General features: G+C 42.7%; 26 protein-coding genes across 26 annotated transcripts in view; 13 read left to right on the plus strand and 13 right to left on the minus strand.

Moving 5' to 3' along the window:
• Window positions 1-1,364: 1,364 nt before the first annotated feature.
• PpBr36_02615 (uncharacterized protein) lies at window positions 1,365-3,245 on the plus strand (the record flags this gene model as incomplete). The annotated part of the gene is made up of 3 exons (XM_029889794.1): window positions 1,365-1,612; window positions 1,700-1,970; window positions 2,046-3,245. The coding sequence occupies 3 exons, from the start codon at window positions 1,365-1,367 to the stop codon at window positions 3,243-3,245; spliced, it is 1,719 nt and encodes a 572-aa protein (XP_029753068.1).
• A 5,969-nt stretch (window positions 3,246-9,214) lies between these two features.
• PpBr36_02616 (uncharacterized protein) lies at window positions 9,215-10,204 on the plus strand (the record flags this gene model as incomplete). Its single annotated transcript, XM_029889795.1, has 4 exons — window positions 9,215-9,254; window positions 9,332-9,854; window positions 9,962-10,061; window positions 10,130-10,204. The coding sequence occupies 4 exons, from the start codon at window positions 9,215-9,217 to the stop codon at window positions 10,202-10,204; spliced, it is 738 nt and encodes a 245-aa protein (XP_029752901.1).
• Window positions 10,205-13,059: 2,855 nt separating this feature from the next.
• On the minus strand, window positions 13,060-14,813 carry PpBr36_02617 (uncharacterized protein; the record flags this gene model as incomplete). Its single annotated transcript, XM_029889796.1, has 3 exons — window positions 13,060-13,648; window positions 13,745-14,586; window positions 14,724-14,813. The coding sequence occupies 3 exons, from the start codon at window positions 14,811-14,813 to the stop codon at window positions 13,060-13,062; spliced, it is 1,521 nt and encodes a 506-aa protein (XP_029752900.1).
• A 67,201-nt stretch (window positions 14,814-82,014) lies between these two features.
• PpBr36_02618 (uncharacterized protein) lies at window positions 82,015-83,652 on the minus strand (the record flags this gene model as incomplete). The annotated part of the gene is made up of 1 exon (XM_029889797.1): window positions 82,015-83,652. One exon carries the CDS (start codon window positions 83,650-83,652, stop codon window positions 82,015-82,017), a length of 1,638 nt encoding a protein of 545 aa, XP_029753061.1.
• Window positions 83,653-84,693: 1,041 nt separating this feature from the next.
• PpBr36_02619 (uncharacterized protein) lies at window positions 84,694-85,653 on the plus strand (the record flags this gene model as incomplete). Its single annotated transcript, XM_029889798.1, has 4 exons — window positions 84,694-84,873; window positions 84,956-85,123; window positions 85,253-85,370; window positions 85,469-85,653. The coding sequence occupies 4 exons, from the start codon at window positions 84,694-84,696 to the stop codon at window positions 85,651-85,653; spliced, it is 651 nt and encodes a 216-aa protein (XP_029753060.1).
• Window positions 85,654-87,734: 2,081 nt separating this feature from the next.
• Window positions 87,735-89,452, plus strand: PpBr36_02620 (uncharacterized protein; the record flags this gene model as incomplete). The annotated part of the gene is made up of 6 exons (XM_029889799.1): window positions 87,735-87,861; window positions 87,936-88,124; window positions 88,201-88,233; window positions 88,302-88,311; window positions 88,405-88,583; window positions 88,686-89,452. 6 exons carry the CDS (start codon window positions 87,735-87,737, stop codon window positions 89,450-89,452), a joined length of 1,305 nt encoding a protein of 434 aa, XP_029753844.1.
• A 789-nt stretch (window positions 89,453-90,241) lies between these two features.
• Window positions 90,242-90,931, plus strand: PpBr36_02621 (uncharacterized protein; the record flags this gene model as incomplete). The annotated part of the gene is made up of 2 exons (XM_029889800.1): window positions 90,242-90,489; window positions 90,583-90,931. 2 exons carry the CDS (start codon window positions 90,242-90,244, stop codon window positions 90,929-90,931), a joined length of 597 nt encoding a protein of 198 aa, XP_029753845.1.
• Window positions 90,932-92,262: 1,331 nt separating this feature from the next.
• Window positions 92,263-93,668, plus strand: PpBr36_02622 (uncharacterized protein; the record flags this gene model as incomplete). The annotated part of the gene is made up of 1 exon (XM_029889801.1): window positions 92,263-93,668. Exon 1 carries the CDS (start codon window positions 92,316-92,318, stop codon window positions 93,666-93,668), a length of 1,353 nt encoding a protein of 450 aa, XP_029753846.1. The 5' UTR covers window positions 92,263-92,315.
• Window positions 93,669-94,161: 493 nt separating this feature from the next.
• On the minus strand, window positions 94,162-96,989 carry PpBr36_02623 (uncharacterized protein; the record flags this gene model as incomplete). Its single annotated transcript, XM_029889802.1, has 4 exons — window positions 94,162-94,376; window positions 94,462-96,688; window positions 96,769-96,796; window positions 96,886-96,989. The coding sequence occupies 4 exons, from the start codon at window positions 96,987-96,989 to the stop codon at window positions 94,162-94,164; spliced, it is 2,574 nt and encodes an 857-aa protein (XP_029753847.1).
• A 1,541-nt stretch (window positions 96,990-98,530) lies between these two features.
• Window positions 98,531-99,268, minus strand: PpBr36_02624 (uncharacterized protein; the record flags this gene model as incomplete). The annotated part of the gene is made up of 1 exon (XM_029889803.1): window positions 98,531-99,268. One exon carries the CDS (start codon window positions 99,266-99,268, stop codon window positions 98,531-98,533), a length of 738 nt encoding a protein of 245 aa, XP_029753848.1.
• A 2,404-nt stretch (window positions 99,269-101,672) lies between these two features.
• On the minus strand, window positions 101,673-103,677 carry PpBr36_02625 (uncharacterized protein; the record flags this gene model as incomplete). Its single annotated transcript, XM_029889804.1, has 2 exons — window positions 101,673-103,113; window positions 103,322-103,677. The coding sequence occupies 2 exons, from the start codon at window positions 103,675-103,677 to the stop codon at window positions 101,673-101,675; spliced, it is 1,797 nt and encodes a 598-aa protein (XP_029753849.1).
• Window positions 103,678-104,942: 1,265 nt separating this feature from the next.
• Window positions 104,943-106,366, plus strand: PpBr36_02626 (uncharacterized protein; the record flags this gene model as incomplete). The annotated part of the gene is made up of 3 exons (XM_029889805.1): window positions 104,943-105,141; window positions 105,247-105,292; window positions 105,397-106,366. The coding sequence occupies 3 exons, from the start codon at window positions 104,943-104,945 to the stop codon at window positions 106,364-106,366; spliced, it is 1,215 nt and encodes a 404-aa protein (XP_029753850.1).
• Window positions 106,367-106,527: 161 nt separating this feature from the next.
• On the minus strand, window positions 106,528-108,697 carry PpBr36_02627 (uncharacterized protein; the record flags this gene model as incomplete). Its single annotated transcript, XM_029889806.1, has 3 exons — window positions 106,528-108,069; window positions 108,153-108,572; window positions 108,644-108,697. The coding sequence occupies 3 exons, from the start codon at window positions 108,695-108,697 to the stop codon at window positions 106,528-106,530; spliced, it is 2,016 nt and encodes a 671-aa protein (XP_029753851.1).
• A 615-nt stretch (window positions 108,698-109,312) lies between these two features.
• On the minus strand, window positions 109,313-111,489 carry PpBr36_02628 (uncharacterized protein; the record flags this gene model as incomplete). Its single annotated transcript, XM_029889807.1, has 4 exons — window positions 109,313-109,997; window positions 110,085-110,476; window positions 110,538-111,261; window positions 111,350-111,489. 4 exons carry the CDS (start codon window positions 111,487-111,489, stop codon window positions 109,313-109,315), a joined length of 1,941 nt encoding a protein of 646 aa, XP_029753852.1.
• A 1,039-nt stretch (window positions 111,490-112,528) lies between these two features.
• PpBr36_02629 (uncharacterized protein) lies at window positions 112,529-115,009 on the minus strand (the record flags this gene model as incomplete). The annotated part of the gene is made up of 1 exon (XM_029889808.1): window positions 112,529-115,009. One exon carries the CDS (start codon window positions 115,007-115,009, stop codon window positions 112,529-112,531), a length of 2,481 nt encoding a protein of 826 aa, XP_029753853.1.
• Window positions 115,010-116,155: 1,146 nt separating this feature from the next.
• On the minus strand, window positions 116,156-119,710 carry PpBr36_02630 (uncharacterized protein; the record flags this gene model as incomplete). Its single annotated transcript, XM_029889809.1, has 1 exon — window positions 116,156-119,710. One exon carries the CDS (start codon window positions 119,708-119,710, stop codon window positions 116,156-116,158), a length of 3,555 nt encoding a protein of 1,184 aa, XP_029752994.1.
• A 2,910-nt stretch (window positions 119,711-122,620) lies between these two features.
• PpBr36_02631 (uncharacterized protein) lies at window positions 122,621-124,017 on the plus strand (the record flags this gene model as incomplete). Its single annotated transcript, XM_029889810.1, has 2 exons — window positions 122,621-122,892; window positions 122,952-124,017. 2 exons carry the CDS (start codon window positions 122,621-122,623, stop codon window positions 124,015-124,017), a joined length of 1,338 nt encoding a protein of 445 aa, XP_029752993.1.
• A 284-nt stretch (window positions 124,018-124,301) lies between these two features.
• Window positions 124,302-124,876, minus strand: PpBr36_02632 (uncharacterized protein; the record flags this gene model as incomplete). Its single annotated transcript, XM_029889811.1, has 3 exons — window positions 124,302-124,512; window positions 124,601-124,659; window positions 124,748-124,876. The coding sequence occupies 3 exons, from the start codon at window positions 124,874-124,876 to the stop codon at window positions 124,302-124,304; spliced, it is 399 nt and encodes a 132-aa protein (XP_029752992.1).
• A 1,358-nt stretch (window positions 124,877-126,234) lies between these two features.
• PpBr36_02633 (uncharacterized protein) lies at window positions 126,235-127,801 on the minus strand (the record flags this gene model as incomplete). Its single annotated transcript, XM_029889812.1, has 2 exons — window positions 126,235-126,348; window positions 126,503-127,801. 2 exons carry the CDS (start codon window positions 127,799-127,801, stop codon window positions 126,235-126,237), a joined length of 1,413 nt encoding a protein of 470 aa, XP_029752991.1.
• A 466-nt stretch (window positions 127,802-128,267) lies between these two features.
• Window positions 128,268-129,266, plus strand: PpBr36_02634 (uncharacterized protein; the record flags this gene model as incomplete). Its single annotated transcript, XM_029889813.1, has 1 exon — window positions 128,268-129,266. One exon carries the CDS (start codon window positions 128,268-128,270, stop codon window positions 129,264-129,266), a length of 999 nt encoding a protein of 332 aa, XP_029752998.1.
• Window positions 129,267-130,114: 848 nt separating this feature from the next.
• Window positions 130,115-132,652, plus strand: PpBr36_02635 (uncharacterized protein; the record flags this gene model as incomplete). Its single annotated transcript, XM_029889814.1, has 1 exon — window positions 130,115-132,652. One exon carries the CDS (start codon window positions 130,115-130,117, stop codon window positions 132,650-132,652), a length of 2,538 nt encoding a protein of 845 aa, XP_029752997.1.
• A 497-nt stretch (window positions 132,653-133,149) lies between these two features.
• PpBr36_02636 (uncharacterized protein) lies at window positions 133,150-134,796 on the minus strand (the record flags this gene model as incomplete). Its single annotated transcript, XM_029889815.1, has 2 exons — window positions 133,150-134,653; window positions 134,723-134,796. 2 exons carry the CDS (start codon window positions 134,794-134,796, stop codon window positions 133,150-133,152), a joined length of 1,578 nt encoding a protein of 525 aa, XP_029752996.1.
• Window positions 134,797-135,760: 964 nt separating this feature from the next.
• On the plus strand, window positions 135,761-136,137 carry PpBr36_02637 (uncharacterized protein; the record flags this gene model as incomplete). The annotated part of the gene is made up of 2 exons (XM_029889816.1): window positions 135,761-136,073; window positions 136,121-136,137. 2 exons carry the CDS (start codon window positions 135,761-135,763, stop codon window positions 136,135-136,137), a joined length of 330 nt encoding a protein of 109 aa, XP_029752995.1.
• Window positions 136,138-137,614: 1,477 nt separating this feature from the next.
• Window positions 137,615-139,411, plus strand: PpBr36_02638 (uncharacterized protein; the record flags this gene model as incomplete). The annotated part of the gene is made up of 1 exon (XM_029889817.1): window positions 137,615-139,411. One exon carries the CDS (start codon window positions 137,615-137,617, stop codon window positions 139,409-139,411), a length of 1,797 nt encoding a protein of 598 aa, XP_029753000.1.
• A 1,286-nt stretch (window positions 139,412-140,697) lies between these two features.
• On the plus strand, window positions 140,698-141,945 carry PpBr36_02639 (uncharacterized protein; the record flags this gene model as incomplete). The annotated part of the gene is made up of 1 exon (XM_029889818.1): window positions 140,698-141,945. One exon carries the CDS (start codon window positions 140,698-140,700, stop codon window positions 141,943-141,945), a length of 1,248 nt encoding a protein of 415 aa, XP_029752999.1.
• A 769-nt stretch (window positions 141,946-142,714) lies between these two features.
• PpBr36_02640 (uncharacterized protein) overlaps window positions 142,715-142,732 on the minus strand; it is a gene marked incomplete at both ends in the record, with an annotated part of 411 nt that continues 393 nt past the window's right edge. The window contains one exon of the mRNA XM_029889819.1: window positions 142,715-142,732. This exon is cut by the window's right edge and continues 145 nt beyond it. Coding sequence (XP_029753778.1) covers window positions 142,715-142,732 — 18 coding nt within the window.

A 142,732-nucleotide genomic window follows, 5' to 3' on the forward strand; every position in this document is an offset into this window, starting at 1 on the left:
TACGCCGGGAAAAGGGGGTGATGGGGCTTAGGGGATTGAGAAAAGCTGGAAGCCCCATCTGAACCATTCCAGGCTGTTAAAGCTGGGACTCTAGGCTACCATTTACACCTGCATGCGTCAAACACCCTGAATGCAACGGTGGCCTCCCGGCGGCTGAGGGTACTGCAGCACCTGTCCAAAATGACGCAAGAATCCCAAAATCACACCAAAACTCGTGGTTTTCAACAATAAATAATTAAATAAATTCAGAATATTCGCAAACAAAAAAAAAAAAAATGTGCGATATAAAGCTTAAAACCCTATATTTTTACCACACACCAGTATTGACGAATTTTATCGTTAATTATAATCATAAACATAAACATAACCGAACAAAAGCTGAAAAAGAATGCCGTCACAGTGGATTGCAGGGGATGTAGAGGGAATGCAGTTTTCTCCAAACTTTTAACATTGTTATGTGAAAATCTTACCAATTACATAACTCACAAATGATTAAATTAAAAGTCTAATACGTACTTATCCTATTAGACTTTTATTTGATTTGCAAATGACACGTTTGCTGCTTTTATACCGGATTGGTCATGGTTTTTGTGAAAATGGCGACTTTTGGTGTGATTTTGGGCTCGTTGCGTTGTAGTGTGTCCCCCCCACATACCGATGGTATACCTTCCACGGCGTATTGTTCGGCATTTATCTCGATATCAAGATGAACCGATCTTTCTTAACCCCACTTGGCATTTATAGTTTATGCAAAGAAACTACCGTTTGCCGGTCGACTTAGCTTGCGGAGGGTCGGCACTCTAATGGGACTGTGGAGTCAGGGGAGTCTTATTTTCTATTACGATCATCCTGGATAGGGCAAGTTTGCACATAAACTTTGCAAGGAACGAAGTGCTTTGACGTTTGATCAAAGGTGACCCCTGAGGCGCACACAGCTGCATCATGATGTGGGCCTCGTGGGCTTCTCGGTGTCGCGGTAAACCAAGGGCCGTGGGCAAAAGGAGAGCCGGACAATGCGAGATACGGTAAAGGGGCCAAGTCGTTGCAGGTCTATAGACACAAGCAGAGCGATATGAGACTGCGTCTTCAGGGTCACGTAGTCAGGCCCAAGATACATCGAGATGGATCCCATGCGCTATAGGCACAATAACACCAGGCCTTGATCGAACACCGTGGCCGCGGGATTTTCTATATAAACAAACATATCTCGTCAATTCCTCGGTCGTTCTACTCTCGTTTTCACCACCAACCCCCTTCCGTTCATTCCCTCGTTGGCCGTTGCCAACAGTCCTTCGTTACAGGTCCTCAGCACTCTTTTTTTTATTTCTTTTTTAATTTCCTTGAGACTTTTCATCTCTACGAAAATGGCTCATCACGTACTCGCCTTGGCGTTGGCCTCGACTTGCAGTCTTGCAACGGCTCTTAGCACTCCTCAGGTGCTTCCTCGTGCCGCAAGTCCATGCGCCGGTAACACTCCGACCACCCGCTCTCAATGGTGTGATTTCAGTATCGACACCGACTATCACACCGTAGTCCCCGATACTGGAGTCACCCGAGAGTATTGGCTTGAACTATCGAGCGTCCAGGTAGCTCCGGATGGCAGACAGCGCAGGTAAGCAGTTCTTGCTCTGGATAAAAAAAAAAAAAAAAAAAAAAAAAAGAAAAAAAGGTTAAAGCAAATCCTAACTTACAAAAACAGTGCAATGGCCATCAACGGCAGCATCCCTGGACCTACCTTGATCGCCGACTGGGGTGATAATGTAATCGTCCATGTCACCAACAACCTCGACCCTGCATCCAACAACGGTACCAGCATGCACTTTCACGGCATCAGACAGAACTACACCAACGAGAACGATGGTGTTACAGCCATTACGCAATGCCCGACGCCCCCGGGCTCGACCGTGACTTATAAATGGCGTGCTACTCAATACGGCTCGAGTTGGTACCATTCCCACTGGGCACTGCAGGTGAGTTAGCTGCTTGCGTTGGCGATTTTAACGACAGCACCCCTGGCACGATGCTGACTGAGCTCAACACTCAAGGCTTGGCAAGGAATGTTGGGCGGTCTCGTCATCAACGGACCAGCAACGCAAAACTATGACGAGGACCTGGGGATGCTGTTCCTCAACGACTGGGATATTCAAACAGTGGACGAGCTCTACCACGAGGCCGAGGCCTCTGGCCCACCGACTCTAGACCAAGGCCTGCTCAACGGCACAAACGTCTACACGTCCAGTGACAACCAGACCACCGGCCACAGATGGAATACGACCTTCACCGAGGGCAAGTCCTACCGGATCCGGTTGGTGAACGGAGCCATCGACACGCACTGGAAGTTCTCGATTGACAACCACACCTTGACCGTCATCGGGAGTGATTTTGTGCCCATCAAGCCGTACACCACCAACTTTGTAAGCATTGGCATGGGCCAGCGGTACGACGTGATCGTGACGGCCAACCAAGCCGCGACCGCCGACGCCTTCTGGGTACGCGCAATCCCTCAGTCGGCCTGCAGCGGCAACAGCAACGCCAACAACATCCGCGGCATCGTCTACTACGGCCAGGCTTCGGACCAAATCCCGACCACGGCCGGGCACGACTACGACGACAGCTGCGACGACGAGGACCCGGCAAACCTGATCCCACACGTGGCCAAGAACGTGGGCGCGAGCACGTGGGCCGACACCCAGACGGCGTCCGTGTCCTTCAACACGGAGAATCTGTTCCGGTGGTACCTCAACACGACCACGATGTTGGTGGACTGGAAGAACCCGACGGTGATGCAGGTGGCGAGCGGCAACACGAGCGTCTTCGAGAGCTCCAACGCCGTCATGGTGCTCGACAAGCCCGATGAGTGGATCTACCTCGCCATCCAGACCACGCTGGCCGTGCCGCACCCGATCCACCTGCACGGGCACGACTTTTACGTCCTGGCGCAGGGCGAGGGCGACTACCAGCCCGGCACCACGGCGCTCAACCTCGCGAACCCGCCGCGCCGCGACACCGCCATGCTGCCCGCGTCCGGCCACCTCGTCATCGCGTTCCAGACCGACAACCCGGGTGCCTGGCTCATGCATTGCCATATCGGCTGGCACACGAGCGAGGGCTTCGCCATGCAGTTTGTCGAGCGCCAGAGCGAGATGCTGGGGCTCATGGATCAGGCCGCCTTGGAGAGCAGCTGTTCCGCCTGGGCTTCGTACCAGACCACCAACAGGGTGCTGCAGGAGGACTCTGGTATATAAGCTGTCTGTTTGAGGGAATAAATCTTTTTAGGGTGGGCGGTTGCTTTAGGGGCGTTAGTGGGAGGTTGCCATGTACCTATAGAATCCTGTAACATAGGATAACAAAATGCATTTTGAGGCTATACATCAATCAAAGTCTACATAATTGAAAAGTTGGTATCATGTCATGCGTTGTAGTTTCAGTCTTTCAGACATCAACCTAGCGGCCGTTTCGGATTCTTAGATCCTCTGGGTTAAGTAGGATTTGTGCTTCTGTCTGCTTTTGTAGATGCTGACAAAGTCATGAAATCCGCGGTGCTGATGAAGCCCACGATGAAGTAGAGCATACACAAGTTTTGTATTCCATTTTTTACTCCCTTTATCGTATCATATGGATCAAGAGTGAGCTCGACGGATGCCACATAGACTTTTTTCTTTTTTCTTTGATGACAATTAAAGGTACACCCAGACAAATTTCAGATGGCTCCAGTCAATGCATACCTGCCTAGGTAGGTCTGGTCACTACGACTGCAGCAAGATGCTCCAATCAAATGTCCCGCCAAGCTCTCAAAGTACAGCAAAATCCACAACCTGGCGAGCGGGGTAAATTAACCACTGCCGTAGTTTCAGTGCTCAAACTAAATCACCATGCGAAGCAGGGTGGACCGAACGCTCCATGTACCTTTCACCCACATGGGTTTTCGACAAAGTAAGTGATTGAAAAAATGGCGTTCGTTTTAATTTGTGGAAATTCTGTCGGATTTCGTCGCTCAAAACCCGTATTTGCAGTATATTCGCACTGTAAATACACTGTATCCGCCAAACTGCAGTTAAAATACTCTACAAACGTTAACATTTAAATAACAAAATAAATAAAAGTCCCAAACATATGCGGTAATTTACGTTTTATTATTTCGAATTTTGCTACTTTTTCAGCAAAGACGGCGCTATTAGCTGCGTAATTGTAATAGTATTTGAATATTAAGTTGAATTCTTTTTATTTGTTATTCTAACGCCTGTAGTGAATGAGTTGATGTAATTAATATCAAAATTGAAAATTATGTGAATATTGCCGTGTAAAATTATTGTAAATCTTTTATGATTTTGGTGCTTTATCAACTTTGATATATTAATTCTTTAATCTTTTATAAAGAATAATAAGACTAAATAATAAATCCATTTACGAATGTTAATTATATATATTATTATCCGTGTAATAGGTCCACTTTTACTTGTATATAGTCTAAATGGGGTTGCTTGTATGAGTGGATTATTCTATGATTTTATTAATGCAGAAATTGCGAGTTAAGATTTAACCAATGCGGTTAATCACACTAAACCGGGTTTCAATCCGCCCTGCACCTGCTATTTAATTAGTTTATATTAGGAAATTTAAATGCGTCTGAGTTTGAAAGTTGTTTGCTAGCGAAGAAAGTTATTTTCTGCTAAACTGACATAAAATAATCTACCGAAAATCGACTTGCGGTACCGGAACGTGTTTTGGTGCGCGGACACCCATTTTAATGTCGAAGGGTATATAAAAAGACAGAGCAAAATTTTCCCACTAATATGTTGTTGTTTTCTCACGCACTATTTCCATTTAATACATTGTTTACCCACTCATATAACCTTGGCTTACTATAGTAATAATGCATTAAATGCATTAGTTATACTACGCGGTTTTTAGGTTAACACCTAATACGCCTGTTAATATTAATATTATGTAGCAATTACCATTAATAAAAATGTCTTTAAAATACTCACAAATAATTATAAGTTTCTTAGAGTATATATTAGTCTTTTTATATTTCTTTCAAATTAATAAATAAAATTAGCATTTCAAACAAAATATTTGGGTCTAATATTTGTTTCTATAACAAATTAACAAAGCCAATCATTTCTGATTGTATTTAACTTAGCCTGTCACTTATGCATAAGATCCGATTCCTAAGCCTGTCATTTTGTTATTGTTGGAATTAATCAAAGTATAAAGGTGTTTCGATTGTAATTTTATTATAAATGTATTTATTTTACCTATCTGGTTATTTTACGTTTTATTTAGTGAAATATTCGCCCAGAAACTGGACACGTGTTGGAATAGAGGGAATCGCGGTCAAATCAACAATAGAGCGATGAATCACGTGCAATGCCGCACAGGCCAATTGCACGTGACTCACCCGCCCAATTGCGAAGTATAAGATGGAAGGACGTTCAGAAACTCACCTCTAGACAGTTTCATAGAACAGACAATTAATATATATCTTTTTACTCGTATAACAACGTTCCGTTGATCGATCGACATTACGAAAAGCCGATCAACAACACGTCATAATATATATGCCTACTCTACGCCCAAAGTGCAAAAGCCCAAGCATTCTGTAATAAAATGGAAAGAATAAAAAAGAAATAAAAAATCAATAAATAACAAGAAAGAATACCGCTATAAAAAAGTTGGAAACGACTGATATTACATTCGCCCAACTATACATTTAAAAACGTACATTAAACTGCTATTCATAATTGTATTGATATTTGTATCTAACCCCAAACCCATGTATTCTTTCGATTTTGACTTAATTAATCACAACTGAGTATTACAGTGGGTGACCTACAAGTGGTCATGACCCGGAAGTGGCCACCCTGAAGTTATAATCAACCTTTTATAACATTTTAACCAATGATTCAATGAAGACCAGAGCCTGTACCTAGATAAAACCAGGGATTGGCTACTTGATGATATATACTTTATCCATATAGGGCATTTTTTTGAATGAGAGATTGGGCTTTTAGACAAAACCATATTTTTGTTTTTTAAAACTCGAATTAATTGCTATAAATATATCGTAAATTATATATTATCAGGCGGTTTGAAACACAGATTGGCTGACTAAGCCTGCCTGGCTCGCGGGCATAGCTACTAATTAATTAATTATTGAAGTTGAAAACTAAAAAATACATATAAATTGCTTGCAAATAAAATATTCAAATATAAAATCAATTTTATGTGAATAAACAAACAGAGAACTTATATTTATAAAGTGTAGAATAGAGCTTAATCAGGTATTTTCTGTGGAGCGTAAAGCAGCATGCTGTGGTATTTAAGAATTGCTTGTTTTTACACTATAAATTTTACTATCGAAACTTTAAACATAAATATTTAATTACACATGATTTTATTTTGCGTTCCAAAAAAACACCAAATTAAATATTATTCTTACTTTGATATAGAAAGCCTTTTTTGCTTTCATTTCAATACAAAAATTGTTTTATATATTTAAAAGTTTTGTTCATTAACAATTTGTGTATATTTTCATTTTTTGTTTCTACATTGGGTGACCCACAAGTGGACATGCACCTAACATAGACACCTATTTTGTTAGCAATTTCTAGTATCGTTAACACAACCCACCTACTTCAAGGCGACCACGCACCGCAAATAACGTGTTTTTAAAGCCGAAAAAAGCCGCAATACCGCAAATTTTGGAACTTAGGCTTACCCAAGCGGTTAAAACCGTAAAATCAGGCATTTTGAAAAATAAAGCGGCCGCGCAGTGGGCCGTACTCAAAATCAGCCTTATACGTCATTTCGACGGCGTTTCGATCGAAATAAACCTATAAACCATATAAGCTATTTTCTAACGTATAAAAAAAGTTCGTTAACCGTTAAATCAAAATCAAAAAATTCGTTGGAAAAACGTCCACGCACCAAATAATTAGAAATTTCATTTTTTCTCATACCGCCAAAATACGCGTAAACGTTTTCGGTAAACGTTGGTTGGCCGATTTTTTACGCCGTAATAAAAATATTAAAACCAATTTCGGGATTTTTTGGGAAAATACGCGAATTAAAAAAATTACGGCCAAATTAATCCGGGCGTTTTATATTTAACACTAACGAATAATTACCGAATTTGAAATCAAACCCAAAAATATCGTAAATATAAACGAAAACGGTTTCCAATAAAGCGATACAACGGCCGGAAAAATAGACGGTTTATTTTTCGTAAAACGCCGGAATTAAAGTAAAATTATGTATACGTTAAATATTATTTGGGCGTCGATTATTGAAACGCTAGTTGTAAGAAAATAATTTTATTTTAACCGTTATTTAAACGGGTAATATTTTCTAAACGCAATCATTCCACCTCATATCAAAGATTAAACGTATAATTCGACTCCCATAGGTTGGTTTAGTTTTAAAATCAGTTAAAAATTTTTAAAACAGGCTTTTCTACCAGAAATAAAGCCACATATTAGTATAAAATAACGGGTATTGATATCAACTTGAGCTTTAACGTAATAACTAATTAAACTTGTAACTAACATCTTTGAAAACAGGGTTTCTTTCGAATATTTACTTATTTATAATCTACATTTTGTTTAACCGTTAAATGTTTTTGTTTTCAACCCTGTTAAAACCTATTACCGGTAATAAATAAATCTTTTTACGTCGTTAAATATTATTGCGCCTTAATAGCGAAAACGGTTTTTTACCGCCTATTAAAACGTTTTTATAACCGGTTTATCGGTTCGTAACGTAATTTCCCGGTTTCTGTAAAACCAGGATTTGGCCGGTAATACCTTTTTAGATATTAATTTTGGATCGAAGAGTGAACTTTAACTTAAAAATGACCCAAATAACAATTTTGAACCATAATTCGGATTAAAATATGACCAATTTTATTTTCGGGACCCCAAAAACCTTCCAAAATATTAAAACACAGGTTATACAAATAACAGGCCGGTTAAGCAAATACCGAAAAAATTTGGTTTATCTTATACAAAATATATCCAAAATTACGGATTATTAAATTGTTTAAATCGCGAATTTTATTCCTGAAAATAAACGGTTAAACGAGGAAATTGGAAATTTTTAACCTGTATTTAGAAAACGCGTACGCCGCGAAACTTAAAAATCTTTTTATAAATAAACCGATATATAAGAAACGGTTTACGCCTTGGATTAAAAAAGGGCGGCCATGGAGGCCAAAATTCGGCCGTAAAACCGAAATGAGGATTAAAACTAGGGATTTACGGTTTCCTTCTTAAATTATAATGTAAAGGAACTTTTCGCGAATTAATAAACATCGGTTTTGTTGCGATTTATTGCGGAAAAACGATCAATTGTATATTCGTTGTTTTCATGGCCGCTCTTGGGGAGGGTGTCCACTTCAGGGGCATGTCCACTTCTGGGTCACCCACTGTAAAAGTTAGTATATTATTAATTATAATTGATAATAAAACACGTGGTGGCTCAATATATATGTTTATAAACATATATATATGTATATATATTTATACTTTTGACCGCCTTGCAATATAGATGTCACTACATATTTATATTATCTTGATTCGAATTTGAAAACATGAAAGTAGGGGTTTGTCCGAAAGCCTAATATCTTATTCACAAAACGCCCCATATAAATAAAAATCCTACACCATCAAATAGCCAATTCTTGCTTTTGTGTACGTAGAGGCTTTAGTCTTTATTGACCCATTTTAACAAATGGGTCAATAAAGATTAATTACAACTCCAGGGTGACCACTTCCGGGTCATGATCACTTGTGCGTCACCCACTGTAGTTACCGAAGTGCTGAAAATACCGCTATAAACGACGAAAATCGACAAATTGTCCTCAAACCTGAACCAAAACGTTTTTTGAACAAAGCCACAGGTATGTTGCAAAGCCATGATTGTGCCACAATTGTGGAGCTTTGGGTTTCAGGGACAACCCCGGACATTAAGTTTGAGCATTGAAACTATCGAAGATCAAGGTTTCGTAACCCTTGCTTTGAGGGGGCGTACAGCGTACCGCCATTAAGTGAATATATAAAGACAAACGAATAGCCCCAAAGTATCGGTCCCCAGTGTTTTAGGGCTTCTTTGGTATCAAATGTTTCAATTTTCAAATTCAAGCCCGACTAGTACCACAAAAGAACATCTCTCTTCGATAAGCCGGACTCTTATCTATTTACCATTCGTCTCCAAGATGGCCGGCAAAGTATACCTGATCACTGGCGTCAACAGAGGTACGTGCACGGAGAAACGGGCACAAAGCATTTATCAAATTTGAATCTTCTTGATCATTGACAAGTGGACAACATAGGCATTGGCCATGGTCTTTTCAAATACTACGCCTCACAGCCTAACAATACCGTCATCGGGACAGTCCGCGACCTGAAACACGCCCAGGCGCTGCTGGACGAGCCGCGGGGCACTGACACCAATCTGATCGTCACCAAGCTCGACGCCTCCTCAAAGACGGACCCCTATTCCGCGGTCGAGGATATTCGCTCCAAGGGCGTCGACCACATCGATGTCGTCATCTCCAACGCAGCCGTCGCGCAGCTGTTCACTCTCGAGGACCTGCCCATCGAGGTCTTCGAGGAGCACATCACCATCAACTCGGTCGCGGTGCTGCTGCTTTACAAGGCCACGCTCCCGCTCCTGCGCGCTTCGGCCTTTGCCAAGTTCACCCTGATCAGCGCCGCCGGCGGCAGCATAGGCAGCTTTGCGGGCACCAAGCTTCCCTTCGGGGCGTACGGCGCCTCCAAGGCGCTTTCCAACTATCTGCTGGTGAAGATGGGGGCCGAGAACGACTGGCTGGTGACGCTGTGCATCCACCCGGGGTGAGTTTGCCTTGGTCATGTCGCTGGAGTTTTATTTTATTTTATTTTTCATCTCGCGCAGTATCTAGACGTGCGTCCATTCACTGATCTTTCTGGTCGTCTTGCAGGCACGTACAAACGGACATGGGCGATTTCGCCTCCAATGCCTTTGGTATAGACATCGCGCCGGTCACAATCGACCAGTGCGTTAAGGACACGACGGAGATTGTAAGTACATCGCCATTCACTGGACCTGTTGAGGAATCTAATAGACTGATACTGGATTATCGATCAAGATTGAAAAATCAACCAAAGAAGATCACTCCGGCAAGTTCTTTGACCGGACCATCGACAGCTTCTGCCCTTGGTAGAGCTTCCGACAGGAGACCACAGGTTTGAGCCTTCCTAAGGGTTTTTTCGTCACTCGTTTGATGAGGCCTGCCTTGGATGTTTGAGTCACCTTGTAGAGCTACCGGTCAGTATTGAGTGCTTAAATTAGGTTTTTTACATGAGCTCGCTAGCCATAGAGTTTGGAGCTGTGACTGTTCCGGCCGAAATGATCTGTCTGCTATGCAACTTCAGCATCGCTTTAGCAATCGTAGGTCTAGGTGAAATTTGGTCACCACGTCAAACGGACCGCACAGCAGTCAAGGACATTGCCAGCTTTTATACCCAAGACAAACAAATGTTGACGCTTCCAGACTGTTGTACAATACAGGAATAAAATTTACGAAAGGGTAACAGATGCTGTTAATAACTATCCACTGCAGAACCGGGGAAATATCATGGCCGCACAAAATCTCTGAATATAGCCAGGCTATAGGTGTATCGAGGTACTCAGAGCCTGTTCAGTTGCATCCGATAGGTCGCGATATTAACCATTAATGACTTTCTGTGAGTATACCCCGTCTGAATAAGCTTATACAGAACTAAGCCTCGATCTAATCAGCAAGGCACATCTGGTCTCCTGCTAAAACATGGGTCCGGTATTTATTTTTTTCCAAATGGAAAGTTTTCCCAAGTAACAAGCTAGCTAGAACCTGAATGAAGAAGAATCCTAAATAACGATTTTACAAAAAGATAGTTCCAATTGCAATAAACAATAAACTCGTAAAAGATTGTGGAGTAGGGCGAAAACAAATCGACGCATCAGAGTCTGTAGTGGCCAAATGCAGCAAGGATAATAGAATATAAATCCCTGGTCTGTGATATTTTATACTTTCTGTTGAGGATTCCTGACTAGGGCACGTATCGCGCGCTAAAGTCTCATATAAATAAGACACGCGCAATATTTAATTGGAACTTGCACCTTTTCCACCCCTTTTCCTTAGCGTTAATTTTAATATCATCCAGGATACCCAACGGTGATGAGGTTGTCAGCCTAACCTATGAGACCTTCCTATTTCGCTCGAGGGGTGCAACTTTGAGTCTCTTCGGAAATTGTCAGGTGTTTTAACGCTGGTTGAAATTAGTATGTTAACATTCTGGGGCGTTTTAAATGTATTTTTACGTTTAGAAAATACTGATTATAAATAACTCTGATAATTTTAACGAAAAGTAAATTTGTTACTTATCTACTTGGTGTAATGACGTTTAAACCGTACGACCAGCCGCCCTGTCCCTTTGTTTTATAATACGAAGTTGCATTAGTAAACTAACCCTCTAAATAATACGGACCCGAACCCGGTTAGACACAATATAATTTTGTGCAGACTATTTTTCCTTATTCAAGTGACACATAAATAACAAGAGCCCCGAAGTACCATTTAGGAGGTTTAAAAACAGCCCGTTAACAGACCGAGACAAGCTCAGCGTTAAGAATTACCATCGCTACTGCCTACTACTTACTATTAGTGGCATTTAGTGCTAATACCACTATTGTTATTGAAGTGATTGTCTTTGGTTAGGTACTTCGCTTCGATTGTTCAGTAGCGCTTTCAAGTGCACCAAAGCCAACTGACCAACGTGGTGGAAACAATGATGTAATCGTTCTCAACGAGTGTAGTTCGTCATTGTAAACCCATATATACTACCCTAGACTCATTCGTCCAGGGCTGCTGTCAACATAAGGCACCAAACTCCAGCGTCAATACCACGTCTCCAGGTGCTTGTTGCCCTCTGCATGCAACATTGGCAGGCGCGACTGCCCTGGCGGCCGTCGAGAATGTAACCTTCCAAGTCCATTGATGTACCCTTATCGCTCCCGGCCTGGGCAAGCCACCCCGGGTATACATCAAACGGGTATCTCAAGCAGATGGCAAAATTACCACACTACCACGTGTGATCGCCTGGCATTTTGCAAGGAAAAAGGCAGGGCAGGCAGAAGGTTGCCATATCCAGTATTCTTGTCGCGGTCGCTAGTCAGAGGTGGGTCTTTTTTTTTTTTTTTTTTTTTTTTTTTTTTTTTTTTTTTTTTTTTTCTATACGATGGATGTTCTCCCTCTCTGGTGCGGAGGAGAGCACGTGGGGGAAGGCAGCCGACCTGAGAAAAAAAAGCCAGCCGCCGATCCGATCAATCTTGCCAGCTTTGCACCCACCCTGCTGGGCAGGACCACTTCAATCTCGGTTGGGCTTCGGTGGGCGTCCGGATACGGCAGGACGTCGATTCACCTTGGCAAGCCAATATTGAACACCCGTGCCGAATGCCACACTATTGTTTTCAATACAAGAGTTTCGTCGCGCTAGTCTACTGCATACGTCTGTGTGTCTCTTGGGGCATGTACAGACTTTTCAGTAGGTGTCCTAGGGGAAGATTTGGTACAGTATGAGAAACGAAAAAATAAAAATAAAATAAAACAGTCAATTCCCATAAAAACTCCACAACTCCAACTTCCAGGGGGTATTCAAGAAAAACGAATGATTGTTGCTCAATAAAAGAGATCCACTTCCGACAAACGCTTTGATCTTTTTGCGGAGCACCGCCCATGTCACCAAATGCGCTTGACCCCGCTAACTCTGTGTTCGGCCTATGACTCTCTCTCTCTCTCTCTCTCTCTCTCTCTCTGCATGCGATAATTGGGGGGATTTTTCTGTGTGTTTTTTTCTTTCCTCCTTCTCAAAACTGGCCAAGATGGGTTCGCTAGCCTGCGAATGCTGATCGCAAGTCAGGTTCAGCTGCTCATATGAGCGGGGAAGCGGCGACGCTGCTACGGCGTCCGTCCCTCGCACTCGCACCTGAGATGGCACATGATCCACATGACCCAGTCGGTGTACCACAGTATATTCATCACTCCCTGCGCTTTGGTAAAACGTTGCCGGTGGACGTGGAACCCGTTCTCGGCCGCCCGAACATCTTCGCGTGCTTAGTGCCCCCCAGATTGACCAGGCTCACCTGGTCATCGTCCAAGTCCCTCGACGCGCCCTCGGCACCCTCGAAGCCGTCCCGGGGCTTCGTGCGGACCAAGAGCACCTCGTCCCTCGTGACGACGTTTTTGGGTGCGGTCAATGGCGGTTTCGAGAGCTCGCCCTGGAGTCGGTAGGCGGCCGCCATGCTGGGATACAGGTTCTGCATGGGCAGCGGCACGACGCCCAGCCCCTCCTCCGGGTCACGGTAGCATGCGGCCATCTTGTCGCGGGCCGGGATGGGCGCCTGCGACTTGGAGGACCGGCTCGCAGACTTGGAGATGGTGCGGGACACCTTGTGGAAGATTTTGACCGACACCAGGCGCAAGGCCGGCATGCAGGCGCAGATGACGCCGACCATCAACTCGACGACGGACCAGAGGGATATGGGGAGCTCGGTGTAGGTAAAGTTGTCGTGGTTACTTCGGCCGTGGGAAAGGATGTTGATTCGGTAGCAGCTGATGATGGTGGAGCTGGGTGCGGGTTAACAGTTAGTTTGTAACGAAGGCATGGAAGCCAGCCAAGGAGGGACGACCAAGCAAAACCACGTGGAAAGGGATCAAACCTACAGTATGCCAATGGCAAACATGACTGCGACACTCAACTTTTTTTTCGTCTGCAACTGCAGTTTTCTCAACTCCCACAAAGGAATGGCCAGCATCCATATGTCCACGATGACGCTGAACGAAGCATTGGACAAACTGAGAGCCGTAATTTGCACTTTGCATTGTCCTTGATATTCGGGCGAGCCGTCCCAGGACATCCAAAAGGCCTCGGGCTTCGGGTAGCATTGCAAACCCATCGTGAGCACGGTTATGGTGGTGAACAGGCTGACGGCGGCAACGGTGGCCCATAAAAGGTATTTGACGGTCCTGTTGAGGAAAATGCGAATAAGAAAAAAAAGAATGGATAATTTAAGCATGCCGACCTGGAAGAAAAATATGATGGTAACGATGAAATGAAATTTCAGAAACTGGTATATATTGTCGACGGGAACGGCCCAAATGTCGACGCCGAGGCCGGAGGGGATGGTGCCGTATAGAGTGACGAGCGTGGCGGGTATAATGCCGGTGATGATTACTATGCTTATGCAGAGGTCGTCGAGTCCCATTTGGTGCCAGCCCATGACGACGCCTTTAGACAGCAGGCGGATGCCGGCGAGCAGGCAGGCGATGGGCGAGAAAACCAAGACTATGATGCGGTAGTACCAGCGCTCGTCGCGCGGGGTCACGCCGCACGTCAGCTTGCTTGCTCGCAGGGCCACCAGTCCTTCCTTGACGGTGCAGTTGGCTTTGACGCAGGCTGTCGACTGGACCATGAAGTCGGTGTCGGTGCACATGCACTGGCGCATGAGGTTCTGTGGCTGCTTGCCGCAGGCCGAGTTGGCCAGGGCCTTGAGGCTGCATGGAACCTGTTCGAATGTGTTTGTCAGCTGTGAGATCTCTTGGTGGAAGTGACGGCCAGAGAGAAAAAGAAAATAAAAATAAAAAATAAAAAATAAAAAATAAAAAATAAAAAAGAAAGGAAAAAAAGAAATCCATTTCTTACCGCACATGCAGGAATCTGCACGTCATTTGCATCTTGTGCTAGAGACAGCGTCGTGAGAACCAATACTGGCAAGAGATGTGGCAGCTTCATGTTGCAGTGAAACTGCCACTTGATTGATGGAGGAGAAGTGGCAGGGCTGGAAGAAGACGAGAGACATGACGACTCATCCCATGGTCAAAAGAGAAAAAGAAAGATAACAAAAAAGAGAAAGAAAAAGATTGTGGATATAATCCGAGACTTCCGAGTCTTGCGAGTATGCTCGCAGTGGAGATGGAGCACGTTTGTCTGTTTCCAAGCATTTCTTTTATTTTTTTGTTTTTATTTTTATTTTTATTTTTATTTTTCTCGGAATGGTGCAAGACTTCAGCGGCCCACCGACGTGATGCCAAAGTCTCTAGTTGATAGGTAAACCTGGAACTGGCCACCGGACATTTTCCCACAAAAGACGTGGTTTCTTTCAACCCGAGACCTCGCTGGGCGAACAGTGGGATAAGCTTTTGTGGAACTGTCATGGCCTGCCGCATCTCCAGCCTGCTGCTGCCCTGGCATGCCAGCAGGGACTTGGAGCAGTGTGGGGGGCGCACGATCCAGCCTTGACAGACCATGAATAGATAACGTCGTGTTATTATGGCGGGGGAGGAGTATCCCCCTCTCTTTCTTTGCGCGAACAATTAGAGTCCTTGCAACGCACGCACTCGCTGATGCAACCTGGCGAAACTCTGATAAATTGCACGAGGGTCGGAGCGATCAAAACCTCCCCGCCCAGTCCTGATTCTCTGCTTTGGTAAGGAAAGAAATAACAAGGCTGGATATGGTAGGCAATCAAGTCATGCATGCAGTAATGCGTTGAGCCTTCAAATGATAAACCGCGAATTTTCTTTTTTCTTTTTTTTTTTTTTTTTTTTTTTTTTTTTTGGTTGGTTGGTTGGTTGTACCAAGTTCAGTATATACTATATCGACTGTGCTCAGCGACCATCAAACATCCAGTGGAAAGACTACTTCCTCTGCCTTCTGACAGAACTAATGCATTCACTGTACAGATACAGCATAAACGTCGCAAATTACAGCTACCTTGTAAGGTCCTCTTGCTGTCTACGACTCAGCAGGTCTATCATGTGCTCTTAGATCACGTGCATTCAGACGTGACGGGGCACATGCATCTCCCCCTGAAGTTCGGAGAATCCTGCCTATTTACACTGCACCGCAATCGATTTAAACAGAGGCCGAGATTATAGTTCTACTGCCACAGTAGCTCAGAAAATTGAGAAGTGGATCCCAGCGCTAGGTGAGAAACCTGTGCACCAGTTGCAAATTTGCACCCTTGATTTGTCACACCCTACCTGCATATTGTTTACAATGGCAGATTTTCGCGGTGCGGCCTTTAATCTTGCGTCTATGAGTACAGCCGTGAGTTTCTAACAAGGTTTCATTTGTCAGTCTATCAAGTCTAATATCAATTAAATACAAACCCTAGCGCCAAAACCACGAGCCCTGCTGTTTTTTTCTTCCATTTTCTCTATCATTGAAGTAGCACAAAAGCCGTTCAAGACTCCCAAGGTCCCTCCTGACTCAGCCCACCAAAGCCTTCAGATTTTTCGGTTCCAGCTGCCACTCCATGAAAATACTTGGGTGGGCTAGAAAGTGATTCTGACTGTCCTGCGCATGTGCTTCTTGGGTTCCACCGCACTGGGAGAAGTTTAAGCGATTTTACTAGAAGGTGTTTGGGGGATCTTGAAGGGCTTGGAAATCGAGGGTTTCTTGTTAGAGTTTGTAGAGCTTTTGGGGCTGGTGGGTTTTTTTTAGAAGCCTTGGAAGTAGTCCCAGGCTTAGGAATAGCATTGGGCTTGGGGGGTGCCTGAGGTTTTGGAGCCGACTGATTTTGAGGGGAAGCAGAGCGTCTTCTGCTAGGAGCAGGAACAGTCAAACCTGCCAACTTCGTGCCTTCAACAGCGATGTCGCCTTGGACACTGACGGCCACTGACCCGAACGGAAGCGGTTTGTCAACGTCCTCGTTCTTTCGGATGTGCTCATGAACAACGGTGTGCCCACAGAACTTGCAATTTCCCGGGCCTGTTCGTTGAAATTCGTCATTTTCTCGGTCAGACCCTTCTTGATAGTATGAATGGCTTTTGCTGACGGCCTGCCCAACTCAGTCAGTGTCCCTATAAACTCCTATTCATTCGTTTGACTCATTGCATTGTATCGGGTGGCAGCGTCAGGCAGGCTTAGGACGGCCTTGACATTTGTCATTTTGGAATTCCTGACCGCCGCCTGCCACCTCTGCAAGAGGCTGGTCCCCGTCGTTGAGGCATGGAGAGGAACTTTGTTGATAGACCATTCCTCGGCGTTGCCGTAGGCGAGGAGGGTGACGCAAGTATCGCGACCTACGGTTCCTATAGGTTGATTAGTCTTGGCAACCTTGACTTCGTCCTGACAGATCGTAAAGCTGTGAGTCTTGGGATTACGGCGATTCAGCCGATGAGAGATGACTGTGTCAATGGAGATGTTTCGTCCAAGGTGTCAGTGGATACGTTAAGCCATTCTCAAATAGGACGAGATGAGCTGTTTGCAAGAGATATTGAGAAACCTGGTTGCATGTGGGGCATCTCCAAGAGAGATGGATACCAGAATGCTGGCAATAACTGCGATTGATAGCTTCGTTGTGTATACGAGTTTTCGTATGATGTAGTTCTGTTGTAGGTCAGGATGCTAGTCGTGAGGAATCTGATGAAACAAAGAGGCTAAGAAAAAGATCGACCGCAAAAATATTTCAACATGGCCATCTATATATCCTCAGACCTGTCAGCTACGAACCGCATCATGTAGAAGTCATCAAGTAGCTATGGTGGAGTAAAAAAAAAGGCCTTGCAGTCATGGAACAGGCAGACAAGGTGAGTTTGTCCGTTATTCTTCTTCATCTCGTCGGGTCTGACTGAGAGTCAGAGGAAACAAAGTAATGTGTCATGATTAGCGTGTAGACTCTGCCACCTCAAGAGACAAAAAGCGAGCTTGGAATGTAATGGGCCCACTTTTATTTGTATATAAGCCACAATAGTTAGTGCCGAAGTGGGGCTGTCGGGGTTGTCGGATTTTCCGATTTTGTATTGCAGGAGTTGCGATTTAACGGTTAGCGAATGGGGTTTACCCTGTGCTGGGTTTGGCCCCCACACTGCATTTACGAATCAGTTACCCTGTACCGGGTTAAAAATTTCACCAAATTAGCAAATTAGTGCGAACCGAAAAATGGTTTGTATGGAAATAAAGGTATTTTTTCAATAACGCATACAAAATTATTTTTCGGAAAATCGTGTGCGGCACCGAAAGGTTTTGCGGGGTGCGGACCCCCATTTCGATATCGGAAAGTATATAAGGGAAACAAAACAAAATTTCCCCCACCAATAAATCGAATTTATTAATCCCAAAATTAGTGTACCATTTTAATGCATTTAATGCATTAAAACCCTGTAATTATAGGCGTTAAGCCCCTGTATTTACAGGCCTTTATAGCGCAATTAACACCACGCCGCACCTAGGCTAATGCCTAAATGTTATAATCAAAGTACCGGGTAACCTGTTCTTAAGGTAAAATATAGTGAGTTAAAGCAATTGAACGTTTTAACTGGGTAATTGGGGTTTTTAATAACTGGGCTGGAATTATAGTCGATTCCTAAATAGGTAATAAATTAATTGCTGCTAAACAATCCTAGGTTAAATTTTATTTATATAATAATCAACGAATTTTATATAAATGATATTTCCAATATACTTTCTCCTAATTTAATTAATTTAATTCATAATTCCCAGTTAAGGTTTTACGAATTAACCGAAATTACCTTTTAATAATTACATACTATTACGTAATTGGGCTTTTATATAATCCTATTTCCTACCGCTCGGTATTTGTTTGGTCGAATATCGTTAAAAAGGGTGTAACCCCGCCTAACCTCCCTAATACCGGCCCAATTATTTGGTCGTGATAATAAATTTCCTTTTTTTAACCAAATCCCTTTAACTTTTAAATAGTTCGTACTCCCCTAATCCTGGTTTCGGATTATATGTTCCTTTTTTAATTAACTTCGTTACGCTATATTTAATCGCGTAATTAAATCGAAATTTGGTTATTCGTCGACAAAATATCGCCACGCCTTTTTTGCGTTTTTTTTCCTTTTTTGTGGATATACCTTTTTATTTTTATTATAAATTTCGCGGTATAATGCACTACACCGTTTTACCGCAAAATTCCTTTCGTTATATCGAATATTTTCCCGTTAACTGTTTAATTATAATATATTAAATATTCGAATATTTGATTGCGTAATATTGGTCGGTAATATTTAAAATATAACGTTCAAATAAAAGTTTTAAAGGAAAACATTTTGGTGAAGCAGCAGAAAATCCTGGAAAAATAATTGAAAATTTTTCGTTTGCAAAAATTAAAAAAATTGTAATTTGAAAAAATAATGCGAATTATATTTCGCAGAATTAACGATTTGGGGGAATTGGATTAGTTGGAACGTAAAAAAGCAAAATAGGAGGACCGGCGGCGATCGACCGAAATTTTTCCCGAAATATTTTTTGAATCGTTTTTTCCGGATTTTAATTTTACCTGGAATTCGTCCTTCGTAATAGGTTTTTTATATCCTTTTCTATTGGATAAAATAAATGTTTTTACGCAGCATTTAATTGGTAAATTGCTTTATTTCTATATTTTAATTTATAATATATATTAATTATCTTTTCGTAAACTTGTTCAATAATTGTTAAGAACAGGCCTTATAAAGGCCATGCGACCGCACGTTAAGTGCAGTCGGCTGCATTTTTCATGCGCGCAGCCAATTGAGCAGCGGCATAATCAACAGGTTATGAGCCTGGAGAGGTTTTAGCTTGTGCACTAAAGTGCATTTTGCATCGCCGGAAAGCCTAAAGTTTAGGCTTTATTTTAGTTATTGTCGTATTTTTACAGCACGTATATTAACGAAGATATTGCTGTTTTTGTGCGAAATTGTTGGTTTTAGGCGCTCATGTAGCACCTACCCCCCTGTATTTACAGTGGGGATCGCTAAAAATTAGCGTTCGATTCAGGCCTTTTTAAATACTGCAGCGATCGCTAGTCTCAGTGCTCAGACTAGACCCCCCTGCTTCGCAGTGGGGACCGATCGCTCCATGTACCTTTTAGCCACATGGTTTTTCGACCAATTACATTGGCCGAAAAGATTGCGCTCGTTCTAGTCTGAGGACATTTTGTCGCATTTCGCCGTTTATAGCGGTACCACCAACGATAATTTGTCGCATTTCGCCGTTTATAACGGTATTTTTAATAATATATTTAATATTACGATATCGCTTATAATTATTTTATTAATATAAGGATAATTTGTGGTATTCTGCCGTTTATAGCGGGTAAATGCAATATATTCGCATTATAATGGTAAAAGAAAATAATGTACCCATAGTATGCAATTAAATATTCGTATAAAAAAAAAAATAAAAATTATAAAAATATATAGTAGTTTGCGTTAGATTTATTGGAATTTGCTAAGTATTTGAATGCCGGCCGCGTTTTTATAGCTACTGTATTTGGAAAAATATTAAAATATTAAATAAAATCTGTAATTTTTTGTTATATTTAATTCTTGTTTTAAATAATGGTATGCAATAATTATTTTAACTTATTTTACAGTTTTTATACCTTAGTAAACCTAATACTGCAAAATTCATGCAATTATCGATTAAAACAAAAGTTTTATTAATATTTTTATATAAATTAAGAATTTGTTAAGAAATTAAATAATGTACGCAAATATTGGTAAAATGAAAATATTTTCACTTTATATATTCTTTAATCAATTTGCTAGTAAACTTTATATAAGTTCTTTTTTTATAAATTTTATTCAATTAAATAAAGCAAAAAATATAAAAAAAATACAAATTTAGCATTTTTTTATATAAAAACATAAAAAGGGCCGGTATTGCAAATCGGGTTTAACGTTAACGTTTATTTATATATATAATCCACTTTCTCAAATTTTAGCTTTATTAATGTTAAAATTGGTAAAAATGTAAAAGCATTTCGATGGTAAAATATATATAAAATTGGATATACCTTACCTATCCGCATATTTAAGGGTTTATATAATTTGGTATACGTACAAAAATGTAATATTATATTTAATATATATATACCACGCCCCACGTGCAAAAACCACAAAATTCTGCTGCAAAACAAAAATAATTTAAAATTAATTCAATAAAGCAAAAAGATTTATAAAATATACATTTACCATTTGTTTTTATTAAACAGTTTTTAAAACCGATATTGTAAGTACGATTGGATTTGGACGTTTATTTATATACGTAATCGAATTTCTGAAGTTTTGGTTTCATTATCGTTCAAACTGGTAAAAATATAAACGAATTTCGATTGTAAATTATATATAAAAAAATATATATTTTACCTATCCGTTTATTTAACTGTTTATATAATCCGATAAAAGCACGAAAATTTCTTATAGCGATATATACATATATACGACCCTCCACGTGCAAAAGGTATAAAATTTGGTCAAAAATTAAAAATAATATTAAAAAAAATCGAAAATCGAAAAAAAAATCGAAAAAATAGTACCGCTATAAACGGATTAAGGGCGGGCTATATCCAACTTTTAATTGGCGTACCGGGTGCAAAAAGTTTTGGATTTATAAAAAAGGTTTAACAATTCTTATTTTCAACGATATTTTCTTTTTTCGATATTTTGCGTGGTTGTGGAATAATAAGGGAATATCGGTCGCAAAAAGGCCAAAAATACCGCCATAAACGGCGAAAATCGACAAATTGTCCTCAAACCTGAACCAGAGCGTTTTTTGGATGGACCCACAAGTACATTGCAAAGCCGCAATTGAACCACGTTCAATTGTGGAGCTCTGGGCTTCAGGGATGAGCCCTGAGACTAAGCGATCGCTTGCATTGCAAATCCAAAATTTTTGGTGTGGTTTTTGTAAATCGTGCACGCCACTGTAATTGGTTAAAATTTTTGGTAGGGCTCGCGCTAATGAGTTAGGGCCAAAAACCCCTGTATTCGTTCGCTAATAGCCCATTAAATCCTAATGCGTTTAATAGGGTTTACAATAGCCCACAAACCCATTAGCGGAATTATGTTAGTGGTTAGTTTACCTTGCACGATACCCTGCAGTCTACCTTGTACCCATTGAACGAATTGAATTCGTTACGTGCACCTGGATTGGTACAAATACCAGGGCACCCATTAATTGCGGATTTTAGGGATTCCCCCTGTATTTTAATGGATTTTCACTATTGAAAATAGCGATAAACCCTGTAACTGGTAATTACAGGTTTATACCCGTTAAAAGGTAAACGGTATAGCAAATCCTAAATTAAAATAGGGTATTTACCCCTAAATAATTAAATTAATTAATTATAGCTATAAATTAGCGAATTGCAATTATAATTTGAATAACTTTATAATGGAAAATAGCCCTATATCGGGCCTTCCAGGCCCAGTTCCAACAGATAGGGTGCCTGAACCCAGCCTAAACGAAGTTTTAACCGCTAAATTACAGGCCCAAAACTTGTAATTAAAAGCGTTAACTACGCAAATGGATTAATTTTAAAGGATAATTTCATAATTAATTGCCCTATTAACCCTAAAAAACGGTGATTCCACTAATTTGAATGGTAATTTGGAAACTAAAACGTTACCGCACCCCCTAATCCACCTAATAACCTAGTTTTAGGTGACGGGATAAGTAAAGAATTATTGAAACGGGTATTTTCTTTCCCCGAAAATTGTAAACTAATAGGGGTTAGCAATAACAATTTGTGGAAATAGGCGTTAATAGTATAATCTAAGGTTATAAAAGCAGCGGAATTTATTTCCAACCCTGAAATTGGTTATACCTTACCGGAATACGAGCAATTAATCCTAGTACTATTTATAAAAAACAGTTTAATTAAGGAATTTTTAAAATCCATTTTATAGTATTTTAGCCCCGTAACGGTTTATAAAAGCCTGGAAAATACTTATTCCGTTGCACCCGAAATTAGTCGAAATTCATTATATCGGGAATTCCACGCTTTAAATTTTTCGAAATTTAAAGGATTAATACCTAAATTGAACAGCCGTTTTAACTTACTGGTAATTAAATTAACGAATACCAACGTGCAAATTAACCAAATAAACGTACGGAATTAATATTTACGGGCCCTGGAGGGGATATTTCTTATTTGGACCGAACGTTAACGGAATATCCAACGGGCCCTGCAGGTAATAGGCTAAAATTCGGAAAAGTTGAATTTGCATTATTTTATAGCGGACCTTATATTCGAAAATTAGATTTTAAGCTCTATCACGGCTAAGGTTGCTAATTGTAGGTTTAACGGTAAAAGAACGGGTAAAAAGAGACGCTTAAAAGGGCGTTAAAAAGGAAAATAATGGGCAGGAAACCATTTTTAAATCACGAAAAAAGGGTAATAAAAACTTTAATTCGGATTCTGTTTCTGCAAAAAAATTAAATCCTCCTCCAGCGAATTAACCGATGGAACGTCTATGATTTTTATAAATTTCGAATTATTTACGGGTTCGATTCCAGGTGACGCTAACGAAGGCGCAGCGTATAACGCCCTAAAATAGGAGGTTAATTCCGCTATTAGCGGAATTATAAAATTACGTTCGGATTCGGATTCGGAAACCGATACCGGTAAACCGCTAAGACCACAGGTTTTAGCAGCTAATTTCAAGGTTAAAACGAAATTTAAACGCGGCGTAAAAGGGACCCCTAAACCTTGGAAATTAGGTTACCCTATCCTGTACGATACAGGTAATACGTACTATATTTTTGCAAATAAGCAATTTTTTACCGATTATATCCCCGGCTTTACAGTCGAAATCGGTATAGGAGGTGGCCCTATTAGGCCTGTAGGTGCCGCAATTGTGAAAATACAGGTCCGTTACGGCCAAAAAAACTGACGAATTTAAAAAGGTTACGTTAAATAACGTTTTATATATCCCCTCGTTTGGAATAAATATCGTTAATAGCTTTATACACTATAATATAGGGGGCGTATTATTAAAAAATACCCTGTACGATAAGGATCGCAAGGCGTGGGGACGTTTAAATACCATTAAACATTCGTTTTGTTTAAAGGTTAAAAGGTGCGACATCCTTGTTCGAAATAACGTTATTTCAAATTACGCCTGTATAATAGGTAAATATACCACCGCTTTTAACATGGCCTTACAGGGGGTTATAAAAGGTTACGCAACCCCGTTGGAAATAAAATTGAATAATATAAACCCGAAAGGGGATTATAAAATTTACACTGATTCGGAACCGGAAAAAATACGGTAACGGAAAAACTAAATCCCGAACAAAATACAGAAATAGCCGTAAATTCACCTGTAACGGAGAAATTTAGCGGTAAAAACCCTGAAAATTTACGTAAAATTGGGCCCCGTAGGCCCGGTACACCGTTAGGTAACCCTTTTCTACAGCCTAATATAAAAGAGATTATTTCCGAAAAAAAGGGGGATTCCTACATAAGAAATCGGTTGTTAAATCCTCTTTTATATTCGGATTTAAAGCAGGCCCCTGTAAATTATTTCCCTTTAAAATTAAAACGAATTACGGACGGCTGGTTAACCCCTGAAGGAAACGGAATTACAGGTAATTGCGACGAAATCCAGGCCCAAAATACCCTGTTATAGCACGGGCGTTTGGGGCATATAGGGTTATTATTGCTAAAAAAACCGCTAAGATTACAAAAAGTTTACCTAATTTTGACAAAATTAGGGCAACTACCTGTATTGCTTACGTTAAAACCATTTCTGTTAGGCGTACAAATAAAGTCGTATTCCCTATACCCCCTAATATTTTCGATTTTATAAAAGGTAATACAGTGACCTTTAAACCTAATCTTTACAATAAAAAACCCGTATTTTTATTATTAGTGGACCGAAAATCACGTTTTCGGTGGTTTATCCCATTAAAAAATAAAGCCGGACCTACGGTTTTAGTGGTTATTAAAGGTTTTTTTCAGGGTTTTAAAAACTACGTACGGGCGTTACCCCCTGAATTTTCACTTCGATGGGGGGTATGTGAACATGGCTAGCACAGGGCTAATTATATTAGCTACCCTGCAATATTTTATAACGGCTAGCACGGGCTAATTTTATTAGTCACCCTGCATCGAATAAATAAATAAATAACAAATAAAACGTATACGCGTTCATACACACAAAGCTTTATATATTACGTCTTTGTTCATAGTTTCAACAACAAAACAAATACGTCATATTTAATCTAGCTTAATGGTATAATGCACGTACCATAATCTATATCATATATACGTTGAAATGCGTGGGTTCGAATCCCGTTGTGGTCGCAGATTTTCTGTGCATGCATAAGCACAATGGGCCGTTAGGCTCAATAGGTCGGCAGGTCAATCACATGAATAAGGCCAAATCATGTGACGTGACCCCGCATTCCGGACATCCGGATCGAAGATCTGCACCTACGGATTCGAACACGTAATTCATAACTTAGCCTTAGATTCATCACCTTTATAACTTTCAACGATTTAACGAATCGATTGTGCAATAATAATATATTATCTCTATTACCCGTTAGCAGACGGTTATTTGCCATTTCAACGTTCCATCAGCCTTATACGTGATCCACTTTTCCCCGCGTTTAAGATTAAGTTTATTCTATTTCGTAACTTCCTTACAGGTTATAAGCCCGGATTAGCTTATATTAACGAGATCGATACCGATACCAATACCATTAAATCCATCGATTATTCTAGTTTCAGTGCTCAAATTAGACCCCCTTGCTTCGCAGTGGGGACCGATCGCTCCATATACCTTTCAGCCACATGGCTTTTCGACCAATTACATTGGCCGAAAAAATCGCGCTCGTTCTAGTTTGAGGACATTTTGTCGCATTTCGCCGTTCATGGCGGTACCACCAACGATAATTTGTCGCATTTCGCCGTTTATAACGGTATTTTTAATAATATATTTAATATTACGATATCGTTTATAATTATTTTATTAATATAAGGATAATTTGTGGTATTTTGCCGTTTGTAGCGGGTAAATGCAATATATTCGCATTATAATGGTAAAAGAAAATAGTGTACCCATAATATGCAATTAAATATTCGTATAAAAAAATAAATAAAAATTATAAAAATATATAGTAATTTGCGTTAGATTTATTGGAGTTTGCTGAGTATTTGAATGCCGGCCGCGTTTTTATAGCTACTGTATTTGGAAAGATATTAAAACATTAAATAAAATCTGTATTTTTTTATTATATTTAATTCTTGTTTTAAATAATAGTATGCAATAATTATTTTAATTTAATTCACAGCCTTTATACTTTAATAAACCTAATACTGCAAAATGCATGCAATTATCGATTAAAACAAAAGTTTTATTAATATTTTTATATAAATTAACAATTTGTTAAAAAATTAAATAATTTACGCAAATATTGGTAAAATGAAAATATTTTCACTTTATATATTCTTTAATCAATTTGCTAGTAAACTTTATATAAGTTCTTTTTTTATAAATTTTATTCAATTAAATAAAACAAAAAATACAAAAAAAACACAAATTTAGCATTTTTTTATATAAAAACATAAGAAGGGCCGGTATTGCAAATCGGGTTTTACGTTAACGTTTATTTATATATATAGTCCACTTTTTCGAATTTTGGTTTTATTAATGTTAGAATTGGTAAAAATGTAAAAACATTTCGATGGTAAAATATATATAAAATTGGATATACCTTACCTATCCGCATATTTAAGGGTTTATCTAAGTAGGTATACGTACAAAAATGTAATATTATATTAAATATATATATGCCACCCCCCACGTGCAAAAACCACAAAATTCTGCTGCAAAACAAAAATAATATAAAATTAATCAAATAAAGCAAAAAAATTTATAAAATACACATTTACCATTTGTTTTTATTAAACAATTTTCAAAACCGATATTGTAAATACGATTGGACTTGGACGTTTATCTATATACTTAATCGAATCTTTAAAGTTTTGGTTTTATTATCGTTAAAACTGGTAAAAATATAAACGAGTTTCGATTGTAAATTATATATAAAAAATATATACTTTACCTATCCGTTTATTTAACTATTTATATAATCCGATAAAAGCACGAAAATTTCTCATAGCGATATATACATATATACGACCCTCCACGTGCAAAAAGTATAAATTTTGGTCAAAAATTAAAAATAATATTAAAAAAAATCGAAAATCGAAAAAAAAATCGAAAAAATAGTACCGCTATGAACGGATTAAGGGCGGGCTATATCCAACTTTTAATTGGCGTACCGGGTGCAAAAAGTTTTGGATTTATGAAAAAGGTTTAACAATTCCTATTTTCAACGATATTTTCTTTTTTCGATATTGTACGTGGTTGTGGAATAATAAGGGAGTGTCGGTCGCAAAAAGGCCAAAAATACCGCCATAAACGGCGAAAATCGACAAATTGTCCTCAAACCTAAACCAAAGCGTTTTTTGGATGGACCCACAAATACATTGCAAAACCGCAATTGAGCCACGAAATGGAGCGAAGCGAACGAAGTGGATCAATTGTGGAGCTTTGGGTTTTAGGGATAAACCCTGAGACTACGATTATTTTTCAGCCCTATTTCGGATTAACCCGAGCCATATACCATTCGATAGCTCTATTCACGCTCTATCCAACGGTATAACTGCCGAAACCGGAATCGCACGCGCCGTCGAGAAAACCCGACCGTTATATTGCACCATTATATACCTATTTATATACCTTAACAAACATTCGCTTATATTTTCACCGCTATTCGACCTATCGATACGAGACCTATACCATCCGAAAGCTTTTTTTAAGACCTATTTAACCGAATAACCCTTTCGACCCTAACCCCGACCGTTACCGAAATACAATACAAACAAAAAACCCTTTATTTAAGATGGTTACCTTCGACAAAATCCCAATGGTAACCCTTAAAGGTACCGAGAATTACGTTATTTGGGCTATTCGTGCTCAAACGGCCTTGGAAGTGAAGGGATTCGCATATACCCTGGAGCAAAAGGAGGGAGTTATTATTAGCCTCGATGCTAATAATAATATGGAACCCATTGGTATCCCCAATGGTATCCAAAATGGTAATAATACCCTTAAACCTCTGGATTATACAAACAAAAATACGCTGGTTTTAGCCTTTATAAAATCACTGTGCGATAATAAACCTTTTTTATATATAAAAGAATGCATTTTTGCGTACGAAGCCTGGAATAAATTAAAAAATATATATAATCCTGAAGGTTATACTTCGGATTTCCTTTTATTAAAGGAGTTTTATTCGGCTGTACCAGAATCGTTTAATAATATCGAAGTTTATTTAAATAAAACAAAAAAGTTATATTCAGTTTTGAAATTTAAAGGTTTAATTACTCAAAATAAGGTTATTATAACCTGGGTGTTAAATACTTTAAATCAAAATTGGATCTTTTCTGCACAAAATATTATCCAAAACCTACGGAACGATGATTTAAATAAATATACGGTAAATTTATTATTTGCCGATATTTTAAAGGAATTCCGTGGTGTGGATAATATTAATAAACATTATACCGTATCGTTAAATGAATTTTTGGCCTTTAATAAGGTTAATAATAAGGTAAATTCTTTACCCATTAATAGTTATAATTATAATTATAATTATAATTATAAAAATAATTATCCCAATAACGGGAATAAAGCTGATTATTTGAATTTGGGACATTACTGTTTTACAACGTTTGTTCCAAATTTAATTTATTCTGACTTTAACCCACATATTGTATTGCACTCTACTATAAAGTCCTCCAATTTTATTATAGACAGTGCAGCAACAATTTATACATGTTACAATATACAATATTTAACAGACGTTAAAAATATAAATACGACTGTTAAATGGGGTAATGCTTCCCACTTAAATATAAATGAGATGGGAACTATAAAAGTCAAGTTCAATGATACAGGTATAACAGAAACCATAAATAACGTGTACTATGTACCAGAATTTGGGTTCAATATACTCTCTGTTGCACAACTACATAACTATATTATAACCTTTATAAACAATAAAATAATAGTAATATATAAAGAATATAAATATAAAATAACAGAAGGTTATAAAAATAATGGGCTATATATTCTACCTACCCAAATTGTGGAAAATAATTGTATATTACATGCGGAAGAAAAGTCGAATAATAACGATATTTCTTCCAATGCAATATATAAATTACACGTTAAATATGGGCATATAGGGTTAACACCCCTATTGCAGTTAATAAAGATAAATAAAATAAAAATATCCCAAAACGATATATATAATTATAATAAATATACGTGTGAGATTTGCTTAACTGCAAAATCCAATCGGAAAATAAACAGGACTTCTGCAAATATTATAAATTATAATATATTAAACAGAATCCATTCCGATTTAGGTGGACCCATAAATCCACCCACGTATAATTATTATAAATATTACATAACGTTTTTGGATAAAAAGTCACGTTATTTACGTGTTGCATTGTTAAAAACAAAGGCTGATGCCCTAGAGGCATTCAATATATATAAGAAACAAATGGATAATAATACCGTTAATATAAATGGTAAAAGAACAATAAAAGAATTCTTTACCGATAATGGAGGCGAATATATAAGTAACCAATTTAAGATTGCGTTACAAAATAACGGTATTATACACCATTTTACGCCTGCATATATAAAAGAGCCAAATGGGTTAATAGAACGTATAAATTTAACCCTATTTAATAAGGTTAGGGCTATGTTATTTAATAGCAAAGCACCTAACTATTTATGGGGTGAGGCTTTATTAGCCGCTGTATACCTATATAATAACACCCCACATACGGCTTTAAATATGCAGACGCCAGCCAATATATTTCACAATATAAGTGAAAATAATATAAATAATAATGCAATTCACGTAAATAACTATATACAACCTTGGGGATATATTATTTACTATAACGATAACCATGATAAAGAGAAGCTTGAACTTCGAAATAAAATTGGTATTTTAGTAGGTTTTACACCTAATATAAAGATATATAAAATATGGGACCCATATAAAAGGAAATGTCTCCTGGATAGAGATATTACCTTTATAACGGATAAATTTTATCCACATATAAAAAACGAAAATACCACTATAAATAATAATAATGTAAACGAGGTCGAATTCTCTTTACCAGATTTCGAGGTAAATCCAGTAAATAATACAAATATAAATAAAGATAATAACGTTGATAAAAATAACATTAATAACGTTAATAACGCGAATAACGTTAATAATGCTAATAAAAACAACGTTGTTACCAATAACAATAATCCCCAAGCAGCTAACAATTCGTCTATAAAAATAAACATAAAAAATAAACCCCCAATAAATTCTGCAGAATATAAAATATATAATGACGTTCTATTTACGATACGTGATATTAATAAATCGTTAAAATTTAATTTTAACGAAGATAATTACGTATTAATAATAAATTCGCTAATAGAACCGAATACCTATAAACAAGCCATGGAAAGCCAAGATTGGGAAAATTGGCTGCAGGCTTGCAAAGACGAAAATAATAGCTTAACAGAATCCAATACCTTTACTATAACGGATTTACCTCCAAATAAAATAGCTATAACTGGGCGCTGGGTTTTTAAGAAAAAACCCTTGAATAATATAAATAATATTCGTTTTATTACGGATATTAATAAACGGTATCGTTATAAAGCCAGATGGGTAGTACAGGGATTCCACCAAATTATGGGTGTTGATTACCTGGATACCTTTTTTACAATTTGTAGAACAGAAACCTGGCATATACTTATAATGCTAGCATTACATAAAGGGTGGTACGTTATTTAATATGACGTTAAAAACGCGTTTTTACACGCAGATATCGATACCGAAATATATATAAAGTTACCTACAGGGCTATATACAGATAATAAGTATATAAATAAAGTGGGTAAATTAAATAAAGCCCTGTATGGTTTAAAACAAGCGCCTAGACTTTGGTATAAATACCTTACCAAAACGCTGATAAAGTTAGGTTTTACTGTTTTCCCATACGACGAAGGCGTATATATAAACCAAGATAATAATAGCCAATTTTTTGGCATTATTATGGTTTGCCACGTCGACGATATTTTGGCATTTAATGCTGATTTATCGTTATTGGATATTTTTTATAAAGAATTATCCAAATATATAAAAATAGAATGTATGGGACCTGTGTCCAATTTTTTGGGTAACAGGATAACGATAAATAAAAACAATAAAACCGCTTTTATTAGCCAGGAAGATTATACCAATAAAATATTGAATAAATTCAATATTATAAATAACGAAAAACCTTTTACCATTCCGGGGGTACCAGGTTTAAAATTCGATATAAATAAACATAAAGCTACAAAAGAGGAAATCAAAGATTTCCAACAGAAAGTAGGCTCATTACTATATTTAGCAATAAAAAGCCGCCCAGATATAACATATTGCACGTGCCTAGCCGCCAGGTTTATGGCTAATCCTGGGGCTGAACATTTCAAGATTCTTGAAAATGTTTTTAAATATCTGCTAAAAAATCCCACTTTTGGCCGACAATATAACGTTAATAATATATCCCAACATAACGTTAACAATAACGGATCCAATAAAAATAACGTTAACGAAAAGTTAATAAATAATATAAATAATATAAATAATATAAACCTGCAGGATAAAAGCCAAAATAACGATAATATATTATTTATTAAGGGATATACAGACTTTGATTGGGCTAACGACCTAAATCAAAGACGTTCCACTACTGGATATATATTTAGCCTGTCCAACAGTTATAATATAAATAACGATAACAATATAATAAGTTGGACTTCTCAACTTCAGAAAACGGTAGCTTTATCGTCGACTGAAGCTGAGTATATGGCTTTACGGGACGCCGTTAAAGAAGCCATATATTTAAATAATATGCTAAATTATATAAATAATAATTTAAAGTTGGGTTTTAACATTAAAACCCCTTTAATTTTAGTGGATAATACGTTTACCATAAAGTTCGCGGAAAACCCGGAATTTTATAAAAGATCTAAACATATCGATATAATATATTATTTTAGCCGCGAAGCTATAAATAATAATTTAGTTGAGTTGAAATATATACCAACTAAATTAAATATAGCTGATTTTTTAACGAAATCAATACCCGGACCTTTGCATAAGGATCTATTGTCCTATCCAAATGTCAATAACGGTGCAGAATATAACGATGAATAAATAAATAAATAAAACGTATCCACTCGATAATTTGTTTATTATTTTATATAATAAATAAATTACGGGGGTATGTGAACATGGCTAGCACAGGGCTAATTATATTAGCTACCCTGCATTATTTTATAACGGCTAGCACGGGCTAATTTTATTAGTCACCCTGCATCGAATAAATAAATAAATAACAAATAAAACGTATACGCGTTCATACACACAAAGCTTTATATATTACGTCTTTGTTCATAGTTTCAACAACAAAACAAATACGTCATATTTAATCTAGCTTAGTGGTATAATGCACGTACCATAATCTATATCATATATACGTTGAAATGCGTGGGTTCGAATCCCGTTGTGGTCGCAGATTTTCTGTGCATGCATAAGCACAATGGGCCGTTAGGCTCAATAGGTCGGCAGGTCAGTCACATGAATAAGGCCAAATCATGTGACGTGACCCCGCATTCCGGACATCCGGATCGAAGATCTGCACCTACGGATTCGAACACGTAATTCATAACTTAGCCTTAGATTCATCACCTTTATAACCTTCAACGATTCAACGAATCGATTGTACAACAACAATATATTATCTCTATTACCCGCTAGCAGACGGTTATCTGCCATTTCAACGTTCCATCAGCCTTATACGTGATCCACTTTTCCCCGCGTTCAAGATTAAGCTTATTCTATCTCGTAACCTCCTCACAGGGTACAAGGTTAATACAGATTTTTAAAACTGGTTTACAAAAAAAGTGTTAATTTTAGCATTTCGAATCTTTACAACCACGGCCAAAACGGACTAACGGAACGGTCCATAAGGGTTATTCTGGATAAATTTCGGTTTACCATTATAACGGCGGATTTACCATTATATTTATAATATTATTTACTATTTACCGTAGATAATTTAATTAACCGTACAGCGGTAATTAATAGGGATTTAACACCTTACAAGGAATTTTATTCCGAATTCCAACCTGGAATACCGCACAAACCCAATTTAGGGCATTTTGGGGTTATTAATACTGTATACCAGGTTATTATACCGTTGGAAAAACGCCAAAAATTTAATAAATTGGCTCCCCGCTCCGAAAAGGTGAAACCTTTAACCCATTTATTAAATTTTACAGCGTTGGTTTACGCACCCGCTAAACGGGCCGTATATAAGACCTTTACCGTAAAAATTATAAAGGGTATAACCGCTGAAAATTTGGCTATTTGTTATGGATTCGTGCTTAAGGCACGTATCACGCAATAAGATACAAAAGCGGGTCAGGGATAATATATAAAGGGAAGGATATTACCACGACCCGGATACACACCTTTTCCTCCCTTTTTCACCCAACGTTAATAATAATACCAACAAAAATATTTAACGGTCCCAAGGCCGTTGGTATACCCTATAATATTTACTAACGCTCGAATTTAAATACGAAAATAGCTAACCCAAGGCCAGGCCCGGGAGGGGAAATTTACGATTTTTACCAAAACCTGGTCGCGAATATCGCGATATTGGAAAAGCGTATCGTTTAAATGCAATTACATTTTTTAAACGTAAGCGAAATTGCGCAAAAATAACGTTTTAAAAGGAAATTTTCACGTAACCCCCCATTATACGACGGCGCACCGGCTGCGTTTACAATTTGGAAATCAATTATTTCGTATAAATTGATACGCGACGCGGAATTTATCGGGAACCAGCGCGATTAATTCGAATACGTATAATTTAATTTTACTATAATAATATAAAATATCGTCCGTTCCTTTTACGAAATAAGGGGTACGGGAGGGGGGTACAAATACGAGGATTTTATCGAATATTTTGGACGTACGTACGACGATTTTTATAAAAAAGCCCAAATTTTCGCCGAATTAAAAATATACCGAATGCAATACGGCGAATCGTTCGTATATTTCCTTATTAAATTCGAACGCTTCCTTATTACGGCCGGGGGTTTCGAATGGTTAAACGAAATACGGGCCAATTATTTGCGTTTCCGGGTCGTTAACCGGATAAAGGAAGCGTCGGTAAAAAAAGGTATTATTTCCAATTTTTACCACGGATTTATTATTATATACCGTTATATCGCCCAAAATTTGGAGGTTATCGATTTGGACAAACGTTTTAACCAAAAACGGAACGCCCCCCTTCCAAATTCCTTATAAATAAAATTAAAAAATATAAAAATAATAAACGTATTAACGATAGGGATTGGCCGCGGCCGTTATAACGTTGGTAAAAAACGAGGAGGGCGTCGATTGGACGGAAATAAAGGGAAAAATCGGGCTTTATAAATATCCGTTTAAAAATTCCAACGACGCCGTAAAATAAAAGTTTACTTCCGTTGCGGGTCCGCCTCCTATTACGCCCAAAATTTAGTCTCAGGGCTCATCCCTGAAGCCCAAAGCTCCACAATTGATCCACTCCGTTCGCTTCGCTCCATTTCGTGGCTCAATTGCGGCTTTGCAATGTACCTGTGGGTCCATCCAAAGAACGCTTTGGTTCAGGTCTGAGGACAATTTGTCGATTTTCGCCGTTTATAGCGGTATTTTTGGCCTTTTTGCGACCGATACTCCCTTATTATTGCACAACCACGCAAAATATCGAAAAAAGAAAATATCGTTAAAAATAGGAATTGGTAGGCCTTTTTCATTAATTCAAAATTTTTTGCACCCGGTACGCCAATTAAAAATTGGATATAACCCGCCCTTTATCCGTTTATGGCGGTATCCCTATTATTAACCCAAAAATACCATCGATACCCATTTCGCATTTTAACAATAACGATTATAATCCGTTAAAATTTATATGTAAAAGATTGTAAAAGCGAAAGGAATTTTTATATATAAATTTTAATCCAAATATCGCAAAAATATTTATTTTATAATCCGTATAAGGTAAATTTTATTTAATATATTATACGTCCACCTATAAACACTATCGATACCCATTTCGCATTTCACCAATAACGATTATAATCCGTTAAAATTTATATAGGGAGAATCGCAAAAGCGAAAGGAATTTTTACATATAAATTCTAATATAAATAACGCAAAACCACTAATTTTACAATCCGCATAAAATATATATTATATAATACGTTATATATCCACCCATTAAAAAAAACCATTATTTCCGCAAATTTTTATATATTCGTATTAAATTATATATATATAATGTCCGGAAATACGCCCATATATATTTCGTTTTCCCACCAAATCGACGCAATTTTTCGCGGTCCCAATCCCGCACACGCGGCGGTAAATACCTTTTCCGACGTACATATCCTCCCGAAATTATACGCTAAAACCAAAACTTTTGGTAATTTAAACTTATAATATAAACTCGTTTTTTCAGCTGCTATATGGTTTTTAAATTTCCACAAACCCCCTAATACTCCTGCACGAATCCCATACTATAACCAAATGCAATATATATACCGGGTTTTATATAATATAAAAAATGTTATTTTACTGGTAAAAACCGGGTACGGGAAAAATATAATATTGTAAATTACCTCGGTAATTCGCAATAACACCATTATTATCCAAATAATCCTATTAAACAAATTAGGGTAAAAACAGTTACGTAATATATAACGTTATCCCGCCGCGAACCCCAAATTAATCGACCAATCCATTTTAAACGTAAATATAAATATGCGGTTTTTATTACCAAAATTAATTTTATTTAGCATAACCCTTTTTGGAACCCGTAAACCGTTTGTAAATACACGCACATTTTTTTAAACCCGGAATAAACCACCAATTACCGATTTTTTAAATTTTTTTAAAACCCCATATTCCACCAACGTATCGTTTTATTTACTATTAATAAATTTTACATAATTTTACAGTGGAAAGATTTTAGGGAATCGTTTTTTATACTGCGTTTGGTCCGGGCAATTATACCAGCAAACGTATTTATATTCGGGTGTACCGCAACCTTTATAGCAAAAGCTAAAACTTACGTCCTCGACCAATTGTATTATAAAAAAATAATGCGTTTCGTTTAAACGCCTTTCGACCGACCCGAAATTACGATTATAATATAATATGTGGAACGCAAAACCCTTATTAACGATTACCGGCGCCTTCTATTCCTAATAGGGAATACCATATTATTATCCGCCACCCGTATTCCTAAAATTATTATATATATGGACGCCAAAAACCGCATTATTTAAACACGCCAATTTTTAATAAAAAACCTCGTATTTAGGAAATTTATTAAACGAAACGCAACCGATATAATTATCCGGTACGATGCATTTATACCTAAAATCGATAAAATTAAAATTTACGCAAAATTTTCCAAACCGGATTTTAAAATTCGCATTATATTTTCCATTTTATTTTTGGGTATAGGTATGGATATACCTAATATGGAATGTATAGTATAATACGGCGCGTTAATATTAAACGACCCCGTAAACCTGTGGTAAAAATTCGGACGAACCGCACGCGGGCCTAACCGTAAAAAAACCGTATATTTTTTTGCGTTTTATTAGTATTTCGATACGCAGGGGTCCATCGCTAAATACAAACCAACCAGGCCAAAATTATTAACCAAATTAACCAAATAACCCGTAATATTACGAAAAAACGCTAAAAATTTACAAATTACCCATTTAAATTTTTTAACGTATTTATAAACGCGGTTATTCCTTATTAACCTTCCACGTATTATTAAATTTAATTTAAACGATAATAACCGGGTAAAAACGTCGGAATTACCACAAACCGGTTTTTTAGGTATATTTAAATTACGCGTTCCGCCCCATTGGACGCAATAGGAAATAATAAATAGGAAAAAATTAAAAAAGGAAACGCCAAATATACAAACCTTCGCCAACGTTAAATATTTTCGACAAATTATATTGGATTTTATATAGGAAACGAATCCATTTTTTACAATAAACCAATTTAAAAACTGTTGCAACGCCTGCGTCCACCAAATTGGAATTTTACCCGCATTACCCCCTAAAAAACAACCAATTAAAATACCTAGGAAAAATTCCAAAAAAAGTTATATATTTAAACAATTGGATAAATGGGGTACCCATTTTATAATAACTATTTTTTACCCAAACCCGCGGCGGTTATACGACTTACCATCCCAGTTAATATTACCCAAACCAGTAATTTTTAATATCGTTAAAAAATTCGTTTATTCCTATAACCGGGAATGGACGAAAAACGATTTACTGGAAAATATTCCAAATTTACAATTAATTAAATAGTTTAAATAATATAATAATTATTTCGTTGTTTAACTCCCAATAATATACGAAAATAGGATACGAAATCACGCCTCCTATTTGCACAAATAACAAAAAAAAAGGCGGCGGAATTAAAACACGGTAACATTTTAGGAAACGATGGATATAATTAACAATTATTCGGGAAAATAAACTAATAAACGCCGACGAACGAATTAAACCGTATTATAACCATAAATTAAAATGCTAGTTAGCGTTAACGGTTATAAAAATATCCAATATAAAAACGTTTATAAATTTATAACCCAAAAGCTAAAAGGCGATTAAAATTAAATCCTAATTAAATTAAACAACGTACCCTGGATTATAAAAGGGTCGAACGATAAAAAAAGCGACGCCGAATTGGATTAACCAGGGGGGGAGGATTAAATAACGCAAAGCATATAATTGTTAAATACCAAAATCCCCAATTAACGGCTTAAATAAAACGACCAAATGCTGGATAATAACAATTATCACGTAAATTAAAAATTTGGATTATATATAAACTAGTACGGCGTAACGGCGCCCCGATTAAAAATAAAAGGGTTCGATATTGCGAATTATAATAATTATTACGGCTAAACTCCGGAAATTTTAACGTTTCCATTTTAATTTTATTTTATCAGCAGAAAACCCCATACGTAAACCCAATTATAAATACCTTTTTTTTATTTTTATTAGTTTTTTTTTTTCTTTTACAATAAAAACCTCTTTTCCGGCCGCCAAATTCTTTTTATAACGATTGATAAAAAATTATAACGATTAAACCAACGTTCAATTTTTAACCAATAAACGTAATAATTATTATAATCGCAAAATTGCCTTAGCAAATACTGCAAACATATTCGTTAGGAAACCTAATTAAAACATTTTTAATTGGATAAAGTTATTTATATTTTACCCACCCAAACAGGTATTAACCCAATCGTAACGAGGGTAAATTATAATTAACGCCCCTATATTGCAAGGGTACCCCCCACCCGGTTAAATTCGGGGTAAACTAACTAATTTTATTGTAATAATAATTATAATAATTGCTTTAATTCGCCAAAAACCGTAACAATTATTATAATTACGTTCCTTTATCACCATAATTCCCAAAAAACGCCAAAAAGGCAAAACCTCCGCCCAAACCACCACCAAATTTACGTTGGGACACATACCCAATAATATTAAATTATTTGCCCACCTAATAACCATACCATAAAAAGGAGCGCGGATAAAAAAAATAAACCAATACCTTAAAAATTTGGAAAATTACGACGCGGATATTGCAATTGTTTTAAAATTAAATTTTGCTCGGTTGGACCGTTTTACATTACAGGGTTATTTAAATATAACCGGAATCCCCCTAAATTTTCCCTTTATTTTTAATAATAATAATAACAATTAAAATAATGCTAATATGGATTCCGGCGATAATAAATTTACCCCCGCCCCCGTCGATAAAAATGGAAATAATGCCGATATGGATACCGGCGATAACGAACCTGCCCCCGCCCCCGTCGATTATAATAACGACGATACCTATATAGGCGAAAACAATAACCAACCTACCCCCGCGTCCGTTAATAAAAGCGATAATAATATTAATATGGACGATAATTATAACGAATTTGCCCCGGATTTGGATAACCGCCAATTGTAAATTCCTTTAATATTTTTTAAACCATTTACCAACGTATTATCCCCGCCATTAAAAAACCCCAAAAACCGGCCCCTTACACCATAACCGGAAATTATTATTAACCCGGCACCCGCGCTATTAAATAAACCGCCCGTACCCCGTATATATAAAACCACCACCGCTCGGCCAGCCAAAACCAACTTTATTTCGGTATCGCGGACGCAACCTAAATTTAATTCGACGCCAAATAATGGACCAATAAATTTCGCATAACCCAAATATTATTTCCCATCGCACAAGGACACGGATTTCCTAAATCGTTTACCCATCCCGTTATAAAAGGATTTTCAATTGGGTAAAAACCAATCCGTATCGGCGATAATTATTATAATTTGGCGCAAAGTAAAAAATACGAATATTGCCAAAATAGCTCGCATTATACCCCATTTAAGCTATATTAACTATTTTAAAATTAATAATAATACCAACCCGCCCGCCTGGTTCGGTCGCGGAAATAACATTTTCCGCAATACGAACGAAATTTTAATCGCCCAAACCCTTAAACGTTTTTAATCCGTTGCTGGCGTCGCCGCAGCAAAAACACGCGTTAATAACCAGATTTTGGTATACCATTTTAACAGTAATTCGTCGAATACAAACGAAGTAATAGTCGTACTTGGTTACGAAATAACAAATGCTTTAACATAATATATTAATATAACAGGTTAATATTTCCTTTTATTGGATTACGACAATTATTATAATTTTTGCACTAATATATCCTATTATTTACTATATTATAATAATTGTTACAATTTTTTGCGGTAATACCAAACAATTACTGCTATAATATAACACCTATTACAATTTAATTTTCACCTTTTTATATATTTTGGGACAACGGGTATAATTTTAATTATTAGCTAATTTATTTTCAATCGCCGACGTATTCGGTTTTTTAACTTATTTTAAAATAAATAATCCCGGCAAACAAATTAAAAGCAATAAAATACCCGTTTAGTAAAAGACCTTGGCCTCCGTACCGGATATATTTAACGATAGGGGTACCAAACCCATTTTCGATAATTTGGTAAATCGGCGTTACCTACCCCCTATCCCCCCCTTTATCCGCCAAAACGATATTAACTTCCCCGGGTTAAAAATATTCGCAAATAAATTCAAACCGGTTATAATTCCGACAATTTTCGCCACAATATTAATTTACCTGCGGATAATAACCACCGGACCTAATTTTAAAAACGGCGATTTAAAATTTAAAACCGCTAACCCTGGACCATATATGTATGGCGGTTACTATATCGACGATTAATTTAGGGCTTGCTACCATTTTTTTTACTTTATTTTTCGCCGGTAAAAAAAAATCGTTATTAAAAGCAAAAAAGGTTTTAACGATTTTAATAAAAATTACCGCAACCCTTTTAAATTTAATGTCGAACAATTTTCCACCCTGCTTATTATCGCCAATTATACAATTATCGCCGACAACGTTATCGTTTTAAATAATTTGCATTTAATATAATTTTAACATCGTTTAATTACCCGTTCGCGAACCGACCAAGCCATCGACGTCGCCAATTTGTCTGGTTTTAACCGCGCCTGCTATAACAGAATAATAATAATATTCGCTGTCGATACCTGGTCCCGTTTTAAACCCATTGAAATCGGACGGTTAAAAAAAAAAAAAAAACGTGCAAATTAAATTCAAATGCACCTATTGGATTTGTTAATATTTGAAAATATTTTTAACAATTTATACGATAAAGGGCGGTTCCATCGTCCCATTTTTACCAAACCCAAAACAAAAATTACCGAATTTTATCCCAAGTTTTTTGGCGATAATTAACAAAACAATTTCTTTAATTTTATATAAACCCAATCCACCATCGCCGATTGATTTGTTAATATAAACCGCGCAAAAAAGGAAATTTTCGAGGATGCCCGCGAAAAAATCCTAGCGGTTTTTTTGGTATATTATGCGCAACTTTTTATTTTAACCAAAAATTATCCCTGGACTGGTTATTTTTTTAATTCGGACGCGATTTAAATTGCTATAAAAAAATTACGTTTTTTTTAAAACATTTTACCTGTCGACGGTTTAAATACCGACAACAAAATCGGTTTTAAATATAAGAAAATTAAGGGCAAATATTCTTGGTTTAACTGGGATATACCTAATGCTTCTTTTGGTCGCTATTGGTTACCCTATTAACTGGTTGGTAAATTATATATACATTATCTTTAATAATTATAATTATCATTACAATTTTGCCCCTATTTTTGTAACTATTGTTATAATCCTGCCCCTATTTTTGTAATTGATATTATAATCCCACCCCTATTTTTGTAACTATTGTTACAATTTTTATTTTTATTAAATTAACCTTTTTTTCGGTTTAAATGCCCACACCTTATCAAAGTTGGAGCAATTAATTTTTAAAAGTTGGTTGTTAACCAACAAAATGGGTACAGGAAAAACGATTATTTATTTTACGGCGATTTATATATAATATATCCGTTATTAATACGACCGATTTATCCAAAATACCGACGGATGTTTTCCCACCTTAATTTTCGTCCCGGCCAACCTTATTTCGCAAATATTTAAAAAAATAATAACCAATTTCCCAACTTTCGACGTTAAATGCTATTATGGTTTAGCCGAAGCATGCGCTACCGATACCCCGCGAACGGTTGCTACTTTTACCTAAACGCAATTTTACGATACTTTAACCAAATTCGCCGCCCGCAAATCTAATCCCAAATTTACGGGTACGGTTATTATTACATTTTATTCGACATTCCTAATCCGAAAAACTAAATAATTGGACGAAATCCATAACGCGGAAAAAATATTTAACCTATAATGTATAAATAAAATTATCGATTCCAATTTTTAGCAGCGCCCCCCCCGACGTCGACAACTTCGATAATAATTCCGATATTAAAAATAATACCTAATAAGTATTTTTTGTAACAATTATTATAATTTCGTTATATTAATATATTTGTTTAAATTAAATAATTTTATTAGGAACCGTTAACGCAGAAACGGTCGGAAAACCGATTTCTCCACGGGCGAAAACACCAAAAATATCCGGCGTTTGGTTATATATTTACTATCCGGTACCCTTTTTTAACGTATAATTGGAAACGAAATTCAATACCTCCGCTACCGCGAATTAATAACACACCGCGTATTTCGCTTTATTTTTTGCATTAATCGGGGTATAATTATTACCACGCCGATTATTAACAAAATTAGGGATATTACTGGTTTTAATACCCTGGTTTAGGATAAAATTGCGATCCCTTTCGCCCAATTTAAAAACTTATCCTAAAAAAATATATTTACGGTCGATTACATTTGGGAAAATAATAGCTATTTCGTCGTTTTTAATATCGATAAAAATACTAAAACTTCCTTACAAAAATTCGAATCGATAGGTTGGAAATAATGGCTGCTTTACCCTCGAATTTTAAACTTTATAATTCCTACCACCATATTAAACGAAAAATCGTTAATAATTTTTAAATACACGGGCGTATTTACGGTACGCAAAAGTATAAATACCGGGTTTATTTTACCCAACGGTATAATTATTTATCCCCGTAAACGCATTCCGCCCCATAATATTATTATTAAAAAGCTCCAATTTGGCCACCGTTTCGAAAACGTTATAACGAATACCGAAACAATTTTCAAAAACATTACTACCGCATTCGTGGGCGAAAATACCGACGATATTGGTTCCGCTCCATTAGGAATTCCCATTAATACGGATATTATAATTAATAACCGCCAAACCTCGGTTTTTTTTAATATAGGTTTTATCCGCCTGCTGCAATTTTTGGCAATTAATTACCTTTTTTAGTTAATAATCCACGCCGAAAACGATACCCGGGATATTAATTCGGCGGAAATGGGTAAAATGCTGGCGTTAAAAGGAATGGATTTTAAAACCAAATACCGCAATATCCGACAAAACCTTAAAAAAAACTTACAGGAAAAAAAAACCCGTTTTGGATCGGTAATTGTGGACGTTTTAATTTAATATAACGGCGACGGTTTTTTTAACTGGGTTTACTCGAAAACTTGCACTAATCCTAAAACGTTACCTCCGTCGGACAGGGTTAAAATAATCCATTTTATGTTAAACGAATCGCCATTTATTGCCCGCGTGGTCGAAATTTGCATAAAGGAAAAAAAAAGGTTAACGCGTCCTGGTTATAACCCCCAATCCTTGGATTTAAACGTAAATTGGCTATATAGTAACAATTATTATAATCCCTTTCTTTCCCCACAATTATCATAATAATTATTACAATTTTTATATTTTTGGATTGTAATAAATATTATAATAACTATTGTTTCTCCATTTTTGTAATAATTGTCACAATTTTTAATATATTTACTAATTTTTTTAATTTTATTGCTTTTATTTTGGAAAAAACCAGCTTCGGTATAATTATTATCCGATTAGGCCTATCCTAAGCCGAACGCGACAAAACCGTTTCCGATTTCACCGATTCCAGCTTTAATTTTAACGTTTATATCCTAAATATTAATATTTCCAGCGTTGGTTTTAATTTGTACCCCAATTGTTGCACTGGCATTATTATCCCTTTAATATGGAACGCCAGTACATAATTGCAAATTTGTGGTCGTTTAATTCGGTTAAATTAAAATAAATTTATTATTTGGCGCATTTTCGAAATGCGAAATACCTTTTTCGATTGGGTAAAAGATCGCATATTCCGGAAGGTTAATACCCTTTTTTTTACTGTTCCGGCCGTTATAAATATATAGTAAATATTATTTAAATATATTACGCGTATACGTTTCCCCAAAGCTATTTAATTTCCAATTGTTAAACAATTCCTAGCGTATAAGGTAATAACAATTATATTCTCCTGGCTTTTCAATTGCTTCGTTTGGATAGCAAAACCCCCCCAGCATTTTAATATTTTTTATTTTAATAGGACGCGCCGCATAAACGAATTCTATTTTCGCCTGGTTTTAATGCTCGTGTTAAATATCCCTAAGCAGTTTAACGAATAGGATTTGGTGGAAAAAACGTTAACTTTTATTTTAACGTTGGGTTTAATTTATATTAATTATTAATACCAGGAGCAAAATAGTGGCCGTAATACGTTTACTAATTACATTTATCGTACATATTTGCCTTATTTCGATTTTACCACTATAAATTAGGGGTTTATAATTAAATTAATAAAATGGATTAAAAATAGCGATGGATTTTACGACGAAACCGCGACCGCGCGGGTTATCGGGGCCCCAATAAGGGATTTTGGTTCCTGGGTTATTAAACGCCGGGAAACCAATAAACCGTTTAAAAAAGGCATTTTTGGTAATAATAACGCCGATCCTTTGGCGGTCGTTATTCCGTGTTTTTTATTTATCGATTTTGGCCTTAATTACGATAAATTTATATTCGATTTGTTAAGGAAACCTTGTATACCCATTTTAAAAAAGGATAAAAAAGAGGACAATTCGGTTTTTGGATCGTTTACCGCGACCTTAATTCGGAAAAAAAAGCGTAACGTTAATAAACCCATTCCTAAAAAAACATTTAACGCTACCAAACGTTTTCGTCTTTTTTAATCGGTTTGGGTTTTTTTGTTTTGCTTTTTTTTTGGGGTTTAGTGCTATAAAATTGGGGGTTTTATATATATAATATTATAACAATTATCACTATTGGGATCCGGTTTAATGGATTTATTATTCGTAATTAATAGGGTATTATAATAACGGTTACTACCAAATTTTTTTTTGCTGGATTTATAATTGGCGGTGGATGGAAAATATAGTTTATTTGGGTAAAAAAAATGGATAGGAAACGGGTTATTTATGCGGAAAATTTTGGAGGAAATTATATTTCGCATTTTATTTTAAACCAAATTTACGATTGGTATTTGTTTGTTTATATTTATTAATTTTACGGACGCTATTTTGCTTCCGTTATTCGCGGGTAAGGTTACCGTTATTCGTTTATTTAACTCCTTTTTATAATGGAACGATCCTCGCTTTTACCCGTTTTGGTTTGCGTAATTTGCTTTTTATTATTTTAAATTTTATGCGCCTTTTTCGTCGGATTTTTCGTATATTCCGTCCAACAAATCTCTTTCGGTATTAATTATACCACTAATATTTAAACCGCTTATCCGGTTATATCCCTCCTTTAAATTTGCCCCTGTTTTTTTAATATCCGTTTAAAATAGCACGCTATTGGGGCGTACGATTTTTTAATTAAATACCTCCAATTTATCGCCCATTAATTTTTTCAAACCCAGGTATAATAAATTAGGGCCGTCGAAGTCGAAACTGGGTAATACCTCGGCCTTTTCGCTTCCCCAACCATTTTAAAATAACAAATACGTATAATGGATTATATTTTGGTTGGTTAATATTATATAGTGTTTGCTATTAATGCGTATACGGGCGATGTTTTCCAATATTTTGCGCACCGTAGTTGCGATTAGCCCCATCGTTATACAATTTAGGAATGTTTTTCGCAAATCGTGCGTGGAATTGCGGTTATTTTTAATATCCATAACGAAACCCCTATTAATATGTTTAATTGCTAGGTTTACCGGTTTAAATCCATTCCCGGCCGTGGTACATTTTACGAACGTTAACTTTAAAATCCCGGTGCGCAGCGGTTAATTTGTAACTTTTAATCGTAATAACCAGGCTAAATATAGTATATTAAAATTATAGTTTTTTATTTTGCAACCGTAAAAAAATAGGACCAATTGCGGTATTATAATTTCCAATACGCCGTAATTTTTTTAATAAAACGCGTTTATTATTATATATAAAAGGTTAATTATTTGCAAATAACGGCGTTACGTGCGGAAAGCGATATTAATTTTAGGTTTTATATCCCATAATCCAATACCCATTAAACCGTTAATATAACCAGCGAATATATTATCGTAAATACGGTTTACCACGGAAATATATATATTATATAATATATCGGTAAAAATTTTTTCCAAGGCGTTTTTCAAAATCTAATCCTTATCCAATAATCCGTTTTGGATTAAAATAGCAATTATAATGTATAAAATGCGGGACCGGAATGCATTTTGTAAAAAACGTAAAACGTGGTAAAACTTTTTTTTATTTTTTTAAAACTGATTATATTTCCCCAACCTTATTATATTTATGGATATAATAGGGGCGTAATATTACCACAATTGGTTAATAAAATTAAATTCGATATAGAAAAACGCTGGTACGGGTAATATCTATTATTTTTTGTTAAAGGGTTAAAATAATTCGATATGGGTTCCCTGAATGGTACGGATATATAACGTTGTTTTTAAATCCCCATAAACGAGGAGCAGGACGGAAAAGTAGTCGAAATGGTCGGGTAATAGGTTTAAAAAACGTTTAAAAAGGATTTTGTGGATTTGGATAATTCCTGCGTATTCCCCTTCGTTTTCGGTAATAGCGGGGGTTTGGATAAGGTAGGAGGTTAATATAGTTCGTGCGAAGGTAGGGTATTGTGGGATTGCTTTAGGCGTATGTGGGCGGTTGGGGAATAAAAAACCACAAATTTGGTGCATTATATAATATTTGGCGCCTTCGTAATAGGTGTCCGGATATTGTAAAAAGGCGGGCGTTTGCAACCATTTTTGGCGGAAAGGTACGGTGGCGTACCATTGGGATTGCGTATATCGTTCAAATCCTGGCGTTAATATAAGGAAATACAATGTTAAATTTTGCATTCGGTTACGTTTTCCATATCCAAAATCCTGTACCTTGTCCAGAAAATTGAAATTATTATATACGAAAAATAGTATTGGGTTACGAGCGATCCTTTTTAAATTTATTTATATGTTAATATATATATATATATATATATATAAAAAATTATTATTATTGTTCGCGGTAAAAGTTAAATATAAATATGGATGTTACTAATAACGTATTCGGGTAACGGCGATAAACTGTTGGGTTTACCGTTTAATAGTTTTGTAAAATAAACATATTCCAAACCCGGATAATGTGTTTATAACACGTCGTGGAATTCCATTATTTATAAGGTATAATGCGAATACGCGTAGCAAATAATTGTTTTTTTGGGGGCAATATCCGTAGGTTAAAATCGTTAATATTAATATAACGCGTTAATCTTTTAACGTTGGGGGGTTTATAGTTTTTAAAAAGGTATTTGGTTCCAGGTATACCACGTTCGAAATTTATAACGATAAATAAAACGGGCGGTGGCCCCGGGAATGCAATAATAGTAAAAATATAAATTTATATAATATTGGCGCTTTGGACGGGATTTCCTGGGTGGACGTATTAAATATTTGCTTAAACCAATCCATATCGCTTACGTCTTTGGCGGTACAATCCTTTATTCCCGAAAATTGGAAATTTGTAGGTTCGAACCGGTTAAAAAGGCGTAAATATTATATTAATTGCTGCAATTCCCTACGTAAAAGGTCGGTTTCGATAAACGTAGGAAATTTATTATTAAAACGGTATTCGACCCTATTAGCGCGTAAACGTTTTCGGATTTAAGGGTTTCGTAATATTTTTTTAAAAAAAAATATTCGCGATGGGGTAGGTCGGGTAATTTCGTAAAAATTTGCCGCTATTACCCAAACGTGGATAAATTGCGTAAAATTGGTGCGTCGGTAACGGTTACGCCAAAATTTGGTAATATCGCGAATAAATTTGGTTTCGGGGTTTATTTCCGCTTCGGATTCGGATTTTTTCGGTAATTGCTTTTAATCGATTAAAAAAGGCCTAAATTCCCATTTATTTTCGAATATACGATTAGGCGATAATAATTAAAATAACGATAAAAACGAAAATAATTGCGATATCGATGGAGGTAATAGGGTTAAATCGGACGTAAAATATTAGGTTGCAGGTTGCGCGGATGGGAATACCTTTTCGGGTATATTTATTAATATTATTGGAAATATGTTTTCCATTATTGGATTCGGGTTTTATTTGGTTTAATAGTGTATTGAATAAAGGTTAATATGCGTAAATATATGGTATAATGGTAAAAATTTTTTATTTTTTTATGTATCGGGGGGAATGGTGGTTGGCGATATCGCAATATTGGGTATTTTGTTGGTAGTACCGCTATAAACGGCGAAATGCGACAAATTGTCCTCAGATTAGAACGAGCGCGATTTTTTCGGCCAATGTAATTGGTCGAAAAGCCATGTGGCTAAAAGGTATATAGAGCGCTCGGTCCCCACTGCGAAGCAGGGGGGTCTAGTCTAAGCACTGAGACTACCCAAAATTACTAATTCGCACCGGTTATACGTCCAACGCCAAACGACCCCGAAAAAAGAAAAAATTAATTTTGGGTTATAGTTTTAACCCAGGGGAAAACCGACGCGACGGGCCCGGTCCACCTTATAATACGTTAATAAATATAAATTGGAAAAAATAGTTAAAAAAATATAAATTATAATAAATGGGCGACCATTTTTAATCCCGGTTTTAATTAATTTAACGAAACTTATTATTATATAAATGGATTTAGGGTGCGAGTATTACGCGGTTATAAATAGAAATTGTACCGAAAAACTGGGAATAATAAGGGTTTTTTTATTATAAATCCGCCGGTTAGGCACGGTAGCGGGACGAATACGAACCGATATACGGGAAATGGGTAATTGCGACGTGGATATCGACGGTTGGTCCGCGCCGATATTTTTTTATATAATCCCGGGATTAACGTAAAATTTGTTTTTGGGATTTCTTTTTAAATAACCTACCGAAAATGGTATTTAGCCCAAATTAGGGAAGGTTAAAAATAGGGTCCGTTAAGGGGTTATTCGTGCAAAAGTTATCCCTACGTCCGAAAAACAGGAAATTTACGGTGGTTATAAGTAACGTGTTCCTGGCCGCGGCCCGAAAAATAAAAAAAATACGAATGAATAAATGAATTCGCTTTTATTTCGTTACGAAATATAACCCGGGTCCTAACCTTGTCGGCGGTAAATAAGGGCGACGCAGGGCCCCCGGCGACGTTACCCGCAAAATTAAAAGGTTTCGAAAATTTATTTAACGACGGTAAAACTTCGGTTTTACCCCCGTATAAAGGCGAATTGGACCATTATATCCGGATCCAAAAAAATAGCGACGGTAAATCCCCGCCGTTACTATAGGGCCGGTTGTACTATATACCGTTCAATTAATCACTGGAATTACGGCGATAAATAATCGATATAATGGATAAAGGATAAATCCGAATAAATGCGTCGTTAACCGCAGCCCCGTTCCTAATAATCCGGAAAATTTTTGGAAAATGGCGTTTATACGTCGATTATAAAATATTAAACGCTATTATAATATAGGACCGGTATTTTGTACTATTAATTAAAAAAATATTCCGCTTTTTATCCGGAATAAAATGGTTTAATAAAGTAAACGTGCGCGCAGTTTTCCATAAATTACGCGTGGCCGAAAAGGATAAATATTTTATAATTTTTCGTATAAAATCCGGATTATTCGAATAATTAATATATTTATTCGGATTAGCGGGCGCCCCGGCCACGTTCAAACGATATATTAACGGCGTTTTCGGGAATATATGGGACGATTATATATTAATATATTTGGACGATATTTTAATTTATACGTCCGGTTTTAAAACGGATTATTGGCGGAAAACAACCCATATTTTGGGAAAATTAAAAAAAACGGGTTTAAATTTGGATTTTAATAAAAATGCGTTCGTAACTATTTCCGTTAAATATTGAAGGTTTATTTTATACGTTAATATAAGCGTGGAGACCGACCCGGAAAAATTACGCGCGATCCGGGAATAGGAAACCCCGACGAAATTACAAAAATTGCGCGGTTTTTTAAAATTCGCAAATTTTTACCGGGATTTTATAAACGGGTATTCGGGTTTAACGGCGCCTTTCTTTCGATTTATTAAAGCAGGTATACCGTTTAAATGGACGTTAAAGGAAGACGTTATTTTTGAAACATTTAAATAAATATTTTTACAAGCGCCAGTATTGGTTTAATGGAGCAACGAAGCGGAAACGAAAATAAAAACGGATTATTCCGGCGCAATTATCGGGGAGGTATTAATATAAAGAAGGAAGCACGGCTTATGGAAACCGGTAATATTTTACTCCGTTAAACTGACGACGGTCCAGCGCAATTATATTATCTACGATAAGGCATTGTTCGCGGTCGTCCATTGTTTACAAATATAGGAGGCGGAATTACGCAATATCCGTTTTCCTTTTATTATTTTTACGGATTGTAAAACGTTCGAATATTTTACGAAGCTGAGGGTGGTATCGGAACGGTATATGCGGTAGGTTAAAATTTAATCCAAATTTAGTTAAATTTTAAAATACCGACCAGGGAAATACGCGATAATCCCCGACGCGTTATCGAAACGGGAGCAGGACGAAATTAACGAAAAAAGGAAAACGATAATATTACGCCTAATACCCAATATAACTATAATCGGCATTTTTTAAATATTATTATAAAATATATTACCGGCAATCCCGGAAGGGATATTTATTTTTTAACAATTTTATATAACAGGATTTTGGAACGAGGTAATGGAAAAAAATCCGGTATACGCCTATAAATATAACGCGGTTTAACAGGATATAAAACGATTCCCACCCGAGGCCGAAACGACAGTATAAATAACGGATTATTTAATAAACGTTTCCGGTACGCTATTATATAAAAACCGTTTTTGGTTACCCAATTGGGAATTTTTAATTACGGTACTTTTGCAACGAATTTATAAATCCCCAATAATCAATTATTGCGGTAAAGATAATATATTTACGATTTTGGCCGTAAATTACCATTAGGATGGGATGGCCGAATATATCCGACGATTCGTACGTAATTCCGATATATACCGCAGGATAAAATTATCAAAACAACGCAAATAAAAATTATTATTACCTTTACCAATACCGGATAGGTTTTGGAAATGAATTTCCATCGATTTTTTAACGGATGTTTTAGGTAATAATAAGGATACACCGCGTTATATAATAGTTATAATTAATAAATTTTCCAAATATATTTAATTAAAAGCAATAAATTCGATAAAAGTCAAAATTTGCGCCGCGAAATTCGTTTCCATTTGGTGGCGGTTTAGGGGTTTTTTTAACGCGATTATATCGGACCGGGGGTTGGATTGGGTAAAGGGTTTTTAGTCGGAATTATACCGATAAATGGGAATTTTATAATTATTATTAACGTTTTACTATCCGGAAACGGACGGGGGTACGGAACGGATTAATTAGGAAATATAATATTATTTAAAGGTTTTCGTGGTATTCGATTAAACAAATTGGCCCGGACATTTACCCGCCGTTTAATTAGCGTTGAATAATAAAAATTCGTTAACCACGGGAATTAGTTTTAATAGGTTATTATTAAAATACGAAATAAACGCGGTCCCGGTAATATAGGCAAATGGACGACCGGGTTCCACGTCCAAAAACCGCGCGAATCTGTTTTTATAGTACCTTAAAAACGGTATAAACGTGGCCCATACCGCTATAGTTTATATATATTAACGTTAAAAAAAACGCGAATAAAATACGGAAATTAACGGACCGCTTTAAAATAGGGGATAAAGTTTTTTTTAACCTACGAAACGTTAAAATTAACCGCCCGAATAAAAAGTTTAATTTCGTGGCGAACAAATATACGGTCGTGGCGACTTTTATATTATTAGCGGTTACGTTAAACGTCCCGAAAGGCATCTACCCCATTTTTTACGTAAATCCAATCGAAAAAACCGGGGACGATTTATTACCGTTTTAAATTTGTACTGATATTAAACCCGGCCTATTAGTAATCCTATTAAATTTGGATAACGAAACCGCGGAAAAATGGGTAATAAAGGAAATCCTGGCCGCGAAAAACGCAGCGGGAAAAAAACGTAAACGTAAAATTTTGGTAAAATGGAAAAAATACGACAAACCTACGTGGGAAAATTTGGTAACGGTGGAAAATATACGGGTATTGGACGAATTCGAAACAAAATGGGGGCCGGCCCAAATAAATAATAACCTAATATTGAAACGACGTTAACAATTAAATATCCAACCGGACCAAGAACCTGCTATAATTAATTAAAAAATCGATAATTCCCCGGGAAAAAAATAACGCGGTAAATTTAAAGTAAATATTAATTTAACCAAACGTACGGTAAAAAAAATACGCAAAATTAAACCTTTTACCGGGGCGAAAAATAATAAAAATAAACCGACGACCATATAAACCGCGCCTATTTTTAAAGCGGCGTGGCCATATCCCACCCACCCAATTTTTAAATTAAATTAACGTATATAATACGAGGCGATAATTTTGCGCGGCGATAAAATATTAATTAAAAACCGAATTATACGCCTCTGATCTATTATCCAGGTTTCCCTCCTTTTTATTTTTTTTTTTAATTTTAACGTCCTTTTTTTTATTTTATTATTTTCCGCGTCGTTTTTAGAAATCGGGAATTCCCATTATTTAACGAATTGGTTAATTTCCCGCAATAGGGCGGTACGACGACGTATAGCATTTTCGATTAAAAAAGGTTTACGACGGAATTTTCCAAAAAACGGGTTTTTATTTACACCACGATTAAAAATACGAAGGCGCGACGAGGTAAAAGCACGGGGGCGCAAGGAATTAAATATATACCGAATCGGGGTATAAATAAAACGAAATGCGACGGGGTAACGCGAAAAAGGAATTTCGAAACGACGACGGGGCGTGGTAATAATAGGGGCGAAAAGGCGTGGGGAATATACGGGACGAAATTGGCGTACAGGAACAGCGGGGGAAAAATTAGGACGGTAATTAACGCAACGAAAATATTATTATTTCGGCGCGTTTTTTATAAATTGTTTTTATAGCGCGACGTATTACGTTCCTGAAAAGTTTAAAAATTAACAACGTTATTGAAACAATTGTATATTAAAAAATTAAACGTATTTCCAGGTAAATAAAACCGCGTGCGAAAATTTGTACCAATTAACAGTTACGATTGCCGCCGTTACGAAAAGGAATATTGGATATAATAGCAAAAATAGTAGTTTTGGTAAAAGTCGTCGCGGCCCCGGAGTTAGCCATTTTATTTTATACGTCCTAATAAACGCGGACCCAATTGGTATACGCGGTAAAAAAACTTAGAAATAGCACGGTATTTTTGCCAAAACTTTTTTTACTATTTACGACGGTGTTTTTAATTAAGGGCTGGACGATATAACGATTATTATAGGTCGTAATTTTTAATTTTCGCAAACGGCGGCGAAAAATAGGGTTAAAGGCGTAAACGGCCTCGTTGTAATAATAATATGATTTTTTAATGTCGTAATATCGCTAGTAATTAATACCGTCGGGGGTAGGGCCACATTCCCAAACCTTATTAGTTTTGGACGTTTTTATACAAAAAACGTAAAAAATAAATATATTTTCCGGGGCGGTATATTCGTCGTTATTTAAATAACCCTGGAATTCCGCGGTATTAATAGCGCGACGAAAACGTTGCAAGTATAAATTAGCGATACCACCTAATTAATATTTAATCGATATAATTTATAAATAGGCGACCGTTATTATTGTGCGACGAAAATAATTAACCACCACGGTGGGAAAGCCAATTATTTCCATTACCGGTATTGGTTTATCCAAGTGTTATTTGTAACGCGATTAAAAAAATAAAAACCCGGAATATAATAACGGCGGACTGGTAACGATAAATAACGATACGAATAATAAATAGGAACGAGCAGGAAACGAGGATAAACTAGATAAAAATAATATAAATAAGAAATAGGGCGATAGGAAAACGGGAAAAAATCGATAAAATGGTATAAAAGGGAGGAAACGGGGACGAAAAAAAATCGAAACATAAAAAGGATTCGAATGGAAAAAAAATTGAAAATAAAAAGGATTAGGACGATAACGCGGAAAAAATACGAGGGGTAGGAACCGTAACCGTTACGGGAAATAAATTGTACCAATGGATAAACAAATTTATACCGCCCAAAATAAAAGGAAAATAAACCGCGATAACCACCCGTAAACGGTAAATACGATACAAAAATCACGATATTACTATAACCAAAAATAGGAGGGTAAAACCCGACCACGGCCCTATACCGCCTAAAATAAGGAAAAGGCGAACCACGATAACCGCCCGTAAACGGCACGAGGGATAAAAAACCCGCGATATAACCGCGGCCGAAAATAAGCGAATAAAACCCGACCACGGGTTTATACCGCCCAAAATAATGGACGGGTAAATTATAATAGGGTACGCGCCCGCTGGATTGTTTTTATACTTCCAAATGGGGATTATACCCGATAAAGGACGGGCGAGTACGGGTTATATTATAGATTCGTGTTTAAGGCACGTATTACATAATAAGATATAAAAGCGGGTTAGGGATAATATATAAAGGGAAGGATATTACTACGACCCGGACATACACCTTTTCCTCCCTTTTTCCCCCAGCGTTAATAATAATACCAATAAGGATATTTAACGGTCCCAAGGCCGTTGGCTTACCCTATAACACTATTCCAGGGGAAACGCTACAAATTTTAAGAAGGAAAATACAGATTTAAAGGGGGATTTTAATTTTGAACTTAAAAACGAAATTAACAGCGCTCCAGCGGATAATTATCCCCTAGAAAACCCTGAAAATATAGGGTATCTACCACCGGTTATAGGGCAGTTACCACCCGCTACAGGGTATTTAAACCCTGAAAATACAGTGCCCGCTAAGCCTGTATACTTTACCGTTCGCCCCCTAAAACCTATAACGGTAGCGGTACCTAATCCAGTACCTAAAACAACGGAAGTTCCGGTGTTTTCAGCACTTAAAATACAAAATATGGAATTAAATTCGCAGTTCGAAAACCCAGATTTAATGGATATAAATTACGTGCATTATTTTTGTTTTTAAACCAAAGAAAACATAAAAGAAAAGCCCATTAAAAACGGTGAACCAAATAGCTACCAACGGGCTTTAAATAACCCTAAAAATGCTAAATGGTTAATTGTTTTAGCGTTTAAATTCGACCAAGTTGTTACTGCAAAAACCTTCCGTTTTATCCCTAAAATTAAAATACCTGCAGGCCGTAAACTCGTTTTTACCCGGCCGGTATTTAAATTAAAAAATGATAAAAATAATAAACCTATAAAATATAAAAATAGGTCTGTTGTTGGGGATTTTTACAGGTCGAAAGCCTAAATTATATGGAAATTTTTGCTAACACTAATGCATCACCTACTTGGCGTGTATTTTTAGCTATAGCTAATGCACAAAATTGGGAAATAAAACAAATCGATTTTATCGGTGCGCTTTTAAACAATGACTTTACCGACGTAAATATATATTTGCAGATTCCAGACGCTTTTAACGAATGGGCCAAAATCTGTAACCTTACCACCGCTAAAATTTTAGTGGAAATGGGTTATAATCCGAAAAAATTGCAAATTATACAATTGGAAAAAGCGCTATACGGTTTGAAACAGGGTCCAAAACAATGGTAAAACAAATTCAAAGCCCTATTTTTTGGGAAAAGGTTTTAAACCGTTAATCTCTAATCCCGCTGTTTTTTATAACGTTAAATCCAATTTATCGTTACCTTTGTGAAGGACTACCTGCTAACAGGTCCTAAATTGCAAAATATTTAAGATTTAAAAACCCGTTTTAATAAGGTATACGCGTTGGAAAACAGGGGTCCTGCAACCTATTTTTTAGGCGTTCAAATTAAAAAGGATAGGCCTAAACGCCTATTTTAACTCCATTAAAATCAGTATATAAAGGAAGCATTAGCAACGTTCGGATTAATTAATTACAAACTTATATTTATTCCTTTATAACCGGGTGTGCTAAAATATAGCGGGGGTAAACCCGTAAATGCGCTAAAAATCAAATTATTACAACGTATTATCGGCACTTTTATGTATTTAATGCTATTAACGCGCCCGGATATCAGTTTTACGGTTTAATGGTTTTTACGTTTTTTAATAAAAACTACTATAATCCATTTAACGGCAGCTAAAAACCTATTACGTTATTTAGCAGGTATTGAATCCTTATTTATTTATTACGAAAATGAAATATATAAAACCAAAATCCTACCCAATTTATTAATAGGGGGTTTTAAAAGTTTAAAATTATTGGGTTTTAATATTAGCGATTTTGCCGGGGCTAGGGAAGATTTAAAATCCATTTACGAATATTTGTATACCCTATTTGGGGGTTTTATAACGTGGAAATGTAAAAAAGCTAATATTATAGCTTTAAACACTCCAAAAACCGAAACCGATGCCTTAGGGGAAGCCCTGCGTAAAGTACAGTGGTTTAAAACCCTATTTATAAAGATTGGACTACCTATAAAAAACCTTATTGCAATATTTGGAAATAATACAGGCTTTATAGCTAACGTATAAAATTTTACGCACTATTAACGTACTAAATATACGTTATTAAAATTTCACTACGTACGGGAGTTAATTATAAAAGGATTAATAACCCTAATATACGTGGATTCCAAACAAATACCCGCTAATGGTTTAACACGGCCTTTAACGCTTCCAATTCACGAAATTTTTTTAAAGCTTATAGGGTTTAAACCCCTAAAAACTTAGTGTTTACCTATTGAATTTTAGGGCATTTAATTAATTCATTAGCTATTTACCCATTACATTTCCTTTATTTGCAAATATTAGATTTTTGCTAGCCCAATACCGGCCGTATTACCCGATTTTACCCTGTACAGGTTAATTAATAAGCAATTTATACCGACCTCATACCAAAAATTAAATTACCTTGAAAAAGCTCGTGTTTTGGGCGATTTACGCATTCGAAATACCTTATATAATATGCTTAGCTTGGACTATTACCAACGAACAGCCAGATTAACTACCTGGTTTAATAGTTAATTCCGTGGGTTAATATCATGCAAATCGGGGGTTCGAATCCGGGGGTTGTTACAATTTTGGGGGTTTTTTCTAATTCGGGGGTTCGTCCATTTCGGGGGTTATAGGTCGGTACAAAGGGATTAATCATTTAGGGGGTTTAAATCGGGAGTTCGAATTAGGTTGGGATATAAAGGGGATCTTTTTTTTAGGGTTTAATCTTTTATATGCTTTTCTTTTCCGACTTTATATAATTAATAGCAAAAAAAGGGGTGTTAGTTATATGCGTTATTTAGCATATAGTGGGTCCACTTTTATTAGTATATAAATTATAATAAATAGTGCCGAAATGGGGCTATAGGGGCTGTCGGATTTTTTATTATATTTATTATATTGCAGGAATTACGATTTAAAATCAGCGAATGGGGTTTCACCCTGTACCGGGTTTAACACCCACCCTGCATTTACGAGTCAGCTACCCTGTACCGGGTTGGAATTTTCACCAAATTAGCAAATTAGTGCGAATTTAGAAATGGTTTGTATAGGAATGAGGGTGTTTTTCTAACAACGCATACAAAATAATTTTTCGGAAAATCGTGTGCGGCACCGGAACCCTTTGCGGGGTGCGGACCCCCATTTCGATGTCAGAAAGTATATAAGGGAGACAAAGCAANNACCATTTTAGTGAACAATTATACTGTATTTACTGCATTTAAACCCTGTAATTATAAGCCTTTATAGCGAAACTAGCACCACGCCGCACCCAGGCTAATGCCTAAACCCCTGTTAGCGATCCATATTGTTAACAGGCCCAACCTATCTCACGTAACCTGGGCAAGGTTAATAAATTCCTTTATCGCGGCCCTATTTGCACCTAATTTAGTAAAATAAGGGTGTTATCTTTTTAACATTTTTTTAACAGTTCCCATACGTGTTTTATAGGGTTAGTATTTGGGCTGTAAAACGGCCAATCGATTAATTCGATCGCGTTGTTAAGGATCCAAATTATATTTTGTACCGATTTATATATACCGACGTTACTTTGTTAAAATCGCCTCGCTCCGATATATATAGGGATTAAACCTTCCTTCAACGCGTTAATATAGCTTTGGGACGAATAACCTCCTTTTTTACCCGGCCGTTCGTCCCGTGGCATAGCGATTAGCTTGGACCTACCCCATGTGAACATGGCTAGCGCAGGGCTAATTCTATTAGCTACCCTGCATTGTCTTATAACGGCTAGCACGGGCTAATTCTATAAGTCACCCTGCATCGAATAAATAAATAAATAATAAATAAAACGTATACGCGTTTATATACACAAAGCTTTATATATCACGTCTTTGTTCATAGTTTTAACAACAAAACAAATACGTCATATAAAATCTAGTTTAGTGGTATAATGCACGTACCATAATCTATATTATATATACGTTATTAAAGTGCGTGGGTTCGAATCCCGTTGTGGTCGCAGATTTTCTGTAAATGCACAAGCACAATAAGCCATTAGGCTCAATGGGCCGTTAGGCTCAATAGGTCGGCAGGTTAGTTATATAAATAAGGCTAAATTATGTGACGTGACCCCGCATTCCGGACATCCGGATCGAAGATCTGCACTTACGGATTCGAACACGTAATTCACAATTTAGCCTTAAATTTATTATTTTCTATAACCTTCATCGATTCGACGATTTCATGAATTGATTGTGTAACAATAATATGTTATCTTTATTACCCGCTAGTAGACGGTTATCTGCCATTTTAACGTGCCATTAGCCTCATACGTAATCCATTTTTCCCCGCGTTCAAAATTAAGCTTATTTTATCTCGTAACCTCCCTTCAGGTTATAAGCCCGGATTAGCTCATACTAACGAGAATTATAGTATGCCCTTCGGAACCTTAAATTAGGCAAAATATATATTCGATAAGGTATTATTACTTTTATACTTTTGATTATTGCAGGTAATAGTAGTTTAAATATAATAAAGTTTGAATGTTAAAATAGCCAAAAAAAGCCTCAATAATGGTCTATACGTTTAAAAGATAATAAAAATCTGAAGAACGTAGCGCGGGTTATCCTATATTTTTACGATCTCAATTCAAGTTTATATCTAAATGTCTAACTGCAAAAAATGGTTAAACTATTTCTTTTTGCCGTCTCAAGGCGAATATAGTTAGTCTCAGTGCTCAGACTAGACCCCCCTGCTCCGCAGTGGGGACTGAGCGCTCCATATACCTTTCAGCCACATGGCTTTTCGACCAATTACATTGGCCGAAAAGATCGCGCTCGTTCTAGTCTGAGGACATCTTGTCGCATTTCGCCGTTCATGGCGGTACCACCAACGATAATTTGTCGCATTTCGCCGTTTATAACGGTATTATTAATAATATACCTTATATTGCGATATCGCTGATAATTATTTTATTAATATAAGGATAATTTGTAATATTTTACCGTTTATAGCGGGTATATATAATTCATTCGCATTATAATAGCAAAAGCAAATGGTGTAACTATAATATATATTTAAATATTTGAATAAAAAAACAAAAATTATAAAAATATATAGTAATTTGCGTTGAACTAATTGGAGTTTGTTGATCATTTGAAGGCCGGCCGCGTTTTAATAGCTAATGTATATGGAAAGATATTAAAATATTAAATAAAATCTGTAATTTTTCATTATATTTAATTTTTATTTTAAATAATGGTATATTATAGTAGCTTTCATTGAATTTACAGTTTTTAAAACTTAGTGAGCCTAACACTGCAAAGTGCATGCAATTATCGATTAAAATAAAAGTTTTCATAATATTTTTATATAAATTAACAATTTGTTAAAAAATTAAATAATTTACGCAAATATTAGCAAAATAAAAATATTTTTGATTGAAACATTCTTTTATAAGTTTGTTAATAAATTTTAAATAAGTTTTTTTTTATGAATTTTATTCAATTAAATAAAGCAAAAAATATAAAAATAATACAAATCTAGCATTTTTTATTATGAAAAAATAAAAAGGGCCGGTATTGTAAATTAGGTTTTACGTTAACGTTTGTTCATATATATAATCCACTTTTACAAATTTTGGTTTTATTAATGTTAAAATTGGTAAAAATATAAAAACATTTCGATTGCAAAATATATATAAAATTGGATACACTTTACCTATCCGCGTATTTAACGGTTAAAATAATTAGATAAGCGTACAAAAGTAAAGTATTATATTGAAGATATATATGCCATCCACTACGTGCAAAAACCAGAAAGTTTGGCTGCAAAACAAAAATAATATAAAATTAATTAAATAAAGCAAAAAGATTTATAAAATACACATTTAGCATTTTCTTTTATTAAACAATTTTTAAAACCGATGTTATAGGCAGGATTGGACTTGGACTTTTGTTTATATACGTAATCGGACTTTCGAGGTTTTGGTTTTATTATCGTTAAAATAAAATTGGTAAAAATATAAACGAGTTTCGATTGTAAATTATATACAAAAAAGTATATATTTTGCCTATCCGCCTATTTAACTGCTTATATAATCTAATATATGCACCAAAATTTAGTATAACGATATATAAACATATACGACCTTCCACGTGCAAAAATTATAAAATTTGGTCAAAAATTAAAAATAATATTAAAAGAAATCGAAAATCGAAAAAAAAATAGAAAAAACAGTACCGCCATGAACGGATTAAGGGCAGGTGGTATCGAATTCGGCCATTATAGCAAATAATGAAATAAACCGAATTGCTGCTAATAGCGGTATTAAACGCTATTTTCAACGATAATTTATTTTTTCAATATTATGCGTGGTTGTGGAATAATAAAGGAGTTTCGGCTAAAAAAAGGCCAAAAATACCGCCATAAACGGCGAAAATCGACAAATTGTCCTCAGACCTGAACCAAAGCGTTTTTTGGATGGACCCACAGGTACATTGCAAAGCCGCAATTGAGCCACGAAGTGGAGCGAAGTGGATCAATTGTGGAGCTCTGGGCTTCAGGGATGAGCCCTGAGACTAGAATATAGTGTAAATACCTGCCACTAACGGTAAACGGGCAAGTTGTGTTTAGACTAGGACGACCGCGATTTTTTCAGCCAATTTAATTGGACGAAAAGCCATGCGGCCAAAAAGTATATGGTGCGCTCGGTCCCTATTGCGAGACAGGGGGGTTAAAGCTAAACATAGAGGCCTAGTTAAACCATAAAATGCATTGATTATGCGGTTATAAATTTTAATAATAAACCCTAAAATTACTATTGATGGCGAAATGCATTAAACTTCCTTTGTTTTAAAACGAGCGCGATTTTAGGGCCAAGAGACTTAATTGATTGAAAAACTTTATCGCGTCAACGTACACGGAGCTGTTGATTTGCGTTGCGCAGGAGGGCCTTTTAATTTGAACATTTAAATTTATTTAAACTACGTAGAATTTTATCAAATTTTTGAAGTTTGAATTTTAAATATAAACCTTGCAACTGGGGTTAAAGTATTACCCTGAGTTTAGAATTCAACCAAGATAGTTTGTGCACCTTTAGGCTTTAGTAGGGGATAGTAAAATGAAATTAAGCGCCTAAATGAGCAAGGGATTTAATGGATTTGAGTATTCATGGATTTTATTAAACATTCAAACTAATAACAGTAAACGAAAAAATTTGATCTTGGAAATATGCAAATCCTTTTTTATAACGGCAACAATAACTACGCTGCTAAAATCTTCAAACCACTTTGATTTAAAAGTAAATTATATATTGTAAACCCCCTTTATCCCGGTCTGTTTCGGGATTCGCCGATATATATCATGAATAATAACGGCTATTAATATATATATTTGCTGTCTTTTTTACTATGTAAAGATTAGTAGTTGTCCTCACACTATCGCTTTAACTTCGGCTAATAGGTTTTATTTTTCGTATTTCTTTTTGCAAATTATTTAAACCTTTTACCATTACAAAAAAGGTCATTACATTTGTCAATTCATACTCAGCTTTTATACACTCATTCTAGTTCTTGTTTCATCCGATCTTTTCGAAAATGATTTTCCCGCCTTTTTTAACTTTTGCCTGTTTGATTATAATGCCGGTTCTCGTTACTAGCCAGCATTCTAACCTGCTGCCAATTCAAGTTCCGACACATCCGTGCCGCACTCAACTTTGCAAAGTTGCTATAGTCAATAAGATTGAGAGCGATGCATTTGAACATGTGATATTTACTATAAGTTGGGGGACGATTTCTTTCCCTAATGAAGAAAAAACCGACGTTACACTCTCTAGTTACTGCGAAGTGGAGAATATTAAAAACCCTCCACAAAATGCGGTGATTACAGTAACGCGCCTTAAGTTCCTTGGCGTCGTCCTCGCGCGAGAAGGCCAACCCACGTTAGACGCTTTAAATGAAATGGGTAAGTTAAACCAATCCCCAAAAGATTACCATTAAATTTAATTAAAACACATTTTTAACAAACAGGTTTATAGCGAAAAGCACAAACAGAAAAGCGAAGAAGGAATTTGCTGCTTTTTGGAAAAAAACTGTCCACCCTAGCATTCACTGGAAGAGAATTCCAAAAGAAACTCATACTGAGGAGCGTCACAAATATTTTCTCATCGAACCGGACTGGTACCAGTAAGAATAGCCTCACGAGGTACCATGGTGGCGGGCAAAAAAACCACTCTTGTCACCGTGCATTTGTGGATGCAACTTTCACAACGCTAACTTATTTTGGTGTACGCTAGAAAATTCTGACCCACAGGGACTTCGTGGTTCTCTCTGCAGGTATCGTTGTTTTATTAATACGTATTTATTGATTTGACGATTTCAATACCTGAAATCACGGTCGCGGTCAATTATTTAGTGTTTTTTTATTGTTAAATAATATAACCGCAACGCGTTGTTATTAGCCCTGCAAAACAATCAATAAATCGCTACTAAAATCCACGTTAATTACCACCATGACTAAACACCTTATCGAATCCTAACGAGCACGCGTGCGTACTTTTCATTATAACGCCGGATTATCCAAGTTTTAAGTTATTATTTGTACTGGTTATTTACGAAATTAAATCCGTTAAACTTTTATCGAACCGATTTTTCGGTACCGCGGCCGGTCCGGCCGGCCTCCATTAATAATTGCAGAAAAAGAGGACCAATTTATTAAATTCGCTTCGTTTAATCCTAAAAATAAACGTATAAATTGGGAATAACTTAGTTTCAATGCTTACACTAGACCCCCCTGGTTCGCAGTAGGGACCGAGCGCTCCATATACCTTTTAGCCACATGGTTTTTCGACCAATTGCATTGGCCGAAAAGATCGCGCTCGTTCTAATCTAAGGACAACTTGTCGATTTTCCCCGCTTATATCGGGTATATGTACTGAATTCGCACTGTGCATGCACTGCATACGCAATAATAATAGTTTAACCATTGTGTGTGATTAATTATTTGAATAAATAAACAAACAAATATCGTAAAAATATGGCGTAAGCTGCGTTGCAGTATATGATCTTTTACACTTTCCTAACGCAAGGACAGGTAGGAAAGCTTTTCTGGTTATATAAACATTTAAATATTAATTATATTCTCTGATTTTTAGTACATATTATTATATTTAATTTATCACTTTCAATAGTGATATTTTGCTGACGTAAAATATCTTATTATGAAAGCCGCTTTTGCATTAAGGTTGCGGTGGAGAATGCACGCTATTATCGCCCGAAATAAATATTTTATTAATGCTTTTATTTGGACAAGTGATTTATGAAAAAAATCAACAATTTGCCCAATTATGCGTAAAGATAAAAGAAACCTGAATATAATAGCGATGTAAGATTATTATATATGATCATTATTTAACGTTGTTTTTAGCTGTTTTACTATAATAAATCAAACAGAAAATGTAAAAACAATACAATTTGAGCATTATTTTAAATAAAACATTGTTAAAACTAATATTAAAGAACAAATTTGACGTGGTCGTTTGTGTATATATATATATATATATATATATATATATATATAATCCAATGCCTGAAATTCTGGTTTTATTATCGTCAAAATTAGTAAAAATAAAGAGCCGTTTCGATTGTAATTTATTCACAGATTTATGTATACCTTGCCTATCCGCTTATTTAACAACTGATACAATTAAAAATATAAACAAAAATTCGATCTACCGTTATTTATACGCATACCATCCCCCACGTGCAGAAAGTTTGAAATTTGCTCAATAATAAAATAATATGAAAGAAAACCGAAAATCGAAATTAAATCGAAGACATAATACCGCCATAAGCGGATTAAGGGCAGGGCCTAGCAGATTTGCCCAATTAAATATATAAAACCGTTGATTAAATTGTTATTTATAGCGGCATTAAATGTTATTTTCAACGTGCAAACCATTTATTTTTACGATTTTAATTTATTTTTTTATAACGTAGTATTGGTCGCCGAATTGACGAAAATATCGCTATAAGCGCCGAAAATCGATAAATTGTCCTGAGACCCGAACCAGAGCGTTTTTTGGATGGACCCACAAATACGTTGCAAAGCCGCAATTGAGCTACGAAATGGAGCGAAACGGAACGACGTGGATTAATTGTGGAGCTCTGGGCTTTAGGGGTAAGCCCTTAGACTAGGAATAATTCGCTATAACGTTTTCAAAGGGTAATTACGGTATATACGTGATTAAATATACGTTACAAATTCTTGGCGACCGACGATATATACCCAAAAAAAGCTTGCTGTTGCAAAAACGCACTTTACTTGGACCGTTCAAAAGTGGGCATAAATATTTTAATTTAACAAAATATGGGCCTCGTGTGGGAAATATATTAAAATATACGTTATACACGGGGTTAATGAGGAATATTATATAGTTTATATTCTCGAACGCCACCAAAAAAACAAAATAGGATATGTTGGGGTTATATTAATTATATGCGTTATTTAGCATATAATAAGTCCATTTTTATTTTTATATAAGCCACAATAAATAGTGCCGAAATGGGGTTATCGGGGTTATCGAAATCATCCGTTATTTTATCTTGCAGGAATTGTAATTCAAAAGTTAGCGAATGGGGTTTACCCTAGTCTCAGGGCTCATCCCTGAAGCCCAGAGCTCCACGATTAATCCACTTCGCTCCACTTCGTGGCTAAATTGCGGCTTTGTAATGTACCTGTGGGTCCATCCAAAGAACGTTTTGGTTTAAGTTTGAGGACAATTTGTCGATTTTCGCCGTTTATGGCGGTATTTTTGGCCTTTTTCCGACCGACACTACTTTATTATTCCATAATTACGCAAAATATTGAAAAAGAAAATATCGTTAAAAATAGCGTTTAGTACCGCTGTTAGCAGCGATTTGATTTCTTTTGCTACCTGTTATAACGGCCGAATTGGAAACCACCTGCCCTTAATCCGTTTATGGCGGTACTGGTTTTTCGATTTTTTTTTCGATTTTCGATTTTCTTTAATGTTATCTTTAGTTTGTAACCAAATTTTAAAATCTTTGATTGTGGAGGGTCGTATATATATATATATATATATATATATATATATATGTATATATATATACCGTTATGTTAAAGTTTGGTGCATATAGCGTACTGTATAAGCAGTTAAATAAGCGGATAGGCAAAGTATATATTTTTTTACATATAATTTACAATCGAAACTTGCTTATATATTTACCAATTTCAACGATAATAGACCCAGAGTTCCAGGGATTAGATAACGTGTGTAAAGAAACGTCCACGTGGAGCCAAATCCATATTACCGGCTTTTAAAGCTTTTTTATATTGAGAAATACTAGTTGTATATTTTATAAATCTTTTTGCTTTATTTAATTAACTTCCTAGTTGTTTTATTTTGCAGCCAAACCTTATGGTTTCTGCGCGTGGGTGGTGGTATACGCTTAAATAACATGATCATGTAGTTTGGTACATATATTCAATTATATAAACCGTTAAATAAACGGATAGGTAAAGTGTATATAATTTTATATATAATTTATAAGCGAAACCCTTTTACATTTTTACCCATTTTTATGAAAATAAGGCCAGCAGTTCAGGGATTGTATTAAATATATGAACAAACGTCAGCGTGGAGTCCGATTTAAAATGCCCATTAACATTTCTTTTTTATATAAAAAATGGTAAATTGGTGCCATTCTTGTTTATATTTTATTTAAATAAATAAAGTTCACAAAAACACGGTTAAATAGCATTTTAATACAAAGACAAGCAAGAGTGGGTAAATTAGAAGCTTTCCTAGTTTTACGACCATTTGCGTAAATTATATAGCTTTTTGATAAATTGATAATTAATATAAGAATATTAATAAAAGGTTTATTTTAAACGACAATTGCATGCTTTTTATAATTTTGAATCCGTTAAATAATTAATACTAATATCTGAGTCTGAATCAATGTTTGATTCCATAATCTAAAATAATAATTAAATGTAATAAAAAATTACAAACTTTACTTAATATTCTAATATTTTTCCAAATAAAATGGATAAAGAAACGCGGTCTTCAGTGAAAATATTGCCAAAATCCAATCAGTTTAACGCAAGTTATTTCACATTTTTATAACTTTTATTTAATTTTATATTCGAATATTTCATTGTATACCGTGGTTATACCATTTGTTTTGCTATTATAATGCCTATACAATATATATACCCGTTATAAACGGCGCAATGCGACAGATTATTGTTAATGATACCGCCATAAATGGCGAAATGCGACAAAATATTGTTGGTAATACCGGCGTACCGCCATAAACGGCGAAATGCGACAAAATGTCCTCAAACTAGAACGAACGGGATTTTTTCGGCCAATATAATTGGTCGAAAAACCATATAGCTAAAAGGTATATGGAGCGCTCGGTCCCCACTGCGAAGCAGGGGGGTCTAGTCTGAGCACTGAGACTAGGTTTACCCTAGACTAGTCTCAGGGCTTATCCCTGAAGCCCAAAACTCCACAATTGATCCACTTCGTTCCCTTCGCTCCATTTGGTAATTTAATTACGGTTTTGCAACGTATTTGTAAGTCCATCCAAAAATCGCTCCGGTTTAGGTCTGAGGATAATTTGTCAATTTTCGGCGTTTATAGCGGTATTTTCGTCAATTCGGTCACTAATACTCCGTTATAAAAAAAAAGAATTGTAAAAATAAACGGCTTGCACGTTGAAAATAGAGTTAGATAGGGATATAAATAACGATTTAGTTAGTATTTTTAATACGTAATTGGGCAAATTCGCTAGGCCCTGCCCTTAATCCGCTTATTGCGGTACTACTTTTTCGATTTCATTTCGATTTTAGATTTTCTTTTGAATTATTTTTATCTTTTTAGCAAATTTCAAACTTTTTGCACGTGGGGGATGGTATGCGTATAAATAGCGGCATGTCGAGTTTTTGTATATATTCCTAATTATATAAGCCGTTAAATATGGGGATAGATAGGGTATATATAATTTTGTGTTTAAATTACAATGGGAACGGCTTTATATTTTACCCATTTTGACGATAACAAAACCAGATTTTCAGGCATTGGATTATGTATATATACAGAGGTGCACGTAAAGTCCGTTTGATAAAATCGGCTTTTACAACTTTCTCATTAAAAGAAATGGAAAAATTGTATTGTTTTTATATTCTTTATTTTATTTGTTGAAATAAAGGAAGTAAAAAAGAAGCTTGATAATGTCCATATAGAAAAAAACAGTGTAGTTACTATATAGATATAGTCTTCAATTGTACAAATAATTGGGCGAATTATAGACTCTTTTGATAAATTCTTAATTAAACCAAAAATATTAATAAAATATATATTTTATATGGTAATAGCGTGCACTTTTCACAGTTACGTTAATTGAAAAGTGGCTCTTATAAGAATATATTTTATCCGTACCAAATGCTACTATTTGAGAAAATTATTTAAATATAGTAATACATGTTAACAATTAAAAAAAAACATTTAAGGTTTAAGTACTTATATAAACAGAAAAGCTCTACCAACGGTCCCTTCGTGAAAAAATGTAAAAAACTCACATATTGCAACGCAGGTCACTTTATATTTTTACGATTTCTATTTATATTTCTATCCGACTATTAAATTGTACACTATTGCTAACAATATGGGCTGCTAACAGGGGTTTAGGCATTAGCCTAGGTGCGGCGTGGTGCTAGTTGCATTGTAAAAGCCTGTAATTACAGGGCTTAAATGCACTAAATTATTCATTAAATTTGGGATCAATAGATTTAATTCATTGGTGGGGGAGATTTTGCTTTATCTCCCTTACATACTCTCCGACATCGAAGTGGGGTCCGCACACCGCAAAAGGTTCCGGTGCCGCACACGACTTTCCGAAAAATTATTTTGTATACGTTGTTGAAAAAACACCCTTATTTCCATACAAACCATTTCTGGGTTCGCACTAATTTGCTAATTTGGTGAAAATTTCAACCTGGTATAGGGTAACTGATTCGTAAATGCAGGGTGTGTGTTAAACCCGGTATAAGGTGAAACCCCATTCGCAAATACTTTAAATCGCAATTCCTGCAATACAAGATATAATACGAAATCCGACAGCCCCTATAGCCCCATTTCGGCACTATTTATTATAGTTTATATACAAATAAAAGTGGACCCATTATATCCTAGATAACATATATAATTAACACCCCCTTGTTTGCTACCATTTATATAAAGTCGGGAAAAAAATATATAGAAAAAAATAAAACCCAAAAAAAATAAATATCCCCTTTGTGTCCCAACCCCATTCGAATTCCCGATATAAAACCCCTGGATAATCAAACCTTTTATACCGACTTATAACCCCCGAAATGGACGAATGCTCGGGTTGGAAAAAAGCCCCCAAAATTGTAATAGCCCCCGGATTCGAACCCCCGATTTGCATAATATTAACCCACGGAATTAATTATTAGACCAGGTAATTAATTTGGTTGTTCGTTGGTAAAAGTCCAAACTAGGTATATTGGATAAGGTATTTCGAATGCGTAAATCGCCCAAAATACGAGTTTTTTTAATTTTAATTTAACCTTTAATGTAAGGTCGGTATAAATTGTTTTTTAATTAACCTATGCAGGGTAAATTCGGGTAATACGGCCGGTATTAAGTTAATAAAAATCCAATATTTGCAAACAAAAGAGATATAATAGGTAATTAGTTACCGAATTAATTAAGTGCTTTAAAATTTAGTGAATAAAAACTAAATTCTTTGCGGTTTAAGCGTTATAAACTTTAAAAAAACCTTTTAAATTGGAAACATTAGGGATTTTATTAGATTATTAGCGGGTATTTGTTTGGACTCCAGGTATTTTAAGGTTAGTAATGCTTTTATAATCAATTCCCGTACGTAGTGAAATTTCAATAACGTATATTTAATACGTTGGTAATGCGTAGAATTATCTGCGTTAATTATAGAATTTATATTATTTTTAATTATTGCAATAGGGTTTTTTATAGGTAATCCAATTTTCATAAATAGGTTTTTAAACCATTGTGTTTTACGCAGGGTTTCCGTTAAAGCATCGGTGTCGGTTTTTGGAATGTTTAAAGCTATAATATTAACATTTTTGCACTTCCAGGTCATAAGGTCCCCAAATATGGTATACAAATATCCGTAAATAGATTTGATATTCTCCCTAACCCCGGTAAAATTGCTATTATTAAAACCCAGTAATTCAAAACCTTTAAAACCCCTTTGTAAAAAACTGGATGGTAATTCGGTTTTAAATATTTTATTTCCGTAATAAATAAATAAGGATTTAATACCAGTTAAATAACGTTACAAGTTTTCAACTGCCGTTAAATGGATTATAGTAGTTTTTACTAAAAAATGTAAAAACCATTAAACCGTAAAACCGATATCCGGGCGCGTTAATAGCATTAAATATATAAGGATGCCAATAATACACTGTAATAATTTAATTTTTGATATATTTACGGGTTTACCCCCGCTATATTTTAGCATACCCGATTATAAGGGAATAAATACAAATTTGCAATTAATTAATCCGAACGTTGTTAATATTTCCTTTATATATTAATTTTAATGGAAATAAAGTAGGCGTTTAAGTTTATCCTTTATAATTTAAACGCTTAAAAGAATAGGCTATAGGGCCCCTGTTTTCCAACGCGTATACCTTATTAAAACGGGTTTTTAATTTCTTAATATATTGCAATTTAGGACTTATAAGCAGGCAGTCGTTTACAAAAATAACGACAAAATGTCTGGATTTAACGTTATAAAAAACAGCGGGATTAAAGATTAACGGTTTAAAACCTTTTTTAAAAAATAGGGTTTTGAATTTGTTTTGCCATTTTTTGGACCTTATTTTAAGCCGTATAGCGCCTTTTCCAGCTGTATAACCTGCAATTTTTTCGGATTATCACCCATTTCCATTAAAATTTAACGGTGGTAGGGTTACAAATTTTGGCCCATTTGTTAAAACCGTTTGGAATTTGCAAATATATATTTACGTCGGTAAGGTCACTACTTAAAACGCACCGATAAAATCGATTTGTTTTATTTCCCAGTTTTGTGCAGTAATTATAGCTAATCATATACGCCAGGTAGGTGGTATATTAATGCTAGCAAAAGTTTCGATATAATTCAGGTTTTCGATCTGTAAAAAACCCTTAATAATAAACTTAGTTTTGTATTTTATAGGTTTATTATTTTTATCCTTTTTTAATTTAAATACCGGCCGGGTAGAAACGAGTTTACGGCCTATAGGCATTTAAAATTTAGGGATAAAACGGAAGGTTTTTGCAGTAACGATTTGGTCGAATTTAAACGTTAAAGCAGTTAACCATTTAGCATTTTCAGGGTGATTTAAGGTTTATTGGTAATTATTTGGTTTACCGTTTTTAGTGGGTTTTTTTATTTTTTTTGGGTTTGAAAATAAAGATAATGCACGGAATTTATATCCATTAGATTTGGGTTTTCGAATTGCGAATTTAACTCCATATTTTGTATTTTAGGTGCTAAAAACACCGGAATTTTCGTTGTTTTAAATACTGGATTAGGTACCGTTACCGTTATAGGTTTTGGGGGGCGAACAATAGGTTGTACAAGTTTGGCGGGTATTGTATTTTCAGGGTTTAAATGCTTTATAACGGGTGGTAATTACCTTCTTATAGGTGGTGAGAACCCTATATTATCAGGGTTTTTTAAAGGATAGTTATCCGCTGGAACGCTGTTAATTTCGTTTTTAAATTCAAAATTAAAACCCCTTTTTAAATTTGTATTTTCCCCCTTTAAAATCTGGAACGTTTCCCCCGGAATGACCAAACTTTTAGCGGTTAAACCCTTTATAATTTTTAAGGTAAAGGTTTTGTATACGGCCCGTTTAGCGGGTGCGTAAACCAACGCTGTAAAATTTGATAAATGGGTTAAAAGTTTTACCGTTTCGGTGCGGGGAACCAATTTATTAAATTTTTGGCGTTTTTCCAGCGGTATAATAGCCTGGTATATAGTACCAATAACCCTAAAATGCCCTAAATTGGGTTTGTGCTGTAATCTAGGTTGGAATTCGGAATAAAATTCCTTATAGGATGTTAAATCCCTATTAATTACCGTTGTACGGTTAATTAGATTAACCACGGCAAGTAGTAAATAATATTATAAATATAATGGTAAACCCGCCGTTATAATAATAAACCGAAATTTATCCAAAATAACCCTAACGGACCGTTCCGTTAATCCGTTATGGCCGTAGTTATAGGGATTTCAAATGCTAAAATTAACATCTTTGTTTGTAAACCAATTTTGAAAGTTTGTATTAACTTCGTACCCCCCATTAAAGTGAAAATTTAGGGGGTAGCGCCCGTACGTAGCTTTTAAAGCTTTAAAAAAGCCTTTAATAGCCATTAAAACCGTAGGTCCGGTTTTAGTTTTTAGTAGGATAAACCACCGAAAACGTGATTTTCAATCCATTAATAATAAAAATACGGGTTTTTTATTGTAAAGATTAGGTTTAAAGGTTACTGTATTACCTTTTATAAAATCGAAAATATTAGGGGGTGTAAAAAGTGCGATTTTATTTGTACGCCTAACAGAAATGGTTTTAATACAAGCAATACAGGTAATTGCCCTAATTTTTTCGAAATTAGGTAAACCTTTTGTGTGTGAGGAGGTTACGAGATAGAATAAGCTTAATCTTGAACGCGGGGAAAAGTGGATCACGTATAAGGTTGATGGAACGTTGAAATGGCAGATAACCGTCTGCTAACGGGTAATAGAGATGATATATTGTTGTTGCACAATCGATTCGTTGAATCGTTGAATCGATGAAGGGTTTTGGGTGATAAATCTAAGGCTGAGTTATGAATTACGTGTTCGAATCCGTAGGTGCAGATCTTCGATCCGGATGTCCGGAATGCGGGGTCACGTCACATGATTTGGCCTTATTCATGTGACTGACCTGCCGACCTATTGAGCCTAACGGCCCATTGAGCCTAACGGCCTATTGTGCTTATGCATGCACAGAAAATCTGCGAACACAACGGGATTCGAACCCACGCACTTCAACGAAAATATGATATAGATTATGGTACGTGCATTATACCACTAAGCTAGATTAAATATGACGTATTTGTTTTGTTGTTAAAACTATGAACAAAGACGTGATATATAAAGCTTTGTGTGTATAAACGCGTATACGTTTTATTTGTTATTTATGTATTTATTCGATGCAGGGTGACTAATAAAATTAGCCCGTGCTAGCCGTTGTAGAATAATGCAGGGTAGCTAATATAATTAGCCCTGCGCTAGCCATGTTCACATTGTGATTTTAGCGGTTTTTTTTAGCAATAATAACCTTATATGCCCCAAACGCCTGTGCTATAACAGGGTTTTTTGGGCCTGGATTTCGTTATAATTACCTGTAATTCTGTTTCTTTTAAAGGTTAACTAACCGTCCGTAGTCCGTTCTAGGCCTAGAAAAAGGTAATTTACAGGAGCTTGTTTTAAATCCGATAATAAAGGAGGTTTTAACAACGGATTTCTTGTATAGGAAACCCTTTTTTATTCGGAAATAGTCCCTTTTGTATTAGGTTGTATAAAAGGGTTATTTAACGGTGTGTCGGGCCTACGGGGCCCATTTCTACGTGGATTCTTAGGGTTTTTACCGCTAAATTTCTACGTTATAGGTGAATTTACGGCTATTTCCGTATTTTGTTCGGGATTGAGCTTTTCCGTTACCGTATTTTCTTCCGGTTCCGAATCGGTGTAAATTCTATAATCCTCGTAATTTTCGGGGTTTATATTACTTTGTTTTATTTCCAACGGGGCTGCGTAGACCTCTATAACCCCCTGTAAAGTTATGCTAAAAGCGGTGCTATATTCACCTATTATACAGGCGTAATTCGAAATTTTTGGTATATTTCGAATAAGGATGTCGCACCCTTTAACCTTTGAACAAAACGAATGTTTAGCGGTACTTAAGCGTCCTTACGCTTTGCGATCCTTATCGTATAAGGTATTTTTTAATAATACGCCCCCTATATTATAATATATAAGGTTATTAACGATATTTATTCCAAACGAGGGAATATATAGAACGTTATTTAATGTAACCTTTCTAAATTCGTCAGCTTTTTGGCCGTAACGGACCTGTATTTTTACAATTCCGGTGCCTACAGGCCTAATAGGGCCACCTGCTGTACTGTTTTCGATTGTAAAACCGGGGGTATAATCGGTAAAAAATTGCTTATTTGCAAAAATATGGTGCGTATTACCTGTATTATATAGGATAAAGTAACCTAATCTCCATGGTTTAGGGGTCCTTTTTACGCCGCGTCCAAGCTTCGTTTTAACCCTAAAATTAGCTATTAAAGCCTGTGGTTTTAACGTTTTACCGGTATCGATTTCCGAATCCGAATCCGAACGTAATTTTATAATTCCGCTAATAGCGGAATTAACCTCCTATTCCAGGGCGTTATACGTTGCGCTTTCCTTAACGTTACCTGGAATCGAGCCCGTAAATAATTCGAAATCCATAAAAATTATGGACGTTCCAGCGGTTAATTTATTGGAGGATGATTTAATTTTTTTGCTTTATTTAATTAATTTTATATTATTCTCGTTTTGCAGCCAAATTTCGTGGTTTCTGCACGTGCGGGGTGGCATATATATATATTTAATAAAATATCACATCTTTGTACATATATATAATTATATAAGCCGTTAAATATGCGGATAGGTAAAGTATATCCAATTATATATATATATTTTGCAATCGAAATGCTTTTACATTTTTACCAATTTTAACATTGATAAAAGCAAAATTTGAAAAAGTGGATAATGTATAAAAACAAACGTTAACGTAAAACCCGATTTACAATACCGGCCCTTTTTGTTTTTTTATATAAAAAAATGCTGAATGTGTATTATTTTTATATTTATTGCTTTATTTAATTAAATAAAATTGATAAAAAAAAGTACAATAAAGCTTTTTAATAAATTGATAAAAGAATGCCTGAATTAAACTTTCTTTTAATTTTACCAATATTTGCGTAAACTATTCAGGTTTTTAACAAAATGTTAATTAATATAAAAATATTAATAAAACTTTTGTTTTAATCGATAAATGCATGCACTTTACAGTATTAGGTCTGCTAGGCTATCAATACTGTAACTAAAATTAAGATTAGTATTATATACTATTATTCAAAAAAAATAAATATAATGAAAAAGTACAAATTTTACTCAATATTTTAATATCTTTTCAAATACAGTGGTTATAAAGACGCGGCCGGCACTCAAGTACTGAACAAACTCCAATAAATCCAACGCAAATTACTATATATTTTTATAACTTTTATTTATTTCTTTATACGAATATTTAATTGCATGCTATAGGTACACTATTTTCTTTTGCCATTATAATGCGAATATTTTGTATATACCCGCTATAAACGGCAGAATACCACAGATTATCCTTATATTAATAAAATAATTATTAACGATATCGCAACATTAGGTATATTATTAATAATACCGTTATAAACGGCGAAATGCGACAAATTATCGTTGGTGGTACCGCCATGAACGGCGAAATGCGACAAGATGTCCTCAGACTAGAACGAGCGCGATTTTTTCGGCTAATGTAATTGGTCGAAAAACCATGTGGCTGAAAGGTATATGGAGCGTTCGGTCCCCACTGCGAAGCAGGGGGGTCTAGTCTGAGCACTGAGACTACACCGGCAATTTTTTTTTTTACACGCGGTTAATAACCTCCATCCCAATCGCAATAACAATCTGTAAATCGAAAACAATAGAAACTGCCATATTGTTTGCGATATGTTTTCTAAAAATGGTTTTGGTATTTATTCGTTGCGCCTTTGCCTTCCGCAACCCGTTATATATTCCTATTATAGTAACTGTTAATTACGTGGCCTTTTTTAACGATAATAGTGTTATATAATTTCGTTTAGCGTTCCTATTATTTATTATTTGATTATTGAACTGTGACGACGGCGTTATTAATTAGTTACAAACTTTTGGCAATCCTTTTTTATTTATAAAAGGGTTTTTCCCTGCCACGAATTTCAATACGTGGTTATAGTGATTTTTTAAAACCTTTTTTTAGCATTTTTTCAAATTACCTTTTGGTAATTATTTTCGTTTGCCGTTCTGCTGTTTATCTATTATTTTATTTGCGTTTCTTATTAATTGGTTTAATTTTAACTCAATTTTCGCCGTTATATTTCTTTTAACGATCTTTCCGACGAGGGTAAGTTTTTGGTTTTAATTTTGTCGTTGTTATTAAAACCGCTAATCGTTGTTTTTCAGTTTTGCGCCCTATTCTTTGTTTGGCCTGTTTTAATTTTTCTTTCGCTGGCAATCAGATTTAATTAAAACTCTTTAGTATTTGCTACGACATTGTTCCGCCGTTTGGCCGCTATACCAAATGTAAATAGGGTTATTCCTGCAAACCAATGTAAATTTATAGTCTCAGTGCTCAGACTAGACCCCCCTGCTTCGCAATGGGGACCGAGCGCTCGATGTATCTTTCAGCCACATGGCTTTTCGACCAATTACATTGGCCGAAAAGATCACGCTCGTTCTAGTCTGAGGACATCTTGTCGCATTTCGCCGTTTATAACGGTATTATTAATAATATACCTAATGTTGCGATATCGCTAATAATTATTTTATTAATATAAGGATAATCTGTGGTATTCTGCCGTTTATAGCGGGTATATACAAAATATTCGCATTATAATGGCAAAAGAAAATAGTGTACCTATAGCATGCAATTAAATATTCGTATAAAGAAATAAATAAAAGTTATAAAAATATATAGTAATTTGCGTTGGATTTATTGGAGTTTGTTCAGTACTTGAGTGCCGGCCGCGTCTTTATAACCACTGTATTTGAAAAGATATTAAAATATTGAGTAAAATTTGTACTTTTTCATTATATTTATTTTTTTTGAATAATAGTATATAATACTAATCTTAATTTTAGTTACAGTATTGATAGCCTAGCAGACCTAATACTGTAAAGTGCATGCATTTATCGATTAAAACAAAAGTTTTATTAATATTTTTATATTAATTAACATTTTGTTAAAAACCTGAATAGTTTACGCAAATATTGGTAAAATTAAAAGAAAGTTTAATTCAGGCATTCTTTTATCAATTTATTAAAAAGCTTTATTGTACTTTTTTTTATCAATTTTATTTAATTAAATAAAGCAATAAATATAAAAATAATACACATTCAGCATTTTTTTATATAAAAAAACAAAAAGGGCCGGTATTGTAAATCGGGTTTTACGTTAACGTTTGTTTTTATACATTATCCACTTTTTCAAATTTTGCTTTTATCAATGTTAAAATTGGTAAAAATGTAAAAGCATTTCGATTGCAAAATATATATAAAATTGGATATACTTTACCTATCCGCATATTTAACGGCTTATATGATTAGATATATGTACAAAGATATAATATTATATTAAATATACATATGCCACCCCCCACGTGCAAAATCCACGAAATTTGGCTTCAAAACAAAAAAAATATAAAATTAATTAAATAAAGCAAAGAAATTTATAAAATACACATTTAGCATTTCTTTTTATAAAACAGTTTTTAAAACCGATATTACAGGTGAGACGGGATTTGGACGTTTGTTTATATACGTAATCGAATCTTTGAAGTTTTGGTTTTATTATCGTTGAATTTGGTAAAAATATAAACGAGTTTCGATTGTAAATTATATATAAAAAAGTATATACTTTGCCTATCGGCTTATTTAACTGTTTATATAATACAATATATGCACCGAAGCTCAGTATAACGCTATATAAATATATACGACCCTCCACGTGCAAGAATTATAAAATTTGGTCAAAAAATGAAAATAATATCAAAAAAAATCGAAAATCGAAAAAAAAATCGAAAAAACAGTACCGCCATAAACGGATTAAGGGCAGGTGGTATCGAATTCGGCCATTATAACAAATAAAAAAATAAATCGAATCGCTGCTAATAGCGGTATTAAACGCTATTTTCAACGATATTTTATTTTTTCAATATTGTGTATGGTTGTGGAATAATAAAGGAGTTTCGGTTAAAAAAAGGCCAAAAATACCGCCATGAACGGCGAAAATCGACAAGTTGTCCTTAAACCTAAACCAAAGCGTTTTTTGGATGACCCACAGGTACATTACCAAACCGCAATTGAGCCACGAAGTGGAGCGAAGCGAACGAAATGGATTAATTGTGGAGCTTTGGGCTTCAGAAATGAGCCTTAAGACTAGTAAATTTGGTAATTTGAAGCTTTTTTTTTTATTGCGTGGTTATTTTATTAATTAATACGACTTTCGTTTAATCCCACCATCGCTTTAAAGCCGGTTATGCTGTTCCTACGTATTTATAATTTGCAAAAAACCGGCGCGCTATTTAAAAACGATCACAAAAAATCCGGTTTTATATTTGCGATTACCATTCCTAAAAAATGTAAAACCGACGCGCCTCCTGCGAAGATTTTAATCGCGATTATTACCGTATATTTGTTTAAACGCTATTTATATATTTTAATCCATTAGTAAACTAGTCTCAGGGCTTATCCATGAAGTCCAGAGCTCCACAATTAATCCATTTCGTAGCTCAATTTAGTCTCAGGGCTCATCCCTGAAGCCCAGAGCTCCACAATTGAGCGTGGCTCAATTGCGGTTTTGCAATGTACCTGTAGGTCCATCCAAAGAACGCTCTGGTTCAGGTTTGAGGACAACTTGTCGATTTTCGCCGTTTATGGCGGTATTTTTGGCCTTTTTGCGACCGACACTCCTTTATTATTCCATAACCACGCAAAATATCGAAAAAAGAAAACATCGTTGAAAATAGGAATTGGTAGGCCTTTTTCATCAATTTAAAATTTTTTTGCACCCGGTACGCCAATTAAAAGTTGGATATAGCCCGCCCTTAATCCGTTTATGGCGGTATTGTTTTTTCGATTTTTTTTCGATTTTCGATTTTTTTTAATATTATTTTTAATTTTTGACCAAATTTTATATATTTTGCACGTGGAGGGTCGTATATATGTATATATCGTTATAAAAAGTTTTGGTGCTTATATCGGATTATATAAGCAGTTAAATAAGCGGATAGGTAAAGTATATACTTTTTTATATATAATTTACAATCGAAACTCGTTTATATTTTTACCAGTTTTAACGATAATAAAACCAAAACTTCAGAGATTCGATTACGTATACAGACAAACGTCCAAGTCCAATCCCGCCTATAATATCGGTTTCGAAAATTGTTTAATAAAAGAGAATGCTAAATGTGTATTTTATAAATCTTTTTGCTTTATTTAATTATTTTTATATTATTTTTGTTTTGCAGCCAAATCTGGTGGTTTTTGCACGTGGGGGGTGGCATATATATATTTAATATAACATTACACTTTTGTACGCTTATCCAATTATTTTAGCGGTTAAATATGCGGATAGGTAAAGTATATCCAATTTTATATATATTTTGCAATCGAAATGTTTTTCTATTTTTACCAATTCTAACATTAATAAAACCAAAGTTTGTAGAAATGGAGTGTGTATATAAATAAACGTCAACGTGAGACCCAATTTACAATACTGGCCCTTTTTATTTTTTTATAATAAAAAATGCTAGATTTGTGTTATTTTTATATTTTTTGCTTTATTTAATTGAATAAAATTTATAAAAAAAAACTTATTTAAAATTTATTAACAAGCTTATAAAGGAATGTATTAATTAAGAATATTTTTATTTTACCAATATTTGCGTAAATTATTTAATATTTTAACAAATTGTTAATTTACATAAAAATATTAATAAAACTTTTGTTTCAATCGATAATTGCATGCACTTTGCAGTATTAGGTCTACTGAGGTATAAAAACTGTAAATTAAATTAAAATAACTATTATATACCATTATTTAAAACAAGAATTAAATATAATAAAAAATTACAGATTTTATTTAATATTTTAATATCTTTCCAAATACAGTAGCTATAAAGACGCGGCCGGCATTAAAATACTCAGCAAACTCCAATAAACTTAACGCAAATTACTATATATTTTTATAATTTTTATTTATTTTTCTATACGGATATTTAATTGCATACTATGGGTACACTATTTTCTTTTGCCATTATAATGCGAATATATTGCATTTACCCGCTACAAACGGCAGAATACCACAAATTATCCTTATATTAATAAAATAATCATAAGCGATATCGTAATATTAAATATATTATTAAAAATACCGTTATAAACTGCGAAATGCGACAAATTATCGTTGGTGGTACCGCCATAAACGGCGAAATGCGACAAGATGTCCTCAGACTAGAACGAGCGCGATTTTTTCGGCCAATGTAATTGGTCGAAAAGCCATGTGGCTGAAAGGTACATGGAGCGATCGGTCCCGACTGCGAAGCAGGGGGGTCTAGTCTAAGCACTGAGACTAAGCTCAATTACGGCTTTGCAATGTATTTGTGGGTCCATCCAAAGAATACTCTGGTTCAGGTTTGAGGACAATTTGTCGATTTTCGCCGTTTATGGCGGTATTTTTGGCTTTTTTTGGACCGGCACTCCTTTATTATTCCACAATTACGCAAAATATTGAAAAAAGAAAATATCTTTAAAAATGGCGTTTAATACCGCTATTAGCAGCGATTTAATATATTTTTTTATTTATTATAATGCCCCAATTGGATACCACCTGCCCTTAATCCGTTTATGGCGGTATTGTTTTTTTGATTTTTTTTTTCGATTTTTGATTTGTTTTAATATTATTGTTAATTCTTGACCAAATTTTAGAATTTTTGCACGTAAAGGGTCGTATATATATATATATATATCGTTATACTGAATTTTGGTGTATATACCGGATTATATTGGCAGTTGAATAAACCAATAGGCAAAGTATATATTCTTTTATTTATAATTTACAATCGAAACTCGTTTATATTTTTCCCAATTTTAACGATAATGAAACCAAAACTTCAGAGATTCAATTACGTATATAAAAAAACGTTTAATGCCAGTTAAATTGATAATTCCGGCTTTCAAAGCTGTTTGATAAAAAAAAAAGCTGAATATGTATTTTGTAAATCTTTTTGCTTTATTTAATTAATTTTACATTATTTTTGGCTTGCAGCCAGATTTTGTGGGTTTTGCACGTGGGGGGTGGTATATATATATTTAATATACTATCACAATTTGGTACGTATATCCGATTATATAACCTGTTAAATATGCGGATAGGTATAGTATTTTATATATATTTTACAATCGAAATGCTTTTACATTTTTACCAATTTTGACATTGATAAAACCAAAATTCGAAAAAGCGGATTACGTATACAAACAAATGTCAACGTCAAATTCGATTTATAATACCGGCCCTTTTTATTTTTTTATATAAAAAAATGCTAAATTTGTGTTATTTTTGTATTTTTTGCTCTATTTAACTAAATACAATTTTTAAAAAAAAAACTCAAATAAAATTTATTATTCAATTAATAAAGGAATGCGTCAATTAAAACTATTTTAATTTTACCAATATTTGCGTAAATTATTCAGTTTTTTCACAAATTGATAATTTATATAAAAATACTGATAAAACTTTTGTTTTAATTGGTAATTGCATGCACTTTGAAGTATTAGGTCTGCTAAGCTATAAAAACCATAATTTAAACTAAAATTAATATTATATTCTTTTTTTTAACATAAAAATTAAATAGAATGAAAAATTACGAATTTTAATTGATATTTTAATATCTTTCCATATATAGTGGTTATAAAAACGCGGCCGGCATTCAAATAATTAACAAACTCCAATAAATTCAACGCAAATTACTATATATTTCTATAATTTCTATTTATTTTCTTATTCGAATATTTAATTATATACTATAGTTACACCTTTTTTTTACCATTATAATGGGAATATATTGTATATACCCGCTATAAACGGCAAAATACCACACATTATCCTTATATTAATAAAATAATTATTAACGATATCGCAACATTAGGTATATTATTAATAATACCGTTATAAACGGCGAAATGCGACAAAATGTCCTCAAACTAAAACGAGCGCGATTTTTTCGGCCAATATAATTGGTCGAAAAACCATGTGGCTAAAAGGTATATAAAGCGCTCGGTCCCCATTGCGAAGCAGGGGGGTTTAGTTTGAGCATTAAGACTAAAAAATACCGCTATAAACGGCGAAAATGGACAAGTTGTCCTCAGACCTAAACCAGAGCGTTTTTTTGGATGGACCCACAGGTACATTGCAAAGCCGCAATTGAGCAACGAAGTGGAGCGAAGCGGAACGAAATGGATCAATCGTGGAGCTCTGGGCTTCAGGGATGAGCCCTGAAACTATAACGATCCATAATGCGTTTCCAACTTTGCAGATTCGTACGCGAAAAAAGAAATTACTCTGGCTGAGCCTTGATCGACTAGGGGATAACCATACACCTCCTACCAAGTAATCTATTCTATTGATGAAAAGTCGGTCCCTCCGAAGCCATTTCCGCTGTGAGCCTTGTCGGGCCCTAGTTGCCAATATCCACCAATCTCATCCATGGTCTTCTCCCACATTGGCACCAGCTCGTTGAGGTCCCGTGCCTTTACATCGTACAAGTCTGTGCACATGGCTGGATGAAAGTCGGGTCGATGATCGGGCTTGTACGTGGCCGAGTCAAACTTGATGCCGACGTAGACGTTGACCGACGGATCCTCGTCCGACGGCGAGGGCTTATAATGTCGAAAATAACCGCCTTTGACCTCCTTGTTCCAGCGCATCACCTCGAGGCTTACCGTTTTGACCAGACCGCCGTGGAGGAAAGCAACCCTTTTGTCGTCGGGGTGATGTTGGGCGAATGAGTGCCCGCAGTAGAAGCCATCGTTCTCTGTGCCCACGCTTGCGAGCCACTTCTTGGGCTTTCCGTACTCGGTCTTGAGCGCGTGCCACGCGAACCGGAACATGTCCTTGTCGCCCAGCAGAAATTTGTTGTAGTAGTCACCATGCTGGTTGTTCCACCACGCCGCCAGCTGCAGATGGTACCAGAAGCGCGTCTTGTCGACCAGCAACTGTCCACTCTCCTGCTCGTACTCGTCCATCCGGCAGTTGGTGTTTGTGATGGCCCAAGCTGGGTTCTGGGGCCGGGTGCGAGCAATGTCGGGCCAAAATACGGTCCCATACTCTCGATAGACATCCGAGTCGTAGAGTGTATCCGGGTCTATCAGGGGGATGTTGTCGGAATCGAGGAGAAGCGGCTCGGCGAATCGGGAGTTGAGCATTGCTGCCGTTTTGAGCTGGTAGTTGATGTAGAGGCCGTCTTTCTTTGGCCTTATGATGTTGTGAGACCCTGACAGATCATTGAAGAACATCCTGGGCCAGACCGAGGCCAGGCTGACTCTGTCATGCTCTGACATCTCATCACCAAAATAGTGAATTTCGATGGCGACCTTGCTCCCCAAATTTTGGAGAGCGCGCAGTATCACGCCGACGCGGGAGACCGTATCCTGGTTGCCTGCCAGAATGACCAGACCTCGACGGTTGGTGAAGCGGCCTGCCACCGCAGAATAGGAGATCATGCCCTCGCGGACAAAGGCGTGCCACTCGGCCCTGCGAGCCTCTATTTCGGCATCGGGCCGATCGGCTTTGACCCAGTCCTCCGCGTCGCCGAATTGAAAGTTGACCTTTTCGTCGGGCTTCCAAGTGCAGGTCTGCTTCGCCTGCCTCAAACCCAGCCCAGGCAATTTCGTGACGGCCCATAGGTGCGACACAAAGTCGTCTGCAGTCGGCAGCCTGTGCGCATGTTTGACGACTCGGGCGTTGGGAGGTTCCGGTAGCCGAGTCGGGTTCAGCTGCGTGACGATGGATGACGGTGGTTCCTGAAGTGGAGGCTTGGCCGGATGTCCTCCTCTGTGTGCTCCGTTGTGGTTGGATGACGCGTCACCACCGGTGTGCTTGCTGCCGCTGCTGCCGTGAGCCAATTTTGGGTGGGTGTCCGGCAGCGGGGCGGGCCGAATCTGGTCGTCATCGCTGCGCTGCACGAGCCAGAAGACCACGACCAAGAGGACCGTTGCGACGACCACGAGTCGCAGGCGTTTGCTGCCTGCCATTTTGAGTAGATTGCTCTAAGTTAAAAAAAAATCCCAAGACCCTGTTCCATGGTGAGTTTATTTGTCAATGGGGATAAGTTCTTGAGCATCTGTGCCGAGGCGACGGTTTAGGTGTCATGTTGTCCACAAACGGGTGCTGATCCTTTTGACGATTGCAACATTGAGCTAGGGCTTTCCCGACGAGCGACGAAGATCTTTGCAGATATGGTCACGTGATAAGGATGAATAGATAACAACTATTTCTTCTCGCCCCCAAAATCATGGCAATCAAGGCTGGTGATTCAGCGCGCTTTGCGCCAGCCTATCACATCAATGACCAACTCAGCTGAAGCTATTCCAGCTGAAGATGCTTCCGCTTACTTTTTTTTTTTTTTTTTTTTTTTTCCTTTTTCAACCAGAGTTCCACCAAGCTGAAGAAATCAAATACTAAAAATAAAACACTATGGAGATTCAACGTGTCTTCGCAAAGACCTCACGCGTTCGAGAACGAGCAGATCGAGGCTAAGAGCGGAGGGCGACCGTGCTCGATTCCCTGGAGAGCGCTCAGACGGTGATCCACGTGATAACTCTTCGGCCTATGACTGGGGCCGTTGCTCCTCCTTCCAGGGTTCTCCCCAGATTCAGCCCCTTCTTTTTTTTCTGTCTCCATCAAGTACCAGACTATTGAATATCTTGGCTAATTAATCGACCTCGCTTCATCCAACACAGAGATGGGGAACTCGGGGCCTGGCCGTGCCCTGCGCCACTGCATTACCAAGAGTAGCATTGCGGGCCTTGAGAGCTGCCTGTTTCGCAGGTAAGAGCGCCTGTGGTAATACATTCGTTGGTTGCTACGATTTGTTTTGTTGGGAGATGAGTGAATATATAAGAGTGCTGCATTTGCTTCTTCTCCTGGCGTCCTGTGGGTTGCGATGTTTTGCGTAACACGATCAAGCCAGTTCTCCCGGACCTGTGTTGCACCTAGCCCCTTTCTTGGAGGAGTCGTCATCGTCGTCACCGTCGTCCTATTCTAATACATAACTCTCCTTCAATCGGCCAAAAATGAAGGTTTCCGCTGCCTTGGCCACCCTGGCCACCATCTTGTCGACGGTGGTGGCGGCTCCCGCTTCCATCCTTGAAGCCCGTCAATATGGGGGCGACACCTATAATCAGCTGATAGACGGCACGCCCTGCCGGGACATAACCGTCATCTACGCTCGCGGAACTACGCAGGACGGAAACGTATGCACCTTGTTCTTGCACCAACCTCCCGCTCCATGCTTTGCCCCCAGGCGCTGACAACATTCTTCACCTCTTTACGTAGGTCGGCGACCCTGCGGCCGTCGGACCGCTCATGTTCAACGCCCTCGCCGCCATCGTGGGTACCGAGAGGCTGGCAATCCAGGGCGTCACGTACGCGGCCAACATTCTCGGCTTCATCCTGGGCGGAGACCCCAACGGGGGCAAGGTCATGGCGGCCCACGCAGTAACGGTATGTCCACTAAGAATGCCAGGGGGAAGAGCAGACCCAATTAAGGGGGAAACAGGAACAAAAAAAAAAAAAAACAAAAAAAAAAAAAAACTTAAATCGTCGCTTACACGATGTTTTCAATGCACCTAGGCAGCATCCAACTGCCCCAACACCAAAATCGTCCTCTCAGGCTACAGCCAGGGCGCACAGGTCGTGCACCGGGCCGCAGGCCTCTTGTCCGCGGAAGTCGCTAGCAAGGTTTCTGCTGGTGAGTCTGACATTTTGATCCCTCGTGGGAAGAACCCCATGTCTACCTACCAGGCTTATTCTCTGACTGAACTCTCTTTTTTTTTCTGATCCTTGCAGTCCTCACTCTTGGCGACCCGTTCCAGAAACGCACCTTGGCAAATATTCCAGCCTCTAAGTGGAGGGTCATCTGCCACGAGGGTGATAACATTTGCGCCGGTGGCATTATCACCAATGAACCACACAAAAACTACCAGCTGGACGCCCAGGATGCTGCGGCTTGGATCGCCTCGATGGTCGCATAGGTATTAATTATTAGGTCGCACGGGTTTCTGGTGAGCTGGCTTATGATTTTTATTTTTATTTTTCCCCTCTTGTCTGGGGCAGTTTCAGGAAGGATTAATCACGATGGTAATGTCCCTGATGATGGATACGTTGATTGTAATTTTTTTGGTAGTCAAAAAAACTTATTATATCGAAATGCCCCATACGTTGACCTGCAGCCATTAATCACCTGCGTTTTTTGCTTCTCGCGATTGACAGCCACTACTCAAACAAGAAAATTCCAAATTCGGCTCCGACATCCGGCGGAGATTTTGCATGAACTTGCATTCCTGTATTTCCGGTATAACAGTACTGTACTGTAGCATGTCCAGCTCGGGATGAGTTCGGCTAATCAGGCAGGACCAAAATGCTATGCGAGCCTGTCGAGGCGGTGGTGGCAAGGTGGATATCATCACACCACGTTTGCCTTACGCAATGCTGCTTGAAACACGTCCCAGGCTTGCCTCCCCCAATCGGTCCCTGGAGTGGTTCACCCACCGATCCAATCCCAAAAGGATACTAGAGTAGGTTCAAGGTCAAGGGACAGAAAAGTATCCATCAAGTACAGTACTGTAATCCGTTCAGTTGGGGAGGGGGGCCGCAAATGGAGGTAACCAAGATGGTTGGTTAAGCGAGCGGCCTGGCCCTGTTTTTCGGACTGTAACTTCCGTATGAAGTAAAGCCTGCGAGGGGTACAGAGTATGTGTTGAGGCTTTTCTCCGTACTAGGTACATGATTATATGGGGCTGCTGCTGCACGTATTTAATGAATTTTTTTTTTTTCTTTTCCCTTGTAGGGAGCGATAAGTCCTTTTGTATGGGTTGCATCTTGATGGCTTGGTAGTCTGCAAGCTTTTCCTTCCAGCACGTGTCGAAAGAGAATGCGAGTGGTTGCAGATGATAATCATGCTTTTTTTTTTTTTTTTTTCCGCCCATCAAGTCGCAACGGTTGAGGGGTTTGTCACATTACATGTTTTTCCGATACCACGTAAAATCGCCCGGTTAGGTGGCACTAGCGACTATAATAGGAAGGAGATAAAACAGGGGACGGGTTGGATGCTTGCTTGCGCACAGACTCTCCACCCACACCGCGTACTCTTTAGAGGTAAAGCTGCTATACGTAGGATGGAGAGTTAAGAAGCTATGGTGCCCAGACACGCCAGACAAGCCAGACAAGCCAGACCAACGACCACCAGGCTGGTACCGAATCTTTATTCCATGGGACCCTTCGCTTTATTGGAAGGCCAACCAACCGCCCCGCTCACACAACACAACACAGCACATACATACATGCACACACAAGCACACCACAGAGGCATATCATACGCAAGTGGTAGATACGGTGGCTGAACCCTTGAGAAGTGTGCGAGTTTAGTCTAGTCTGCTTCCTACCTGCTTGCCCCTTGCAGCCGGCTGCCGAGGCGACAACAAGAATACGTATCAATTCAAGCATGCAGCCATTAGATAAATATATGATGGCCTGGGAAGCTTTAAACTTGGAGCGGCGACTTGTTTGCAGATCCCGATGATGTTTTGAGTTGATTGCGCCCCTTTCTCCGTTCGTTTGTCGTACCAGGCATCGTCCACCTCCCTCGCTGGGGTGACCCTGCGGATCGAATTCAAGTATCCATTCCCCCCTGAGCTGAGTCGTCTATCGAGTACCAAGTATACCGCATACTTTGTACTCCAGGTCCATCCAGTCTCCGTACGGATCAAGCCGAGGATTCGGACGTTTTTTTTTTTTTTTTTCTTTTTTTTTTTCCTCTTTCTTTTTGGCAGAAAAGGCTTGGGATCCACAATAGGGCGCATGAGCAGACGATCCATCGTAAAACTACGGTCGCAGTACATCGCAAAACAAAAGAAAGAAAAAAAAAAAGAAAAAAAAAAGACTCCCTACCCGAGACCCATCTTTGAAGAAGCATTCTCTTCTGCTCTCAACTGAAGAACCACATTCGGCAAAGAGGTCAAAGAAGCAAAATCACACGTCGATCTCATGGCCACAAAGCAATAATACCCTAATACCAGTCAGTCAGCAACCGGGGTACCATTACCAACCACCCGCAATGGCATCCCAGGTACCGGCCGGCGCCGAGGGCACGGTGGCAGGCGTCATGATCTACTGCAGCATCTGCCTCATCGCCAGCTCCATGATGATCTGGCTCACATGGACGCATCAGGAGAGGACGAGTTGTAAGTTGTCCGACTGCAAACGCGGTCTCGAGACGGGGCGGGGAACTAACGACCCTCGTCGCGATCAACTGCAGATGTGGCCATGCTTGCCTACTTTGCTACCCTCAGCATCTTGGCCTCTCTGTTCCAACAGACACACGATATTTTGCGCTACCGGAGTCTCGTCGCTGAGCAGTTTGAAAACCGCAAACTCCACCCAGGGAATCCCGAAATCGCCATTGCCAACGGCTCAGTGGGACTGAGCTTGGTTTTGTACTACATCCGTAGGTTCGATCCGCGAAATCTCAGTCCCAGGAGGAGAAGAGTAGCTGGGCTGACCGGGACCCTTTGATCGCGTAGAATACTATTGCTATAACGTCGAAGCATTGAGTGGTAAGTGCTCAACTATATATGTCCCTTGAGGTCGGGTAGGATGAGCTAACATTTATAACGCAAATTAGTCATGTTTTGGTGAGAATAATTGACCAAGAGTTACCAACCCCAAATCCCATACCTAGCTATATTTTTACTAACTTTTTTTTTTCTTTTTTTTTTCCCCCCCAGGGCTGGCTACCTCGCGCAAACTTCCAACACCCGTTCGAAATGGAAAAAAGTCTTCAACGTCATCAACCGCGGCGGCAAGGTCTTTGCCGTGCTTTTCCCCCTCACCACCATTCTTCTCCTTCGCATTCCTCAAGTGCAGGAGGATTTCGTCGTCTTCATTTTGCTGGCAGACCTACCTCGTAAGTGTTTTTAATGTTTGCATCATGCTGCAAATATTCCTGGTGTCACCGTGCGCTAACAACAACAACAAACCACCCCCTCCTACCCCTGCAAATATACAGTCATGCTGAGCCTCCTGTTCGGCTGCATCCTCATGCTGACCATCTTTGCCCGATACGTCAACTCGAAACGCAAGTTTCTCCACTGGGGAGAGGACAGCGGCACCGGCACGTACGGCACGGGAACGGGCGTCGAATCCACCCTCGACAGCGCCCACCGCCCGGCGACCCGCGACCCAAAGGCCAACAACACCACCACGACGACCGTCACCAGCACCGCGCCCCGCAGGAAGCGCCAGGGCATCTGGGACCGCTGGCTGATGCTGCGCTTCACCATCGGCTTCGTCGCCCTCAGCATCTTCGAGGTCACCAACACGCTGTTCCAGATCATGGCCGTGACCAACGCCACCTCGGACCTGGCCGCCGCCGAGCCGGACCTGTCGCCCGAGCGCGCGAGCGCCGACTGGATCTTCTTCATGCCGGGCGTCACGCCGGGCCTCTTCATCTTCATCATCTTTGGCACCACCACCCCGCTGAGGCGGTACATGCGCGAGACCCTCGTACCCAGGAGATGGCGCCGGCGCAGCAGCGAGGACGTCGAGGACGGCCGCCGTGGCAAACTGCCGACCCTGCGGAGGTCCGCCAAGGCTCCTACGCCGCCGCCCAAGGACAACGTCCACGTCACCTCCGAGATTGAGCTTTCCGTGTCGAGCATGCGGGGGACGTCGCGGAGTGGCAAGATGATGAAGGGTGGCGATGCGGTGGATTCCATAAGATCCGACAGCGATGAGTGGCCCATGCTGCCGATTATGAAGCACGATCGGCGGTAGTTTTTTTTTTTTTTCTTTTTTATTATTATTATGATTTTGTAGTGTTTGATAGGCGTTCCTTTAACAATATTTCTCAGGTCATCGTTGTTCTGCCGCGTTGAATTACTGAATTTGTCGTCAAGTACAGATCTCAGAACAAAGACTTGCCGAGAGAAGTAGAACCGACCAGGAACGCTGACGAGAGCCAGCATTAGCACCAGAAACAGACCACACACCCCAAGCTAGCCCTACGGCGACTCTTGAAGAAAACGCAGACACGTATCTCTCGTTGATTCGGCCATGCCATGGTGGTGGAGACACAATTCCTGGCGTAGTTGCTAGACGCTTTTCACAGCAGAACGACAGGGCTAGCTAAGGATGTAGATAGTTGAGATACTAAGGCTTGATTCAGAACATTTCAAACTACGAAGTGACAGCGATTGTGAGTCAACAAGACTCAGAAAGAGCTCTGCATTGTTGACTTGTTTGTTGATTTTATGGAATTGTTTCATGAGAATTGCTAACCTAAGGATTTGGGAAAGAAGGGTACTTGTCTGCTTTTTTTCCCCTGACTTGCACTTTTCTTTCAAACTACTTTCCCAAGGATGAAAAGCTATTTCCACTCAGATAATCAGATTCGTCTCAACCACCCTTGAGTTCGGGCTCTTTTTTTTTTCCATTCGCAACTGGCTTGTTTGAACAATTCCCGTCTTAACAGAGGAAAATCAAATAAGGTCAACCTTTCTTTTTTACTTTTCTTTTTTTTTTTTTTTTCAAAATCTCTGGACATCTGCTATCACGTTGATCGACATGTCTCGCGCATCTCCAGACGCAGATGGGTCCCACCGGTTCTTAGCAGCAGGTCCAGACAAGGAAGAGCTCGAGGTTCATAAACTACAGCCAAACCGCATTGCAGAAAGAGCAAAAGAACAAGTCGTTTTGCTGGCGCCGGCCATCTTGACGGGGCGAGATGGAATCCCCATAAAAAGTTCCACTTTCGGCATGGATCGCTACGTCGTGAGCGTCCGCGACTCTACATGGGATGGAGATGACCAAAAGTAAGCAAACCACTAACCGGAAGCCTAGCACCCATGTGTAGAGGGGAACGGTAGCAAGAAAAAGTCACACCGCTGATATATGTATCATTCAAGTCTCGATACTTTGGCAGCTGCAAACGCAAAGATCAGAAAGCTCGAGGAGGACAACGAGGCCTGGAAGGCAGAGACAGCATGCTTCCGAGAAGCCATGCTGAGAATCAAGAGGACACTTAACAGCGCAATCAAGGGAAAAGGGCCTGCTAAACCTGTTCCTGGATCAGCTTTGCCTTCGCAGCCCGCTCATCAGGCCTTGACGCAAGGGGATGAGCACGTGTCTGAAAACCAACCGGCTGGCAGCAAACTTTCCGACCAAGTGCATCCACAAGCCTCTCTACTGAGAAATCCCAGAGACAAGATTCATATTTCAAGATTCGCAAAGTCTAGTCCAGGCTGCATCAGATGAGACTGGAGGCTCAGTCTCGTATAAACAACGGGCTCGGCCAGCAACAACAGAACCTTCCAGCAATCAGAACAAACGTCGTAAACTCTCCCAAGCCAAAACAGAGCCCAAATAATACAGCCAGCATAGCAACGTTATCAAACACGAGCCCGACCCTACAGATTCGGATTATTTGAGAAATCATTTGCTGGCATATCACTTGCTGGACACCGAGAGCAACGATGAAGCCTTGATGGAATATGCACTACGAGGTACGTTTGACCGTTGAACAACACCGCGTTTTGGGCTCATTTGGGCGGGGGTTGAAAACTAAGATGTTGTTGCAAAAGTCCGCCCGCCCTGCGAAGAGTCAACAGACAATCTCCCAAAGCGGCCTTCAGGGACCTAGCCAGGAGCAAAAACATCTTCCGATCTCTACGTCATGCCAATAATGAGAAGGCCGAAGCGGCGGAGCTAGCTGAGGAAGAAAGAAGCACCTTGGGACTTGAGCGATGATTTCCACCCCTGTTCACATTTCTCTCACTCTCTACAGGCTCACAAACGAGTGAGAAATATTCGGCGTTTTCTTTGGCTATGTATGGAGGGGATCAGGTGTATTTACGCACTCGAACAGACAGAGCATTGATCGACGTCGGGGGTTTGGGAACGGCATCACTGGCTTCGATGGTTTTATAGCAATGAGGTGTCGAATGGGGCCCAATAAGCCCCCACCTCTCTTTTAAGCCCGACATTCCCCCGCATCTTATCCTTATTCCAATCGATTCTTTCAAGAGGGACGGGACCCCTTTATCACGCACTCAATTCTATTAGTTAGCAGTCAGTTATGCTTGGCCCCACACCGTTCGCGTCCGCACCGAGATCCCGTAGGCCGTGTGTAAAGTGCGAACAAGACAAAAGGCATCCATCACAATTTATACTTCCATAGCTACGTTTGTCAGCGGTCGGGGAGGTGAGTATCTGAAATACTGGGCAAAGTTTTACGGTACATCAGTCAGTGGAATCGAGTTGGACGTTAATCTCTGTTCGAAGGGACGTATGGATTTTAAGGTGAGAAACCAGGTAATACTCAAACCTCTCTCTCATCCGTTGTGCTGATGCTTTATACTGGGTGGGTTCGCAAAAGTGATTGTTAGCTACCAGAATTGACTGCTTGATAAGGTGCAATTCATTCCTCCAACTCTCCCTCCCATCTCCGCGCAGCATCCAGCGTCGGAAATAGGGTACATTCATACTCATCTGCCCCTTGAGGTGAGCAAAAGCCGAGATCCAGGTTATCTAAAATCTTTCAATCCCTTTGCCAACGGCCTTCTGCCAAATTTGGGTTATTCTCGCACAGCTAGCCCCAGATAAGCAACGCCTCATCACAAAGGATAACAAGCAGCATATAATGGAGTCCAGTGACCAGACTCAAGTCTTCCAGGGCGCCATGATCTTTTCGGAGACGCCCGAGAGGCTAGCAATACACGAGGATGCGACGCTTGTGGTGACCAACGGAACCATCACGGCGTTCCACGCAACGACGCCAGACTCAATCACCACACCTCCAGGCGCCCAGGTCCACCGCCTCCCGGCAGGCGACTTTCTCATCCCGGGCTTCGTCGACACCCACAACCACGCGCCGCAGTGGCCGATGCGCGGCCTCGGCCAGGGCCTGCACATCCTGGACTGGCTCGCCGAGGTGACCTTCCCGTTCGAGGCGCGCTTCGCCGACGCCGCCTACGCCGCCGAGCAGTACCGCCGGACCGTGGCCGACTTCCTCGCGCAGGGCATCACCACGGCTTCGTACTACGGCTCGCGCCACGAGCAGGCCACCAGGATCCTGGCCGACGAGTGCCACCGCCAGGGCCAGCGCGCGCTCGTCGGCAAGTGCAACATGGACGCGCGGTCGCCCGACTTTCTGCGCGACGAGAGCGCGGCGCAGTCCCTCCGCGAGACCGCCGCGTGCGTCGCGCACATCCGCGCCCTCGACGGCAGCGACGCGGCGCTCGTCCGCCCGGTCCTGACCCCGCGCTTCGCCATCTCCTGCACGCCCGAGCTGCTCCGCGGCCTGGGCGACATGGCGAGGCGCGAGGACCTGCCGGTGCAGACGCATTTCAACGAGGCTCGGCAGGAGGTCGAGGCGACGCGGGAGCTGTTCCCCGAGTTCGACGGCAGCGAGGCCGATCTGTACGCGCATTTCGACCTGCTCGGGAGCCGGTCCATCCTCGCCCACTGCACCGTCATGGACGAGTACGAAACGACCCGCATCCGGGAGCTTGACTGCGGTGTCGCGCACTGCCCCGTCGCCAACATGACGGTGGGTGGTGGTTTCATGGCCGCCCCGATCCGGGACTTTCTGAGACGGGGCATCAAGGTCGGCCTGGGCACCGACAGCGGCGGCGGCTGGTCCAACTCGATGCTGATAGTGATGCGGTTGGCCATCATCACGAGCAATGCGCGCGAGGTCTTGACAGACGGCAAGGACAAGGCCCTGTCGCTAGAAGAGGTCTTCTACCTCGCTACCATGGGTGGAGCTAGGGTCTGTGGACTGGACAAGCGTGTTGGGAGCTTCGAGGTGGGTAAAGAGTTTGATGCAATTCGGGTGACGTCGAGAAACCCCAAGGGTCATTACTCGATTATGACGCCAATGGAGAAAGGAGATGGGCTCAGAAGGTTGTTTGAAAAGTTTATTATGACAGGGGACGATCGAAATATTTTGCATGTATACGTGCGCGGGAGGCGGGTGGCCGGGCATGACTGAGAGGACTGAAAAGGACCATGACTCCCTCGCGGCATACTATCAGATATCCGGGTTGGGGTGGGTGAGCACAGGCTCAGCCGTGAAGTCAGGGGTGGCTTGACCGAGAGGCAGGGTGTACACAGCCAAGGTAATCTATTCGGACTATTATTGTTCCAATTTTAAACTTGGAGGCAGGCTAAGTAGATCAAGCGTCTACATCCAAGAAGCTATAGACTTCCGCGATAGTCGCTGCTGGCGGCGTATTTCGTAGCAGGGACATACCATATCACTTCAAAGATTTACACTGGCGGGGGTAATAACTGACCAGGTAAATGAAATAGCCAAGCCCCCATGTGCCAAAGTAAATACAATCGATCAGCACAATCATTTGAGGTTTCATCAGCTCATGATACGATTAGGCTTATTTAACTATATTATGGAAAAAAAAATTCAAGCATATAAATCCCAAGAATCCAAAACTTGGCTCTTCATGAACCAGCCTCATGACCTGAGGTTACGTGTAGATACTCTCAGTCCACTGGTTGACCTGCAACCCCGTCTCTGCCATCTCCGCCTCGCTAAGGAACTCAAGTGGCATCCACACCAAGTGTCCCTTGATCTTGTCGAGCTTCTCCCTAACATCCTCGGGTGGGATGAAACGATCAAAAATGTGGCCGGGCTTGATACCCTTTGCTGGTCGGAAATGATCGTAGTCGTCAAAGGTTTTGACTGCAAAAAGAGTAGTCCGAATGTTAGCTTCCATAACGCATAACGGGCAGTATGTATTGTGCCAAAACAAAGGAATAAAGCTTACCATGGTCATCAGGATCTGCGTGGAACAAGTGTCTAAAGATGTCCGTGTTTTGTGTTGCCTGACCAGTCCAGGTCTCCCACAGCTTATCGTCCAACGGGTCCTCAACAAACTTCCAAGTCTCATCGCCATCGCGCACATCATTCGGCGAGTTTTCTCCAGGCGGCTGTGCATTAGGGTCCTTGCTCGCATCATGCTCCTGCGGCGGCAGTAAGCCTAGATGTTCCCTCCATAGGTACCTCCGAAGCGTGGTGGCATGGTAACCAGCCTCGAACGGCTGGCCATTCATGGTGGATGGGATCTTGTGCGTGTCCTCCATAACAATCGACAGCTCGCTATCGTGGTTACCTTGCTGACTGCGGTCGTTGAGGTTGCTGCTCCCGCATATCACGATTCTGTCATCAGCGATGAGCAGCTTGGCGTGGATGTAAAGCTCCTCCTGGATCCAGTTCTCCACCTCATCCTTGGGCTCACCCTCCCACAGCTCCGAGGACAGCGGGCCTGTGCCAGCCATGGCATGGTGAGCTACAGAGTGGGCAGACTTGATCTCTTGCTCCTTGTTGCGCTGCACCTCCTCGAACTTGCGTTTCGCTTCAAGCGCGGCCTCGCCCCCTGCTGTTAGATGATCCTGTGCCTCGCCTTGACCCAACTGTTCCGCCTCAGGTCCCATGTGAGTGTCTCGGCCGTCCCGAGCTGCCGCAGTACCATTCACGGCGGTACCATGCACGGCCGAACCCATGATCTCCTCTGCCTCTGCTCGCTGGACGTCCTGGTACCTAACGCCGGACTCTTCTTCTAGCTGTTTGATGCCCGATGTTTTGTTAAGACGGTCGTAGGACCTCAAGTTGAAGAAGAAGATGTACTTTGTCGGATCGACACCCTCCTTCTTGATGACTTCGAATATCGAGTGCTCGCCTCGACAGATTGATTTGTACTGATAGTCCATGATGGCTCGCGTGCCAGTAGCGGCATCTTCTCTCAGATCACCTGCAAAACCCGGTACTGCTGGGATTAGGACAATGATGCGGAACTTGCGGCCCTCCATTGCAGCCCTGAGAACCGCATTGACCATTGCACGGCCGATGGTGTTGTGGATAGGTGACTGCTGATCACCGGTCGCAGTGATGAAGAACTGGTTTTCGATGTAGACGTAGTGCTGCGCCTCCTCTATGACTTTGACGTAGGCGTTCTGTATGGATTTCTCGTTCAGGATGCCGCTTGACCAGTCATCGCTGGATCGTACCACCTGGGCGTGAATAGTACCGCGGTTGTTGAGGTTCTTCTCCTCTACGGGCCTTAGCGGGTGCAGAACGTATTCGCCAACAGGATGCTTCGGCCTCTGCACTCCTACCAGGTCCTCGTCGTCTCCCTGTCTGCCTCGAAGCTCAAGCCAATCATAGCGCTCATCTCGCTTGTACTTTTCACGCTTGACAAAGTTCCAGCGTAGCACAAAATGTTCGGCAATGTCGTACACGCAGGGCCCGATGAGACCCATGGCGACATCGTGCCATGGCATGCGCCCGTACTCGACCTTGCTGAGTTCGTTCTGTTTCCAGTCTTCTACGTTCTTAAAGTCCATGATGCGGTTGTTGTTGAAGTCCTGTCCGGGCCAAACTTCGTTTGCAACACCCTCGGGATGGGCATCGGCCAGGGGGTGCTGGTGGTTATCCCAGCGACCGAAGCAAAGATCCAGCCCGCCGATGAAAGCCATGGCGTAATCGATGACGATGAACTTCTCGTGGTGTGCCCAGTAGAAAGTCATATCGGCAGCATTCTCAAAGACGTTGTGGTCTGGGTGGCGGCCGACTTGGATGTTGCCATAGCCTGGGCTGCCCTCAGGGCAGAGAGACAGCAGTGCATGCTTCGTGTGTGCCGAGTTGCATGTCAGTGCGGCCTCGACCTCTCGATAGACTTGGACGTATATCTTGACGCCCTGCTCAGCCTTGCGTTTGATCACCCTGTCAAGGCGCCACTCCTGGTTGTAGTAGGGCGGCCGGCGCAAGAAGAGCTCAGGCGACAGCCACCAATCGGCAATGTAAATGGTCTCCTTGGCATTCTCGAGAGCCTCGGAAACGGCCCAAAAGTAGTCCCTGCCATCGACATACCACTTGATGAGGTTTCCGTCTCGCTCGGGGAAGAAGGAGGAAAATCGGTGGGATTCGCAAATCTTGGTTCGCTTCTCGTCGCAGGCCTTTTCGTGCTCCTCGTCGTGCCGGTGTGCCGGGTTGAACTACAAGTCATTTATTCGTTTAGTATCCACCGCCCCCAAGACCACCCAAGCGGATATTCCAAGGAAGAGGCGCTACTTACAATATTGGCAAATTTGCCAATCTGGTGTCTAAATTGAGCCCCAGAGTCAAGTCAGCACATATTAATCCCATTAAACGACGTGGTCGAGCGCCGAGATTGCCGAGCCAGTTTCCATACTTTTTATGCGTTAGGTGGATCTTTGCGTCATGTAGTTTGGTCCCTTCCAGCTTGTCCTTCAGCTCGTGGACCTCCTGCTTTAACTTGTGCAATAGACCAGACATTTTATATGGCTTGCTGCGAGAGCGATCCTCGCGGTTGGAGCCGTGGGGAGAAGGGAACAAGCATGAGACGTAGCAAACGAGCAAGTTGACGGCTTTCTAGGCCAGCCTGCAAGCAGTGGCATGCAAATATAAGAAAAGTCCGACGGCGTTTCGCAGACACATTGTTGGCAGGACAGGGACAAGATTTAGGCACACAGAGGAGCTGGAAACCGCGGGTAGCGGCAGAAAACAGGTTCGCAGCAATCTTTCTGATTTGGAGAAAAAAAAGAACCTGGTGGGGTGAACCTATGACGGCGATGACATGACAAGACTATTCGCCAATTGTCGGAAGGAAACAAGGAGGGGTTAACCATGCACGTTTGGACCTTGGCGGCTTCCGTTTGGTTGTGGAGCTGGTTTTTCTTGCGCATCCGTGATTGAATCGCGCCATGCAAGGCAGCTAGTCTCGGGTAATCGGCACAAATCTTAGCTTTGCGTGCGGTACATGGCACGTGAACCTGCTGATCGCGTGCCTACCTCTGGTAAAATAAGGTCTCAGCTGGTATTTTAAACGGCTGAGATGTGCAAACGTTGATTGATTGCTTTTGTTTCGCAGACTTGGTGATCGCTATGGCTAATTTGGCCTTGTTCAGCAACACTTGCTGGTATAGTACGCCCTAGAACGACAAGGACAGGACAGGGGTGTCGGCTGCTCTGAATTAAGCGGTAAGCTGTCATTGTACAGATATGACATCATCAAAAAAATATCTGGAAGCTGAGACGAATTCATCCCAAGTTACCCCGTGGAGCAGGCATGCACCTGACAAAGTGCTTTAGAGCAATTTTCAGTAGCAAAATGTTCAGACTAAAGTTCATAAAACAAAAACTACGGTTGTCAAGCCTCGGCTGTAGTCCAATAAAAATAACATCAGAACAACTATATACGTAGCAGGTAGGTACCTATCGTACATATCAGATATCACATGTACCTACGTAAGCCTACCTACTATGTACGATTTAGTTAGTGCGGCTGCCATGCGGGAAAAGCGGGGCAACTCGAGGGAATCGCGGGTGTCAAACTGGCATGCATCCCCAAAACCTAGTAGCCAATGGTCGCGCGAGCAAAATCCGCCCTCCATAATCACGTACTGCCGACTAGTAGAAGCTCACTCGTGCCATCTTCAAACAGACTTTGCAGGCAATGGCATCATTGCGAGGCTAGTGCGTCTAACCATCACATGCACAATGGATCGAGGTCTAGTCCCGTCATGAATGCTCGTAGCACCACCTCAAAACATTGCCCAATGAGTGACGCCAAAGACTGATGTCGCTTTGGTGAGATGCATAATTTGGCATGCTGAATTTCAGAGAAAGGCGTCGCGTCAAGATAGAGAATACGCAGTGCTGAATTAGCTCGTCATCAAGTCTACCTAATTGCCTGCAAAACCCCCCGAACAAGATACCAAAACTCCAAAACCCATCCCTAATGTGCCATCAATGGCCAGAAATTAAAGCTACCGCCCAGCGATAAACAACCACACCTTGAAAAAAAAAAATCGCCTCTAGTTGGCGCACAGCAGGGTGATACCCTCGGCGAACAGGCCGCCAGCGACGGGGATGGTGTACGAAGCCAGCTTGCTAGCAATCTTGCCCACGATGCCGCAGCCTCCGGCCTGAGCGTTTTGCGTCGAGGCAAACTCAAAGATGAGGTCGTCGGGCTGGAGGGCGTCGTCGATGTAGGCGGTGACGCGCATCATGGACGGCACGCGGTGGGCCCACTCGTGCTTCATGCACTGCGTGGTGCCGGGGCTGGCCACGGCGCTGCGGCAGGGCTCCTCGCACTTCTGGCCCGAGGTGGTCAGCGGGCCGCACGCCGCCTCCGGCACGTACTTGACGCCCTCCTGCCAGGTGCCGCCCATGCACTCGCTGTAGACCTCATAGCCCGTGTCATCCGAGACCTGCTTGAGCGCCTCGAAGATGCCGGCCACGAGGCCCTCGCGCATCTCGTTGTTCTTGAGACCGGGCGTGCGGCCCCAGGCGCCTGTCATCTTGACCTGCACAGACACGTCCGCCCCGTTGTCGACGGCCGACTTGCACGTTTGCGTGTAGGCCTGGTGCGTGCGATCCGTCAGGATCGAGCGCTCGTTGCCCGCCTCGGCGTAGATGGCGTTGCGGGTCACCTCCATGAGGTCCAGGGTGCCGACGTCGACCATCCTGTCGCTGTAGCGGACCTCGAGCTGGACCGCGGCTGTGGCAGCAGCCACAAGGCCGGCCAAGACTGCACTGGTGGAGGTCTTCATGGTGGTGGTGGTGATGGTGGTGGTAATGGGACCCAAGGTTCGTAATATTTCAGGTTAAATGTGGCGAGGGGTGGTTTTCTTGCCAAATGGGTTGATACAATAGTCAAGAAATCAAATAAAGGTATAGCAACTTGGCCAAAAGAAAGTAAGAACCTTGGGTTGATAGGGACTGGATGCAGTGAAGCTTGCCGCTGAGGAGAAGGGGGATCTTCCTTTCAACTATGTTAGCTGCGGAATGCCTCTATATACACGGCAGATAATGGCTCTGGCTGGCTAATCCAAGGATCTCATCGGGTAGAATCGCCAAGTATCCAGAGATCCATTCCCGTTGCCCCCTAGCGTTTGTTTTGCCAAAATAGTAACCTCCCAAGATCTGGTGGTTTCTCCTGCAAATATGACATTATCCACCACGGAACCCGATTTCACCATATTCTGCGCGGAGCGTGCTCTCGCGATCGGGGCCGTACCATGTCTCCAGGAGTGCAGTTGCTGTGGTTTAAACGCGTGGCAGTTTGGCTTGGCGCGATATTGAGCGGGATGTTGACTCGTGGTTATTCATGCGTGTCGATTTCTCGGGTAAATCGGCGTTCGTCTCCAACTGGGCCGTGCATCGCGGATGATCTTGAGACGGCATTAGAGGGGAGCCCCTGAAAGCAGACGAGAGAATGGTATTTTCAAAATATCTCCATATCCATAGTTGCCGGCTGATGGCTTTCGCGGCTATTGCCAAGAGGATCGCCGCACCTTTTACCTGCCTAGGTATAGATATGACATTTTAAACTATTAATCTCCCAAGCGCGTGCTCCTTTTGATCCACGAGGCTAACCCGTACAACATTCAAAAGTAATCTCATAATCTACCGGCCCAAGTTCCTCCCATATGTCTAGGTGCCTGCATACCTAACTACCTTGTACAGATGCTTACCTACCTGATTGCTCTTCCAGTGGCTACCTCTGTGGCTAGATCTTGGTGAATTTGAGGCCATGGGATAAGAGCTGTACAGTAGACACCCCTTTCGAGAGAAAAAAAAAAAAAAAAAAAAAAAAGCTGCTTGGATACAAAAACCACGGTTGAATGCCCGATAACCCTGCCACGAGCATCCTGCAGTGAGCCTGATTGGCGGGTTAGCCTCCGTCCACTAAAGCTCCAGGCCTGATTTCAGGTCGGCGGGTACGGGAAGGATTGCGGTGCATCCATACCCATCCATGTCAAGGGTCTCTTCCTCGTCTGAAGGTTCAAGGGTATTTTGTGGGGCTGCAGATCCGAGCTTTTTCTTTCTCTCTCAGGGATGTCATGAAGCAGTATCCCAGCTTGTAATTTAGATGACAGCAGCCCTACAGCTTTAATGTGCCCTACAGTCCATGAAGCCTGACACATAATTTTTTAGGTTCTGCCTTTATTTGAGTCAGTGGTAAATCCTTTTTTGAACGACAATTAGTGCATGAAGTGTTTAATTAGATAATTTGAAAGACGCGGCCGATGTAACTGTTGAGGCGTAGACGCAATTTGTTTGTTGCGAAAGAAACCCAATCAGCCTCATTAGTTCGAAAACAACTTCAACGGTTTACGTGAAACCCCCAGAAAAGTGGCAGTCTGCACCGTTGTGCCGGCATGAGATACAAAACCCGCCGTTGGGATAATCGGGGTTGAGGGGGGCCAAGAGTCGGCTTGCAACACTACCGAAAGCTGCCATGTACTTGGCCGTACACGCGAGAACAGTTTTAGCCCTCGCGTGGAGTCGTTGTATGGTTGACTCCTGAGTAACAAAAAAAAAAAAAAAAAAAGAAGAACACAATCGTAAGCTAGTTCTTCTGAATCCCCAATAGCGAGCAGGGAACATCTACAAATGATGTCTGCACGTGATGGGTGAATCCGGTCTGTCACTTTGTATGAATGCAAGAGAGCGCATCACTGAACCATCACACGATCAGCGAAGCCGATAACCAGTCAGGGAGGCCAAGTGAAAAAAAAAAAAAAATGCAATATGAGCACGGAAGCAGTGCAAATACAGAGAATGGCTGATGCGAAACGAAGCAGAATCAGGAGAATCGTATTTCTCAATCACCACTGGGCAAGTGTGCTATGCTCAGAGTACTGCAGACGCGCTTCCCCCCAAAATCCAGCATCTCCGCCCCGGTGAGCAGACCCTCCTATCGGCTATCCGCTGCCCCCACCACACCAGTTTGTTCCAAAACTCGCTAAGTCGCTACCGCCAGTGGTGGCTTAAGACATAAATCCCACCCTAAGGTTCCAGAAATAGATTCTATTAGTTTATCCACCGATGAATGATGCGATTCTTGGACCTGTTATGCAAAGAATACATCCCATAAACCCGGGTCCAGCTCAGACCAAACATTAACTCGTGCCTCTTTGTGCGCAACCTAGAACGGGAATTTCACGCGCATCATGTCGATTGACCAAAAGCAGCCATCTCAAGCTGTGCCCTATAGGCATCAGTCCCAATAAGTGCACTGTCTTCCCATTTATCCATCCAAATCTGTACACTTTCGGCGGTGTCATGCATTCTAAGACTCCTTAAAATCTCCACCGCACGGCTGCCATGAACAGCTGCGTCTGAAGTCCTTTTCAGATCTCTCGCAGACCCGGCAAGAGTAAATTGAATAAATGCTTGCGAGACTGATGGCCCTGGGGCGGTTGAGATGCCATGGCGCTCGAGGTTGGCAAGCAAGGTTTGGAGCAGTCGGTAAATGGTAGAGGCAGATCGCGCATGAGCCATCTCCCAGCGGACAAGCAGAGAGCAACGTTCCAAAGGAATACCCGCTGCAATGCTACCAAGGACAGCTTCTGGTAATGCGGACGTCGTGGGTGCAACTTGATACTGCTCGAGGCTCAGTATGTCATGCAGCAGCCGTTCAATGCCGTGAAAATATTCCTCTGCTACGTCCTCGGGACTCAAGACACGCAAGTAGCGGATATACCAATACAGCATCGCTGGCGAGCTGGGACCAAGAATACGATCCCATGTGACCAAATGACACTGGAAAGCTCTGGCTGCAGTTTGTCTGAGAGCAAGCATGGAGTCCGTATCTTTCCCCCTGGATATCTCTGCAAGCTTGGTGAGGACATGATGTATAGGGTGTGTCTCTGGAATCACCAGCACAGCGGACATGTCAGCAGCGTGCTGGAGGATCAGTGCGACTACTTCTGGTGCGACATCAGCCAAGAAGAGCACCGCTTCAAACAGAGAAAGGAGGGCTTCCAACGGTGCTTGCTGAATGAGGTCCTTTATTTGATCACATGCATGCTGCATGTATTCCCCCGCCTGGTTAGGGTCATTTTCTCTCATGAACAGTTGAATCATCATAATAGAATCCGCGAATGCGATTCCGAGACGGGTCGGCTGGGCGACCTTGGTGTAGTCGTCCCTGTCCGCTATTTCTGAGGCGCATGCTCGAGTATCCCACATCACTTCCTCAGCAACCTGGAAAATCGGCGAAGAGGACGGTGGTTGTTGGATCGGAGAAAGAGACAATCCTAGGGACATTGCTGGCGCCGGTAATGGTGGTTCCCTATAGTATGGCAGTGGTGATGGTGTGCGAATCGTGATGGACAGGTCGCCTTCTTGCGAAGGTGTCCTAGGGTTCTCCATGATGCTGCTACCTGCTTCGAAATTGTCTTCGATAAAGTCATCAACCGAAACCTTCCTACGTTGCAGGTACTTCTGGATGCGCTCGAAGTCGACTGGACGACCATTGATCTCAATGTGACTGTCTTTACCCTCGGCCTCCCTCCTCTTCTTCTCCAACAGAACTCGCTGCACATCTGATTCGCGATTGTATTTGATCAAGCCCCATTGACTCAGTCGGTGCTTGTACATCCGTGAGCTAAACTCATGTCAGCCTGTGAGAGTCATTGACATGGCTATAGACTGATGATTCTCCCTCCTTTCCCGACGACTGTATAGGTTTGGGATGCATTCACCCGAGATGCGTTCACTCAGCAGGCCAGGATACTGGCCGGAATAGAACCATGAAAATAGGAAGCATGGAAGAGTGACGGGAGGTGAGTGCTATCTGGGAAAAGTGGACCTACTTGGCGACGAAATCATGCTCCCGCTTCATAATCTCAACAATGTCGTTGAGTTTTCTGCCCTCGTCAATATACAGGCGTTTGATGGTGGACCGATGTTGCTCCCAGTTTTGTCTGCGAAGCTCCCTCTTCTTTGAGCGTTGGTTGGCGGATTCGTAGGATTTGCGGAGGTCCTGGTCGGACGATGACCCCGCGCCCGGGTCGAGAAAGCCACCCTCCTGGGATGTTGAACTCATCCCGTCGGTTGGAGGGTGCAAATTAAGCTCGGGAGCAAAGTGAGAGGATTTGAGAGATTTGTCTAACAGAAAACAATCCGAAAGCTGGAATCGGCAACTAACAGGCAAAGCCATCTGAGACATGGCACATGGATAGTGGGTGATCGCCTAGGAAGCACTAGGGAATTCCATCGGTCATATAAGAACAGGTGCAGAATGAGGTTGTAGATAACCGCCCGCAGGTAGCTATATGACTGGCAGCCAGCTTGATTCTGTCTTGGGAGTGTACGCGAACCGTGACAGTGCTTTCCGCTCGGCAATGAGAATTGGACCGGGGATCAATTACGGCCCAAGAGGTCATCGAGCTTCATAGCCCACGACTCGTGAAATTTAATTGTCCACATGTAGTTGGAAGAGCCTCAATGGCGTGAGGGAGCTTCCACGAGCTTGATCTCAATATAGGAAGACATGTCGTGGGGAGATGAATGCGGCGCAGCTTGGGGTGACCGCAATCATCCGCACTGAGCACCACATCTAGCACAACCCCGAGTCCCACCTTTAGAATTCATCGTTGCAAAATACAAGCTTGGCGGCGGGTACATTGAAAGGTAAGGCTGAGGAGCTCACGTTGACAGACGAACATGCACCCATACCATAGGTAGGCAGATGCCCAAGGTGTATGACAAAAGTACAATTTTCGCATGCCAAGCAACGGTTGAACATTGGAACCTGAAGGGGGGCAACTCGGGTGGCCGATGCTCTGATTGGACGTTGTGGAGTGGATACATTCTCACGTGACTTTGTATTCAGGAATGATTTTGCGAATTTCCGCAGTCTGGTAATATAGGAAGGCGCGACAGACCGGGCCTCGACTGGCAGGCAATCAATCAACCTTCTAACCGAGAACGGGGCCCCAGCATTTCCAGCTGCAGGTGTTTACTTAGCCCATTCAACTGTCGTCTGTGCAAAGAAACATAGAACTAACCCTCCCTAGGGCAACTGTCCAGCTACCACTCCGCTGCGAAGTAATCCAGTACCCTGTTTCTTTTCAGTCCCGCGGAACCGTTTTGCTTCAAGCGACGGATAAATCCACTTTGGAAGAGTGCTGCGCCACACACACCAAAGCGCCAGGACCCTTTTGCGACATTTCTACGAATAGCCTCACTGGTTATTCTGCTGCCTGGCACACCACACCCCAACTGCAGCTCTGCATATTCTCGACACGAGTCCATCCAAGGTTCGAGCCGGTGCAGCACAGCGCCATTGACACGATTCCCCACTTCGGGATCTTCGCTTTCTTCTTTCTCGATCGACGTCAGGTCGCGGGAAATCCCTTCATGAGGTAACCTAAGTTGCCTTCTAGAACAAGTCTTTCTCAAGGCAGCAGCAATAAATGCCGTCCTCTCGACATGACGCGTACTCTGCCCTGGAAGCGCAACGCGTCTTCCGTCTCTGCACCGAAGTCTGCTGTCACACCTCCATCCAGACATCCGCCGGCCGTCGACCCACATGTCAGCGGCAGCCCGAGGTCAGATCCGCCAAGGCCCGTGACAGGAGATGAGGAGGCGCAGCCTACGTATCCGCCGTATCGGGTTCCTTTAATCAAAAGTGAGTAAAGGCGTTCTGCAAGGCTTTCACTTTCACTTGCTTGTTTTCCCGTCAATAGGGTATCAAAGATGCATGTTGCACGCTGCTGTTTCTAACAAACGCCAGAGCGCTCCCAATCATCGTCACCCCCGCCTGCTCCACCAGAAGAAAGGTGAGCACACAGACTCTAGCGTGGTTGAATTAAAACAAGCCACAGAACGAGGTGCCAAGATAGATCTCAGTACTTATCATTGACTGACTCTGGTTGGTGTGCAGCTTTATGATTAGTGGTCTCGACGGCGACGACATATGGCGCATGGTGGAGGATGAGTTGCTTTCTGTGGCAGGCACTTTCACTGCGCACCTTCACAAGGCCCAGTACAAAAAGCTCAAGCGTCTAGCAGAGTCTCAAAACGCCAAAACAATCAGCGCAATTTCAAGGCCAGTGGCGTGCGACACAACTGATACAGTCAAACGACGCCAGATCCGCGAAGAGCTCGAGAGACGTCAAGGTGAGGCCATCAAGCGCTTGCGAGGTTCAAGCTCTGGTGATGGAAACAGTGCCAATGAAAGCGATGACGATGACGGACCAAGCCCTTGGGCCGGTACCGCCCTGCAGGGTCTCATGGACAGCCCCCGAAAGAAGGCCCCTCGTTTGATGAGTGACGTTTTCAAGAAGGCCGCTGCTGCCAAGTCTCCAATGTTTCGAAACGCTCAGAAACCAAAAGCAAGCCAATCAGGGAGCCTGTACCACAATACGAAGCTGGGCTCTTTGGAACCCCACCGCACCCAGGGTTCCTCTCCAACGGTCCGACGAGGCGCAGTCAATGATAGCGACCATACAACCCAGAGCGAGGATGATAGCGACGGTGATTTGGATGCAGCCCCTGCGTACCTGGGCCATGAGCGCCAGCACGCACGCTCACCTGCAGATGCACAAAGCCACCAGGGCCGGCGATCCAACACATCCCACACCACTTCTCCGGGAACTAGCGGCAGCGCGAACACTCGCCGGAGCGCAACTATCAGGGAACCACTGTGCACACTTGCGTCTTCCACGCGGCGCCCGCGCGTAACGCAGGACGATTCGGACTCGTCGGATGGAATTTTTGCACGAGCCAAGAAGAGAAGGGAGCGCCTTCGCGTGCAGCAACGGAGTGAACAAACACTAGGCAATCCATCGCAGGGTCGAGAAGCAGAGAAGAGCAAGGATACGAAACTAGACATTGTACCTTCTTTCATCTGAACAGGACGATGTTAGTAGAGAGGCGTAGACACACACCCACTGGATAATGACGCGATGGCGGCCTGTTGTATACCATAACGCAAGAAGCCTATGGGCATCAAGCATGCGGATCTGGACCTGCGTTGCGACCTTCTTAAGAATTACACAGCGGGTTTATCCATTCAGGATTGCTCCACAGCAGGATTGCCATGCGTCGCAGCCATCGCATCCTCGACCAGCACGCTGCAGTTCCGTTCCTGTGTCGACACTGCCACATCCTGTGCCGGATTCGACTTGAAAAAGTTGACTGGCTTAAGCCCAACGACCATCTTTTCGCACGGCATGACCGGCCAGTCTTCAACGCGCGGGTTGTGGGTCGATCCAAACGTGTGCCAGACGACGATATCTCGATCCCTAACGCTCCTGTCGACACGATTGTCGATCCAAGACGAAATGCCCTCCCCTCCGGCAGACTGCATCGTCCACCGCCCAGCGGGGAAGAGTTCGTCGTCCGAGTGACGCGTCACCCATACGGCGTGGGATGCGTACTCGGACCGCCGCGCGTGGAACGAGGTCGGGTCGGCGAGGAGCATTTGGCTGTAGCATGGGAGGAGCTTGAAGCCGACGCCGCCGCCCGTAACGGGGTTTTTGACGTTTTCGTTGACCATCTTGAAGGTTCTGTTCTTGGTGAAGTCCAAATCCAGCCCGCATTCTGCCTCCACGACCTGCGACTCGGTCTCGAAACCCATCCCAAACGGGTTCGCGTCACCCGGGGGCATCGGTCGCGTCTCCTCCACGACCAGAGAGTTGGAGTGGCCGTCGATGGCGGGGTCGATTCGCAGGCAGAAGAGGTGCTGGTGGAAAGGTGCAAACACCCCCGGGGCCACAACCGTGCCGTACCGTGGAGGGTTCGGCTCGTCGATGTCGATGGGTGAAGTCGATACGATTCCCGTGGCTCGCACCTCGTAGAAGATGCTCCCATCCTGGTGGAAATTCCATATGAAGATGTATTCGTAGTTGCTCACGGTAATGATCGTTTGCAGAACCAAGACCCGTGAGCGCGTGACGACCGCGTTGCCGGTCCGGTAGTTTGTGTGCTTCCACAGGATCCCGTCGTCAACCTCGTGGCAGCAAATGACGTTGGGCATCAGTAATGGGTCTCCTGACGCGGTGGAAAGCCAGCCGTCAAAGTACTTGATGTGGCCCAGGCAGTCACACCCCAGCTTCAGGTTGTTGGCGTTGATACCTGCGCCGTCGTTGCCGAGGTCAAATGCGCCCTTGCGGGGATAGGGGCGCCGAGGATCGGCATACGGAACGAACATCTCGGAGAGGGACAGGCGGTAGAAGAGGCTACGATTGTCATACCTCACGTCATGGAGAACCATGCCCTCGCGGTAGTTGAAGCTGACGCGCATGGAGAAGTTCTCCCAGCTTATGTGACTCCCTCGGACTGTGAACGAGGGTCCGTCTGGTTGGTTGACAAGATAGGGTTTGGTCGATGCCCGTGAACCTTGTACGAGATCCGGGTGGTATTCGCTGTTGGTGTGGATCTTGCGGCGGTCGAATGGCTTCTCATGCTCAGTAGTCGTCCTCCCGTCGGCACCAGAGGGAAGGCGGTAGATTTTGGTGACCTGAAGATTGCCAGACACCTCGGCGCAAAGGTCAAGTGGATAGGCGTAATAATTGGCATCATCGTGATCAGAAAGACGCATATAAAACCACGCCTGACCGGGACTTTGGGTTAGCTGCGGCTGCTGTTGCTACTGCGAGACTTGTATTCCCGTATTTTTCAAGGGCTATACTATACCATTGCCAGCCTTTCTGTCATATCATTTTCTCCATCCGTGGCATAACTCCACGGCTCCACGATGACGACCGCTCCTTCTGGGAGTTCTAGTTGTTTGATCTCATCTTGGACTCTGGGATCTGCCATGGTTGCTTCGGCAACATTCTGCATGAAGACTGCGTCGGTGAACGAATGTCGACCCACGAGTTCCTCGTCCTTGACAAGCCTCTCCGCATCGAGATTGACGATTATGTCATGCAGCTTGCTCTGAATAAAAACTTGCACCCTTGCAAGCCGGTCAGGGTTTCTGTTGTGGGAGGACTGCCCCGCAGCTTCGGCTTGTAGGAAAGTAACCATCTCATCTTTGGGGGGCTCCTGCAAGGTGATAGCCCGGAAAGCGAGCTGGGAATCGGCATGGGCTTTGCGGACGATGTCAGCTGCCTGGTTTTTTTTATTTATTTTTTATATCAGTAATGGCTACTTTATGCAACCTTGAGGTTATCGGTACCAACATGTGTAATCTCTTGGGGACCAAGAGGGTCGAAGGGATGTGGAGACACTGGCATTGTGCAACACGGAGTGAGCGAGATGCTTGTTGCCTAATGAGCACGGCAGGCTAAAAAGCGGCGAAAAGTACGTTGCGCTGTAAAGCTGAATGAGCAAGAAAAAGCAACAAATACAGGATTCTCTACATTGGGGCAGAAGTAAAACCTAACCGAAAGGGCCGTTTTTGATAGCGGCCCATGCGGCTCCGGGTTCTCGGCATGTGGACGGAGCCGACCGAGCTGATGCGGGGTATGCGATTATCTAGTCCTTGGGGCTTGCTGGGTTGTGTGTTGATAAACACTAAGCATGCATGCGGTAGCCTTGAGAGGGGGAGATATGATAAGAAGAGGTCTGGACAATCATTGTCCGTCCTACCGACCTACCTATTTGATTGAGCTGCCTGCGTATATGCCTAATTCCTGCTACCTATTTTGTACTTGTATTGGTAACAGGCGTATTGTACAAAAAAAGGGAAAAGAAAAAATATTCATATAATTATATATATTTTAAATAGCTATGCCCGAGGTGAGCGGTATGCTCAAGCACCTGTTCCATGTTCTATCGCCATATGAATGCAATCAGATAACAAGACGTCGAGCTCATGTCGGCATAACCAACCACGCACCACACTACACTCAAGCAACAACGGACCAGTCGAGCAGCGCAACAGACCACTGCGGCAGCTTGAAAGTGAAGCCGTTCTGTCCAGCCGTGACGTTCCTCGTCTCGGCGACGACGACGTCGGCGGCTCCCAGCACGTTCTCGTTCAGAGGATCCGACGACGTCAAGACGGTGAGCTGGGCGCTGCTGCCCTCGACGACGCCGGGGAAGACGACGTCAAAGTCGACCTCGTCGGCGTCGCCGGTGACGTTGTAGACGGCGGCCTTCCAGAGGAACTTGTTGGCGTCGGCATTCCTGCCGGCGACCCAAAAGGCCGGGTTGTACTCGGCGCTGTTGTCGACGGGCAGCACCTCGGTGAAGCGGGCGTTGCTGAAGAGCTTGATGACGTGGTAGCTCGTCGACAGCGTCGTGGCCGACGTGTTGGCGTTGAAGCTGATCAGGTTGGGGCTCCACTGGTACTGGTCGACGTGCTGCAGCAGCGGCGCAAAGGCGCTGCCGTAGATCTTGTCCGGGTGCCGTTCGTTGCCGATCCAGAAGACGGCCTCGGCCACCGACGCGATCCACCACGGCCGCTCGCGGTGGTCCTTCCAGAGCACCTCGTTGCCGTTGGCGCGCGCCACGCCGTACTCGCCCACGAGCACCTTGTGGTTGCGCGAGGTGCCTTCGTCGTCCCAGAGGGTGAAGTTGCGCACGGCACCGCTGAGGGGTTCGGGGTTAGCATGAATTGGCAGCAGTCGAGGAAAAGAAAAAAAAAAAAAAAGAAAAAAAAAAAAAAAAAACACTTACTTGGGGTTTCCATAATCATGATAGTCCAGAACAACATCCTCGGGTATCGGATCGGCTATCTCCACAGTCGAAGCCAGCAGTGTCACCGTCGGGTAGGCGGCCCGCAGAGCATCGTAGAACATGCGGAACCGATACTTGTTGTACGAGTCCATACCGGCCGAGAAGTGGTCCTCGTTGCCGATGCCGACAAAGTTGATCTTCCAAGGCTCCGGGTAGCCGAGGGCCGCCCGCTTGGCCCCGTACTCGGTGCTGGCATCCCCAGTAAGGAACTCGAGCTGGTTGAGCGCGTCCTGGATGAATATTCCAAGCTCCTCTTCGGGGGTCACAATGCCCTTGAGGTAGAGACCGGCCCAGACGATGAGGATGGGCTCGAGCTTCATGTCGTCGCACCACTGGAACTCGTGCATTAGTCACTGGAGGCTGCTTGCACAGCATGTGTTGGCATCGACTTACCAGCATGTACTCAATCAGACCAAGGCCATCAGTGTTGAAGTAGGTCCAGGCCCCGGTCCTCCCTGGGCGTTGCTCCAAGTCGCCCAAGGTTTCGTTCCAGCGCCACCTGGAACCGGCCCAGTGACCCTGAAGGTTGTTACCTCCAGGAAACCTCAGGAAGCTCGGGTTCAGATCCTCGATGGCCTTCATGAGGTCCTTGCGCATCCCATTCTTGCGGTCCTTGTAGGTGGGCGGGAACAGGCTGATCAGGTTGAAGTAGAGCGTCTGGCCGGGCTTCTCGGGGACAAAGGTCAGGGCGAACCGGCACTTGTGGCCGTGGGCTGCATCGGGGGTGATGGTGAACTCGTGCTTGGTCCACTCGCCATCGACAGACCGCGACTGGATCTTGGTGCTGGCGTAGACGGGGTTGACGTTTGCCGCGTCGCGGAAGGCCGCTGTAAAGTTTCCTTTGTACTCGCCCATGACCCAGAAGCTGCCGGTGTACGTCTGGGGCAGGACGTCGATGCCCCAATAGCCCGGGTTCGAGATGCCCACCTCCTCGTCCAGGCCATCGACCGTGGCGCGGACCGAGACCGAGTAGGGCAGCGAGGGCGACAAGGGCTTGGGGGTGTCTTTGGTCAGCTGGACGCCGGTCACGGAACCCTGCTTCTCCCAGGGGCTCAGGGTAGCGGGCGTAAATTGGTCGCCTTGAAAGGCCCGGTTGCGGATCAGCTCGGCGTAGATGCTGCGTGTAGTGTGAGCCACAACGAACAAGGTTAGATTTTGAACTTGTGTATTTTTGTTTGTTTTATCAGGTGATACTTGTCACTCACCCTCCATCGCCACTGTGGTTGATATCCTCAAACATGAGCCCATAGGCCAGTGGGGACGCCTTCTTGCCATTGTCCGGTGAGACCTTGATGGTTACGGCGACGGCAGAAGCCGCAAGGCCGACGAGGTGTAAAACTCGCATCTTGAAAAGAATACAGCGGACTGAGTTCTTCTCTTCTGCTGCTGCCGGCTAGACACCACGGGGAGGGAGGAGACGGACGCAGCATCGTGATCGACAGAGGCCCGAGGATGCCACCTATATATACGTGTATACCTTTGCCAGCCCTTGCGCGAACCAGGTATTCCCCGCCGCACACAAGACGACTTGGTCTTTCCCGTCAACCAAAACAAAACAAAACAGAAAAAAAAACACAAGAAAAAAAAAATCATAGTTTTTTTGACCGCGATTTTCCACAAGAGCCCCATCGACGTCGCATCCTTCTCCGCATCTCCCAGTGCCGACCAGACCCGACCTTTGCTGTAATCGGCAGCTTCCCCGTACCCAGTACGCCATCGACAGAAGCTCTCCCCGCACCGAGTCGCGCGAGCCCCATCGCTTTTGATGAGCCGCTCCAATTGCGCCCCTGGGTGCGGAGTCGTTTTCGGGGAGGGTTTGGCACATGTAACTGCTTGCGTCGCTTCCTTGCAACGTCTCATTCGTTTGGATCGCGATACCAAAGTAGCAAAGGATGGGGAAGAGGGTGGGGGAAAAAGAAAAATAAAAAAGATTTTCGTCATTTCGTTTTCGTTTCTGGTGTCGTTGTCACCTGGGTCGACTCCGGCTTGTGAACCTGCTGACCTGACCTTACCTGACCTCGGTACCAACGTTGCATTTTTCCCCTCAATATATTTTCTTTGCTTGCCACGAGCTTTGCCCGACAATGTTGCATCAAAATACCCAAAGTTTGGAAAACAAAAAAAAAACAAATCCTCGCACTCAGTACACCACTGAACCGCCAGATCGGTAGCTAGGCAAACAAGAAGGTACAAATAATGTATCTATGCCAATTGATTCCAATGATTTCCAGCAATTTTGTTGCGTCGTTTTGAATCAAGGTGTATATCGTTCCAAGTGTAAATGATTCTTTCCAAGTCAAAAAAAATAAAATAAAATAAAATAAATTGGCTTTTCCCATGCATGTACGCCTTTCTAGACAGTATGCTACCCACTGTTTACAAAACTACCCGATATTAAACTCACTGGCACCCGCACCTACCATCTTCATCATTTTCTTCATCCTCCTGGCCCTCTCAGCCTCGTCATCGTCTTGGTTATTCAAACCATCACCGTCGTCGCCCTTGGCCGTCTTCTTCCCACCACTATTCGTAGCCGATGGCTTGACCGTCCGCCTCTGAACACCGGCTCCAATACCACCGGGTGCCTCCCTCAGTCCAAACGCCTTTGCCATGTGTCCCAGGTGTAGTTGCGTCATGTCAAAGTAGACGCGCTCGTCACGCACGTGCGTCGCGTACGCGCGGATGTGGCTCCGGAACGCCTGGCGGCCAGAGGCAAGGAGCGTACCTGTCGCGCCGTCGCTGCTCTTGGGGGCGGGTTTTCCGAGTTTGGTCGATGCGCCCTTCTTTGAGTTGGACCCTTTACCGGCATTGTTCGAGGCTTGAGAAGAGGCATCTGATGCGAGCAGCCTCTGCTCAAGGTGAAGTTGGAGCGCCTCTGCTCGGGAAGTCCAGGTCTGCTTCTTGGAGTCGAGCTGTTTTTGCTGCTCCGTATCTTGCCCGTCGTCGCTTGTGGTTGTAACGGGAGGCAGGTCGATGTTTGAAGAAAACCCTGCTTGCAGCACCGAATCGTACAATTGCGGCGTCAAAGCCGTCGAGGCATTCTTCTGCAGCAGACCGACGTAACCCTCCTCACACCCAGGTTGCAGAAAGAGTACCGCCTTTCCTGGGCGGCCTGCACGGGCCGTCCTACCTATCCGATGTACGTGGTCGGCGACGGCGAACGCGGGATCATACTCAATTACAAGATCGACGGCCGGCACGTCCAAACCACGAGAAGATATGTCGGTCGTGATCAATATGGAAGGGTCTTTAGACTTGGAAAAGGAGTCGAGGGTCGCGGTTCGAACAGGCTGCGCTAGTGAGCCGTGGAGCTTGTGGAGAGTAATGGTCGTGTTTGCGGGAGAGGTGATATAGCAGGCTCTGGCTACTGTCGACTCGGTGTGATTTGTAGCTGGCTTGCTCGGCTTGGTCTCTTTGGGCGGCGTATCAGGCGTCTCGCCTGCGTCTTTGGGGACTCTCTTGGGTGTAGGTGGTGCGGCGGCTTCTTTGAGCTCCTTGATCGGCGATCGCAACAGATCAAAGTGAAAGTCGACTGAATCGGCGCATGATATAAAAATAATGGCCTTCATCACAGACCCTCGTCGTGCAAAGCATGACTTGAGGAGTGCAATGAGCGTGACAAGACGGAGTTTTGCAGGCACAACCAGGTACGACTGCTTCAGCTGCGAAGGCGCAGCAAAGACAGCCTCACTCGCTTCGTCCCCCTCTTTTGCCGCCTCGGCACCATCAACTTTGATGAGCTCAGTTTTGTCGGCTTCCAGACTGTATTCTCCCAGCCTCCTGACCTGCGCATGGTCGAGGGTGGCCGAACACAGCACCGTGACTCTCCTGGTGGGGAGTGCCGGCTCCAGCTGGATGCCGTCCGGGTTGATCTTCTTCAGCGGCGCCTCGCGCATCTTTGAGACGATCTCCTTGAGGTCATCCATGAAACCCATCTCCATCATGCGATCACCTTCATCCAGGATCAACCAGCGCGCCAGGCTGACGTCCAGAACCTTTGTATTGTCCAAGTGATCCTTTAGACGACCAGGCGTGGCAATCAGAATGTTGATCCCCTTTCGTATCCGTGCCTTCTCCGAGTGCTTGCTCTCACCGCCAATCACGGTTGTGCTGACGATCCACGGAGCGCACCGCAGCAGTTTCTCCAGCACCGTCGCAATCTGCTTGCATAGCTCTCGCGTGGGCGCCAGGACTATGGCAAACAGGCCCGAGTTGCGGTGGATCTTCTTCTTCTTTGCATCCTTGGAGATGGTCCCATCCTCGTTTTGGTTGAGCGCCAGGATTCGGTTGACGATTGGCAGCAGGTAGGCCAACGTTTTTCCGGAACCCGTCTGGGCCTGGAGGAAGGCGTCTTCGTCCGTCGTGACCAGGTGTGGCACGGCCCGGTGTTGGATCGCAGTCGGGGCCTTGAGCTCGAGTTTGGCGGAAAGGTGCTGCGCGATACGGCGCGAGAGACCTAGTGCGGCAAAAGTCGCCGCCTCGTCGGACAACGGGGCATTGGACGGCAGCGTTGGTTCGGCGGCCTCTTCAGCGGGGGCGGTCTCGGGCTCGTCAAAGTTGGTCACCGGGGTAGGGTTCGAGGTGAAGAGGCGAGAGGAGACATGTTGCGACCTCGGACCCGGAGCCTGAGGTCGGAATCGCCGTTGTATTTCTGGCGCAGCGCCTTCACTGAGCCGTTGCCGTTTGGCAGGAGCAGGGCCGACGTCGTCGGCGACAGCGTCGTTAGACTGGGAACCGGTGAGACCCCGCTTCACGCTTCTCTGCAGTCGGTTTCGTTCCCGCCAGCGACCGCCCGTGAATTTAATCTGAGGCTTTATTGGCCCTTCCCCAACCTCAAAGTTGATGAGCAAACCGTCGTCGTCCATTTCGCTGCTGACTTGTTGATTTTGCGATCGGGAAAGGATTCTGCCGCCGCTGCTTCAGACCATACGAAACCTGCGCTTGAGCTTGAGTTGGGCGGACAAAATTTCCAGAAACTTTCAGGGCTTATCTTATCGCCCATTCAATCATTTGACCCCACAGTTGAGTTGCCCCATAACATGGCAACATCCGTCTCTTTTTTCACATATTTGTAGCAGTGAACGATGATATATGTTACAATACTTCAAGACGTCAAGGTGTATGCAAGTGACGATGGGGTAACGGGTTGCAAATTATAAAGCAAATATCCCTTAACAGAAAATCCATACCCAAGTATCAATTCAACACAGATAATTTTTGCCATAGTTGATTTTATTGGCTTGAATAGGTAAAGTATGATACACAGAGCGACCCAAGAACAGGCGGAACTGTCCTGTTTCTTCAGCACAAAGAGCCATGTTCTTCCCAGTTTAACCTCCTTTCCCTTCCCTACCTCCCTGAAGAACACCACAGTATGCTGCCGATTCCCACATGAAAAAAAAGAAGTCAATGCCATGCCTGTTTTTCCCCACCCTGTTTCCCCTTGAAGTCGCTCCCTTTCTTTTTTATGCTCGAAAATATCTTTCTTTTCTTTTGCTGTGTATGTGCGTGAGAGGAGATTGGTCTATGGTGTCGGTTAAGGCTCAAGCCATTAGGCGGGCCAGGAAGAAAAAAGAAGAAGAAAAAAATGGGAAGAAACTGAAAAAAGAAATAACACTGGCAGCAATTCGAGACGAAACACAAATGTGCCCCCCATGTTGCGCCGGGATTCCAACGCCACACTTGCGCCAGCCATTTTTAGCAAATCAAATCAAAGACAAAGGAAAGGTATGTATGACTGGTGAGAATAAAATGTCTGATATGTTGCAAAAGAAACCTAGAGCCCCACCGGTGGACGCGGTACGAAATGAAAACGAGCTGAGACATATGAGAAAGATATGATATTCGCACCGAATATCGCAAAAGCAAGTTTTAACTCAATTCCAGCAGCCTCCCAAAAATTAATCCACAGCCACCGAGGGGTATCAAAACAAACGCAAAAGAGTTATCGCAAGAGACAATTCGATGTGTATGCAAGGGAAAATGTCAACGAAAATGAAACCCAGAGACTTTTATGGCATCGTGGCAACCTCCTCGACTTCACCACTGCTGCCACCACCGCCGCCCAGCAGCTCAAGAACCTTGTTCACAACGGCGCTCGGATAGCCACGTCCCAACATCTCAGACACAACTCCCTTGGCTCCCTCGCGCATCTCCACAGCGAGATATGCTCGCGTCATGGCCTCGTAGGTGCTCGGCTCGCGGCGCTCCCGCCCAACCGACTCGTAAACCTCCTCAGCCATGGCAATGTTGTTTACAGCTGCCCACCCATGGATGAGGGTGTTGGCGATGTAAGGCGTCATCTCAACCCTGCGCCGGCGCATCTCGGCCAGGTGGGGCTGAGTGGCAGCGACGTCGTGGTTGGCTACCATAGCTTCGAACAGGGCCTGGAAGAGGCAGGCTGATGCCGGGATAGCAGCATCGGCCATAACAGTCTCAAAGATGCTTTGGGCGCCTGGCAGGTCGTGGAGAACGCAGCCACGAGCATGAATCAGAGAAGCGTAGTGAACTGCCTCGGGCTTCTGGCCTGACGCACGAATGGCCTCAAGCACAGCCTCGGCAGCCTCCATGTCGACAGGCTCGAGAGTAGCGTGCGTGTCAACCAGTAGCTTATAAGTGTGGGCAGTGGGCCTAATTCCCTTGGCCAGCATGCGGTCATAGTATGCCAAAACCTTGGTCTTGTCACGCTTGGTGGTCAAGAAGAACTGCATCATGCTGTTGTAGGGTGCCGGGCGGGCCTTGTAGTTGGGCATGGCCTCCATCTCGTCAAACAGCTCCTCGGCGAACTTCTCGTCAGAGACACGGCACAGCGCGTTTACTATCGTGCCATACGTGACGCTGGTCGGGCGGATTCCAAGAGCACGCATCTCCGCAAAGTAGAAAAGACAATCATCGATGCGGCGTGCCTTGCCGAGCTTACCAATCAGCGCGTTGTACAGGAACGATGATGGCTCCACACCCTCGACCTTGGAACGCTGGAAGATCTTGACAGCTTCTGTAGCCTCATCAAAAGTCTTGGTGGACTCCTTCAGCGTCGTGATGTAAAGTCCAAAGGTGTTGGCGGAAGGGGCGGCACCAATCTCAAGGAGCTGACGGTGGAACTGTTCAGCGAGGTTCCTGTAGCCGAGAGTTAGGCAAGCGCCAACCATGGCATCCAAGATTGATGACCAGCCGTAGCGTACCGTGGCATACTGCGGCTGCAGAGGTACATCGGTGTGGGCCATGGCTAGAATGTCATTGCACAGATCCATCTTGCCCTCCCTCGCTGCTGACGAAATCAGCTTTGCGTACGTGATATACCGCGGGTGACGGCCAGCGCGGCGCATGTTGCGGAAACGGTTGAGGGCGTCATTGAGCTTGGGGCCTTTGCGACCGTGTGAGCCCTCGAGATCGTCAGCAATTAATGAGGAGCCCTTGAAATCGGTGTTGTGTGCATATGGGTCGAATGTGTCCTCGAAGCTAGAGACGGTTGCAGTGGAGGGATATGGTGATGCCGAGAGGATAGTCTGTGGCGGGTATGAAACGAGAGAAGCAGATTCCCGGGGATCCAAGATGCCACGATCAGCCATGAACTTGGCAATAAATTCGGCTCCCTCCTCAACCTCATCCAAAATTGCCGGCCTAGTGTCGGCGAGCGCGCGTATCCTGTCGAACATCATCTCTGACTGCGTCAAGCCCTCAACCACTTCGCCGGAGCCAATCATGGCAACGGCATACATGGCAGTAGGCTCGATGAAGTTTGACGTTACGGCCACACCAGGGCTGGACAGTACACTCCAGTACCTGGATGCAGCCGTGACATCGCCAAGGCGTACGCTAAGAGCCAGTAGCGCCATGGCCGAGGATGTGTGCATGGTCGGCTCCGAGAGTTGAGCAAATGCAGCGGCGGCGGTGTGATGGTCACCATTATCGGCGGACAAGCTGGCAACTTCGCTCATGGTCTGGTCTCTTGTCTCATCTTCGACTGCTTGAGCCCACATGAAAGCCTCCTGGTAGATACCCCTGTGCAGCAAGCCCTTGACAAAGCCAGCACTGATAATAGCATCCTTGATATCGACAGCCTTGGCGTCATACTCCTGTATTATCTTCTTGTAGAAGCTCATGGCGCCGTCGAGCTTGTCAGAGATGACATATGCGTTGATCACTGCAGCATACACTTGTGAGTCCAAGCGGTCCAAGAGGGTTTGCTCGCCGTTGTCGTTGGCGATAGCCAGTGTTTTGTACTCTGTGTAGCATTCCACGGCGCTAACCAAATCTCCAGCATTGGCAAATGCGGTGATCATGGCTGGGAAGGTAGCCGCGAAAGGGGTAGCCTGGCTGAACTCCATATGCTCAAACAGCTGAACCATATCGGACAACCGACCAGCCTTCGCGCATGCCGAAATGAGCTGATGGTAGGTCTCAGAAGAGTACATGGCCTTATTAGCCATGACAGAGTTGTCGAAAAGCTTGATGGCAAGGTCAAGACGGTCGTCTTCGCACAGGATTGCATGCTCGAACTCGTGGGAGGCAAGCATGAATTTGCCCGGCTCATCCATGCCACCAAAGCGAGCCCTCTTCTCCTCGAGGCCCAGCTTTTCAGCCGCAACCTCGAGAGAACGCGCCGCTAATAAACCAACCAGGATGTTGTATGTGTCGGAATCAGGAGAGACCCGTCGCCTCAGCATATCGGCATAGACATCAAGAGCCTTTGATACGATCTCGATTTTCTCCGAAGGAAGCTGAATGGCGGCCATGAGCAGCGCATTGTAAGCAGTGGAGGTCGGCCTAATACTAGTGACGACCATGGCCTCAAAAACAGCCGGAATCTCGGCATAGCGACCTGCTTCGGCGAGCTTCGTGAGGTGCTCAGCATAGGCAAGAGACTGCGGATCAACCGGTGGTGTGGCTGTCCTGGCAATGCTGGCCGGTGTTCTCGTCCTCGAAATGGGAGTGTAGGACCGGGAAAGGGCATCGTTCAGAGCTGGAGAGCCAGATCTTAATGAGCCCTCCTCTTCCAATGCCTCTAGCTGTCTTCTGTGCTCAATTTCCAACTCGAGGGCGGCGTCGATGTGCGCCAACACTGCCTCTTCCTCTGGTGTTATCGATCGAGTGACAACATCTTCCGATGCATCCTCGGCCGTGGCAGCTCTTGGTTCCCCGCCCAACAGGATGGATGCCGGTGATGGCTTCCACTCGATGCGCTTTGGGAACTCATACTGGACCCATTCCTCATCTACTTCATTTCCATGCTCCTTCGCCGCCTCATTCTTCTGCAAGTTCTCATAGTATGCATCTAAACCACCATGACCTCCCGCTGTCGTATCATATCTATGATCTTTTGAGAGACCACTGACGGCGGATGTGTTTGCTGAAGGGTGAAAGGCGTTCTGGAGTGCGATCGTAGAGGAGAGCCGTCCAATGCGGGTTGTGGTGCTGTTGCGCCGCGCAAAGGACGGGCGGTTCTGGGGGTTCAGAACATTGTGGTGAGTGGCGGCGACGACCGATTGGGCGTAGCCGTTGGTGAAAGACTTGGAAAATCCTTGGCGGATGAAGGTCTGGTAGATGGAGGAGTAAATAGAGGGCATTTAGAAAGGGCCAATTAAGGAAAGAAGCTATAGTTGAAAAGAGTTGTGAGTCAGCCTTTGCATGCTTCAATTTTGCGCCTGAGGACCCGACTCGGTGTCTGGGGTGAAGAGTCTAAACAAATCCGGCGCAGATATTGACATCCAATCTCAAAGGTATAGAACCAGACATATCACAAGTAAACCTGGTATGTCATGCTCTGTCGCGCTAGAGTTGAACAAATCTGACCACATGTGACGTCGAGACACGCCACTATTCCCGTCCTGTGGGAGGATCCAAGACTTTTTTTCCCCTCTGTAGCAGGCGCGGAAACGGGGTTCAAGGGAGATTGGTCATAGACTTACGGTATCAAGAAAATAAAAGTCGCTATTGCAGGTTCATTTGACAGCACCTGAGCCGTCAAACAAACGCGCCAATTGTAAATTATTGATGATGGGTTTACCAAAAGAATGGGAAGGGTAGGGTTGGAGGGAGAGAAGTGAAGGATGTCCCTTTGGTGATATGGGCGTCAGGATGAGTCCCAAGAGCGTGGGCTGGCTTCTTTTCCGCGCACACGACCCCCTTGAAAGCTGGATGGATGGAGCTTTCTTCTGGATTTGGTGCATATGGGAAAAATCGGGAACGCCAATGTTGGAAAGCTGCATGGGGCATGGGTGGGGTCGGGACTGAAAATAGTGGATGTGTGACTAACTTCTCCCCTTAGCCCCATACCATTTTGATTTCTTCTCCAAATGAGGCCTCGGCGAAAAAACAAATATCGGATCGCAAATAAGTCGACGAGAAGGCATCTGACTCGACGCGACAAGTGGTTGGTGGTGGCGATGGCGGAGGCGAAAGTGTTTGGATCTTTTACTTTCTCTACTGCGCCATCCTTCCTCCTCTTTCTTCATGACGCTTCCTCCGTGCATTCATTTCTTCTGTTGAAGACACGCGAACAAGACAGTCTCTGTTACCCTGAATCTCAGCCCAACATTGCCTTCGACGATGCAGCGCGAATTTGTCTCCGATGATGACGACCTCGATTGAGTGTTCCAACGACGCGTCAGCCAATCAAAATTATCCAATTGGCTGGAGTCGACGGGACTGCCGGCTCCTTCGGAAGCACCTCCGTAGCTGCCAGCTTTATGCACGCTAACCGTAAAAGACCCAGCGAGCGGAAAATGTAACGTACTAGGGGGAGAAAACACAGCCAGCAGCAAGGGAGAAAAGTGCCAGCAAACCGAGATGGCTGCCTCCTAGCCAGGACCAGTGGTTCCATCCGTTGTTCCATGTCCCCGGTAAGTGCACGAATGCGCTTGTTGGAAAATTCGACGTGGTTCTGTCTCGAGGAAAGGGGCAGGGGTCGGGGGAAAGAGGCCGACAAGGATAACAACCATTCAATTTGTTCTAGAAATTAGGGAGGAAAGCATATCCGGCAACCCTAGTCTTTTCCATTGACCCTTTTTTTTTTCTCCCTCGCAAAAACCCTGAAAATTGCTATTGCAAAACTCGCGGGTTTCGGGGGTTCGAACAACGCCAAACAGTCGTTAGGCCCAGTTCTAATGGATCCTGCAAAGCCAATGCACAGTCGTTGAAAACTCCATAGAAGGCACGGAAATTTGGCAGGGCCATGGCAGACTTGTGATCGGCACCTGTGGTGGGTCACGGACTGAAAGCATCAGCTTGTCACGAGTTCTGTCGGCGAAAAAGAACCGCGTCAGCTGCCTCAGGAACTTCGGATCGCGTTTGTTTGGCACAGCCCGCTCACAAACATTCGGCGCTTGAATTGAGCCGGCTTATTCGGACTCGGCTGCATATATAAACACTTCACCCGCCTAATCCCGATTAAAATCGATATCACCGTTCGATCACGGCCGGGAGCCGGTATGGGGCATATTCTTTCGCATTTGAAAGGATTTGAGCGACATTCTTGATTTCATTTTCCTCCCGAGTCGTGCTTTATGCAGGTCGACATCATGGTGACGGGGATACTTGGCAGCCTTTTTTTTTCCCTCACTTGCTTCTTTCAATCGCGTCTGCTTGCCTGCTCTGCGCCTAATTATCCGGGTTCCCCAGGTCTTCGAAAGTAGTACGGAGGAACTTTCAGATGCCAGTTCGTCTATGACAAGGTCCGTGTGATTTTGGATAATCACTACTATGTATGTAGTAAGGTGTTGAAGTAAGTGAACAATGCTCGAACTGCCGAGGCACTGATTAAGTTGAAGCTAGCAACAAACACGGCGTAAACAAAAATAAGGTTTTTTTTTTTTTTTTTTTTTTTTTTTTTATCTGTGAAAACCCATCTGTCAATTGGTTCAACAAAGTGGAACCGAGCACCTTAACGGCCACCAATATAAAATACCAATTTCTACTCACCCACCGAATATATCCTGGCTTGCCTGGCCATACATAACATTTTCCGAGAAGAAAAAAAAAATTCATATGAAGTAGTTTGGCAAGTGTCAAATTTTACCAAATGCAAGCGACAACGTTGAAACGACAAAGGCCGATCCACAAAGATTGGCACGGGAGTTCCTGGCGATCTGGCCATCGAGTGGCAACGTCACTGAAGCTTGCGATCATCAGGGAATCATTCACTCCAGGCAGGCGAAGGGATGCGAACTCTCCTTATCAGCTATTGGTCCTATGTTGTGACAATTTTGAGCAATTAGATCCCAGTCCGAGCATGCGCATCTGTCTACTATGGTACTATGAGTACAGACCATTTCGTCCCAATCCAAGTTCGCCGTACTGTTTAGGTCACCCCACCATCAATCACCTTGAACCCCGCATTTTGAGCTAGCTACATGTGCTCCGTACCTCAAGCTTCCCTTGCTTGAGCTACATAGACTTCCGAGCGGAAGTCTCAGCTCAGGCGCACTCAAAGATCAATTCACGAATAAAGTACCAGTTACAGTATCTTTTCCGTCGGGATGTCCCTCTCAAAGAACCCCACCACGGCCGTCTCTGCGCCAGGCAAGGTGCTCCTGGCCGGTGGTTACCTCGTCCTGGATCGCAAGTACACAGGTATAGTCTTTGGCCTTAGCGCACGCATCAACGTCGTCGCCGCTGAGATAGAGACCAGCCCCGGCGTCCAGCTGTCCGAAATCATCGTCGAAAGCCCTCAGTTCCTGGATGCGCAATGGCGCTACGGCTACCATCTGGCCGACGAGGATGGCGGCATCAAGGCCACGCAGCTACAAGTGTAGGTGTCCTCTGGTAGAGCGGTCCAATTGGTCGATAGCTCACACCGATGTTTGGCAGTGGCGACACAATCGTCAAGAACCCCTTTGTCGAAACAGCCCTATCCTACGCCCTCACCCTAATATCCAGACTTGCCAAGCACGGTGCCAAGCGCAGTCTGAACCCAGCACGCCTGATCATCCTCGCCGATAATGACTACTACTCCCTGCCCGCCGACGCTCCCGCCACGACGAACCGATTCGCTCGCTTCCCGACCACACTCTCCGGTGCACACAAGACGGGCCTCGGCTCGTCCGCCGCGCTGGTCACCTCCCTGACGGCCGCGCTGCTGACCCACTACCTCGAGCCGCAGCTGTTCGATCTCGCCACGGAACAGGGCAAGAGAACGCTGCATAACCTCGCGCAGGCCGCGCACTGCGCCGCCCAGGGCAAGGTCGGCTCCGGCTTCGACGTCGCCGCCGCCGTCTACGGCTCGTGCAGGTACCGGCGCTTCAGCCCCTCGGTGCTCTCGGACATGCCACTGCCCGGCGCCCCGGGCTTTGGCGCCGCGCTCGAGAACCTCGTCCTCAGCAAGATGTGGGACGTCGAGGTCGACGCCGCCGGCGTCACGCTGCCGCCGGGAGTTGCCGTGCGCATGTGCGACGTCGACTGTGGCAGCCAGACGGTCGGCATGGTCAAGACGGTGCTGGCTTGGCGGGGTGCGAAGGCCGAGGCCGCCGGCAAGCTCTGGGACGACCTTCAGGCGCGGAACGAGGCGCTGGCAGCTGTGCTGGCGTCCGGACAGCCGGATGGAATCAGAGGCGCGGTTGCTGGCGTCAGAGATCTGATACGCAAGATGGGGTCGGAGAGTGGAGTGGAGATCGAGCCCAGCAGCCAGACGGAGCTTCTTGATGCGCTGGAAGGTGTCGAGGGTGTCTATGGCGGTGTCGTGCCGGGGGCGGGTGGTTTCGATGCATTGGCACTCCTCGTGAGGGACGACGACGCTACCACGAAGAGGTTGGAGGAGTGGTTGGCGGATTGGAGCAGGAACAAGAAGGTAAGGGTCAGGCTTTTGGGAGTCAAGGGCGAAATGGAGGGGGCGCGGATGGAGAGCTTGAAGGCCTATAATGGGTGGGTATCAGAATGATGTTGAACAGGAAAGGTACAAATAGTAACAAATGAGATACGAGACAGCAACAATGACATGAAATATGTATGGATCAGTTTGTCATTCATTCATCGTGTCATCTTTTCTCTAGTCCCAGCCTCTATCACCACACGGTGAGCCGTTCAACCCTGCGCCCAACGCCTTTGCCTTGTCATTCATAGTCAACAAAAGAAACAAAACAAAAGAAAGATTAGGGTCCAAATGTTGCAATATCCAAGATGGTGATCTGACGAAGCCTTTTAGCCTCCGTCATCCCCTGGCTCTCAGTGCTTCCCTGTCCAAAGCCCAGGCTTCTTCTTTTCTTTTGGCTCGTCATTCCTGATGACGAGGACTGGATTTGACGACATTGGGCCGCCCATGGGCCGGGCAGGGATCGCAGGTGGCAGACGGCGAGGCGGTATGCTGTCAAAGTCCATGATGCCGATCTGGGAGGCAAGGGCTTTCTCGTAGGCGAGTTCTCTGAGTGACACTAGTCTGGAAAACGATTGTTTTTTTTTTGGTTAACATGAGAAAATTAAATCATAGTCATATCAGAGCAATACGGCAGATGCAGACAACTTACTCGTCGTTACTGAGACCCGGGATGCAGGTTGTTTCCTTGCGAAAGTTGGAAGGAGCAGACTGTTGGTAATAGGGGTTTTGTCAGTTTATGTCAGGAGGAAGGATGTAAAAGAGAATGAGAAGTGAGACGAGAAGCAGGTGAACTTACGATGTTCGATCCGCGGAGCTTTTTCCTCCCGAAACGACCTCCTGTAGACGGTCCGCACATGCGCATGGCCTTGGAAAGCCGCGATGTGTATTTCCTGACAGAAATCATGGTATCGTTCTTCTCTTCCATTTTTTTTTGATATTTGATATTTGTCTGTTTGACGATTGAGAGTTCCGACAAGTTTGAAGCTTCACTGAGCCCTGCCGTGCTGTAACGAGATTATTCAAGATGTATACTTGTGGGCCATGTGGTATGATTTTCCGGCAATGTTCAAGTTCTTTGTAAGTTGAGGATGTGGAGTACGTGGAATGTTGGCACCGGAAATGACTGAGGGCGAACAAGTCCAACAAAGGGGGTTTGCCAGAATATATAAAAGAAAAGCGAGCCAGTAACAATATCTTAGCACGAGACTGCGCTCAGGAAAGAAAAATTGTAACAAGATGAAGAAGATCTAAAAATGGTGTGCACCTATCCGGTAGGAACAAAAAAGATAGCTTGGTGAGGTAGTGGCCAGAAAAGGCAAAGACAATCGAGCGATTGGTTGATTCGGTAGGGTACTTTGGGAATAGGCTAGAAACTCGGCACCGATTTAGGAGCGAGGCAGTGTCCTCAAGGGAAATAATCGAACGATGCTAAATATACCAAGACACCAATGGTCGTGGATAGCTTTAACAGGCGGAGGGAGAGAGCAAGACAAGAATTGGAAAATATAGAGATGTAGGCGACTTTTATCATTTCCGCAAATTTCTCAAGAACGCTGTAAACAGAACACAACAAAGTTCGATCTGTGGCGTGAAGGTCGCGATCAGCCTATTTGCGCGCTGCAGGTACATTATTCTTAGGTCCGACGGTGTTATTTCAGGCAACAGGCGCCTTTTTTTCATAGTGCATGTACGTTGGAATGTTGCAAATGTATCGACCATCCGACAAGCGCCGTTTCAAGAGCGCGGGCCATTCTCGCGTGGCTTACAGGCTGGAATGTCGTGCAGCTTGATCTGTACCTCTTCAATTCCTCTACGATATTAACTAATGGATGCGGGCAAGATGTGAAAAAAACAAAAAAACAAAAAAAAAAAAAGTCTAAAATGTGTGGCTGCGTTTACGAAGTGAGGCTATCATCCATTAGCGTTGACACACCTCGCGATGGGCAACAATTTGTGGTCTAGTCTTAGCAAAGAACACCGAAGCTAACAAATTGAAAGACGTCACGTCAAGCAATCAATGAACGAGCTAGGTTTAGATTGAAAGGCTGTGATTATTTTGGTCGTCGCCAAGGTTGTGCCAGTAGAGTGTAAGTATAGTGCGGAGGCGACTGGTACTCAACAGCCTCACGCGGTGCTGAAACCAACTGCTGCATCCGGCCGCGACAGAAACCGGAAAAAAAAATCATGTGTTCCTCCCTTGCGTTCGGCCATCTATTTTCCTTCTAGAAACCATAAAATGTTTCGACGCTGAATCGTGGCCGCGTTCGTTTCGGTTGGTGGCAATTATTTCGGGTAATCTTTCATGTGATAGCTCTTTAGTTTGACAAACTGATCGAAGCCAAACCTACTCAGCGTTTGTCCCTTGCCTGAGTTCTTCCAACCGGTCCACGCGAGATCCTGTAATGCCCCATCAATATTAGTTGAAGCTTGGCCAAGCTGCATATCGTAATGCGGTCTGTTTCTCATTCTCTCTTTTTTTTTTTTTTTTTTTTTTTTTTTTTTCTAGAGCTTTTACTAGTTCCATGGGGCAGGGACAGAGCAGTCAACTTACCGGGCTGGGGTAGTCGCATCGGTTCACAAAGACCGTGCCAGCTTCGACATCGTCGATCAGTTTGGCGGCTCTGTCTGTGTCCTTGGTCCATATGCTGGCCGTCAAGCCGAATTCGCTATCGTTCATCAACTGAACTGCCTCCTCGTCGCTCTTGACCCGCATCACCGGAATGACGGGCCCAAAGGTCTCGTCCTTCATGACCTGCATGCTGTGGTCAACGTTCACCAGCAGGGTAGGCTTGACAAAGTTGCCCTTGGAGCTTGAAGGTACAGTATCAAACGATTCGTTTTTGGGGGTCGCATCTTTAGCCCCCTTCTCGATCGCGTCTTTGACGTGTGCCTCGATGGCCTCCTTGCTACGCTTTGACACGACCGGCCCCACGTGGGTGCTCTTGTCTAGCGGGTCGCCTAGAACATAACCCTCGAGCACTTTCTGAACGGCCGCGACAAACTTGTCATGAATGTCGTCATGCACGTAGACCCGCTCGATGGAGCAGCAGCTCTGGCCCGAGTTGAAGACGGCGCCGTCAACAATTTCCCCGGCCACCCAGTCGACGTCAACATCGTTGCGCACGTACGCCGGATCCTTGCCGCCAAGCTCGAGCCCGACGTTGACGATACGATCGGAAGCAGCCTTTTGGACTGCCAACCCACCTGCCACCGAGCCCGTAAAGCAGACGTGCTTGACGAGTGGGTCACGGACGATGGTCTCCATTAGGGTGGGTGAGCCGCAGTGGAAGTACTGGATGACGCCCTGGGGCAGGCCAGCATCGGCAAAGACACTGGCTACTTGCTCGACGATGGTGGGAGTCTGCGGTGACGGCTTGAGAATCACCGTGTTGCCGGCCAGGAGAGCAGGGATGAGCGAGTTGACCAGGATGAGGTACGGGTAGTTCCAGGCGAAGATGACCAAGACGGGACCGACGGGCACCTTGCGAATGAGGCGTTTGAATCCCTTTTCGGGCTCACCGTCCGTGTCCTTGAGCACCTCATCGCTGATCTTCAAGAGGTACTCTGCGCGTTTGATAGCGGTGGCAACTTCCCCTCCGGTGTAAGCGATAGGGCGGCCCATCTGCACGGTCAACTCGTTGGCTAGCTCATCTTTCTTGGCGGATAGGCCCTCGAGGGCCTTGCGAATAATGATCTGCCTATCCGCAAGGCTTGTTTTGCTCCAAGACTTGAATGCCTCTGTGGCGGTCTTGGGTAGCTGTTCCAACTCACTCGGGGACACGCCCGTGCGCTGGAGGATGCCCTCGTTGGTGGTGGGGGAGATTGTGGTGAGCGTTTCGACGGAACCCATGATGTCAACCAAGTATGAAGCACAAGCAAATCTAAAAAAAGAAAAAGAGACCAAGGTTTGATAGATGGCAGTCAAATCACCACTCGTATCATGGGCAGGGTAGAGGATCGAAAAGTTAAAGAAAAATAAAGTAAAAAAGGATGTAACTGATTATTGTATCAACAAAACGTGGTCATGTGCTTGCACTCCCCTTAGCGCTCCGCTGCGTCATGTCCCCGATAGTCGGCGCCCGTCTACTGTCTAATTGCCCCGCATGCGTAGTACTGTAAGAGGCTGCAGGTGGATTAAGTGGATGGCGGGAGGGCGATAACGAGATAAGCAGTCGGATAAGCAGAACCCTGTCGAAATTTTTGGTAACGACGAGCAACTTGCTGAGTGCAAGCAAAGCAAGCTATTGTCGCATGGCAAAGAAGACTTTGTCAAACAACCAGCATCATCATTTTGCTTCACGCAAGCAACAAACACAATGGCACCTGAAAAGCGAAATCATTTTCTTGACGCGGACGAGAGCGACGATGACCAAAGCCAAGGCTACAACTCAGAGGCGGAGGAATTGACCAAAGGCGGGCGGTCAGCCAAGCGGAGGAAGATCGGCTCCGGCAGCGACATTGAGGATGACGACGACTTTAGCGATCAAGACGAGGACAATTCGGTCCCGTCACCGACTCAACAACTGCAAGATGAAGACGGCGCATCGATACGGAATGGTACACAACAAGGAGATGGGCATGAGGAAGACGGTGCGACTTTGCGACCAAACAAGTCCAAGGACGCTGGCCCTAAACTGCGCACGGATGCCGCAAATCCGCTGAAAAAGAACCTTGTCGTCACGGACAAGCAAATCAAGAAGTCTGGTGTTGTGTACCTGTCGCGCATCCCACCGTTTATGAAGCCGTCCAAATTACGCTCCTTGCTGGTTCCCTACGGCAAGATCAACCGCATTTTCCTCTCGCCAGAGGACCCAGAAGCCCGCAAGCGGCGACTCAAGGCCGGCGGCAACAAGAAACGCTGCTTCGTGGACGGCTGGGTCGAGTTTCTGGACAAAAAGGACGCAAAGGCAGTGGCAGAGGTGCTGAATGGACAAACGATTGGTGGAAAGAAGGGGTCCTACTACCGGGATGACATATGGACGCTCCTGTATCTCAAGGGTTTCAAGTGGCACAACCTGATGGAGCAAATCGCGGCAGAGAATTTGGAACGTGCAAACAGGATGCGGGCAGAAATTGCCAGGTCAACCAAGGAGAACAAGGAGTTTGTTAGGCAAGCCGAGAGGGCAAAGGTGTTGGAGGGTATACAGTCCAAGAAGAAGGCCAAGGGCCGGGACGAGGAAGTTGAGAAGGCAGAGAATGATGGCGGGGCTGTAAAGTCAAGGTCGATGAAGTTTGAGCAGGTTCATGTGGCTTCCAAGAAAGAAACGACAGAACCTCCAGCCCAAGCGCAGAAGACGCTACGGACATTGTTTTAGGGACCACTTATCAAGCAGTCAATTCTAGCGTTCAACCATCACTTATCTGCATTTGACAGAGACACCTACCTACTTGCCCACCTGCTTGCCCACCGACTTGACTATATACGTAACAAAGACTTCTTATTTTGATGGTAATAAACTATCAGAATGAAAGAGACACTATAATACTAATGATATTTGGTGTATGACATTAGCAATTACTTTGCGCAATGCCAATATTGAAAACGACATATTTCGAAATAGTCAGGGGTGGATACATATACCTAAGTAAATGAACAAACAAGTAACCAGGCAAATAAGTAGGCATGCAGGCGAGTAAAGTAAGGCATGTACCTATCTAGTGCCTAGGTATGCGCATTCGTAAAAAAAAAAAAAAAAAAAAAAAAAAAAAAAAAAAAAAAAAAAAAAAAAAAAAAAACGACCACTGAAGCTTCTTTGTCACGATGCTCGGAAGGTTTCTAGCACAGAAACCCCCAATTCCAGAACATGCATCTTCTCAGACTTTCGTCACTTTCAGCTCAACCCTTTATCCGCCAGATCTAGGCTTGAATACGCAGTAATATCTTGTATGTCTTGTATGCCCTATGACCCTCATTCTTTCAAATTTGCCTCCTTAAAGAACGAACCACCTCACGTAAACAGGAGCCTGGACTTGTGGTTGATCTTCTTCTTGGTATCGTTATTACATTTACTTTGTCTGCGCACCCCACGCACAGCCTACCACCCATACTTTACGTCTATGCCTCACCGTCTTGCCTTGCAGCTAGGGCCGGAATATAAGGGCCGCTGAGGTATCAGATGTGAACATCAGGAGCTCCCAAGAAAAACTCGGTCGAATGTCCAGCATGGATCCCTACGTTGGACCCTCAATTTTCATGCCCGTCAACGCCCACCGAACAAACATCAACCCCATCTCGAGCACTAAAGAACGCGTTGGAGAGCAATGGGCCAAGTGTCGCGAAGTCCAAGAACTCCTCAGCCAACTCGAGATCCGAGATGTGGTGTTCGCCCTGGGCATCAACGAAGTGCAAGCAGCGGAGCTCCAAGGATGCATCTTTGCCCTGCTGGCAACCGGCCCGATACCCCCCTGCTTTGCGGCAGAGAGTATGGCGATCCGCCTGGCCAAGGAACGCTGGCCAGACCTGCTCTGCTGGGACGAGGTACCCAGCATCTGGCTCACCGAGGCAATGCACGAGTGCGTCGAGCTTGTCAAGCGAGGAGGCAGTCTTGTCAAAGAAGTCAGTAACCTGAAAGAGCGGCCCGACGGAGAGCACGTCTCTGAGAAGGCTGCGCGGCCAGTCCCTGCCAACCAACATGTGCCGGACCAGCAACAGAATGATTTGGATCTCGAGGAGTCGATCGAGGAACCGTCAGCGATCACAACGGGTAATGACCGAGCGGATATTTGCCTAAATTCGCTGTCCAAGGACTCTGAACAAACAGTCGAAGAACACAATAATACTCCAGGAGACGAGTTTTTCGAGCCCATGTCGGGCTTAGAGCTGCAATGCGAAGAGCCAATCTCGCTGGTTATTGCCACACCAACGAAGCAGAGCAGCGGTCAAGGACCATTGGTTGGTTCAGCACAGCTCACACCAGGTCATGATAGCCGCCACCAGAACATGACTCCCGTACACTCAAGCTCCCCTGGCCTTTTTGTCACGCCAGAAAGAGAATACAGGACGAACAGGTCAGCGACCGACGTTCCTGCGGAAGCGTGTTCGTCAGATGTTGATATAGCGGCTTCTGAGCCAAGAGATAGGGAACTCGACGAGGTGGTCCTAAAGAAGGCAGCCCGATTGTCTCCAGAGATCAAGGAAGCCAAAGCCATACTCGACTGCAAGTTTGACAAAGGCCTCGACCGTCAGATGTACCTGGTCAGGTGGATTGACTACCCAAAGACGGACGACTCCTGGGAGCTGATTGAGCACCTGACGGAATACGTAGGGCTTGTGGTCGAGTACAACAAGCAGAAACAAATCAAGGGAAAGCACAGCTCCGAGCTTGGGATTGCCGACACCGGTAGCCCAAAACGAGACACGGCGCATGCCCATACTGGTACTCAGTCGCCATCACCAAAGGCCAACAGCAAGGTTATTCCGGCGAACCATGTTCTTTTGAGAATGTTGGGGCAATCGAGCCACGGTGCCACAGAGGGAAAACGCAGTGAAACTACCACTGGAACCGATGAAGGAGCCATCCCTTCGTCCCAGGCACCAAGTCCACCACCCGAATATGGGCGCGGACCGATTGATGATCTTGCCCTCCCGGATACGGAGGACTCATCGGCACAGCCGGAAGAAAGTACCAATGGCATCCGGACGGCCGCCGCAAAAAATCCCAAACCGGCGATGTCGACACCAAGCAGCATGTATTCACAATCTCGCCTGCTCCCCACGAGTAGTCCACTCTCGCCAAGGAAAATGGCGTTACCCGCCGCCGCTTTGGCAGGAATATCCACCACGGGTTCGGCCAATGGTAGTAGAAGCGCGTCGCCCACTCCATCAGATCCGCCACTGCACAAGCCGAGAGTGGCTGCCTTCCCCATGGTTGGCCCTGGATGGAAAAGACATGGGAAGACGACCCTGGCTCGATCCCACAGTGCATCTCCCGGCCCAGTGCTAGCAGAAGTCCGAGGACCTTCGCCCTTTGGTGGTGACGTAGAGGTTGATGGGCGCGGTCTTGGGAACGAAGCCTGCGCCGAGACGTCCCAGCCCACGAGGCCCGCAAGCACAGATCGAGTTTTGCGAGGCAGCTCAGACAGAAAAGCTCAGGAAAAACCCGATTCTGGCCCATTCAAACATATAAAATTTGTCAAAAACGTCAAGACCGCAGCGCCAGACCACGACAGGGCCCATACAGGGGAGAAATCTTCTCGGAAGCAGCCGTCGACCGATGGAGCTCCCCCCAAGAGCACCCCGGTCACGTCTAACAAAGCAGCTTGCCAGCCAGCCGCCCAAAAGACCAAGCCTTCTAACGTGATGAGCCTAGAGGACTACTGCGCAGACGAGCTTGCTGACAGGGCAGAGAAGAAAGCAGCTACAGCGGTACACAAGATGGTCAAGCCGGCCCCGACGCTTCAGAAGCCGCATCAAACTCCCCGAAGAAAACTTATCAATCTCAAGACGGGGGCCGTTACTTATCTAGACCAAGCAAGAAAGCCCGACGCGCAACCTGATCGCGCAGGCAGCACGGCATCGACTCCGGCATCGACGTGTGCCAAGTCTCAGGCTGGCCTCGACCCACGGGTCGCGGAGAATCCGCAAGCGCAAAGGCCATCGACCCAAGGAAGCAACCAGGCCGGAGCAAAGCGCAAACGTAGCGGTGATGACCTGCCGCCAGCTACGCATGCGTCCAAGAGGACAAACCTCTTTGGGCCCTGATTGACCTGGGGCCTGGGCCTGGGGGTGAATGGTTTCGCCAGCTGCCGTCTGCATGGTCCAGGCCCTGTTTCGCGGTCCTCTTTCACCCATGAGTTAGTCAGAACGTCTTTGTTGGTAGGATTCACTTTTTCTCTTCTGGCATTTGTGGCTCCTGGACATGTTAGGATCTAGACTAGCGAGAAAGAGTTTTGTCCAATGTTGTCATTTGCTGCATGCCGTCTTGGTTGTTTCGCCAATATTGGTCAAGCAACTATTATCCGTCTGCACATCAAGCCAGGAATGAATTTAGGTCAAGTACGCAGGGTTGCTGGAGAAACAAAAACCAGAGGAAATAATAGGAAGAAGCCTTGCGAACTTGTCTTGAAAGACAAAAGATAAATGAGACGCTTCTAACCATGCAACTTTTGACTACGACCCTAAATGCCAAGAAATCCCACAAATAACCAAAGTAACAAAGAAACCAAGCGCCAGACCAACAAAACAAGACTGGAAAATTCTCACTGATCCTCAATCGCCAGCTCCTCCATATCATCCAGCAGTTCGTCCATGCTAACCTTGGGCGCATTGTCTTCCTCGTCGTCATACGTCATTTCTGTCTCGGCAACGCTCATGGCGTCCGCATCCGGCTTCTTGGTCTTCTTTGTGTTCTTGTACAACGCCAGAGCCGCCCTCAACTCGTCATCCTCCTCGACGTCGCGCAAGAACTGTTCGTACTCGGCGTCGAGACGCTCCTGGTCCGCCTTCTTGGGCAGCAGGTCACCCTCGTCCTTGTTCATGCGCTTGAGCTTCCAGTTCCTGTTCTTGTTGCGGTTCCTGCGGCGCTGGTAGTGCTTCTTGACGAGCACGACGTCGGGTATCGTGGAACCGAACGAGTTGGAGTCCTCGAGGGCCTGGAACTCGTCGTTATTGAAGTTAGTGCCCGTGAGCATGTAGCCCATGACGCTGTCGCCCGCGTGCAGCAGGCCCGACAGGTGGGTGCGGGCAAAGTAGGTCTTGTCGTTGACGCCGAGGTCCGAGGCGCGCGCGACGGTGGCCTCGCCGAGCGACCAGCGGCCCTTGTGGACGCCCGAGGGCTCCACGTCCATGACGATGAACTCGACGAGGTCCTTGCTCTCGGCGATTGCGCGGAAAGGCGCGCGCCAGTAAATCGGTGCCGAGACCTCGGCCGTCTGGAGGGTGGCGGGATCGAGGAAGTTGACCGAGGTGCCGATGCGGTGGCATAGCACTAGCGGAGAAATGTTGCCAATTTGTTTGGCGAGCTTGATGGGGAGTACGACGAGGTCCTCCTTGCAGATGGGAATCAGCTCGACGAGGAAGGTGAACTTGTACGACTTGGTACTCGTGTGTATGTCCTGTGAGATGAGCTCTTGGGACTTTTTCGTGCGCACTGGTACTGAAGAGTGCAAAAAATCGACAAACTTTTCTGCCTGGTTGCGGGCCGAGAAGAAGAAATCGATTCCGTCCTTGGCCTCCTTGATGTTGATGGTATCGCGGTGGGCGCCGTGCTTGAGGATGAGTTGCTCGAGGAAGAGGAAGGTCCGCTTGTGTAGGACCTTTTGGCGAACCTGAACACTTGCGCGCCAGACATTGGCTGTGTATGACTTGGCGCAGTCGGGGCACTGCTGGTACGAGACTATATAGACGACCTCGAACGACTGCTGGAGAAGAACGCCCTCGGAGACGGCATCCTGGATGGTGAGCTTGAGGCGCACCCTCCTTGAGTGCGGCTCTGTCCAGATGAAACTGGCATCTACTATGCGGACCTTGTTGAGGCCCTTGAGTTTCTTCAAACACAAAGCTAGCAGCTCTCGGGACTCGGGTGCCGCCATGATCCAGGAGCTGGGAGGGAGCAGCCATCTGTCGCAGTCTCGGCAGAAATGTAAGACGGCCTCACGCTGGACGCCTTGGGAGATGTCGTGTGTGGTCTTTACGCAGTCGTAGCAGAGAGCGCCAGTCGCTGTTGTGCCGTCGATCGGAGCGCCGCAGTTGCAGCAGAGGATTCTGTATCATCAAAGAGAATTTAAGTAACAGGACTAGCAGGGGAGTCGCCAGGATATTGCAAGAACTCACGTTGCACCGTTCTGAGCGCTGCCCATCGGTGGTGCGATGGGCACGGGGGCGTCGAGGTCCATCGACACGTCCATGCTGGCGGGGTGATCGGTCCCTGTGTGATCAGTTGATTTCAGTGTGCTCTGAGATTGAGCAGGGAGCGAGAATGAAGGAGCAGTGTATGAATCACTCGCTTCGGTTTCGTGATGGAAATTTTGCGTGTTTTGATGACTGTTTGTTGGTTCAGTGCACTTTCTCCCGAATATTCTTGCATCGCACTCCCAGGCAATGCAAACCCCGCCAACTTTTTGCCCCCTCGATTTGCGCCTTATCGAAATTTTCAAGGGGATTGATAAGCAGACAGCGCCCCACTCCGGCTACGATTACGACATTTGGCTGAATCAGGGTCCTTGCGGCGAACCAAAGGGACTAACTAGTCAACCCTAACCCGTGACTGATCCTGGTAATTGAATCGATGCATCGTATGGCTTGGATGGCTCTTGACTTGACCAATTTCCAGACTAGGCAAGTCATTCAGACGCGTCTGGTTCTTGGTCGTCGCCCAATATCAAGCCTGGAAAGCACGATATTTATTAGTCGCAACGTTTCAGGTCTGACCAAGTTCAGATAAATTTTTACCTCTTGAATTTCTCACCCAAAGAAAGATCCGTTTGCCGCGTTGAAGGCGTTCGTCTCTTTGCCTGCGCAATGCGGCACCAACACATATGCATGTTGTCATAACTCAAACAGTTGCCGGGGTTCCTACCTGCAGCAGAATAAAAAGAAAAAAAAAAGTCTCCTTGACGCAGACAACGAAATGAAAAGAAACTTGTCAGACTGTGCTCAAATCGCATTTGTTTGTTGGCATTGTCCACGGCATGACTAAAATATGCTTTTTGGAGAATTTCAGCCTCAACCTCGTCTTTTACGTCCATCCATGATCCATCAGCCATCCGCTCCTTGTCTGTCTTCACAAACACATTAGAGCCACATCATCCATTTATTTCATTTTCCGTGTCTTCAACTTTCACCATCATTGCCCAAGCAAAGACCGCAGTCATGGCTTCACGATTTTTAATATTCGCCTTCTTGTCCATAATAATCAAATTCACTGCTGCCATCACCTGCACAGACTGCGCCGCGCTCGAGCTCAGCCCACCACCAACGAGGATGCCCTGGAACAAAGAAGGCAGCAACTCACAACATTCAGCCACTCTTAGCAAGAGAGATGATGTGCAGCTCGTTCAGCCAGACGGACCACACCAAACCGCGAAGCTTGGCTACAAGACGGAGCTCACTAAGGAGTGTGCGCAGGCCTGTCTAAAGACCTGCCGGCCATTTGACGGCTTGCCGTACGAGTACGCAGATTGCCGTAAGTGGCCATTTGAACCTTCGTCATACCACCTCGAGCTCTGGTAGAGCAGGCTGATTACTGACCAGCCACCGCGACAGTGCTTGCTTGTCACACCCGGTCTCCTCCAAGCTGTTTTGTGCCTTGATTAGTGGAATCTCGGGCCTGGGCTTGGGATTGAGGGTTTTGGGGTTATATTGGGGAACAAGCTTGAGAAGTGGCATTGTCTTGCTGTTAGCGGGTAATTCAATCGCGATCAATCAAGTTATGTAATCATGCGTGCAAACATCACATGCGAACAAGATGATTTCTGTCATGTGCGGTCATAGCGGATAAAATTCAAAGGCTACCTACATGAGCGATATGCACTGGGAACCTACAAGGTCATATGCCCAGTTCCATCCCTGCTAATCTATTTAACGTGCATACAGCCTAAGATTTACTATTTATAATGAGCAAGGAAGAGTTATAATGCGCATATATTAAGTACAACCTATGTATATCCGCATCAGCGTCGTATGTCTGTGGAATTTCGTCATGTTTCTACACAGCAAGTTCTTGCGGTGGTTGGAACGTCTATGCATCCCATGACCAATGTAGTTGGTTGGGATCACAGCGATTTGTGATGTTGAATAACCACCATATCCATAGCCTTGTATGATCCGGATGATTAGAGTAGCATTTTATATATACCAAACCTTATATGTACGTTGACCAATAACCATAAGGCAAAGCCACGAAACATTCACTACACCAACAGCCACTGTACCTGCAGGTATACCTGAAATACAGGACGAAGAGCCCAAAAGCATGAGATCTTATCAGTATTTATGACGACGTATTTGCAGTTTTCAAAAAATCATGCAACCTTTGTCCGAGATTTTGTTCAGTGTGTGTGTGGTGCATAAGTGGTTTATGCAGTGTTCACCCACCACTTGACTCTTGTACAATTGTCAATATTAATAATCTCAGGCAAGCCTCAAGTTTTGGTAAGGGCATTTTTGGAAAAAAAAAAAAAAAAAAAAAAAAAAAAGTGTGGATCAAAACTAGACTGGACTGGTTCTAGGCTCAATACTATACCGTTTTTATCTCCCACCTGGTTGCAACAACAACATGTTGATTGGGCCTCCAAAGTCCAGTGATAAGACGCTTACCTGCGTTTAATGTGGAGCGGACGCCAAGTGGTCATCGGCTCAAAATCTGCCGACGCGATGGGTCTCGATAGGAAAATTTGCCCCCCTTGCTGGTGACGTCGTAGAGCGGCAGCCCCGTCTCCGAAAAGTCGGGCGGCAAAAAAAAAAAGAGGAAAACAAATTCTGAGATGGATTCCGGAGAAATTCCACCAGAGATGACGGGACGCCGGCTTATCGGAAGCGATACTACTGCCGGTTACACTCGTCCGAATGTGAGGGTTTTCCATACCCGGCAGAGTTACAAGATCATAGCTTGGCAAATCAATGGTGTATTTACCTGAATAGGTTCGAAGCTTCTTGGCCTTTTGATTGACCAAGTACCGTCGATCTCTCAATACACATGCGACCTGTACGAGTCCGGTAGCCGTCATGTGGAATGAGAAGTCACGGAGCGACAATGTCGACCTGGAGAACAACAAACCCGCAGCCGACCGGGAGCTCGAGGGCAACGATAATGACCGGCCAACAGTCGCTCAAGAGCCGTTGCCGCAAAATCCCACGGATGGCGGTGACGACGACAGCGACGCCGAGAGCGTGGGCGGGCAGCGCAGCACCATGACGACGCGGCAGCTGCTGCTCGCCTTTCCCGCCCTCTCCATCTCGCTCTTCGTCTCCTTTATCGACCAGACCAGCGTATCGACCGCGATACCGGCCATTGCCGAGGACCTCGACACGGGCGCCGCCACGTCGTGGATCGGGGCCTCGTTCCTCATCGCCTCGACGGCATTTCAGCTGATCAACGGCCGTCTTTCCGACATCTTTGGGCGCAAGAATCTGCTGCTCGTGTGCCTGGGCCTCATGGGCCTCGGCGATTTGCTCTGCGGCTTTGCCAAAACCAAGGAGCAGCTGTTTGCCTTTCGCGCCATCGCGGGCGTGGGCGGCGGCGGCATCAACAGCATCGTCATGATCATCGTCAGCGACGTCACCACGCTCGAGAACCGCGGCAAGTACCAGGGCGTGCTCGGCGCCATGATCTCGCTCGCCAACGGCGTCGGGCCCTTCATCGGCGGGGTGGTGGTCGAGAAGGCCAACTGGCGCTGGGTGTTTTGGATGGTGCCGCTGCTCGCCGCCCCGACCGCCGCCGTCATCTTCTTCTTCCTCACCCTGCGGCACCACGACGACAGCAGCTACCTGGACAAGATCAAGCGCATCGACCACGGCGGCATCGTGCTGAACCTGGCATCGGTGCTTTTGGTTCTGGTTCCACTCTCGGGAGGAGGCGTCACCTACGCTTGGGGGTCGCCGTTCCTGATCGGAACCCTCGTCGCCGGCTGCGTCCTCGCCGTGGGCTTTGTGCTGTACGAATGGAAGGTCGCCGCGATGCCCATCATGCCGCTGCGGCTCTACCGCTACCCGCACTGCTCGTACCTGTACGCGCAGACTTTCCTCACGGGCATGGCCTACTTTGGCGCCTTCTTCTACCTGCCAATCTACTTTCAGTCCGTGCTCGGCAACGGGCCTCTCCTCTCGGGGGTCCTCCTGCTGAGTCTCGTCATCACCTCGTCCGCCTCCTCGATCCTCTCGGGCTTGTTCATGGCACGCAAGGGCCGCTACATGTCGTGCATCCTGGTCGGGTTCGCCCTGTGGACGCTGGGCAACGGCCTGACGCTGATGTTCGACCGGTCGACGGCGGCGGGCGCGCTGGTCGGCATCCTGATAGTGCAGGGGTTCGGCACGGGCCTGACGCTGCAGCCGACGCTGGTCGGCATGTACGCCAACTCTGCCAGCCGGGACCGCGCCGTGACGACGGGCCTGCGCAACTTCATCCGCACCATCGGCGGCGCCTTTGGCCTCGTCGTCTCGGGCGCCATCCTCAACAACACCCTCAACCAGGAGCTGTCGGGCCGCCCGGGGTTCTCTGAAGAGACCATCGCGAGCTTGACGTCGTCGGCCTACACCATCGATGCGCTGGGCCTGCCCAGGGAGGATGTGGACCTCGTGTTGACCGTGTACATGCGCGGGCTGCATTACATCTTTGTCTTTTTCACAGTATGCTCCGCACTGAGTCTATTGTTGACCTTTGGTGTGGGTAACACGGATCTCAAGGCCAAGGCCAAAGCTCAGGCAGATGGGGGCGAAAAGTCGGCGGCACAGCAGGAGGAGACTACACCGAGTTTTACAGCGGCCTCTCGGCCCGGCAGCTCTCTAGAACAGTCCCGGGGATGAGAGAAGATGAAACAAGAAAAGAAAAAAAAATAAAAAAAATAAACAAAAAAACAAGTAACGAGCGCAGAGCGTAAAGTGGGAGTGTGGGGTACTGAAAAAGAAAACAATGCAATCAGCATAATAAAAACAATCCCTATTTTTGTCATTGCACGGGCGGGTTAGCATTAAAAAGAACAAGGAATAGAGCCCAAAAAAAGATGCACGTGATGATTGCGTCTTTGTACTCATACTGAATTTAGACATCGAACCCTTGCCTTGTGGCTGTTTGATGTGCGCAGGTAGTACGTGTTTGCTCGTATAAATTTTGTCGCGACGTCGTGATTGAAGGTTAAATATTATCGGCACCTGGGTGCCATGGTAGATAGTCCATTGGTGAGAAGTTTCTCCGCTCTCAAATGTCTAAAAATTGACCAAAATGGATTAAGGTGACTGAAAAGAAAAAAAAAAGGAGAAACTACTACTGCAATTGGCTGGAGAGGATTTCGCAACCTGCCCTTAAATGACTAGACTAGTCTAATCATCACAACGTATTTTCAACGCAGTAATGTCAAAAAGCGTCGGAGGAATTGAACAATTGGGGGAAAAAAAAAAAAAAGCTAGTTTCTATTTAGACGAGTTCATAACCATGCCTTTAAGGCTTTCATTATCAATCACAGGACCAACAAAATCAAGAATTTTTTTAAGGAAATCTCAAAGATGAACAAACGGGCAATAGACTTTATCATGCGTGGTCCAACCCTGACAGCAGCTTTGATCGAGAGACCCTTAACCTGATCTAGGGCAATCTATTCTTGAGCAATGCCGATCAGTGATAGGCAGATCATAAAAATAACCCTGCTGTCATACGGTGCGCACATCCCCAACCTGGTGCCATTATGTGCAAGGCCCGCATGGATGTTGCTAGCCGCATCGGCCCAATTCGCCGTGGAAAGATATTCTGTACTGCGCTTTGTATGATCAGCATAGTCGCCAGAAAGTGCCATTTTTAAAACCATCAATGCGTACAAAAGGAGCACCCACACCGCCTCCCTGAATTTTGTTGAATTTTTTTTCCCTCTTTTTCTCCTCTTAACCCGGTTTTGAACTGTCAGCTCTGGCTGTTTAATTTCCGTACCAACACTCCTTTAGTTTTCATTTGTTTCTTTTGGGGGGGTTTTTTTTCTCGGGGTTCTTTTCTTTGCTTTTAAATCCCTTTTTGTTCCCCTTTTCCCTTGTCGTCTACGTTTGTTTATTTATTTTTCCTTGATGTGTTTCTTTGGATTTCTAATATTTTCAATTCCAAAGCAATGCAACTCTCCAATGTTTTCAAGCTCGTCGCCATCGTGGCTCTTAGCGCCCCCGCGCTAGCTAAGCCCATCGACGTTCAGGACGAGACCGGCCTCGCTGCCCGCGGCGTCGACCCTGCGCGGGGGGACGTCGCCCAGGTCCAAGAAGCCGTGAGTAAGGATTCCATCGAAGTTGACCAGGAAAAGGAGAAGGAGGAGGAGAAGAAGAAGAAGCCCGAGGTCGTGGCCCGCGAAGTCAGGACCACCAGCAGCAGCAGCAACATAAACCCCGTCGAGTCCGCAAACCATATCCGCCGTAGCTTGCTCACCCTTGCCAGCAAGCTTCCGATCCCAGGACTCCCGGGCCTCGCCATCAAGGGCACGGCTCTCCTCAAGAACGGACTGTCGCTGGTCTCAAAGGGCAAAAAGGCCGCGCAAGCCGCAAAGGGTGTACGGGTTGCGAAAGCCGCAAGGATGCCCCAGGGAGCTGCCGGGCGCGCAAGAGGCTTCTTTCGCAGGCCGATGATGCGCAGACCAATGATGCGCGGGTCAATGATGCGCGGGTCAATGATGCGCGGGTCAATGATGCGTGGAGGAGCAGCACGACCTGGAGGCATGGCTCCAGGGGCAATGATTCGCGGAGGAGCACAATCGGGTCGCATGGCTCCAGGGAGAATGGCTCAAGGGGGAATGGCTCAAGGGGGAATGGCTCAAGGGGGAATGGCTCAAGGGGGAATGGCCCAAGGAGGAATGGCCCAAGGAGGAATGGCCCAAGGGGGAATGGGCAGATCGATGATGCGCCAAGGCTCAATCCGTCCGCAGACAGCCGTCTCGGGGGCAGCAGCAATGGCACCGGGAGCGGCCGGTCAGGGAGTCGGACAGGGAGCAGCGGGCTCCGCGGCGGCAGCCGGCGGTCAGGGCATGGGTGGACAAATGGCGGCCGGAGCGGCGGGCGGAGGCTTCCTGGGCGGTGCGGCCGCGGGAGCCGCCCTCGCCGGCAGCATGGGAATCGGGTTGCAGACCGACACGGGCCGTTGCCACTGCGTGCCCATCGGACGCAGGGACCTCAAGAGCCTCGCGCGCCGCCAGATGGAGGGTCATGGCCAAAACCAAGGAGGACAATGCCCACCTTGTCCCGCCGGCCAAGTTCTGTTTGCAGTCTCGCATAATGGTCAACAGGATGGTGATCATGCTGATGGTGGTGGTGGTGGTGGCATGTTCCCACAAGGTCAGCCAAATTTCTCCTTTAGGCCACATGGTTCGATGTAATAAAGGAATATCGCGACTAGGGTGGGCGTTTTCATCTTTTTCTTTCTCCTTTCCTTCTTTTCTCTTTAGGTTCCCTTTTTTCCTTTTTCCTTTTCTTTTTTTTTTCTTCCTGTTTTTGCAGATTGAGCGCTCCTCAAGATCACTTGTTCGCTTCCATTCGTGGGGTTGACTGGTTGGTTTTTATCCATCTGACACTGCTGCTGGAAGATGTTCAAGCGATCTGGTTTGAAAACGGCCCCAAGATCATGTGGTCTCAACGTTTAAAAGCTGCTTTTTTTATTTTCTTTTTATTTCCTCCCTTTTTGTTTTTGCTCGACTTTGTTCGATATATAGATCTGCGATCACGATCTGAGATCACGGAAAGAAGTTTCAGCGCAAGGAATTTTTCGCCTTCAGGTGCTCACATATCTTGGCATCTATTCAATAAGTAGTTGGCCCAACGCTTGATGGTGCCGAAAGTAATGAACACAATACCCTTATGATTTATCTTTCGTCCCTTGCAATACAGGAGTCTACGCTCAGGCCACCCATAAGATGTCAAAGCAAAGGCAGTGTAGTCATGCTTTTGAAAAGCAACATTTCAAGCCAGATTTCCCGGCTCTGCCTCTCACTAAAACTGCTTTGTGGAAATGCATCCAATTCGTCGTAACCTGTTACCTATGTACAAGAACTCGTTTCCGAACAATGCAATAACCAAAACCAAACATGTAGACCGATTCCATCAAGCCGGTTTACTCTCCCAGGAGTTTTCCCATCCAGGCCCGCACATCTAGGGCCTGGCCAGAGC

This window comes from Pyricularia pennisetigena, chromosome 3 (genome assembly GCF_004337985.1).
Source record: "Pyricularia pennisetigena strain Br36 chromosome 3, whole genome shotgun sequence".
Lineage (NCBI taxonomy): Eukaryota > Fungi > Ascomycota > Sordariomycetes > Magnaporthales > Pyriculariaceae > Pyricularia > Pyricularia pennisetigena.